This window comes from Dromiciops gliroides, chromosome 4, assembly GCF_019393635.1.
Source record: "Dromiciops gliroides isolate mDroGli1 chromosome 4, mDroGli1.pri, whole genome shotgun sequence".
Lineage (NCBI taxonomy): Eukaryota > Metazoa > Chordata > Mammalia > Microbiotheria > Microbiotheriidae > Dromiciops > Dromiciops gliroides.
Window position 1 is genome coordinate 128,491,062 of NC_057864.1, and position 144,179 is coordinate 128,635,240.

The following is a 144,179-nucleotide window of genomic DNA, read 5'->3' on the forward strand; positions in this document are numbered from 1 at the left end:
ATGCTGGATAGATTTCTGAATGTCTAGGAAATTACATCATTATTTCAATATCATCAGTTTCCTTTATGATCTTATGTGTTTTATTTTATACATTTAAACACGTTAATCTGCGATTGGGTGCATAGGCTTTACTAGGCTGTCAGAAGGGGCCATGACACAAGAACTCTCGTTTTAAGGTATAAAAGCCATGGCACATAAATGATCTCACTTGAGACTTAGAGCAAAACAGGGAAGAAAGCAGGGCAGGCATTATTCCCATTTTACAGATAAGGATACTGAAGCTTTGAGAGGTTAGGTGATTTTTTTCATGATCACAGAGCTAATGGGGGCAGAGATAGGACCTGATGGTCAGGTCTTCTAATCCCAAATTCAGGGTAGTAGTGAAGTTATTCTGTTACCCCCAACCCCCACAAAAAAAGGTGTAATAGATGGTCCCTGCTCTCAAGAATCTTACAATCTAGATACTACGAAAAGAAGACTAATATAATATAATATAATATATAAGGTAAATATATAATATTTTCCAAGAGTATAGTACAGATAACCTGTAAAAGGGCTCAGGAGAGAGGGGAAGCTAGATGGTGCGGTGGATAAAGCTCCAGCCCTGGTTTCAGGATGACCTGAGTTCAAATCTGGCCTCAGACACTTGACAATTACTAGCTGTGTGACCCTGGACAAGTCACTTAACCCTCATTGCCCTGCCCCCCCCCCCCAAACAAAGGGCTCAGGAGAGGGAGAGAAGGCTACACAGTCAGGAGAAGCCTCCTGGAGTAGGTGGGAGTATGACAGAGAATTGAAGGAAGGGTATGATTTTGTTATGTGAAGGGAGAGTCCAACAAAGTCAGGAAGAAGAAAATGAACTATGATGTTATAGGAATGATGAAAAGATCCAGAATAGAAATGGAATAACTGATATTCATGGTACTTTACAATTTGCAAAATGCTTCACATCTGTAACCAGAGCCTCTAAGTCCATTGGTCTGGTATTCTGTTCTCATTAGTGGAGACTCAGTGCACGAAGGGTGGGGCTGAGAATGGGAGAAAAGCTGTACCATTCTAACTTCTCAGGTACCTAGAAGGAGAGAAGGATTCTGGGAGGAAGCTAGCGTATAGAGGAACTAGCAATCTTGAACATGTGTCTTCCTATCCCCAGCTTACTACATTAGAGACTTTGGGAAATTTCCCCTTGAGTGTGATCTGGAACCCCATCTTGATTGCTCTGAGTTATCTTACTCCCAAAGGGAGAGCTCATTGAATCTGTATTGTCTGCCATATAGTCTCATATGTATACTTTCACTGGTTTCTGATTGCTATGAGTTTGGATAAATGGGTTTACTTGTGATTTGTTATGTGTGTTCATTACGGAACTGGCATTTATTTGGTGGGAAAGAAGCCAAGCCTTGGATATATAACTGGAGACATTCCTTCCCCATTAAGGAATCGGGGGTAAAGTTTAAACCTAAAAATTACTTCCCCTGTACTAAATTTTTAAGGGAACAGATAGATAGAATTCTGGCACCCCCTCTGTCTGAGGAAAGCAGAGCGGCCAACCTCTGCTCCCAACTTTCTGGATTCCCTTCCTGGCAGGAATCAAGGTCTCCCTCAGGGAAGGGTAGGGAAAGGAGATGCTAGAAGTAACTCTTCTTGCCTCCCTGTGAGCCATATCTAAACAGACTCATGTGGACATATGTAATCTACAAGGACAAAACCAAAACATCACAACCCACACGTACCCCCAACACATTCATTATCTTATTTGAGTCTCACATAAACCCCAGGGGGACAGGCACATCATTCCCATTTTCTCAGATGAGAAAGGCTAGCCTGCTGATGACTGCCTTTCTGCTAAGTGTTTAAAAGTGTGATTCAGGGGCAGCTAGGTGGCGCAGTGGTAAAGCACCGGCCCTGGATTCAGGAGGACCTGAGTTCAAATATGACCTCAGACACTTGACACTTGCTAGCTGTGTGACCCTGGACAAGTCACTTAACCCCAATTGCCTCACCAAAAAAATAAAAAAAGTGGGATTCAGGGGGAAGGGAAGAAGCACTTTTATGGTACCAGGCACTGGACTATAAGCACTTACACAAACATCTCATTTGCTTCTCACAACAACCCTGCAAGGTAGTTACTGTTACTATGCCCATTTTATAGCTAAGGAAACTGAGGCAAAACCCAAGCCAAGACTCCAACTCCAGCACTGTGCCAGGCTGCTGGAAAGATAAATCAGGGCCAGAAGGAGGCAGGACCTTGAATGATAGGCTAAGTAGTTTGGACTTAAACTGAAAATGGAGTTGTAAATTACTCATCTTAATAGGTTCTCTTCCTTGTCCATTTGTATGGAGGTAAAGGGAATTCTGTTCAAAGTCCCTCTTTCAGGAAGTCTCTGCTCTTTAGCACACACTGAGCTCTCCTTTCTCTGAACTCTTACTTCCCTTTATAATTATTAGCTTCTAGTTGAAGGTTTAATTGTTCTTTAATTATCTCTCTCCTGCCATTCTATTTCCCTAAGGAGATTGTAAGCCTCTTGAGGGGGACAACCTGGTCTACAGGACTGCTGTATCATTCACAGTTCTTTGTGTGACGCTGGGCACATCGGAGATGCTCAGAAAGGCTTTTTGAGTGATTGCAAGTCATAAAGTTTTGGTTTGGTTGGGGGAGGCAGTGCGTCTAGAACAGACTAGGAATAGCAATCAACTCTGACTTCCAAGCTCTTTGTCTCCCTGGCTTCCTCCCTGTGTGGTTTTGGCAAGGATAATAAACTCAATACTAAGGCAGAAACTGGAATGAAGGTCAAAGAATACAGTCTGGGTTTAACAAGGTCTTAGTGAAGTATTCTTCCTCCATGGCCTCCCCCAACCCTGGTCTCTTTTTGTGTCTAAATGCCTGCCCACCCCTCAGCAAACTTCCCCAAATAGTGCATTCTGATGATCCAGCATCTTGTGTAAATAGGCAAAATTTCCCCAATGGATACAAAAATACTTATTGTGTTATGGGTAGAGGGCTTTTCTGAAAAGAACTATCATTGACTATGGACCATTTCTGATCAGAATTTCCTTCATCTCCTTGATTGTTGCACCCTGGAAGGACCCCTTGTATGCTTCTACATATAAGTCATCTTGTCTCTAGCTCTCAAGATACCAGCCATTTACCTCTGCACCGGGATTCTGGGGGTGGGTGGGGAGGCAGCTCTATTTTCTTCTACAAAAGCAGTCAAGGGCAGAAAACAGAAAACACAAGACCAAGTAACAAAGCCATAGAAATTCTCATCTTGTTGGTCTGTGTTTTTTCCTTCCCCCACCCCTAACTCCTTCTCCTGTTACCCACAGCCCCCTGCTGTTACCATTATTACTGTTAATAATTGATGGAGTACCATACTGCATTCAAGGCCCCTTACAAACACAGAATGCAAAGAAGGCAAAGCCTTTTCCCCAAGGGACTATTCTCTCAAGTCAGTCAGATGAGATGTGTTTGCGGGAGAAGAAAGAGACAGAAGGTGGTGGGTGAGGGGATAAGGGTGAGTTGGAAGTTTGAGATAATGGGTCTGCCAATGGAAAATGTTGCAAGAGGGTAGAGGAGAGTACTTGAAAAACTGAGAAGAAGCCCTATTGTTTGGTGACATAAAAGCATGAGTGAGAATATAAGAAACTAGAAAGGGAAAAAAAAAAACCAATGTATGCAATTTATCTGGGTTTAAGCACTTCTTGGCATGCCCATGTCACACCTTTTCGCCCCATCCTTCTCTTTCTCTTCTTCCATGGGCTCCAGGGATTGGCACGCCTATTTCCCTTTCTACTTCCACAGCCTATTGCTTACAACTAGTGTTTCTCTTCTCTCCTGCAGCGTGAACCAATCACTGCTTCATAGTTTCTCTCCTACACACTGGTCCTTGAGGCAAAACCACAGGCTTTTTGGCTTGGGTAAGGATTTTTACTGCTAGTAACCTAGGGAAACAAGGAATGAAGGGCTCCTTCCGAGGCTCCCACTCACCTCTTCCCTCTTTTCTTTAGGCTCTGAATGGGATTAAAAATCACATGGAGATGGTAATGGCAGTGCTTTGTAAACAAAGAACTGAAGTAAAATTTCAGGGGAAAACTAGGCCCAAAGCTTTCTGGGTATTTTATCAGATCTACAGGAGCAAGTGCTCCAGGATGATTAGCAGGGTCCAGGCCTCTGGGCAGAAGGTGAGGCACCGGCTCTGGGAAAGCAGTGGTAGAATGAGAATATGAAGGAAGAGAGACAATGATGACAGAGATGGAATGGAAGGATGTTAGATTTATCTTCTCCCTCTAGCATTTCAATTTTGCCAGTTCTTGCCAGAATTGCCACTTCTATCACCCATGACCAGGGATGAAGTGATTCAGAAGTGATTGGGAATCTGGAGACTGTATAGTATGGGGACTTGTAGACTACATAAAAACATCATGTCTATTATGTCATAAGTGGTACCTTTATTATAGACACCATACTTCTTTTTAAAAATATACATTTTATTTATTCCATTCAATATATCCTAATTACATTTTTGGTTTTTTTTTTTTTCATTTTTTGCTGGGCAATGAGGGTTAAGTGACTTGCCCAAGGTCACACAGCTAGTAAGTGTCAAGTGTTTGAGGCCAGATTTGAACTCAGGTCCTCCTGAATCCAGGGCCAGTGCTTCATTCACTGTGCCACCTAGCTGCCCCCTCCTAATTACATTTTTTAAAATTTAACATTCATTTTTTTAAAATTGTGAGTTCCAAATTCTCTCCCGCCTCTTTCCTACCCCTTGGTAAGACAATGTGATATTGATTATACATGCAAAGTCATACAAAAGATATTTCCATATTAGCCATGTTGCAAAAGAAAACATACCAAAGAGCACCCCTCCCCCCCGAAAAATAAAGAAAATGAAAAAAGCATGCTTTGATCTGTACTCAAGATTCATCAGTTCTCTCTCTCTGGAGGTGAATAGAATTTTTTATCATGGGTCCTTTGGAACTGTATTAGATCATTAGACACTATACTTAATGTAGAATAGGATTATATTAACTTTTTTTTTTTTTGGTGAGGCAATTGGGGTTAAGTGACTTGCCCAGGGTCACACCGCTAGTAAGTGTTAAGTGTCTGAGGCCGGATTTGAACTCAGGTCCTCCTGAATCCAGGGCCGGTACTCTATCCACTGTGCCACCTAGCTGCCCCAGGATTATATTAACTTTGAGAGAGGGGCAGTAATGCCCTATCCAATTGACCAAGCTTTCAGACAAATTAAAATTCCTAACTTTATTCCTGTCAAGAGCATCATCATCCTTCCAATCCCCTAGGTTCACAACATCAGCGTCATCTTCACCTTTTCACCTTAACTCCCTTTTTACATCCAATAAATTGTGGTCTTATCCAGTCTACCTTCACAAGACATCTCACATCCTTCATCTTCTCTAGTCCCATAGCCTTCATCCAACTCAGGCATCTCACCTGTCTCACTTCATTAGCACCCTAACTAGTCTCCCTGTCTCCAGTCTCTCCCTTCTCCATTACATCCTTCTTATCAGTAGGTCACTATTTACCGTCTATTGCTTGAAAAAAAAAAAAGAAGTTAGTCTTCCTTCTCTAATCCTACCTAATATCTACAGGTCCTTCAGCTAGTCTTCATGAGATACATCTTTTTTTTTTTTTTAGCAACATTTATTTTATTTCTTCCAGTTACATGTAAGGGAAGTTTTCAACATTCATTTTCATAAGATTTAGAGTTCCAAAATTTTCTCCCTCCCTCCCTCCCTCCCTTTCCTCCCCCCTCCACAAGACAGCAACCAGGTTATATATGTACAATCCACAAGTGTTCTTTTTATCAGTCCTTTCTATGGAGGTGGATAGTAAGCTTCTTCATTAGTTCTTTGGGATTGTCTTGGATCATTGCACTGCTGAGAGTAGTTAAGTCATTCACAATTGCTCATTGAACAATACTGCTGTCACTATGCACAATGTCCTCCCAGCTCTGCTCACTTCACCATACATCGATGTTCATTAGTCTTTCCAGGTTTTTCTGGGATCATCCTGTTTGTCATTTCCTATAGCACAAGACTATTCCACCACAATCATATACCACAGCTTCTTCCATCATTCCTTAATTGATGGACATTCCCTTGATTCTCAATTCTTAGCCTCCACAAAGAGTTGCTATAAATATTTTTTGTACAATTTCCCCCCCTTTTCTCTCTTTCATGATTACTATTGTTAACTGTTTCCCTTCTATCCTTTTCCCTTCCCCATAATATTTATTCTATTATTTCTCTTCTTTCATCCTATCACTCTTCAAAAGGGATTTCCTTCTGTCTGTTCCCTCCCCCACTCTGCCCTTCCTTCTTTTGTCCCTCTCTCTTTATCTCCTTCCCCTCCTATTTTCCTGCAGGCTTAGAGAGATTACTCCACCCAATTGAGCATGTACATTATTCCCTTCTAGAGCCAATTCTAATGAGATTGAGGTCTTTGAGCCAATTTTGATGAGTTTTAGGCTCATTTACTGCCCAGATTAAATAGATTACTCCACCCAGTTGGGTGTGTGTGTTAGTCCCTCCTTGAGGCAACTCTGCTGAGTTTAAGGTCTTTGAGCCTTTTCTCATGAGTGTAAAATTCATTTACTGCCCTGCTCCTCTCCCATCTCTTCCCCCACTCCATAAGCCTTTTCCTGTTTCTTTAAAGTAGGATTTTACCTCTGTCCTTCCCCCTCCCCCAGTGCCTTCCCCTAACCCCTCAATTTAACCCTAAAGATGTCATCATGGGGCAGCTAGGTGACACAGTGAACAAAGCACCACCTCTGGACCCAGGGGGATCCCAGCCAAAACCCAGCCTCAGACACAAGACAGTCACCCACTGTACAACCCCAGGTATGTCCCCCAACTCCAATTTTTTATAGTTCTCTAGGGTCTTGTATCTGAAAGTCAAATTTGCCATTCAGTTCAGGTCTTTTCATCACAAATATCTGAAAGTCCTCTTTCTCATTAAAGTCCCATTTTTTCCTCATGAGACACAACTTGAGACTTTTCACCATCTTGGTAGTTCTTCTCTAGACTATAGTCTCTCAGTTATTAATTAAACATGCTGCATTTTAGGAGCTGAACACAATGCTTCAAATGTGATTGATAAGGGTAGAATACTGTGGTTAGTCCTCTCCTCTAACTAGGCCTTTCTGAATGTAGGAAGGTCTTACTTTTCTTAGCAGCCCTATCATACTGTTGACTCATACTGAGCTTGAAATCTTTTGAAACCCCTAGATCTCTTCCAGAAAAACCACTAGCTAGTCATGCCTCCCCCATCTTATACTTCTCAGTCAGTCAGTCAACTAGCATTTATTAAGGGCCTATCATGCATCAGGCACTGTGCTAAATGCTTTATACTTATTATCTCATTTGATCCTCACAACAACCCTGGGATGTAGTTGTTATTATTATTATTATTCCCATTTTACAGATGAGGAAACTGAGGCAAACAGGAGTTAAGTGACTTTCCCAGGGTTGCCCTAGTAAGTGTCTGAAGATAGATTTTAATTCAGGTCTTCCTGACTCCAGCATATCTGGCCATTCCTTATAACTATTTCCATACATCCATGGTATGACCATGAGGTTGGTAAACATGATGTTATCAAAAAATATGCATTTAGTTGTGGGCAGCCAAAATTTTTGACCATTCCATTTGTATAAAACATAAGAAGAATAGCCTCAGGTTGGAAGTGGCCCTTGAACTGTGCTTTGAAGGAAGATAGAGATCCTAAGAAAGAGGGTAAAGTAAGGAGGTCTCATGACCTGTACGACCTTGGAAAAGTAAGTCAATCTCCTTAGGTCTGTCTCCTCATCTGAAAAATGGAGTTGGATAAGTTGGCTCTCCAGCTCTAAATCTATGATGCTATAATATGATCCTACGAGTGTATTCTGGGCATTCAGGAGAGCTTGTACAAAGGCCTGGGATGGGAGGGTGAGTGTTATGTGTACGTACAAAGTAGGCCAAGTTGGCTGGACAACAGAGGGGAGTCATTTGTGTAATGAATCTGGAAAGGTAAGCTGGAGCCGGATTGTGAAAGGCTTTAGAGGCCAAACGACAAGCAATCCTTCTAACACGGTTATGAATGTAGCCAACCCTTTGGTTTTCAGCTCTAGCTGTGGTTTCCCTCGTTTACTGTGCCTCTGTTTCTCTGTTTTATATCTTCGCAAGAAAACAGTCACCCCATTTCAGAGATCTGCCTTTCTAGGTGGTCTGCTGATCTGTCTGCCTGTCTGCTGAAGATGAAGAGCATTCCGCTCTATTGCTCTATGAAGGGACATATGAAATAACACCCATGAAATTCTTTGGAGTCCTTAGGGAAGAACAATGCTACATAAACCTCAAACAGGATTAAGTTATCCAAGGTATTCTCCACCCCCCTTTTTGACCAGGACCATTTTCCCAGAATACCTATGTTGAGAACCAGAGCCTACTACAAGGAAAAAGGAAGGTCTCAAATTAAGCAATGCTTTTCAAGTCTTTTTTTGTTCAGAAGATCACAGACTACCCTTTCTACTGTTTGACAGCATATAAAGGAAAACAAAAAATTGGAATTAAAGGGAAGAAGCCTAGGAGAGCAGCTTTTGGTGTTAAATATTCTAAGTTAATTATTCATTCACTCTAGGTAAGGAATGAAGATTTCATATGATAAGCATCAATACCACTAGAAACACAATCCCAAGACTATATTTTGGAGCTAATGGTTGGAGGAGCACCTACAGGCCAAACGATAAGAACAATCACATCCAAGCGCTATCCTAGCTTGGTTTATAGCTCTGTAAACTGCAGAAAAATTTGCCACATCAGGGAATGAAACCCCATCTCCAATGAGAGGGACTAATACTCGTCATCAGCATGCTGATGATGAAGGAGATCTGTGTTAAAAAAAAATTCTGTTGTCTCATTTAAAGAAAAGTCTTAAGGTGAAATGTAACTCTCTTCTTTCAGCAGAGAGATGAGGGACTACAGCTGCGGGGTGTGGCACAGACTGTCAGATGTCACTGTGTCAGTTCACTTTGTTTACTTGTCTTTATTACAAAGGGATCAGTGAAGTTTTATTTTTTTTAAGAGGAGAGAGAAAGGGGTCTTAAGATGCAGCAGCCTCTTAATCTAGTGGATAGAACAATAAAATGTTAATAAAGAGACTTGCAGTCTAGTCCTGGCTCTATGACCTGGGTGAAACACATAGTTTCAGCTCTTCCTCTATAATATAAGGGAGTTGGATCTCCAATGTCCCTTTTAACTGTGAGATTTTATGGTTCTAAAAGTCCAAAAGAAGCTAAAGGAAGAACTAGGAAGAACTATTGCCTTCTTTACCACACTTGTTTGACTCAGGGGTTCCTTTAGGGCAAAGGAGAACCCCTCCATCACTTTCCCAAATCCTGAAGAGATCTATGACCACACACACCAGGGGACCATGTGCTACACACAGCTTGTGGAAATCAAAGATCCTCCATGATGATCTGTGGGCAAAGCTGCAGAACTACTTCCACAGAGAGACAAATCAGGACAACTCACCTGGAGAAATCTGCTGTCAGCCAAACCCCATCAAGCTCAATTCTAGGACCTGAGAACTTTCATTTTACAACTTCTTGGCAGATGAAAAGAGAGTACAAGGTGATCACCAAGGTGATCTGTCAGTGTTGGCATTTCTCCTGAGAAGGTAAGACTGCTGACTTGCCTCTCTGTTAGCTGACATCACCACCTCTTTCCCCACCTGGCTGCCCCTGGAAAGAGTCCTGAGGTATCAGAGAAAAGCTCTGAGACCTCATCAAGGATTCCATTCCCTGACTTGTAAAGGGAACACAAGCTTCTGAGTTGTTCTGTTTGGCTGCATGGTCTTGCTATCACTATGAATAAACGTTTATTAAACACCTTCTCAAGCCTAGAAATCTGTGCTAGGCCTCCTTCCCAACAAACTCTGTATTGCCTGCAGGCTGTGTAAGAGAAGAAATAACAGAAACCCTGTGGCCACAGAGAGAAAGCCAACTCTGCCACAGAGGGGGGAGCATTGGTTCTAGACACAGCATCGCAGCTGATTTTCCTCTGAAAACCTAGGTCAGTTCCTGTGCTTCTGTTTCGTCCTCTGTCATAGAATCAATAGGCCACTTAGGTGGGTAGTTGGAGTATCACAAGGATTATATCATCATTGATTCAATTATTGGTTTTTTGTGGGCCAATGAGGATTAAGTGACTTGCCCAGGGTCACACAGCTATAAGTGTCAAGTGTCTGAGATCAGATTTGAACTCAGGTCCTCCTGAATCTGAGGCTGGTGCTTTATCCACTGCGCCACCTAGCTGCTCCCAATTATTTGGATAATATCAAGCATTATATGCAAAACACTGTCATAGGGATCCCAGCTGCTTGAAAATGACAGATGTGTAATGTGTCTCCTGACATTGTGGCGCACTCTCAATTATCCGTGCTCATGATCCCACGAGCCCCAGTGGGAAGCAAGGAGAGCATGTCTAATTAAAGTCCATAGATAATCAGAAGGCTCATTTTGGCCATTAATTTGAACCTCCTCCTCCTGCCAAATCCTTTATCCAAGCTGCTCAGCAACCATAAAACTGACTAATTTGATTTATACCTTTCTACTCTTCCCTCTTGCTTCTGCACACCAGCTGGAAGAGGCATTAATGAAGAATGGAACATAAAGTGACCACAAGTCTTCCCACTATGGTAAGGCTTTGGCATCTCTAATGCCACTCTTAGAACTATCTCTGGGGCAGAAGATTGGCAGCAACAGTATTTAGTAAAGTCACTCATTGGGAGAAAACAGCAGTTTAACAAGTAACTTTTGGGTCAGAATGGTATTTTGCATTAGGATACAGAATGAAGTGAAAGGGACTTCACAATCTCTCCAAGTCTAGGCATGTGAATTGGATCTCCAACCAGTGACGAATATAGGGCAGGAAGTGGAGAATCAGATCTGTTGAATCCAACATGGGATATGTAGTTTTGGTGACCTGACCTAACAGAATGGAAATGGGAGGCAAAGGGGGCCTAGATGTGAATTTAAACTATAGTTGGGTTTAACCTAAGTTTTAAAAATGCCTTGGGTATAACTATTCTATACAGTGCTCTTCTTCCGTCCCTTGATCGGGAGGAACACAAGTGAGGTTGAACCTTTGCTAGCCTTGTGGAGGATGAAGTTCAGAGAACAATTGTACTGATAGATGTAACTCTTCCAGAAAGATATGATATGCCAGAAATCTTAGACCTCCCTAGAATCTTGCATCTTTTTCTTCCTTTCAAATAGGGGTGGGTTACCCACTGTCCCCCAGGAGGGAACATGATGGTGTCTTTTTCTCTCTCATTCAGCTCCACGGTTGCCTGTAAAAAATAAAAAGCAACCAATTACACAGGTCTAATTACCTCTTTTCAGCTTCCTTCCTGGCAGCAATTTCCACAGCTTTTGCCAAATTCTGCTCCACCAACACCCTAATCCAAAAAGCCTGGAGTCAGTGAAGAGGAGGAGGAGGAAGAGGAGAAGGTGATGAAGAAGAGTAGAAGAAAGAGAAGGAGGAGAAAGGAGAGAAGGAGGAGGAGGAGGGAGAGGAGAGGAATGAAGAGAAGAGAATGGAGGATGAAGAATAGAAGGGGAAGAAGAGAAGGAGGGAGAAGAGGAGAAAGAGGAGAGGAGCATGAGGAAGAGTAGAAGGAGAGGGAGGAGGATGAAGAAGAGAAGGAGGAAGAGGAGGAGGAAAAAGAAGAGGAGGAAGAGAAAAGGAGAAGAGAGGAGGAGGAGGCAAGAGGAAGAGAAGTAGGAGAAAGAAATGAGGCCCTGCCTAGAGCAGCTGTAGGGACTCTCAACACCATGGCAGGGCAGCAGAGTTCAAATTCTGGGAGCTTCAAAGGAGCTACTGGGCCCCTTGCCCAGGAGGAAGGAGGGAGGCAGCCAAAGTCTGCACGTGGGGGAGGTGGCGCCTGCAAAGTAGAACAGCACCAAACAACAACAACAGAAAACAACAAAAATAGGATATTTAAATGCTTTTTTTTTAAAGGCTATTTGTTCTTGCTAAGATAACTCCCTAAGCCATGCAGGTTCAGAGACAAGAACAACCTCATTGATGGCTTGTGTCAGCTTGCTTTAAGTCTGAGCCTTTTTTTCTCAGGCACAGAATAGCTGACATTTACAAATACATAGTCAGGAAAGAGGGCAGAAGACTCCAGGGAATGCTGGGAAAGACCTCCTGCCCATTCATCATACAAGGGATTATGTTCCTCCCTGCCTTACCACAGCATCTTCCTGCCTTGGCCTGCCCACAGGTGAGTGTGAGTGCTTTAGAAGCCCTCCTGCCAAGAACAAAAGAAAGAAAATCTGGATCTCATTCTCCTGACTCACTCCTAAAGATGTCATAGATTGCAAGACCTCTCTCTCTTTCTCTCCATCATACAAAAAATAATGAGTCAGTTTCCCAAACCCTAGTGGCCTGGGGGGCCTAGACTTCCTTGGGTAGTCAGGGGCCACCTACCACGCAGCAAGCCTTACAACCCCAGGGGTGGAAGAACCAGGTGCAGCTCACTGGGGAGTTATGAAACAAGAGGAGAAAGAATCTGTAGTAATTCTGTCTTTTAGTTGAGAACAGGGATGGTATTGTGTAACTGGGTCCTGGTGTGTGTGCCCACCCTTCCTGCTCAAACTCGATTTCAACCCCTGAAGAAGCAGGGAGGCAAAGGTTAAATCATGGGTGGTAGGCAAACCAAATCATGACACAGCTGGTCTATTCACCTTGCTCTACTTTATGATTCATTCCCAGGTGAAAGGTATACTTAAAATAGAGATTATATAGCTTTTTGGATGTGTTTCTCTGCCCCAATACATAAAAGGTTCCTATTTAAATTGTACATTTACATCTATAGCTATATGTGCCTGAAGTCATTGTCTTCCGGTCTCTGTCTCCTAGAGTGAGGCCTGCTAAATCTGCCCCTAAGGTTCCAGGGATACTCTGAGGGGTTGGGGTGCTTTTCTCCAATGCCATTGGCTGAAGCTCCCACTAGCTGTGTTTCCTTACCTTTAGGTGATAGTGACTGGCACCTTAATTTTATTTAAATACAACATCAGTAAATCTTTAGGAAGGGATAATTATTTGAAGGATAGAGCAATAAGAAAGGTGCAATTTCCCTCCAACACCTCAGGGCCACACTCTCTCTTCTCCCTTCTTAGTCTCTGGGGAGTTTAGGCTCACTCAGCACAGTTTCTACATAACATTGGTCCCAGTATGTTCATGTTCACATGTAGCATGACTGCCAGATAAGTCCTGTCCAGGGCAGGATTTGGGAAGTCACTCATGTAGGTCATACCCCATTAGATTGTAAGCTCCTTGAGGGTGGGGTTTGTCTTTTGCCTCTTTTTGTATCCCCAGGACTTCGCATAGCTGGCACATAGTAGGTGCTTAATAATACTGATCAATTGATTGATCATTCTTTGTTCCTCCAGGCATGGATACTGAGCTGGCAACAAAACCTGACACTCTGGGACACTATGATGATAGAGGCTTGCTCTCCTGACCTTCCCAAACTCTCAATATCAGAGTCTCTAATCCCTTTGCCTAGAACATAAAACACAGAGACCAAGGACCAAGACCTGTTTCATGAGGACACATTTCAGCCTCAGTGGGAAGGGTCCAAGGCTTTAGCATTGCTTCTCACCAGATGCTATCAGTAAAGGAATCAAACCAAGAACAAAGCAGCTGAAAACAAAATGAAGCAGAGAAGAAAATAGCCTGGGATTTGGTCACTAGTACTTTCTGAATATCTCTGCAACCAAACCACCATTGGTGCTTAGCCAACCACAGCTAACTCCTCCGATATCACTCCAAGGCATTTCCATGACAAATCATCACACTTCTTCCAGAAATAGGCTCTCAGGGCAGCTAGGTGGTGCAGTGAATAAAGCACTGGCCTTGGATTCAGGAGAACCTGGGTTCAAATCCAGTCTCAGACACTTGACACTTAACTAGCTGTGTGACCCTGGGCAAGTCACTTAACCCTCATTGCCCTGCCAAACAAAACAAAACAAAACAAAACAAAACACAAAAACAAACAAACAGAAATAGGCTCTCTAACCCTTCCATAGGGAGATGCCATCAGAGACACTTTGTACACATGCTAGTCCCTGTTACATAGTGATGTGTGTGCATCTATGTGTGTGCATCTATGTATATGTATATTTTATGTATACATATATAAATACACATATAGGCGTGGGTATATATATTCACATATACATATATATAGGTTCATATGTGAGATTGGGCAATGTATCTTGGGTGTAGAGAAGATTTTTCTTTGTTATTACAAAAAAATGGGGAAGCTAAATTATATTATCTTATAAAGCATCCTTCCCATCAGGGAAAATTATTCTAGAGGTTGTCATCAACATTAAATATATATAGTAATATATAGTAATTAATTAATAGATATTATATACATTATATTACATGTATATACACCATATGTTATATTATTGTAATATATTACATATATTAGTGATAGATTATATGTAATAATTTCCTATGTAATATAATGTATTATAGTAATATATGAAATATTATATATATAACAACTGGATAGATGGTGGGACATTATGCATTTTACTCAGAAAAGTTAATGCCCGACGGAGCCACAAGGGACTGAGGACCTTATATGGCACTATCAAAAGCCATTTAATTATCATATCTCTACAGCTGACTCCGAAATCTATATATCAATGAATCAACAAGCATTTGGTGCTGGGGATGAAATGAATGAAACAATTCCTATTCACAAGGATCTTACCTTCTACCAGGAGGAATTAGTATAAACAAAATATAGTATAAAAAGAATCAATGCAAGTAAATACAAAGTAGCTAAAGTTAGATGGGGAGACAAGGTACAAGCAATTGGGGAGAATCAAGAAAGGCTTCATGTAGAAGTGTCTTGAAGGAAAAGATGGATTCTATGAGGCCAAAATAAGAAATGCCTTTCAAGCACGAGGGGCCACCCATACAGAGGCATGGAGACCAAAGATGGACTGTTGTGTGTAAAGGAGGAAGGAAATAAGAATTTATTAAGCACCTACTAAGTGTCAAGTGCTTTATTTGTCAGGTAACTTCATTTGATCCTTACAACAATCCTGGGAGGTAGGGGCTTTCATTTTACAGTGGAAGAAACTGAAGCAGGAAGGTTAAGTGATTTGCCCAAAGTTAAACAGCTAGTGTGTCAGGACATATTTGAATACAGGTCTTCCTGACTCTAGGTCCAGCTTTCTATCCATTGCACCACCTAGCGGCCTCTCAGAGAAGCCCTGGTTTCTCTCAGGTTCAGTCTGAAAGGACCAACTGTTTCCTATTGAATATTACAAACTAGATGTCCTGAAGACATCTTAAATTCAATGTTTCCTAAAGACTGTCAACCTTACCTCTATTCATACTTCCTTATATTTGTCAAGCGCTTCTATTTACCCAGGTTAGTAGTCCAGAGTGCCAAATCTTCCCTTTCTTGAACTCCACATTCTTAAATCTGTTGCCATTGACTTTGACCTCTACAACATCTCTAAAGTTGGCTCCTTTCTATTCATATGGCTATCACCCTAGCTCAGACATTTATCATCTCTTGCTTGGACTATTGAAAGAGCCTTTTTTTATTTGATCTCCCAGCCCGAAGTCTCTCTTCTCTCCAATCCAACCTCCATGTAGTTGCCCAAATGATTTTCCTAAAGTAAAGCCTCAACCATGTCACTTCCCTGCTCAATAAACACCAGTGGCTCCTTATTATCTCTGAGATCAAATACAAACTACTCTGCCATTTAAAGTCCTTCACAACCAAGGTCAACATAGCCTTCCAGACATTATACACTATTCCCCTTCAGACACTTTATAGTCTGGCCAACTGGCTTTCTTGCTATTCCTCACACACAATACTCCAACTCTCATTTCTGTACCCTTGTATAAGCTGGTCCCCATGCCTAGAATCCATTCCCTCCTCACTACAACCTCTTAGAATCCTTAATTTCCTTCAAAGTTCAGCTGGAGCCCCCTTCAACATGAAGCTTTTCCTAATCCCCCTAGTTGCTAGTGCCTCCTCCACCAAAACTACCTTGTATTTATTTTAGACATTTAAAAATACTTAAATACATACCTATAGTCTCCCCTGATAGGCTGCAAGATCCTCAAGGTCAAGGCATGTTTAATTTTTGTCTTTATATCCTCTATACTTAGAATAGTATTTGGCATACAGTAAGCATTTAATAAATACTTTTAAAACTTTTTTGATTAATTGAGAAAAGAGCTATAACATCTTTTGCTAACATTGAAAACAAAAGTTTGACAGCTAGGTGGCAAAGTGGATACTGTCCTGGGCCTCAATTAGAAAGAAGTGAGTCCCAAATATTTCCTTAGACACTTACTAATCAGGTGAGCCTAGGCAAATCACTTATCCTCTCTACGCCTCAGTCTTCTCAACTGTAAGATGAGAATAGTAAAAATACCTAACTCCCAAAGTGGTTGTGAGGCTCAAACGAGATAATATTTGTAAAGTGTTTAGCACAGTGCCTGGAACATAGTAGGTGCTTAATTAATGCTTGTATTCTTCCTTCATGTTTTACTATTTTTTTCTTTTAAGGTGGATTAAAGATGGTAAAGGAATTACAAAAAAGAGAAGTTGTTTGAGGAAGTAAGAGAATTTAAAGACAATGTTGATAGAGGAAAAGAAAAAAAAACCCAGCTTGATGGGCAAATACAATGGAGATTCAGGAAGAAGAGGAACGAGGCTGGCACATTCTCATCATATCCCCTAAGACTGGGATTCTCTCTCATCTACTGATGTCTAACTATTCCCTCTTCCTAACACTCCCCCAGCCCCAACACACACAGATTTCAGACAGATTTTTCTTTACCTTACTTACAATAATGAAAACATGCTCATCCCCCCCCCAAAAAAAAATCTTCTGAATTTTTTTCTGTTAGGGCAAACGGAGACATGTGATTTTAATAGATATTGAGAATTCCCAATATTAAAGCTTCCTCCACTGATTCAGGTCAGCTAACTTATCTGCAACTTACAATCTTTCAGATTTACCTAGAGCACTGAGAAATTAAGATACTCTTTCAAACCCAGGTCTTCCTGATTCCAAGACCAACTCTCTAGCCATTATTACCAATTTCCTCTTAAAAAAGAGATGCTTGGAGAGGAGTATACAGGGAAGTTGAAGCAGCATACACACACACACACACACACACACACACACACACACATACATACATGCACACAGATACATAAACATATATATGTATCTATGCTGCTTCAGCTATATGTGTGTGCACACATATACATATATGTATACACACAAATTCAAGCATGACATAACCTGTGTTCGAGTTCCATTTCTGGCTTTGTGACCCTAGGCAAATCATTTAACTAGGCAATACTTCAAAATTCTTAAGTTGTAGAGAAGGAGTTGATCTGCATTGGTAGGAGTTTCATCATCCCTGAGATCCCTACATAAATAAAATCACAGATCTAGGCCCTATCGTAACATACACATATATGTACAGAGATACACATACACATATATACACAGATACATACAGATACTATAATTACATATTGAGTGTGTATATATGTGTATATGCACATGCATGGGAAAATTGAGGCAGTCAATTTTTCATGATCACAGAGTGAGTCAGTGGGACTAGAGTATAGCCCTTGATAAGAGTGCCTAGCCTGTGCACCATTCGTTATAGACTTAAGCTTTTTTTTTTTTTTTTTGTCAATGACAGAACTGCTGTGATCAATCAGGGCTCCAATCACAATTTCCCAAGCCACCCTGAGTGTTTTCACATCAAAACTCTGCTGTACTGATAAGGCACCATCTGATTTATTAATTAATGCAAACATTGCTCATTCCAATGCCCGAGGGCATGGTACAAATGCAGGACATTTAAAAAATATTAACCTATTTATACAGTCAAGAAATCATAGGAATTACCCACTAAGTTTTATTCTTTTCCCTCTTTTCTCCGAAATGCCTCTCCCAGCTTCCCTTAAATCCTTTGTCCCTTTTTCCCACCTCCACCATTATGCTTCTTGAGTGATTAACAGAATCCCTGCCAGTGTTTGCTAATTGGGTTAATGGAGTGACTGCATAATTGTTCTCTCCTTTCCTCTACCAACCCAGCCCGCTGGCTGCCTTCCGAGTACCTGCCTTGCTGAATCTCTCATCTGTTCCCGGGGCACAAATTTGCAACAACAACTTCCATTGTCGTTCACATCTGGGACTTTGGGGTTTTAAGTGAATCTCCCCGAGGCAGAAAACAGAAGATGCTGCTATTTTGGTTCATCTTTGTACAATGAGGCCATTCTGTGGAGTTTATAGGCAGGGCAGGGTTTGCCTGGGCAAGGGGAAATCTGATCAGAGATGGGACCCAGGCCAGAGAGCAGGGCACTAGGAGAAGAGACAATGGCATGTGGGGCTAAAATTCTGAACTTTTTTTCCCCTGCTACTTGGGTTTTACATTTCATTTTAATCAGTTTCAGATGAAACTAAAAAGCCTGTAGCCTCCCAATCCTGGTACTTCAGACCTGGGTCTCTGTTGCAACCATCAGCTTCAGTTTCAAGACCTGGCTTGGCCTGTTCCTAGGGTGGCGACATAGATGGTGGCCTTTCAAATCCCCAAAGCTTCATATAAGCCAATTCCTCTCAGCACCACTGAGAAACAAGTGGTTGGGGGTGGGAGGGTTGGGGTTTGGGGGGGGGTTGTTGTTGTTGTTTTAGTTTTGAAAGGTGTATGCCTTCTACTGAAAGCTGTTTTACCTTAAAGGGGTGGCTGTTGGGAAAAGTGGAAATGTCAGTGTTGTATAGGGTAAGGTCCAACCGGGGTGGTTATCACAGGCTATTAAAGAGAGGGTAGGGTAAAAGCAGCAGGCTTGTGGTTTGTCCTCTCCCAACAAGAGGGATCTAGGTCCTGTAGTAACTAAAAAGTTAAGTCTGGAGTTAAGAAGTGCTGAGTTCAAAGCTGGCCTCAGACACTATTTGTGTGATCCTGGACAAGTCATTTGACATCTGTCTGCCTCAGTTTCCTCAATTGTAAAAATGGGAATAATAATAGCACTTACCTTCCAGGGTTGTTATGAGGATCAAGTAAGATGATATTTGTAAAAAAAAAAAAAAGCTATTGGTACAGTGCCTGGTGCCTCTCTGATACTATATAAATGCTTCCCTTCCCTTGGGAACATGTTTCCTTTCATGGCTTTAATTATTACTTCTAAATCCAGCCTCTCCTCTCTCTAGTCCATCCTTCTTCACATTTCTCCTTTTTAAAAAACCTTTTTTTTTTTGATGCACTAGTCTGGCCATGTCAGTCCTTTATTCATAAATTGCCTGTGGCTCCATATTGCTAACCTACTATAAACTTTATAGCTGGAAATTTGAGACCTACCACAATTTGACTCCAATAGCCTTTCTAACCCTGTCATTACTAGTTCTCTTCATGCATTCTATCTTCTTGCCAGACTATTCATCATTACTTGATCTTGTCCTACCTAGTCCAGATTCAGTGCCTTTCTCCCAGGTGTGAAGCAGTTCATTCTCCTTAACACACACATCTCTGCAGATTGAAATCTTTCCATTCCTTCAAGGCTCAGCCTCAAGCCAATGGAATCTTCCTTTTCCACACAGTCTTTCTTGATTAGCCTTAAGTAGTGTGTGTCTTCTTAAATCTCACGGCAATGTTTGGATCTCTCCTTTTCATTGAGCATATTATAACTACATTATGTTCATTTTTGTGTCTATTTCACCTCCCTGACTAGTCTCTTGTAGTCTCTTCAGAAGTAAGGACTTAGTCTTATTTCATCTTATATCCACAACCTATAATAAAACCATATGTATAATTTATTGCTGTTGCTGTTATTTAATCATTTTGCAGTTCTGTCTTACTCTTTGTGACCCCTTTTGGGGTCATCTTAGCAAAGATACTGGAGTGGTTTGCCATTTCCTTCTCCAGTTCATTTTACAGCTGAAGAAACCAAGGCAAACAGAGTTAAGTGACTTGTTTAGGGTCACATAGCTAGTAAGTGTCCAAGGCTGGATTTGAACTCAGGTCTTCCTGACCCCAGGCCAACTACTCTATCCACTGTGCCACCTAGCTTTGCCTATACATAATGGGCATTTAATTAATTTTATTGAATTGAATTCATATAAAAAGGAGCTAACTTCTCAAATCCCCAGCCAAGCTGTGGCTAGCTGAAGAGTTTCTGTACTGACCACAGCTTGAGGAGAACGAGGCTCCCCAAAGGTTTACTCATAAAAGAAATACAGAGGGTTTGCTTTAGGGCACTGTCCTCAGTGACTCCCAAGTCTGAATGTGACCACAAGTGTATCACTGCCCTCTGCTGGATGGCATTTTCAAGACTGTTCCTGAAATTTAAGGCCCAGATTGACCTTCCTCTTTTTGTATGGGCACCTTGTTTCCTTCCCTACCTATGACAGGACAAAGCTACCAGGCGAGCCTGTTTTGTGCCTAGTCTCATTGTCCAGTTTTCTTTCCCACGTGTCTTTCACCGAGTTTCTAAGAGCTGGGAAAGACACAAGGTAAATCAATTAACTAGGAATCTGTTCTTGTTTCTTGGCCCCAAAGGCTTTTAGTTCTATATATGGCAATGGCCGTAAAGAACTCATGCCAATAAGAAGTAGGAAGATGGAAGCAGCTCTTACTATTTTTAACTTTCCCTTCTTGTCTGTTTGTAGGCCTAGAAAAAGAACTCTTGTATCGTATATGACTAAGAAAGGAAATGGTGCCATGGAAAATGGCATGAGAGACCAGAATAATATTTTTCTACCACAGTAGTGATCTGGTCAAAGCAGAAAGAAGCAATCCATTGAGTAAATAACTGCAACATTGAACAAGTCTATAAACCTTCTAGGCCTTGATTTCCTTATCTGTAAAATTATAGGTATTAGACAAGATAATCCCTGTGATCCTTTAACTTTAATAATCATGACCCTCTGACATGTGAAGATCAACGAATCAGACATTTGAATTACTAACACTAGTGACAATCATAGGATGGGGAAAAGTACCTAATTTTCAAAGTAGGGAGCTCTCAGAAAAGTATTCTAGCCTTGAGACTGACTTGGGAACACATTTGAAGGCTGGGGTGGTTTTTCTCAATCACTTTCTCTATGAAAAGAAGAATAATTTGGTCAGTTGAACTACAGCTTTTTTTCTGCTGACTTAATTTAATCCTTTTAAGAAGTCTTTAAGATTTGCATGAACTGATGTATAATGAAGTGAGCAGAACCAGGAGAACATTGTGCACAGTGACAGCAATATTGTTTGATGAATAACTGTGAATGACTTAGCTATTCTCAACAATACAATGATCCAAGACAATCTCAAAGGACTAATGATGAAGCATACTATCCGCCTACAAAGACTGCTATTGATTGAACACAGATTGAAACATGATGTTTTTCATCTTATTTCTTTCATTTTTTCTTTTATAAGAGTCTTCTTGTGCAAAATGACTAATATGGAAATGTTTTAAATAATTGCACATGTATAAACTATATCTGACTACTTACTGCCTCCTAGAAGGGGAAGGGGAGGGAGGGATAGAATTTGGAAATCAAAACTTGAAATAAAAATGTTTATTATTTTTTTAAAAAAGAAGTATTTAAGGGGGCAGCTAGGTGGCACGGTGGATAAAGCACCGGCTCTGGATTCAGGAGTACCTGAGTTCAAATCCGGCCTCAGACACTTGACACTCACTAGCTGTGTGACCCTGGGCAAGTCACTTAACCCTCATTGCCCAGCCAAAAAAAAAAAAAAGGTATTTAAGCCTTCACTTTCTTTACCCTAATCTATTCTCTCTTTTTTTTTTACTCAATCTAGATTTAATCAAAAAGAAAGACAACTGTCTTCATATCACTATACCATAGGAAAAAGGTACAACATAGGTGGAGAAAGCAATAGAAACACAGTAATTTCATGGGGGAGAGAAATTTGAAACTATAATAAAACTCATGTACCCCGATGTTTAAACAAATAAAAAAAGAATGGGAGAAAAATGAGGCAAGTTGAGGATTTTAATGAAGAAATACAAATTTTACCTCATAGACATGACTAAGGCCTAGAGGAATGGGACCCTTTATGGATAGGGCAGAACAATCCAATCTATTCTTTAAGCCCTGCTAGAAACATTTTTGTGATTCTTCTCTCAGTTCTCCTCCTACATATCTCATCACTCAGTCTCCTTTGCTGAATCTTTCCCCAGGTCACATTCATTAATGGAAGGTGAACCTCCAGGGGCTATCTTCTCTTCTCCCTTGATGCTATTTTGTTTGGTGATCTTATCAGTTTCCCTGGATTCAGTTATCATCTCTATGCACATGATTTTAAGATATATTTATCTAGCCCTAACCTCTTTCTTTCTTTTTTTTTTTTGCAGGGCAATTGGGTTTAAGTGACTTGCCCAAGGTAACACAGCTAGTAAGTGTCAAGTGTCTGAGGCCGGATTTGAACTCAGGAACTCCTGAGTCCAGGGCCGATGCTTTATCCACTGCGCCACCTAGCCGCCCCCCTAACCTCTTTCTTGACCTCCAATCTCACATCTTCATCTGTCTATTGGACATCTCAAACTGGATGTTTAAAGACAAACTCAACTTGTCCAAAACTGAGCTCATTATTTTCTCCCCAAAACCTTTCTATTTCCCAACATCCCTGTTTCTATCTAGGGCACCATCATTGTCCTAGTCACTCAGGCTCTCAACCTAGGTGTCATCTTCCACATCTTACTCTCTCTCAGCCTGCTACATCCAATCTTTTGCCTAGACTTGTTCATTCTACTTTTGAAATCACTCTCACATACTCTACCTTCTCTCCATTTACACGGCCACCTCCCTGGTACAGGTCCACATCAATTTACACCTCGACTATTACAATAGCCTTCTGGATGGCCTCATTTCCAAGTCGCTATTCTCCACTCAGCTATATAAGTGAACTTCCACAAGTATAGGTCTGGTTATATCAACTCTGCCCCCCACCATACACACCTCAGACAATAAACCCCAGTGGCTCCCTTACCACCTCCAGGATGAAATATAAAATTCCATGTTTAGATTTGAAAGTCCTCCATAACTTGGACCCCTCCTACCTTTTCAATCTTCTAACACCTTACTCCCCTCTGCAATCCAGTGACTCTGGCCTCCTCACTGTTTCTAATATAAGATACTCCATCTTCTGACTCCCTGCATTTTTACTCGCTGTTTGTTACCAATCCGTGGAATTCTCCACCTGTTCGTCTCCACTTACTAACTTCTCTGGTTTCATTTGAGCTTCACCTAAAATCCCATCTTCTTCAAGAAGCCTTTCCTGATCCACCTTATTGCTAGTGCCTTCCCTCTGAGATTCTATCCAATTTATCCTGTATATATCTTGTTTGTACATAGCATAACCAGTCAGGGTTCTGTCCTTGGTCTTCTCTTCACTTGATGATCTCATCAGCTCCCATGGCTTTAATCAGCACCTCTATGCTGATGATTCTCAATTCTTCCTATCCTGCCCTAATCTCTCTGCTGACCTCCAATATCCCATCTCCAACTGCCTCCCAGACATCTCGAAAAGGATGTCCAGTAGACATTTTAAACCCTATATGTCCAAAATAGAACTCATTATCTTTCCCCCTGACCCTTCACCCCTCGTTGCTCTAGAAAGCAACAGTGGGGTGTATGGAGTGTTCAGGGAAGACCAGTACATATGGTGTGAGGGCTTGCTCATCCACCTTTGGTGTCCACCTATCACTCAACTCTCACCTGTGGCTCCAAGAAGCTGTAGTGGCCACACCCCTGGGCTAAGGTTGAAGGTAACTGATAGGCCTCAGACACATCAGTGAGTTAGAGGGATGTCTAACCCAAGCATGTGAAGACTTCCCCTGGCTGAATGGGCATATGAGAATGATTTGTTCCAATGGCCATGAAGGCAGCTGAAGCAGGCTCTGTGGAATATTTAGAGCTTAGTTATTCATTGAAGATACCTGGGTCATCTACTGCCTCTTGGGACATCATCAATTGTCTTGACTTTTGTCTTGCCACTGGACTTTGATGACTCTGGAAGAGTGCAACTATGCTGTTAAGGGCTAAAATTCTAGCTAAACTGTCTAAAATATTTAATGAGTGGTCGCCAATAAATTATAAGCTTTAGCAAGAGTTAGACTTTTAAGCATTTATTAAGGAAAATAAGAATTTGGTAAAGAGAGAGAGAAAGGCCTAGATTCCTATCTATTAAAGGGAGAGCACATTTCTAGCTCCCTTCTCTGCTGGAGTCCTCAGGAAAGAGTGTCAGAGCGAGTACCAGTCTCTTCCTTCCTCCTCCCACTAGCTCACGTCACTTCCTGATGCCAAAGAAAAGACTCCTGGTCTTGCCCTCAAAGACCTTAGCTTCATGGGCGGAACTCTTCCACAGTAAGTCTCCAGCAGGTGGCGTCATTCCAATCGTTACAATGCCTTATTTAAATCCAATTCATGAGGAAGTCGAGACATCACCCTGTAATGCAATTGGTCCTCTTTGAAAAGAAAGGACAAACATAATTTATCCTGTATATTGCTTGCTTCGTATATATTTGTTTGTATGTTGTCTCTCCCGTTAGATTGTGAGCTCCTTGAAGGCATGAACTGCCCTTTGCCTCTTTTTGTATTACCAGTGGTTAGCATTAGTGCCTGGCACATAGTAGGTGCTTAATAAATGTTTGTTAATTGATAGATTGCATGTTATTTCCTTTCTTAGAATGTGTGCTCCATGAGGGAAGGGACAACACGATCACTAGTGTGTAGTATAAGTGTCAAGTACATAACAGACAATAAATTCTATTCACTTTATTTGATCATTGATTTGATCACTTTGGACAGTGTAAATTTCAGTTGACTAATGACATTGGAAACCAGATGGTTTAAAAACGAGAGAGAGGGAAGGAAGTGGAGGCACCCATGGTAAATGTCTTTATCTAAGAGTTTAGCCACAAAAGTGAGGAGAGATATAGGACTCATTAGGGAAGGAAATAGAGTATTCAAGGGTATTCAAGTGGGGGGGGCAAGGGGGGGGGGTCAGTAGATAAAAGCTACCAGAATCTTGACTGGGTGATAAATATGGATTGAATGAACTTCAAAGGAGAAGAACTTACTGAGTGATGGCAGTAGAGGGAGTGATTGGAAGTGTCAATGAGGAGAAAGGAAGATTCCAATACAATGTTGTGGTGTTCATGATGAACATTTGTGAAAAGACCACCATGATGATAATTGCTGCTTATGTGCTAGCATCTGTTATAGAACCAGGAAGAGATAAAGTCAGTAAGGCTCTCCATATTATATCAAAATATCGTTCAAAGGGTATTTTCTTCTTCTTCTTTTTTTTGTGGGGCAGTGAGGGTTAAGTGACTTGCCCAGGGTCACACAGCTAATAAATGTTAAGTGTCTGAGGCCGGATTTGAACTCAGGTCCTCCTGAATCCAGGGCTGGTGCTTTATCCATGCACCACCTAGCTGCCCCTCAAAGAATATTTTCAATGCAAAGGTAGGCATGTAGTAAGATGATAGAAGATAGGTTGGAAAATAAGGTTCAGGTTTAGGAAAAGAAAGGGCCAAATGTCTGGCCAAACCTTCCTGCCTATATGCCATGAATATGCTTTTTGAAGTAGAGCAGGGGGTCATGCTACAACATTACCAAAATGAAAAAAGGCTTCTTTAGGAGACAAGAAATAATAGGTTACCGTGATGTGGAAATTATTTCTGAATCAGCTGCCTGTGTACAGTCAGACCATCTACTTGTTAAAGCAAAGATCAAAATCAATACAAAGTTAGAACAAACAATAAAAGACACGGCATACAATTTTAAATATTCCTATTGAACCTATTTAAACAAACCATGGGCACTGCATAAGAGATAAATTGGCATAGTAGATGGCCTTGAAGCCAGGAAGATGGAGTTCAAGTTGGATCTCTGACATAGAGCTGTGTAGCCCTGGGAAAGTTTCTTAACCTCTCAGGGCTACAGGAAACTCTGTAAGATTATAAATCTTAATTAATTAATGAATATTTTGCCACTGGACCCAGATGCTCTGGAGAAGGAAAGTGAGGAGAGAGTAAGGCTGGTGACTTTAGTTTTTAGCTGAGACTTGAAGGAAGCCAGGAGATGAAGAAGATTCTCAAACTCCTTAAGAAGTCTGTCTACAATCAATGCCTCCACTTCCTTTCTTCTCACTCTCTTAGCTCTAAGCAGTTTGGTTTCCAACTTTATCCTTCAACTGAAACTGCCCTTTCTTAAGTTTCCAATGATTTTTTAATTGCCCAACCTAATCCAATCACTTAAATACAAGACATCACCTTCCTCATGTCATGGTCCTTTTTTTTTTTTTTTTTTAAGGCAATGGGGGTTAAGTGACTTGCCCAGGGTCACACAGCTAGTAAGTGTCAAGTGTCTGAGGCTGGATTTGAACTCAGGTACTCCTGAATCCAGGGCCTGTGCTTTAACCACTGCGCCATCTAGCTGCCCCCCAATGTCATGGTCTTTTTTGAGAACAACAATAACGATCCCTATTGTCCTATATGATGTAGGTACCTGGGGAAAGTAGCCAGAAGTCTGCCTCAGGTATAGTAGCATCACTAGGAAAAGCCCAGAGAGAAAGGGATAATTACTGTAGAACCCTCAGTGAGTTGTAGCCCTGATCTGAGTAAGTGGGGAAAGCATGTTTCCTTTTCCAAGGCACTGACATCTGGTAGGGCATGCTTTCTCTCCCTAGTAGGCCTTCATAGCTTGGCATTAAGGTGCCCAGTGCAACTGTTATGGAGAAGAAGTACAATCTCCTTGAATGTTGGCACCATGGATCGAAATATTTCATTGCTCCGTGTTGGTTATGGTCCTGCAACATACTGAGAGGATGATTTTCCATTGTAAAATGTGCTAGGTACATCAAGATTCTGTACTGTGGTATCCCCAATAATAAAGGTGGATTGACTTGTGGAAGGTTGCTTTTTAAAAAAATGGGAGTCAGTTTCCTCTCATTCCAAACTGGCTCATTCTATTAGCAGATCTTACAAGGCAAAGAGGTATTGCCTCACCTTTGACAGAGAGAAGCTGAGGACTCAGAATAGGTCCTATTCTATTCTAGAAGAATAGGACCCAGCTTGACTGTAGGTGAGGTTTCATAGCAAGCTTCTGGAGTATTTCCTCTTTGCTTTTTCTTTTCCTTTCTGCTCATATATGAGGCAGTAGCAACCTGAATAGGCTTTCTATTTCGGGTTCTTCCTTTGCTCACAGAGGTGGTTAGAAGGCTACTGTCGGGGGAGATGAGCAAAGAATAATCAGAAGTATCTTTCTTCTATTTATTCTTTCTCTGTTTGAAGTTAGAAAGTCCATGTGACCTTGCATCTAGACAGCCCTCATTGTGTCGATGACAGGCATTATGCTAATCCATTGTCATCTTTTTTTCAGTAATAATTTTGTGTCTTTTATTTTTAGGTTTATTGTTAAGGATGGCATTTCATCATGAAGGAATCATTTTTTGGGTAAATTTTTATGTTAGCACTTAGTTGCTATTTCATCTATTAGCTTGGTATATTTGTATTGAGCTAGGAAGTTTCCTTTAATAGTCATGCATCGATTGTTCAGTTGTATCTGATTCTTTGTGACCCCATTTGGGGTTTTCTTCTTGTTTTGTTTTTTGTTTTGTTTTTGTGGGACAATGAGGGTTGTGGCTTGACCAAGGTCACACAGCAAGTAATTGTCATGTATCTGAGGCCAAATTTGAACTCGGATCCTTCTGAATCCAGGGCCAGTGTCTTATCCACTGTACCACCTAGCTGCCCTTATTTAGGGTTTTCTTGGCAAAGATACTGGAGTGTTTTGCCATTTCCTTCTCCAAATCATTTTACAGGTGAGGAAATAAAGGCAACCAGGATTAAATTACTTGCCCTGGGTCATACAGCTAGTGTCAGAGGTTGGATTTGAATTCAGGTCTTCCTGACTCCAAGCCCTGTACTTTATCCACTGTGCCACCTAGCTGCCCCCTAATGTGTTGATAATTCCCATTAAAATTTCTTGAGCAAAATTGTGAATTTACTTTGCCAACATATCATCTTATATACCTATAAAAATTCCAAGATATTGGTACTTGACAAATTTGGGAGCACAAAAAGGCTAGATAAGAACCACAGAGGGAATATTAAGGAGTGTTTACTAAAGTCTCTGCACCCATCTAGGAGGCTTGTTAACACACTAAGAAAACAAACAGGAAGAGTAGACTGGACTTGAATGCATGAAAAAGTATTTATAAAGTCCTTTCTATGTGTAAAATATAGGGCAGTCTGTGTTTAACAAGAAAAACAAATAGGAAAGCAAGACAGTGCCTGCTCTCAGGGAGTTCACAATCAAATAAAGGGAGACAATGTATATAGGGTTTTTCAGCTGCAAGTCAGATGGTGAGGTTTCATGGTCCTTAGGATGAAACAGCAAAGAATACTGTAATAGTCTCCTCTCTTTCTCTCTCACTCTCTCTCTTTCTCTCTCTCTATAATATATACACACAAACACACACACATATATCAATTTCTTTCTTTTTTTTTTTTTTGGTGAGGCAATTGGGGTTAAGTGACTTGCCCAGGGTCACACAGCTAGTAAGTGTCAAGTGTCTGAGATGGGACTTGAACCAGGGTTGGTGGTCTATCCACTGCACCACCTATCGGCCCCTCATATATCCATTTCTAATATTAAACCACTTAACAGTGCCAAAAAACTTCGATGGAATCTTCTTTTGAGTCTTCAGTAATTTCTTTGATCAATGTAATGATCCATGACTACTTCAAAAGACCCATGATGAAAAATGCTACTTCCAGAGTAAAGAACTGATGGACTCAATGTGGATTGAAGCATAATTTTTTCATTTTCTTTTTTTGTGTGAGTTTTCTTTTGCAACGTGGCTAATTTGGAAAATGTTTTGCATGACCTCACACTTATAATGGTATCAGATTGCTTGGGGGGTGGGGGTGGGGAGAAAATTTGGAACTTAGTTTTAAGAAATGAATGTTAAAATTTTTTAAAAATAGAATTGAGAAATGTTTAAAGAAGTAAATAAAATATATTAAAAAACAAAGTGTTATTTAACATGGGAAAAGGGTTTATTATTCCTCTTAAATTAATATTTTTAAATTATATCAGTTTTAATTTTCAATATGGTAAATACTGGTAGATATAATTCACATAAATAACAGCTCTGGGGCCTCAATAATTTTTAAGAGCGTGATAGGGCCCTAAAACCAAAAAGACGGAGACCCGCTTGATAAGGGAAAGAAATTAGTTCTCTTCTTTCATTACAAAAGTCCTATTCTTTCATCACAGAATTGGGAGAACTCAATTCAATAAATATGTATTAAGCATCTACTGTATGCAAATGCTTAAAAAAAAAAACTACAGGCAATGACTAAATGGAGCAGCTTCTCAATCCCACTCTTCTCTCGCAGGGGAGTGTGGCTGCACCTGGGGGCGAGGAAGCGGCAAGTCTGTCGCCTGTCACCAAGGTTTAAGAAAGAACCAATCAGAAAGTGGCACATTACTTTCAACAGCTCCCGGCCTCTAAGGGAGAACGCTTCCTTTTACCTCTATCTACTTCCTCCCTCTTCTCTCAGCTCGTCACACTACACGTCTACGCCACATCCCACGTGACTTTCAACCCCCCCCCCCCCCTCACATAATGCTTTTTGGTTGGACAAACCCGTTCCGTCACCGTCCAATGGCGCGGGCCAATGGTGAGAGGTAGAGTCGCCATCTTGCCGCGGAGGGACTGTGAGGGAATCGCTGAGTCTGTTGAGCGGCTCTCGGGGGTGTTGGCTCTTGTGGCCCAGCCTCCTCTCACCCGTTCCCCTCCGGTCCCACGATGCCACAGTACCAGACCTGGGAGGAATTCAGCCGCGCGGCTGAGAAGCTCTACCTCGCCGATCCCATGAAGGTAATGTGAGCCGATCCCGGCGGGGCTCCTTAGCTACAGCATCCCTCCCGGGCTCTTCTTGCCGTGCACCTCGGGAGGATGCTGGTGGGCGGCCTACTCCCCCAACCCCTTTCCCTTCTCCAGCTGCATCCTCCACTCCCTTCCCAGCGAATTTATTTCCCAAAGCCTCTTGTCGGTGGCAGTTTTGCTTCATTCTAGGTCTGTCTTCCAGTAGTTCCATCTTCCCTCGCCCCCATCCGCCAAACCGTTAAGTGTGGGAGCCCCCCGGCTTGCAGAGCCAGAGACCTATCCCTCAGCCCTGCGAGCCTCTGCCTCGATAGACCTGGGCACAGGGCACGAGCCGAGCCTTAAAAAGGCACAATTCAGGGCTACCTCCTAAGTGAAGCCTATTCCTGTTCCCCATCCCCCTCTTAGGTGCTGTATTCCTCCCAGTGGTCTCGTATGTGCCCAAGTAGAATAAGTAAGCAAGCTCCTTCAGGGTGGGCGGGGAATGTTTCAGTTTCATCTTTGCATCCCCTGAGACCCAGCAAGTGACCTTAATAAGTGTGAAGTAATTGAACTGAGTCAAGAAAATCAGCTTGGAATCACATGATTTACAATTGAAACAGTCTTAAGAGGTCATCTAAAGTAGTTTGATTTGTTGGTGATGGGAATTTAATATTCAGGTCTCCTGCCTCTTCTTTTTTTAAGAATATAGCTTCTTTGGGAAAAAAAAGATTCAAAAGAAGTTTAAGCTTAATGAATAAAGTTCTAATAAATGCTATTTCCGGAAAAGATTGATTAATCATTTTTAGGTAAAAAGCACATTTCCTAGATGTAGATTCATTTTTAGATTCCTGGATTCCAGCTTATATTGAATTGCTTGAGTTCTTAAGGGGAGGGAGGGAGGGAGGGAGGGAGGAAGAGAATTTGGAACACAAAGTTTTAAAAAGAGATGTGAAAAAAATGCATGTAATTTGGGGAAAATTCTAAATAAGTAAATAGATTCCTTTTTAGGTAGTACATTATTGTCTCTACTTTTGAAAATCATTTGCAGTTTTGGGTGGACAATTTGATTAGTTGCTGTGGTCAAAAGAAGTCATCATTTAGTGGCCAACCTTTTATTGATGAACGTCTATGAATTTAGCTAGGCCAGTCCTCAAACTAAAGATAGAAAATCTTGTTGCAGGTAGAATTTGATGACCTTTCGTTTTGGTATTATCTTCTAGTACTTGTACTTCTTGGCACACAACCTTCTAGAATCCAGGGTTACCACCTACAGGAAGAGACATTGGAGCAGAACTTTATTGGAGGAAGTTCAAATAACTTAAAATTTCCAAGGAAGGAATGTTGATAGTTGACATAACATTACAAAGTGCTTTAATATTTCATTTGAGAAAATGTATGTGTGTTCAGTGGTGTCTGACTCTTTGTGATGCCATTTGGGGTTTTCTTAGCAAACATACTAGAGTGGTTTGCCATTTCCTTCTCCAGTTCATTTTGCCTGTGAGGAAACTGAGACAAACAGGGTTAAGTGACTTGCCCTGGGTCACACAGCTAGTAAGTGCCTGAGGCCAGACTTGAACTAGGGATGATAAATTCTTCCTAACTCCAGGCCTATCCCCTGTGCCAACTAACTGGCTCTGAGATAATGTATACTGAAGTACCAATGACTGAACCATACATAATAAGTACTCATCGATACATTTGAGGGTGTTTGCTAGCAGAGCTTGATAAATTTTTTTTTTGTCTAAGAGCTAGCCCCCAGATTCAACAGTTGGAAAGGTGGTGGGTGTTTGTTTTGTTCTGGGGTTTTTTGGCTGGTTTTTAAAGCAAAAGGGAGAATGAAATCATAGCACATTACCTTACCAAATTGGTTCCCACTCACAGGTGGGAACTCCAAATTTTGTTCCTAATACTCTGCAACAGTAATTTGGAAAGGCTCACAGAGGGGATTTGAGCACATGTGAAAACAAAACAACTTTCTGAGCTTTATATGATAGCCTTGGTTGCCAGTGACCCATTTCTTTAGGGAACAGAATTCAAGCCTTTCTACTACCCAAGAAACAAATGTTGCTCCTACTGAATGAAATTGGCCAAACCTATATTTTCAGATTCCTAAGATAGTAAATGCTACCTGGCTAAAGGCAGGAAGAACAAAGTTGCTTCTGTTGCTTGGGATAGTAGTTTGGGATAAAACTGGGCGGAGGGGGGGTGGGGAGCACCTGAGTTTAGTTGCATTTTGGCTTGCACATGGCATGGTGTGATGTTAAAGTGTATAAAGCCATTATTAAGACTCAAGGATATCTGCATAATAATTTAAGACAGGCATATATATCTAGTGGACTTTAGGTCAAAGTTGGGACTATTTTACACTTGTTTCTGAGTCTCCTAGTTTGTTTGGTTTTTTGGTGAGGCATTTGGGGTCAAGTGACTTGCACAGGGTTACACAGCTAGCATCAAGTGTTTGAGGCTGGATTTGAACTCAGGTCCTCCTGAATCCAGGGCCAGTGCTCTATCCACTGCACCACCTAGCTGCCCCAGGCTCCTAGGTTTTTCATAGCATTTGGGAGACTAAGAAATGGTGGTATTGAAAGGAGAAGTATTAAAAATGGTCACTTTAAAAATATATATTCACTTTCACATAATTAGTTTTATTTTCCAAGGAGAAGAAACAACTCAGTAGATAAGGCATGATAATTTGGGAGGCAGGGAAGCAACAATGGGAGAATATAGGTGTAGGGAGTGTAATAATACACATTTGCATCAGCATTTGTTACCTTTGTGGTTTGATTATATGATATTATATCTTCCCTAGGTTTTAGCCTAAGAACCTTGAGAGTTTTAAAAACAACTTTTATTACGTAGCTATTTGCAAATGACACTGTACCATATATAGATCACATATAGAAAAATGTAGGCATACTATCCTGTTCTACAATCTAAGGTATAAATTAAACCGATAAACTTGAGTATGTACAAGCATTTGAATATAAATGTTAAATAGGAAAACTACTAAATTGTTTCAAGGAGAAATTTCAAAAATTCTCCTTTTTTTGTGTGTAATCATACTTTCTTGGTTCTCTGCCTGTATCTCCAGCTATTTCTGTTTCCTTTGTTTTCTTCTTATTCCCTAAGAACATTGTCCAATGCTCAGTCCTTAGTATTATTCTATTTATATTCTTTCTCCCTTGTAGAGCTCAGCCACACAAGCTTGAACAACCACCATATGACTGATTTTTATTTTGGGAGAGTATCTTGGTATCATTAAATAATATCGATGCTCTAGTTTCCCAAATGCAATCTAATCTACTCTGCTGTTTTCCTCCTATTCATTTCTTCACTCAGTTTGTTTAATTGGCAGTTCAAGATAGATGCACTGCTGGATTAATTCATGGATTATCCCCCAACCAGCCATTTGTATGGGTGGTAGGTATTCTTCATTCATTTATTTTTTCAGGTAGAAGTTGTTAGATTGATCTCTTTTGAGATCATTGGTCATTAATTTCATTGATGAGGGCCAATAGTGTTCCAGGGTTTGATGTAATTCTTCAAACAGGAATAGCTGGAGAACCTTACTTTCTATAAAGGAATACTTTGTTTGGACTTCACTGATGACATCTTTTATGATAGAAGTATACATTTTCCTATTTTATGCTTTCCTTGATTTTGTCAACGGATCATTGAACAGTCCTTTCTATAATTTCTTTTTTTCTTTTTTTTTTTGTTGTTGAGGCAGTTGGGGTTAAGTGACTTGCCCAGGGTCACACAGCTAATAAGTGTCTGAGGCCAGATTTGAACTCAGGTCTTCCTGAATCCAGGGCTGGTGCTGTATCTATTGTGCCACCTAGCTGCCCCCTTTCTTTCTTTCTTTTTTTTTTTTTTTAGTGAGGCAATTGGGGTTAAGTGACTTGCCCAGGGTCACACAGCTAGTAAGTATTAAGTGTCTGAGGCCGGATTTGAACTCAGGTACTCCTGACTCCAGGGCCGGTGCTCTATCCACTGCGCCACCTAGCTACCCCCTTTCTATAATTTATTAAGGAATTTTGTCTTACCTTAAAATATGCCCAGGTGACTTTGGCTTGACTGTAGATTGTGTGAAGAGAGTTTTAGAAGGTTCGTTCCAGGTTGGGAAGTACTTTAAATGCCAAATAGGAGTGTAGCTAATTTTAAAAACAATGTAGATCTCTTCATGGTATAGACCTAGTAGCAAAGGTTATGCTCAGTTTAATAGCTTTGGGGGCATAGTTCCAACTTCTTTCCATAATGACTATACCAGGTCAGTTCCACCAATAGTGCATTAATATATCTGTTTTTCCCATATCTCCTCCAGCATTTGTCATTTTCTTTTTTTTTTTTCAGAGTTGTTTCAGTTTGTATTTCTTTATTAGTGTTTTAGAGCATTTTTTCTCATGACTATCGTTTGAATTTCTTCCTCTGAAAACTGCCTATTCATATCATTTGACCATTTATCAATTGGGGATTGGCTCTTATTTTTAAAGATTTTAATCAGTTCCTTATATGTCTTAGATCTGAGACCTTTATTAAGCTTGCGCCAAAGATTTTTTCCCTCATTTTCCTGCTTCTCTTCTAATTGTAGTTGCATTGGTTTTATTTGTGCAAAAAAACACCTAAAAACACCTTTTTAATTGTTCATTTTACCTCCTGTGAGTCTTACCTGTTTTTTGGTTATGAACTTTTCCCTTAACTATAGATCTGACAGGTAATTTCTTCCATGTACCTCTCATTTGGGAGCTTGTCTTGGTATGAGATGAGATAATGGTCTAGATTCTGCCACAGTGCTCTCTAGTTTTCCCCACAGTTTTTGTTGGAGTGAGTTCTTGTCCTAGTAGTTGAGACCTTTGAGTTTATCAAACACTATACTTCTGTACTAGTTTGCTTCTGTATGTTTTGTACCTAATCTGTTAACACCAATCAACCTCTCCCTTTCTTATGCAGTGTCAGTTTTTTGGTTGGTTGTTGGTTTTTTTCGTTTGTTTTGTTTTTTTACTATTATGGCTTTGTAATGTAGTTTAAGATCTGGTACTTCAAGGCCCCCTTCTTTTCATTGCCCTAGGATGGGACAAGAACTAATGAAAACATGGCTAAAGGTGATAGTAGTAATGTAGGTATGATGAGTTTATTCTTCCTATTGTTAAGTATGTGGTACCTTGGAAAATATGACATCTATCCTTTTTCTGAGTTGAGAGATTTAATCCAATTCAACATGAATTTATTAAGCACCCACTTCATGTCAGATACTAGGGTTAGAAAGACGTAGATACACACAATCCCTGAGCTCAAGAGCTTTCATCCCAGAGGGAAGTAGGAGGGGCAGTGGGGAACAACATGCATACACATAGGCAAAACAAAATATAAATACAGCTTAATGGGGTGGAGTTGGAGAAAGGCCCAGAAACCACTAGAAAGATCAGGAAAAGGCCTGTTGTAGGAGGTGACATTTAAACTGTCTTGAATGAATATAGGGATTCCAAGAGGCAGACAATTTTTAACATTCATTTTCTTTCTTTTAGGTTTTCAAATAGTATTTTTTCCAATTACATATAAAAGTAGTTTTCAGCATTCTTTTTTTGGTGGGGGGGTCACACAGCTAGTAAGTTTCAAGTGTCTGAGGCCATATTTGAACTTGGGTCCTCCTGAATCCAGGGTCAGTGCTTTATCCACTGCGCCACTTAGCTGCCCCCCAGTATTCATTTTTTGAATAAGATTTTGAGTTCCAAATTTTTCTCCCTCCGCTCCCTAAGATGTCAAACTGTTATAGGTTATGCGTTTACAGTCATTTTTAGCATTCATTTTTGAATTTTATTGAATTCCAAATTTTCTTTCTCCCTTACTTGCCCCCTCCCTGATACAGTAAGCAATATGATATAGGTTATATATGTTCAGTCATGCAAAACATTATCATATTAGTCATGTTGTGAAAGAAGACACAGACCTGCATTTTATTCTAAAGTGTAGTAGAGAGACACTGAACATATTGAGCAGGAGAGACAGTCAGACCTGTATTTCATTTGACAGCTATTTGGTTAATTGATCAGAAAGGAGAAAGACACTAGAAATAAGACCAATTAGGCCAGAGGTGATGAGAACTAAGGCTCTGAACTAGGATGTTGGTGATCTGAGTAGAGAGATTGGGATAGATGTGAGATATTGTGAGGTAAATTCATGATATATAGATTTGAGAGTCATTTATAGACTTCACACTAAGTCCATGACATGAACAAAAAAGAATTTCAGAGAGAAGAAAAGAAGGCCTAAGGACAAAGTGCTGGGGTATATTTCCTCCAGGGGCATATAGAATGAATGTTAAAACAAGACTAAGAAGCAGTTACACAGATAGGAGGAAAGCGAGGAGAGAACAGCCTCAGGAAAACCTAGGGAAGGAGGCTCTATGATGATTAGTGTTCAGTAATAAAGAGGACATAAGAAAGATGAGGATTAAGAAAATGGTCCTGGATTTAGCAATAAAGAAATCATGGGGGGGGGGGCAGCTAGGTGGTGCAGTGGATAAAGTACCGGCCCTGGATTCAGGAGTACCTGAGTTCAAATCTGGCCTCAGACACTTGACACTTACTAGCTGTGTGACCCTGGGCAAGTCACTTAACCCCCACTGCCCTGCAAAAAAAAAAGAAGAAAAATCATTGGAAACCTTGGAGATTTTAGTTCTCAAAATTCTAATGTAATATGTATTCTATATTACATAATAGGCTTAATGTGACACTAGCTGTTTTCTTTAGAAAATGTAATATATAAAATATAAAGGGGCCTTTTAAGTTTGAATACCATACCTGAATTTATTTTGGTGAGCTGTGAAATTAGTGAAGTAATTTATTCCATCCTTTTTGATGTTTGTGTTTGGTAGACAGAGCGGCATATCAACTGGAATAAATTCATAGTAGTGATTTCTTTTTCTTCTGGGAATTTTCTTGAAAGTGGTGATTTTGAATGCTTTTTCATTTTGGAAATAATATGCCAACATTGTACATCTTGTAATACATCCAGACAAAAGATCAATATTAGATTGATGTGGATGTATATTAGAGAATAGCTTCCTGGCCTGTCTCCAGTTTAAAGCTCTTCCCTGCTTGGAAAGATTTGTATACTGCCTAAGCTTATTGGGCATGTTCTGAAGAGTTACTGCTCTCTCCATTGACCAGGGGTGTCATAATTGGCCAAATCAAGTGACCTTTTCTTAATCTTGACCCTCCTTTACCCTTCTGCCGGCTTCTCCTTGATATTGTGTGAGACTGCTCTCTTTTGGATCTCCTCCTTTTCTGAGAAGTATTGCTACTTCTCAGTCTCTTACTGGATCTTCATCCGGGTCGTGCCTCTTCACCATGGATTCTTTCCTGGGCCCTCTTCTCTTCCTTCCCCTCCTCGCCCCTCCTCTGTCCTCGCCTCTACTTGGTGATGGTTCTCATAGTTCCAGCTATCATCTCTGTGCTTATAATTCTCAGATTTATTTTTCCAGCCCTTAACTTCTATGCTGACTTCCAGTATTGTGTTTCCAACTGCCTATTGGACATTTTGAACTGAATGCCTCATGGACATCTTAAACTTAACATAACCAAAATAGAACTCAGTATCTTCACACTTACCCCAAACCCTGCCCTCTTCCCTAACTTCTGCTATTTTTCCTCTCAGTCAGCCAGGCTTACAACCTAGGTGTGATTCTCTGTTCTTCAGTCTCATCCTTCTCCCCCATCCAATTAGTTACCAGCACCAGTGTGCCTTTGTAATATTTCTTATATGCAAACCCTTTTCTTCTCTGATTCTGTCACCACCCTGCTTCAGGACCTCATCACCTCACAACTGGACTATTGCTGTAGCCTGCTGATTGGTTTTTCTTTTTCAAGTCTCTTCTCACTCTGGTCTGTCTTTTACTCAGCTGTCAAATTGATCTTCCCAAAGCACAAGTTTGACAGTGTTACAATTCTACCCTCATTCAAGTTAACTCCAATGGCTCCCTCTGCCCGTCAGGCTCAAATATAAAGTCCTCTGATTGGCCCACCATGACGTGGCCCCTTCCTACATTTCTAGTCTTCTTACTTCTCATATCCCCACAATCCTCACATACACTTTGGGACACTAGTATACTTTTCCTTGAACAAGACACTCCATTTTTGACTCTAGACATTTTTCATTGGCTGTCCTCCATGCCTAGAGCTCTCTCCCTCATTTCTTCCTCTTAGCTTTGTTGGCTTCCTTCAAGTCTCAGCTAAAGCCCCATCTTCTGCAATAAACTTTTCCAGACTCCCCCTTAATCTAGTGCTTTTCTGTCTATTGATTATCTCCAGTTTATCCAGTATGTACATAGTTGTTTGCATATTTTCCCTCCATTAGACTGAGCAGGAGTGGTTTTTCCTTTTTTTGTAACCCCAGAGCTTAGTACAGTGCCTAGCTCACAATAGATATTTAATAAATGCTTGTTATAACATATAGCCAAATAGTTGCCTTAGTTTACCTGTTAAATGATATTCTGTTAAAGTGTACATACCTATGCCATTTTTTACTAAGGCAAGCATAATCCAAATTCTCTAGGAACTTAATTATATTGAACAACATTACTCTGAACAGGTATACAAGGATAACAATTCCACTAACGTTTTATAAAATACATCATGGGAGAAAATTAAAAGTTTCAACTTCAGAAGAAGGTTATTAACTGCCACTGGCATGGATCACAACCTCATTCCATCTTTGTAGAGGACGTTCATGAGTTAACTTGATTAAAACATTTTCTTCATTTTGTAGCCACCACTTTGGGGATGAACCTCTCCAAATATAGCTAGCCTTTTCCTCAAATACACAGACTTCCACTGGGTTCATATAAAGCATTTCCAGTTTGGTGTACCAGAATTTATGTTGTTGATATAAGCATTTGGGGGTTACCTCAAGGCCATGATGAATCATCCCAGTAGGACTTTAATGTGGAAGAGTGAGAACTCAGGCTGTAAATATTTCTTTAAAAGAACTGGGTGAAAGTAAGGGTGGCTTTTTATTTCTTTTGCTGTGCAAAATGGGAAAAGAGCATGGCAAATTCTCGAGGATGTGCCACAACCATTGAATTGGTAGGAAATGTCCAGAATGACTTCTAAACCTGTCCGCTGTTTAAAAACTTTGCATTTCCCATCTTATTAGAACTGACAGCACAGCGATGTTAGGTCTCTTTTCAGTTCAAACCTGATTCCTAGTTCCCAGTAAAGTTCCAAAATAGTTTAATTTTTGTCATTATGGTCATAAAAATAACCCCAAACAATGGTGCTGTATTTGGATACCAGTATTATGTAAATCTACTTGGAATAAAGTGCTATTTCTACTTTTAGTAATATAAATTCTTTTTTTAAAGTACACATTTTTAGATGCTTTGGTTTTAGTGAGAAGGGGAGATTATGAGTGATAAGTGGATATCAGAGATAATATTTGAGATCTCTATTAAAGTGAAATTTGTGAAAAAACATCAATTGTCTTCACTGTTTCTAAAATTGTATTGTTTCAGGCACGTGTGGTTCTCAAATATAGGCACTCAGATGGGAATCTGTGTATCAAAGTAACAGATGATTTAGTTGTAAGTATAAATTTTTATTCATTGTGCAAGTTTGAGTTTCCTGGGTTAACCATTTGTTAAGAATTAATCATAGACTTTATGCAAATTACTTCATGAATATGTTTGTTTTATTCTCTGTTCCAAGTTCAGGAACAGTGCTTCAGAAACTACTTTTTAAATTTTTTTTTTTTTAAGTGAGGCAATTGGGGTTAAGTGACTTGCCCAGGGTCACACAGCTAGTAAGTGTTAAGTGTCTGAGGCCGGATTTGAACTTAGGTACTCCTGACTCCAGGGCCAGTGCTCTATCCACTGCGCCACCTAGCCACCCCCAGAAACTACTTTTATGGGGTGTTGGAAAGTAATTCAACTTGCTTCTTTAGTATAGCATGCCAAGTCCATGCTAGTAGTTGTTCTCTTTTAACCATCTTCATGTAAGGGAATGCAGAAGTCAGATCTGAAAATACACTAGGATAAAAAGAACAGAATCTGGCAGCGCCACATAATTAAAACCTATAACTGTGATTAGATTATTTAATTAGGAAGCAGATATCAATTTTTATCTTTACTTCCTTAGAATTCTCTAACCTCTATGGTAGAGGTTCTTAACCTGGACCATAGCCCTTTTAGATAGATTTCAGGTGGTCTGTGAATTGGGATGGGAGAAAACAATTGCATCTTTAACTGTGGATGTAGGCAACAAAACATTCTAAGATGATGTCCATAAATTTCATTAGACTGCCATGATACAAAAAAGGTTTTTAAAAAAGGTTAAAAAACCTCTGCCCAGGGGTTAACTAATCCCTTAGAAGTTTTAGATTATTGTCTATGTTATCTTTGATTGTATGTTACAGTAGACTTTGTGTTTATAATGCTTTCTCAACAATGCCCAAATTATTATATTTTTAATAATTATACCACCTCCTTGGAGGTTAAACTGGGTGAAGTAATACTTAATAAAAAGGGAGACTGGAAGGTTCACTTCCTTAAAGCAAGAAACAGAGTCTATTAGAACCTTGAATATTAATATAAAGAAAATCCTGATGGTTATTTGTGATTAGTTCATTATGATAGAGAAACATTTTTTAAAGAGGAATCCTAGCATTGTAGAGCTTTGCAGGACTTCAGGAAAGCCCTCTTTTCGCTTCTTTTTACTGATGAGAAAAAAGGAAAAGTTGTGTCTAACTCAGGGATACACAGGGAGCAGACTGAAAAATGTGTTCTGTAATAAGTGTTAGAACACAAACAGTCATTACATTCATTCAACAGCTTTATAAAGTACTTTGTGAAAAACACTTCCCTGAGTAAGATAAAGAAATAACACATAGTTTAAACTTTACTCCCTGGTAATGATCACGTATGTCTCAGTAAACTAGAGGGAGACTCTAGAGATCAGAATTGTATATACAGAAGATCATTATTTAAAATGAGCTATTTCATGCTTAAGGAGGATGAGTTTTTCCTATTTGGTGTTCTCAGTGGACCTTAAAACCCATCACAGGTGAATGTATTGCAAATTGAGTTAGCTAGTTGGTACAGTGGTTAGAATACCTGACTTGGAGTCAGGAAGATGTGAGTTCAGATTCAGCCTCAGACAAACTTATTAGCTGTATGGCCCTGATAAATTAATTTAATCTCTTTCTACCTCAGTTTCTTCATTTGTAAAATGAGGACTATAATAACATCTACCTTACAGGATTAATATGGGAATTAAATGAGATAATATTTGCAAAGCACTTTGTAAACCTGAAAGTACTATTATGATTTTGATCGTGTTTATTTAAAGGGACCAAAAATATAATCTAGCCCATCTCTCTAAAAGGACCCTGACAGTAAAAAAATCTATACACAATAATTCAGTGTTGTCTAGTGGTCCTTGCTCTTATATGTTTCTCATCTATAAATCTATTAATAACTGCATTCAACTTAAACCTGTCTCTTTTTGTTCTGGATGTAATGGCATGTTGGCCACATAGTTCTTTGTGTGGCGTTGTGTGTGTGTGTGTGATGACTGTTGTTAAAGCCTTTTATTTTGAGGTTGAATAATTTGTTTTAGTTGTACATGTCTTCTCTTATTTAGGGAACCCAGAGTGAAGCATAATAGTAATCACTTGACTAGAAATGTAAATATATATATATATATTTTTTTTTTATTTCTACATTCTAAACTCCCATTTATTCATTCCAGTGTCTTGCTTTTGTGGCTGACTCATGTAGTCCCAAGATCTTTTTGTCATGTTGTCATAATCCTCTGTGTGTGTGTGTGTGTGTGTGTGTGTGTGTGTGTGTGTGTTTTGAATATACTTAAGTCAGAAAAGGTTGATGGCAATTACAGGGTACTTTAACAATTGCTTAATATTGCACAATCATTAGTCACTGTTTTTAATTTCCTTCTGTAGTAGAATGTTGGGTTATGAAGACAAGAGGGAAGCAATAAATATAACTTACTGAATTTGGACATCTTTGGAATGTTTGATACTATCTCTATGACATTCTCAACAAGTGAAGACAACAGAATTGTGAAACTGTTCTTGATAGATGTGTGGACAACAAGTTAGAATAGGTAGTAGTATGTGGCCTAACAAGTGCTGGACCAAAGGGTTATTAGTCCTAGAGTCTGTTACCTGATACTTGTATAAGAGACCTAAATGAAGGAAACAAAAATATGCTTATTGTTTACACATAGTGCTTAACTGGGTGGGATTGCTATGCACTTTGGAATAAAGAAATTAAATTAGACATCTTGATGAATTGGCAAAAATGGTTCTCCAGGAGCAGAACCAAAATAGACATATGAGAGACTGGTTAGGCAAAAATATGGCAGAAAGACTTAGGAAATATACTGTAACACAAGTTGAATGTGTTGGTAATGGTTTTTTTTTTGGGGGTTTTTTTTTGGTTTTTTTAGTGAGGCAATTGGGGTTAAGTGACTTGCCCAGGGTCACACAGCTAGTAAGTGTTAAGTGTCTGAGGCCAGATTTGAACTCAGGTACTCCTGAATCCAGGGCCGGTGCTCTATCCACTGCGCCATCTAGCTGCCCTGGTAATGTTTTGATGTTATTAAAAGGCGTCAGAGTTCATGGCTTGTAAAATCTTGAAAATAATCCTGGTATGGCAAGCATTGTCTAAACCAGAGCTTTTTCAAAATTATTTTGATAACTATTTCAATATAATTGATTTCCTTTTAAATTCTATATATGCATTTTAAAACATTCTAAGAAGGGGGATGGCCCATATGTTTGCTAGTCTGCCAAAGGAATATATGACACAAAAAAGATTAAGAGCTTTTGGAAACGCTTCTTATTGTATTGGGTCCATTAGGAAGTATCAAGACTTTTTTCTGTTAAGCCACTTGATTCAAGGGTGGAAGATTAGGGGGTGAAAGGTAAATGAATGTTGGAAGATCATTCAGGCATAGGCCTAGCTCACAAGCCTGTGTTTGCCCCCTCTATGAACTCCCAGATGTTTTCTGCTAACTCTAGCTATAGCTTGACCTAGGAAATTGCCCCTGTTTTGACCGAGGGTGGGAATGTAAAGGAGGATACCCTGCTGGGATCCTGGTCAGATCCCTTCTAGGCATATCTCACTGATTAACTGCCTAAAGGTCCCAGGAACTAGCCATTCCTAGGGACTATAAACAATTCCAGGAGTAGTCCTGGGGGGTTGGCTCTCCCTGAGGAGTATGTCCTGAAAAACTAGTGTTTATTCCAACTTCTCTAGCAGTGATCCTGCATGAACTCACTTGGTGTCAGTCATAAAATTAGCTCATCATACAAGCTGTTATTGGTGGCTTCATGCCACTTTTGTTTAAAGTCCTATATAAGTTAGAATAAAGCCTCAGCCTCTTTGGAGTCTCACCCGTGGAGAGGACGCTCTGCCTGGGATATTCCCAGTTGGGACTCTGGGAGGCTGCACTAGGACCCCCAGCCAATGGACCGAGCAGTTGGTGCTTCCCGGATTTGGTGATGTATTTTCCTTTTAAATACCTACATAGTAGTCGCTTTTGCTTTAATAGTTACATTGTTAGGCTGCTTACTTTATTGCTGCTGCAAAACTAATATTTCTTTTCCTGTACTATAATAGTAATTACATCTAATTTTCTTAATCTGGTGTTGGAGTGTCATTTTGTAGGAGTGAATCTGAACATTTATCCTTAACAATACAGGGGGTTGGGATGCTCAAAAGAATATAGGGTTGAGGGCTGGAAAAAATTTTAAGGATCATCTAGTCCAACCTACTCAGTTGTTGGCTAGGAAGCTATTCAGCAGTAGATCTGGGATTTGAAACACTCTGGTTAGAAATCTTTGGAAATGTATCACAGGTTTCCCTGCCTTCTTAAAATATACAGAACATAATACAGCAAACATCAAGGGATGACTGAGGATTGATTATCATCATCTTGTTAGATCATGCTGTAACATAAGCTACAGTTGTTATTTGTGAGAGTTGTGCTATTTGCTCCTATTCTCAAAGTGTTCTAAATGATAGAAGTTCCTAGATGAATAACCTCAAATTAGTTCATTGTTTTTGAACTAAAATTTTAAATTATGACCAGTTTGGGAAAGAGTGTGGAAGGAGTGAATACAGTATCTAGGACCTAGAGTAATGCTTCCAACTTGTAATTTTCAAAGCATATTTCCAAATATTAAAAAAAAACACTTTTGTAACTTAAGACATTCATAGGACTAATACTTTGTGGGCCAGATGAAATTGTTAGGGTTTCCCCACTCCTAACATGGTTTTACTCTACTTTTACAAAAAGAAAGGTCATTCAGAATTATTGAAGGTCAAAAAATAGGTTTTCTGAGCAAAAGTTAAAGGTGAGTCTTTTATCTTGGACAAGATAAAAACCTAAGAAATGTTTTAATACCTTAATTCAATATAGGACAGACTGCTCTTAGAACAGTAACTAATTCCTCATCCATGATTTTAAAAAATAAAGAAATGAATTTGTTATAGTAAGGGAAAACTTTTTTTTAAGGGAAATTCATAATAAGGGAAAATTGTGACTCTTTGTCAGGGAATTAAATACTGGATCTAGACTCCTGAGGAAACTTATGGAATCTTGTATTTCTAAAAGTAAAAAGTAGGATAAGCAACTGTCTGTTTTAATTCAGGCCTTGGGTTCACCTCCTCTAGGAATTTGAACCCAAGACCTTCTGGTTCTTTTGTCCTATTCTCAATTTCCTAGAGGTCAAAAGTTGGTCACAGAATTTATCTGGTTTCCCCCACAGCAACATTACTGACTCATGAACTTGATAAGAAAGACATGGGTATTTGACTGAGTACTCATCTCTTTTTTGCGGGGAGGGTACTCATCTCTTACCATTGGATACAGCAAAATCTTCATATATAATTTTTTAACTGGACAGCATTGAGAGAAGGGTATTCTCAAGTGTTAGGACATGATTGATCTTTTTTGGCTGTAATGACATTGAGAATTTTATAAGATGATCAAGATTTAAAGAAAAGAGATGAGAGCATGGATTATAACTTTGGGGAGCTTAAATGCCTCTTGATATTTTCTCAGTAGGCATAGGAATGCCATAAGTGGCAGAGTCTTTAAACTTGTCAGTACTGTAAATTTTCTTTCTTTTTTTTTTAAATGTTTTTTTGATTTCTTTGTTATGTTTTGTTTTGTTTTTGTTTTGGTGAGGCCATTGGGGTTGAGTGACTTGCCTAAGGTCACACAGCCAGTAAGTGTTAAGTGTCTGAGATCGGATTTGAACTCAGGTCCTCCTGACTCCAGGGCCAGTGCTCTATCCCCTGCGCCACCTAGCTGCCCCAGTACTGTAAATTTTCAAGGGGAAGTTGTAGGTACATACATAATATTAAAGGATAAGAAATAACTTTCCAAATTGATGTTTTGTTAATTTCTACTTTTTGTTTTGTTTTGCAGTGTCTGGTATACAGGACAGACCAGGCTCAAGATGTAAAAAAGATTGAGAAATTCCATAGTCAGCTAATGCGACTGATGGTAGCTAAGGAATCCCGAAGTGCTGCCATGGAAACAGATTGAATGGTTTGAAGTGAAAGCTCTGGTGGTCACGTTTTTTCAGGAAGAAAATATCACTCGAATTCAAGAAAATGTTGGGACAGAAGAGGCTTTATATAACTCAGTGGGCCCTTAAAAGGCTTGGGAGCATTTTTTTCCCGTGTAGCTTAAAAAAATTCTAACTTCAGATAGCTATAAATATATATGCTTTCAGTTGAAAGCTTCTATTTATTTTTGAAATTTAAAACATGATGAAAAGTTTTTACAGGTTATTTGATGTTGGGCAAAATATGTAAATATGACCTCTTGTAAATTTGTAACACTAATTTGAAAAGGAGAGATCAGCCACCTTTATTCTGTGAAATGCATCTGACCTTTAAAAAAAACCTAAATATTGTTTCTTTAGCTTGCCTTTCAAATTTAACTTTGAATTTAAGGTCATTTTTTATTGAATATATTTCTCTACAGGTTTAATTTTGTCTGACAAAACCTATTTCTGACCAATAAATATAAGATATACTAATGGAAATTAATTTTGCGCCATAATGAAGGTAATTATTTGTAGAAATGTTACATATCATCTTTGAAGCCATACCTAAAATATGGGTGTGCTTTCCAGATATAGACTGTTTAACCCTAAAAGATTCCATCATTTCATTATCTGTGATCAGAAACTTTTTTTCATAAATGAATATGAGTTACTAATATCCACCAAAGGACTGAAATTGCTATTACAGAAGCCTCTGTTATACTTGGTCTCCTTATAGAATGTTTCTCAGAGGGCTAAGGAGTGATTGAACTATTATTATATCTGTGTATAACCTATTTGTACCCATTTTTCTGCTTTTGTTAACTTATTAGAAGTAACGAAGGTGCTAAAAATGTCATAGCTGGTGTAATTATCTGTTGCAATGGCTAATGAACTACCAAGTAAATCACTAAGAATAGATCATTTTTATATTCGTAACCTCTATTATTACCACTGGTTCAGAATCACACAGCCAAGTCTGTGTCAGAGGCAGGATTTGAAACCAGTCTTCCTGACTCTCAGGCCATCTCCCTACTTTATAGACCACGTAAAGTCTCAGTGCCCTCTGATAGTTCTCTGAGACTGTTAAAGAGTCGGTACTGATATGTGTAAAGGGAGCTCCCTATGCCATTAAAATCATAGGTGTATTCCCCCCCCCCCAAAAAAAGCAAAAAGTCCCCAAACCCTCAATTTTAAAATAATTGCCCAGCATCAGAATGAAGGTTCAAAGATGTCACATTAAGATATTTTTGTTAGACATTTAATTTGGATATTGTTTCAACATTGTAAATGCCATTAGCCATCTAAGTTTTGGCATGTTTCAACGCAGTCTGCAAAAATAAAAAAATTAAGAAAAAAGCAACATAAACATCTTAATGGTTCTGTTGAAGCTTTTTTTTTTATATTTTAGGAATTACAGATTTTTAAAAATAAAAGATGATTTAGCCTAATAAGTAATGCCACTAGAATAAGTCTGTGTTTTTATATCTTTGTCTTCATCCCCTTCAATATTACATGTGGTTTTTTTCCTCTATCTTATAGGCAAAATTATTTTCTTGCATTAAAATAACACAGAATAATGCTTTTTACTATTAAACTATCAAATTCCCTCTTGATGCTACTTAGGTCCTGACATACCTAAGAAGTAAGGGGAGATAAAATTCTATAACAGCAAAATCAATTAGGCTTGGCAACTACCTGACCAGAAAATCCCCCTCAGTTCTCAGGAGTATGACAAGTATACAAGCTTTCCCCACTCCACCCCAAAAGGGATCTTTCCAGTTTTCAACTGGGCACCCCATCTATCTTCTATAAAAGCTTTTGCCTTCCCTCTGTTCATGGAGGAGAATGTTTGTAAGCTCTCCTGCCCAAGGGGTGAAGCCTTTGACTTCCCCCTTGGGCACTTTTCCTAGACAAATAAAAGACCACTTTCAATTCTAACTGGACTGTGTGAGAGTGTAGTTCTTTATTGAGGATTAATGACCTAAGAACCACCACCTGTCCCCCATGACAGGTCCCCTTCAGGTTTTTTTTGTAAACTCCATTCTTACAACTTAGCAAATGTTACATTTAAAGGATTTAGTGTGTTAATCTATACTTCTTTTTTCCCTGAAAGTAGGTATAGTACATAATGAACTCTAATTTCACCAATCAGTCTTGGGTTAACAGGATTAGAACTAAGTTTCTGTTTGTTACTTTAGAAACAGCTTTCCTTCATTGTAGTTGTGCAATACTGGAATAAAAGCAAATATTAGTTCACAGCCATCAAATTATAATTTAGAGAAACCATATACTCTGTGAAAATATTTTTAATCTAGCCTAAGCTAATTTAAATATCACAGTGCTGGCAAACCTGGTCTCCATTCCCAGGCCAGTGAATTGCCTGGGGCTGACCAGTCTTTGTCACTTCCAAGACTCTGCTTTAAAAGATTCTTTTGGGGCTGCTAGGTGGCGCAGTGGATAAAGCACTGGCCCTGGATTCAGGAGTTCCTGAGTTCAAATCCAGCCTCAGACACTTGACACTTACTAGCTGTGTGACCTTAGGCAAGTCACTTAACCCCCATTGCCCCCAAAAACAAAACAAAAAAAGATTCTTTTGCATTAGATGGGTTTTAGCTGTGAGAAACTTACTCTTCCCAGAGGTAATCTCTTCCCTCTCTGTTCTGTTACCCCATATAAACTCTGTCCTCAATTCCCATCTTTAGGTATTCTTAACATCCACTGTGAAATGCCTCAAGCTGCAACTCCTGCTCTGATTAAAGATTTTAATTTTGTTATATTAATTGTTTTATTAATTTTCAGGTTGACTGTGCCCTTCACCTGAGCATTTTCTTCTTTATTGGAAAGGGGTTTTTTTTTGGGGGGGGCATCCTTCATTAAAACCATGGCTATAGCCACTGTACCCTCTCAGTTATGTTAGACACAGTATTGTAGATAACTCCTTTTGAGAAGTTCCTGTGGTAGTTTTATAAATAAATACATAGGGGAATCAAGTAATTTCATTTTTATTTCCACTTCCAATCTTTTTCTTACTCTCCTTGGAACAAAAATCCACTAAAGACTATATATTCATGAATGTAAAGGGCATTTCCCATCTCTCTTCCCCCCATCCACCTATCCTGCCAATTTTTTGTCTTAAGTGCATTAGTCACAGCTCATATTTTTCTTAGTCATTCATTATAGGCAATGTTGGCAGTGTTTTATAGCTGGTAAGACCTTCTATTACCCTTTTAAGAAAACCTAGCACTTAACAGCAATCTTTAATTATATTAAACTTTAAAACTATCCTGAAACTAATTGAAAGCAAATGAAATGTAACAGAGAGAAACTAATTGCATAAGAAAAGTAGGAGGGGTTCCCCTTTCTTCACTCATGAAGGAGGAATATTCTTTGAAATTGGCTCATGCTCTTCCTGAATATCTCCTAGCTGTGACCACTATTATAAACTGTTCTATAAAAAAAAAAAAAAAGAAAGAAAGAAATCATCTCCTCAAAGCCCACTAGTTTTTTAAGAAGGGTGAAAAAGAAAGACGCAGAGGCCTAGGTCTTGTATTAAAATTACTGGTTGGCAAATGGGGGGTCATTGAGAGTTCACATTTTGTGGGACAGGAGCCAAAGAACAGTTTTTTGCCATGCAATTTAATGCTTTGTTAAAGCCAACATAGAAACTTATTTTGTGATGTAATTCTTAGTAGAGATTTGTTGTTTGTTATTTTGGGCAATTGATTTAATTGCACATATAGCAGGTCAAGGGTACTAGACACATTGGAATTTTTTAGTTACCATAAAGATAAACTTTGAAAAAAATATTCAACCAGAAATATTTTTATGGGGCACCCCTTTTTTTTCTTTTTTAAAGAATGTGGGGGCAGCTAGGTGGCACAGTGGATAGAGCACCAGCCCTGGAATCAGGAGGACCTGAGTTCAAATTTGGCCTCAGACACTTTACTAGCTGTGTGACCTTAGACAAGTGACAACTCCAATTGCCTCACTAAATAAATAAACAAATAAATGAATAAATATGTAAATAAATAAATAAATGATGTTAAATTTGTGTCAGCAAATCTGAATTTTGGAGCACAGCCAATTGCATAAACCCATCGATTCACAAACATTGTAGGCAAAGCTATGGTGCTATGGACACAAAAAGCAAAAACAACAGTCCTACACAAAGGAGTTGGTGATGGGATATTGCTGGGAGCAGATACACTATGTACATAAGTAATCATAATGCCGGATAATTTGAAGAGGGAAAGCACTGGTAGACTTTATTCAAAGAGGTACTTGATCTGAGCCTTAAAGGAAAGGCATAGACCCTGAAAATACTAGGGTGTGCATTGCAGGCATAGAATAGTTTGTGCATAGATTGACAGGAATTTGTTAAGTGCCTGCTGCTCAGAGATAGAAAGGCAGAAGACTGGCTGCTCTCAAGGAGCTCACAATCTAATAGGGGAGAACATGCAAACAACTATGAACAAGATCTGTAAGGATAAATTGGAAGTAAACTAATATTAATTGGGAAAGGCTTCTTGCTGGTGAGATTTAGCTGAGATTTGAAAGAAGCCAGTAGGTGGAGATGAGAGAGGAAAGCACTCCAGGTGTAGTAGAGAGGGAAAATTCAAAGTTAGGAGATGGTGAGAGGAACCTCAAGAAGACTCAGTATGTGGACAGGAGTAAGGCATGCGAATACTGGAAAGATAGGAAGGGGTCAGGTTTTGAGGATCTTAGAAGCCAGAAGATTTTATATTTGATTCTGGAGGAATTAGGGACTCATTAAAGTTTATTTGGGGGGAAGGGAGGGTGACAGGCCTGTGATTTAGTAACATCAATTTGCCAATTGCATGGGTAGAGACTTGAAGCAGAGCTATTGTAAATAGGTCAGGTGTGAGTTGATAAGGTCCTTCACCATAGTAACTGTGTCATAGGACCCTCATATATGAGAGATGAAAAGGTAGGATTGATAAGACTTGGCAATGTTTGGATATGGACAGTGACAGTGAGGTAATGATGACACCTAGGTCCTCAGGAGAAATGGGCAAGTTAGGAAAAGGTTAAGATTTGGGGAGGAAGATAAATTCAGTTTTGGACAGAAATCTAAGATATATTTGGGACATCCAATTCACAATGTCTAATAGGCAGTTGGAAATGTGAGCCTGGAGGTTAGAGCTAGGTCAAGTAGGTCTGAGAGTCATCTGCAAAGCAATAATTGAATCCATAGAAGCCAAGAACAAATGAAATTACAGTTAAGAAGAAAAGAGGACCCAGGAGCAATGAGGGTTAAGTGACTTGCCCAGGGTCACACAGCTAGTAAGTGTCAAGCGTCTGAGACTGGATCTGAACTCAGGTCTTCCTGAATCCAGGGCCAGTGCTTTATCCACTGTGCCACCTAGCTGCTTCCCACAATAATTCATCTTGGTCTAGATGAATATCCAGCAAAGGAGAAAAAGCAGTGTCACAAAAATCCGGAGAGGAGAGTATTGACAAGTTTCTTTGCAGAAAGATCAAAAAGAAGATTGAGAAAAGGACTTTGAATTTGGCAATGAAGAAATTGTTGGCAACTTTACAGAAGACGTTTTTCAGTTAAATGTTGAGGGTTGGAAGCCAGGCTATAGGGGGTTAAGATAGAAATTTACATTTAGGAATACTCTTTGAGATTACAGTTTTAAACCAGAATTTATTTGGTTTTAGGAGTAGCCTTCATGGAAACTGGGAAAATCTGGACGCACCCTCAGTTCATCTATAAAATGAGAGGGTGGGACCAGATATCCTCTAATGACTCCTTCAGCTCTGAATCTATTTTCCAGTGATCCAAAACTTAAATGAACTATAAAGCCATGGACTCATATCACAGTTTCTTTCATTTTGATAGCTTCTGTTGATGGTTCTCAGCCTATGCTTAGATTAAGAAGTCATCCCAGTGAGCTGGATTGGTATAAGTATTCTCATTGCCAAGTAAATTGTTAATAGCCATTGCACACTGGGAATTATTGCTAGTAGAAATAGAAAACATTTCTCAAAGTAGACTTCTGACTTCACTGTTGAGAAGAGTGGGCGGGGGGGTGGGATTGAGAATTTAAAGCTTGAATAGAAAGGGGAATAGGGAGGGTCAGGGTTTTCGAGTAGGAAGTAACTAGTAATAAAATTCCTTCATAGTAAACAACCACCAAGGCAATGTCTACCAGTAACCAATAGAGGTCTCTAAAGTTCTTTAATTGCACGGGAATCATGCGTGTAAGATTTGGGTTTGGTCGGGACCTACAGATAGTTTAGTCCAACTTCCTCATTTTACAGTTTATGAAAATGAGGCCCAGAGACTTTTAAGTCCTTACCCAAGATTAGACAACTACTAGGTTGTAGAATGGACCAAAACCCATGCCTTTTAGTTCCAAATCTATTGTACTTCCCAGTATGCCTCATAGTTCTGTTTTCTACAGACACTGTATCAGCTGTGTCAAACAGACTGTCCAATACTACTGAGTGATCGGATTAAAATACAGTTGGAAAATATTTACCACAATAGATTAAAAATATGATAAAGAATAGATAGGAGGGGGCAGCTAGGTGGCGCAGTGGTTAGAGCACTGGCCCTGGATTCAGGAGTACCTGAGTTCAAATCCAGCCTCAGACACTTGACACTTACTAACTGTGTGACCCTGGGCAAGTCACTTAACCCTCTTTGCCCCGCAAAAAAAAAAAAAAAAGAATAGATAACATTTTAAAACCAAGTCAATAATAGAGCCCCCAGGGATCTTCATGTATAAATTAGTGGCTTCCAATTCTGTTCGAGTTTGACACTACTACTCTACATGTCTATTCCCATTTTTTTTGGTAATTGCTCTATGCAAAAGCATAGTAGTAGCTTGTAGAATTTAGATCCAAAAGGAACCTGAGATTATTCAGTCCAACTCTCTTTTAATAGTCCAGCAAAATCCTGAAGTTCTCAGTAGACCAAACTGTGATCATGAAATCCAATGAGAAACTACAGTGTCTTCCACCTTAAAACTATCCAAAAAGTGAGAAGCCAAAGGACTTCTCCCTAAGGCTCTATGCCTAGAGGCAGCAGGATCAGAGAGATCCCCTGAGAAGACCCCAGGATAGGGACCTTGGAAACCTTGGGGACTTTAAGTGGGTAGCAACCAATGTAGTGCTATAGCAATAAGACTAAGACTGCCTACTCACAGACTCTGAGGTTCCTAACACTGTCCTGAGAAAAGGGCCCAAAGTTCCCATGCAGGACTTCAGATGGAGAGGGGGGGGGGTGGGGAGAGGGGAGAGTGGGAGGTTACCTCAGGAGGTGGAAATCTGAAGGAATCTAGGGCAAGACCACCTAAAAGTGTCTGGGGGACTTCCTGGTTCTAATACAAGACCCCATTTCATTAACTAAAGCTGGAAAAATGAGTAAATCAAAGAAAATACCTATGAGAATGGAAAAAAAAATGATTGCATGATCTAGCTAATCCTCCAAAAGGGAGTAACATAAGAAAGTAACAAAACTCCCTAACAACTATTAAACAACTCATGGGAAAATGGACTGTTTCATAAACACCCAGAAGATGTTTTTTGTTGTTTTTGGTTTTGTTTTTTTTTGCTGGGCAATGGGGGTTAAGTGACTTGCCCAGGGTCACACAGCTAGTAAGTGTCAAGTGTCTGAGGTCAGATTTGAACTCAGGTACTCCTGAATCCAGGGCCAGTGCTTTATCCACTGCGCCACCTAGCTGCCCCCCAGAAGATGTTAAATGAACTGAAATCCCTGAAGGAAACAATCGGAAGAACAAATAGTTTAAAAGAAAAAGTGGTCAACTTTACCCAAAAAATAGACTCCCTGAAAATTAGAATAAACCAAAGAAATCAATGATTCCATGAGGCCACTAGAAATAAAAGAACAAAACTAAAAGATCAAAAGATAAGAGAATGTAAGATATCTGATACCAAAAACAATCGACAAAGAGATTCTTTAAGAACCAGTGGAGACCCTGAAAACCATGATGTTTTAAAAAAAAAAAAGTCTGGACATTGTACTTCAAGAAGCCATAAATGAAAACTGCCTAGATCTATTAGAACCAGAAATCAAAGTAAAGATAGAAAGAATCCACTGATAATCTAAAGAAACCATGCCTCCCCCCAAAGGAAAAGCATGAGGAATATCATTAAAAATTTGGAGCTCTGAGGTGAGAGTACTAAAAGCATCAAGAAGCAATTCAATTACCAAAGAAGTAGAGTCAGGATTACATAAGAAAAGATCTTGGAATACAATATTCCAAAAGGCAAAGGTGATAGGCTTACTAACCAAGAATAATTTACCCTGCCAAGTTTAGTATAATCCTACAGGGGAAAACGAACATTAAAAAAGAATAGAGGACTTTGAGGTATATGATGAAAAGAGCTAAGTAAGAACATGAGTCCAGAGAAACCTAGAAAGGTAGATTTATTTGATAAATTGGAAGGAGCTATATCATGATATAGTGCTAATATTCTAATGGGGGAGAAGAAATAAGTAATGCTTTAGAATCTTAGTGTCTTCAGAGGATATGGAGGGAATTAAATAAGAAAAAGAGATCCTGGGGTTAGATTGGTTCTATTCTGAGGGGAAAGAGAAGGGAAGGTATGGGAAGGAATTCACCAGCGTAGAAAAGAGGAAGAAGGGGTTAGAATTAGCTAATTACCATAAATGGGATATATGAAGAGTTTGCAAACATGGAAGAAGGGGAGGGGGAATATAGGCATCAGATAAATCTCACAAAGTAGGGCTGAGCACACAAAATTTGATGTAGAACTCTATCAATCTCAAGGAAACAAGTGCAGTTGGGGAAAGGGAGGATGGGATTAAGAGAAGATAATACTAGGGAGGGAATAGTTGAAGTGAAACATATGTTCTGATCCTTAATGGAAGGTTAAAAGGGGCAGGGGGTTTGGTTGGAAGGAAAAAAAAACACCTGAATCTAAGGTGATAACTTAGTGGGGAATGGCTGAACAAATTGTCAGATATGAATGGAATAGAATATGATTGCACCATAAGAAATGATGAAGGTATTTCAAGCAACCTGGGTGAAAGGGGGTGGGGTGGGAAAGACCCTGTTTATCAAGTTGTTGAAAAAAATATTTTGAATAGGATGAAAGTAACTCACTGGTCTTTGTTTCTATGGACATTCAAAGAATTCTTGAAATTTTGCTGTTGACAGCATTCCCCAAGCAATTTGTCCTTTTTTCAGTATTGCTCTATAATTCCAGTGCTGTACTTGGGACATCCTCCTCTTTCTTTTCTTGTTCTGACATGAAACTGATACTTTCTATTTACCACTTATCAATGATATGCATAAATACAAATTCCACTATAACTGTTGTTCTGTAATCTATAAATAGGATAGGTCACTACAATTTGAGTTGGTTTCTGTCCATTCCCAGATCTTCAACACATCTAACAAATTAGCCATTGTTGCTATGAGGTTTTTTGTGTGTGTTTTTCTTTTTCTCTCCAGAGAGCCACATGGAATAAGGAAGCCCTGGCTGCAAATCCCACTGACAAGTTATAGATGCTGGTGTTCTCACACCAAAGAGAAATAATAGGATTGTTAAAAATAGACATGGTAGGGGCAGCTAGGTGGCACAGTGGATAAAGCACCAGCCCTGGATTTAGGAGGACCTGAGTTCAAATCTGGCCTCAGACACTTGACACTTACTAGCTGTGTGGCCCTGGGCAAGTCACTTAACCCTCATTGCCCCACCAAAAAGAAAGAAAAAGAAAGAAAATAGACATAGTAGATAATTATTACTGATTAATCTTAATTCTTTAAGTTTTTATAGCAAGTATTTAATGTAACAACCTGGTTGGAGTGGAAGGTTCATATTGCAAGATAAGTTGGAACAGAAGCATAGTAGTTTGGACTTTGTCTCCTGTGTCCTGGGAAGGCATATTATTGGGAAAGGAAATGATGAAATGTTGGCCAAATGTATCAGCTGTTCTGTTCATTTATAATTAACTATTTTGCCAATACTCCACAAATACACACAACCAGGACCTGGCCATTTATTTAATAGTATTTCCTTTTCCCCCAATTACATATAAAGATAGTTTTCAACATTAATTTTTGTAAGATTTTTTTTTTTGGTGAGGCAATTGGGGTTAAGTGACTTGCCCAGGGTCACACAGCTAGTAAGTGTCAAGTGTCTGAGGCTGGATCTGAACTTAGGTCCTCCTGAATTCAGGGCCAGTGCTCTATCCACTGTGCCACCTAACTGCCCCGATTTTTGTAAGATTTTGAGTTCCAAATTTTTCTACCTCTCTCCCTTCCCTCCCTCCTCCCCAAGACAGCAAGCAATCTGATATATAGGTTGTACAGTACAATCAGGTTAAACATATTTCCACATTAGTCATGTGAAAGAAAAATCGGGACAAAAGGGGAAAACCACAAGAAATAAAAAACCGAAAAACAAGTGAAAATAGTATGTCTTAATCTGCATTTTCCATCACGAGTCTTTTGGAATTGTCTTGGATCATTGCATTGCTGAGAAGAGCTAAGTCTATCACAGTTGATCTTCTCACAATGTTGCTGTCACTGTGTTACAATGTTCTCCTGGTTCTGCTCACTTCGTTCAGCATCAGTTCATGGAAGTCTTTTCAGGTTTTTCCGAAATCCGCCCATTCATCATTCCATTACATTCATATACCATAACTTTTTTTTTCCTTTTTTTTTTTTCTTTTTCACATACCACAACTTGTTCAGCCATTCCGCAACTGATGGGCATCCTCAACTTCCAATTCTTTGCCACCACAAAAAGCTGCTACATGTGGAGGGTCTGGCCATTTATATGACGAACCTATGAGACAAGGATTGATCTTTGAGGCTCTGTGACCTTTTGTAAGGGGTTGAAGGCGATTGAGAGAGCTGGTGAAAAACAGAAGTAGATTGCGTTTTCAGGGGACTAGGTCTGGAATGGGGCGGAGATAACAGTCTTTGATGTTAAGGAGGAAGGGAGGTTAGGGGCTGGGAATGCGGGACTGTGGCTCCATTAGATCTTGTTTACATGGAGAAACTGCAATTTCCAGACCCCCCTCCACCTCCAGACCTTGCTCGAAGTGGCCTGGCTAAGGTTCCCAGCGCCCGCTCCAGACCAGAATGCCCAGGGCTGTCGGGGGAGGGCTCAGCGTTGGGCGTGGCCAGGCCTTGGGGGTAGTGGCTAGACCTCCTGGAAGTCTGCAGCTTTCCTGTCTCGGAAGCCTAGTCTGTGGCTGCTGCGGCCAGACCTCGGCGGAGGGGGGCAGCTTGCGCTTGTTCCAAGGTTTGCTGTTCTCCACTTCTTCGGAGGTCCTGGAACCTTCTCCCCCTCCCCGCCCCGACATCTGACCCGAGCCACTGCGTCTGGCGTTGCATCCTGCCTTGTAGCTTGCAGCCGCAGGCGCATTGCTGCAGTCATCCTCCCGGGTTCCAGCGGTCGCTGCCAACCTGCGGCCTTGCGCAGTAACTGGACAACCGTAAGCGCTTTGGTCACGTCTGTTCCCAAGCCCCCATGGACCAAAAGTCAATCCCCCGTCTTCCCCCCTATTCCCCTCCTCTCTGTCCGGAGACACCGCAGCCTAGGCTGGGAATGTAGCCCCCAGGGCGAGCCTCTGGGTCAGCAGGACCAGAGATCCCACGGGACCCTGGCACGGGTCTGAGTCCTTCCAGGCCTCGGTCAGCGGGGCCTCAGTGCCAGGCTGGGGGTGCGAACGTGGTTCTCCATTCTGGTTCAAGGCAAGCCCAGAGGTTCTCTGCCTTACGGGCTGGAAGACTGGGGATTGGGGCGAGGGGAGGGACGCATCGAATGGGGTTTGGGACGGCCAGCGGAGTTACCCAGGGTCAAGTTCAGTAATACTCCACTTTGAGGGGGCCTGTTTCACCCTAATAGGATGCAATTATTACTAAATAATTATTAAAAAAAAACACTTTTCTTAAGATGCTACCCATCTCCTAACAGAGCAATGATGCTTTCATGCGGAATGAGATGCATTTTTGGACTTGGCCAAGGTGGAAATTTGTTTTGCTTGGCCGTTGCATATTTATTGCAAGGGTTTTCTTTTCTCAGTGGCAGAGATTAGAGGGAGAGAAGATAAATGCTTGTTAATTGAAAAAATCATTTTACATATATATGTATGTATGTATAATGTATATATATATATGTGAGTGGGATGGGAAGTACACCCACTGACCCCTGTAATAGAGACTCGAGGAGAAAGGAGGCCGAAGCATTGATTTTACTTCTTTCGAAAGAAAGGTGTACCACACTCACTGGGACAACCAGGAGGTGTGACACACCGGGATTAGAAATCAAGCAGTTTTTATACTTTTTACAGACATCTAATTTGAGCAAAATGCGTAATTGGGTTCAGCAATAAATCATTCTCCTGGAATGTTCAGCGATTACTTATTTTGCAACATTTTCAGTTTCTGCAACAACTTTATCATGTCTACGTAATGTCTCAGTGCAGACTCTTTGAAACAATTTTTAAGTTGATATGCCTATATTTAGAAAGGGGGGATAGTAGCTTCCCATTATTGCCTCTCTCTAGAAAAAAAAAGAGGGAGAGAAATAGGGGGCTGAAAAGGGCTTTAAGACTTTGAGATCAGATCACTAGGCGGAAGGGGGGCACTTTCCATCTCAGTGGAGGGTCATATCCATATGTCCCTCTCAGTTGTATATATATGTATATATGTGTACTATGTATATATATACATATATATGTGTATATATACATATATATATGTATATATATACATAGTGGACAATATTCTAGCCCTACTTTTCCCTGCTCCTTTTGATCATCCTAGACTTCCCCAAGTCTCACGCCTATAGCCTTCATTTCTCTCCCTCTAACCAAATTTACTTGACTGGTCTCCAGGACTTTTCCCATTGTAGCTTGTTAGAGGAAAGTCAACCCCTGATTTTGCAGAGAAGGAAACTGAGCCCCAGAGAAGACAGTGGCTTGCCCTAAGTAACACAGTAAGCTAGGAAAATATTTTCTTAAAGAGAAGACCAGGAAATCCACTAGAAGAGCAAGTAAAAGTAGCTTAAATTAAAATTCTGACTCCTTTGTAAAAAGTAAATAGGTGTCCAAACTATTAACTCTAGAATTACTGCTCCACTTCATGCTGAACCCTTGCAGGAGTAGTTTGAATGGCATTTGGCATATGCCTCTATAAATCTTCCTTTAGTAAACATTTATTTTACTAGATTTCAAAGATGTTTGTTAACATCCCTAAAACTCAGGGCACCTTACCTTATAGTTAGATCTCCAGATACTCATGTTAGTTTCAGGCCAGGGGCAAGTCTCTCTGAGTTTAGCATAGTTTATCACAAACCTGTTTCTGTTCATGTTCATCAATAAGGTGCCTGGAGTGTATTTTTAAGCTTTGGAAATATAATGATCTTGACTCTGCTTATTGGAAGCCAAAAAAGCTGTTTAAACAGTTTAAAGCAGAATTTTCTTTTGTCAAACAAACTTATGCAGCCAATAGAGCATAACTAGTGCCAATATTTGTCTCTTCAGGGAAAGCCCTGAAGAAGCTGTGGTAGCTTTTCAGATTTTCCTCTCAGCCCCCCTCCTTCCATGGTTTAATGCAGGAGAAATTAGCCATTGGACTTTCATCTGCCTCCTTGCATGAGCTTCCTAACCTACAAACTGGAGAGGTAAACTAGTCCAAAAACAGGTGAGAAGAATCATAGGTCTTAAGGGACACTGATAGAAATTCTCAGCAAACTCATCAGTGTGATAGAGTAGAAAGACCACTGGACCAAGAATCAGAGGATCCCAGAATTCAGAGCAGGGAAGGGCTTTAGAAACCATCTTGCCTTTTTATGAGAATGTTATGGTTTAGATAGTGAATTTCTCCAAGGTTATACAACCTGTAACAGCAGATATTTCAGCATGGGCCCTCTGAATCTAAAGTTAATATTCTTTTCACTCCACTGCACTACCTACAAGAGGCATAATTTCTATAAGTTTACTATAACTACCAGTTTACTAAAGTCTTTTATTGCGGCCATTAATTTTTTTTTAAACTCTCTTGGATTTTCTAGGTACAGAGACATTCCCCAACTCTCTAGAGATGAAGATCCTGGGTCTGATTTTTGACTTTGCTAGTAACTGTACGTACGTATAAGGCTAAGCTTTTATTTTTCTCTAAACTTTAATTTCCTTAAGGCACTGCTATTCCCAAGGCTTTGGGGATTAGAATCCTTGGCTATCTCTATTGGGGTCCAAAAGGACATAGTGGTTGAGATTGGGGTTTGATTTGCCTGGCACAGGGCACTTCCTATCTTTCCTTTAGGGTGTCTTGTTTCCCCTATAAATATACTCGCAACAATAACAATTACATTCCTTTTGCATCTTTGAGGGGAAAATGAAATATCTTTACCCTTCCAGATATATCACATAGCTCATCTGCCCTCTCTATCCCCAAAACTATTTTTTAAAGTTTATTTTTTTTAACTCAATCAACAATCCAAATATTTTAGCATGCCAGGAACAAAAGAGACTCTCATATGAATCATTGAACTTCTATTTTGTAACTTATTTTTTAAAATTACATGCTAAATTTAACAAAAAGTAGTAACAAAATTGCCTTGTTTCTGTTTGCTTTTGAACTTTTTTTTGCTTTCTTTTGTATAATTTTAATATTTCATTGATTTTTTTTCCATCTGTATCACTACCCACCAACTCTTCCTCTACTACCATAAAAGCCTTTCTTTGTCATAAATAAGTATAGTCAAACAAGACAAACCAACACATCAGGCATGTCTGACACCTCTGTCTGCCAAGAGGCAGGAAGCCACTTTCTTCATCAGTAGTCTCAAAGCTAGGAGCCTTCAAGTTCTTACCTGTATTCCAGATTCATACAGACCTGGGCACCCAGAGCAACAAACAACCCTAAACACACAATCCATATGCCAACAGCCACATTTACCCTCAACTCTAGTGGAGAAGGAGGCACTGTTCCAGATTGATGTTTTGTCTCTACAAGTCTTACAGCCGGGTGTGGGCAGGTCCTGGTCCTCTCTTGGTTTCTGGACGAGGAAGGGGAATCATAAGATTATAGACCTTCACATGGCCTGTGAGGTCCCTTCTAGTTCTATGTCTGTGATCTTTTGATCTGGAATCTAGTCTAACCCCTTTCTTTTACTGATGAAGAAACTAAGGCCTAAAACATTTCCTTAGGACCAATCTTCAAACCCCAGTTCTCTTAATTGTAGGACTTTTCCCTTGGTACTTCTGAGTGACTTCCAGGCATGCAGTAGGGTTCACCATATGCATAGGTAGACTGTGTACTCCCTTCAGGAGTTGAGACTACAGGGAAAAACCCCTTGCTTCCCCAAATACTTCTTTGGCCAGTTTTTTTGTTTTGTTTTGTTTTGTTTTGTTTTGCTGATGCCTGAAATGCCATTGTTAGAGATTATTTCTTGGGGCAGCTAGGTGGCGCAGTGGATAGAGCACCGGCTCTGGATTCAGGAGTACCTGAGTTCAAATCCGGCCTCAGACACTTAACACTTACTAGCTGTGTGACCCTGGGCAAGTCACTTAACCCCAATTGCCTCACTAAAACAAAACAAAACAAAACAAAAAAGACTTGCTACATAGAGATTATTTCTTTGGCTTTTGCTTTCCTTCCCACTTAACATGCATCTATATTCTTGGGGAAAATGGTATGGTAAGCCTTATCAGTGATTTATACTTTAATATGTATGGATTTATCAGGTTGCCTAGTAGTGAACCCTGGGTCCAAGGATAAACACAGTTTAGTAACTTTTTGGACATTGTTCCAAATTGAGCTCTTCCAAGATGGCTTTTTGGTCTCGAGATCAATTCTTCTTCCCCTTTAAGGCTTCACATGTAGGTGTTTTATCTTAGTTGTCTCCTCTGAGTTTATGTTTTGATCCTTCCTGTCACCATAGTATTTGTTAATGGTGAGGGTTCTTTTTTGTTTCTTATTCATATTTTAGCCTCTTTTGTGCCTTTTAAGGTTGCGTTCTATTCCTGGGGTACAGTGTGCACTGTCCCAAGTTTCTTTTGCTGGGGGCCAGGGTCCCAGTCACTAGCTTTCTGCTCTGAGGCCTCAGCAGCTTGCAGCTTCTCACTGCACTGTAGTGGCCCAGCCTATTGAGCCTGTTGGGTAACCAGTACCCCAGCTGGTAGATTGCCTTCTGTGTGGCGACTGGAGGCCTCACAACTGGCCTGCTGTGCTACTAACTTGTTGAGCTAAGACCTTGGGCCTCAGCTGCTGATCTGTACTGTGACTAAGAGCCTTTTGCTGGCTTGCCCAAATACCCTCTGTGCTAAGCTGTACTCCCCTTTTACCCAGGTGAGACAGACCTTTCCTGAAGATCTAGTTTATCTTAAGTCAGAAGACTGTTTCACTCTGGGTTTTTTTTGTTGTTGTTTTTGTTGTTTCTTTGTTTTTGCTGCTCCAGAATCTGTTGAGAGGCTTAATTTAACATTGTTTCTGAGGGAAATTTGGGAGAGCTCAGGCAGCTCCCTGGTTTCACTCCTCCATCTTGGCTCCCCATTGTTCCAAATTGCTTTCCAAAATGGCTCTTCCAATTCACTGCTCCACCAACAACACTGCATTAATGTGCCTGTTTTTCCATAACCTCTCCAACATTTGTCATTTTACCTTTTTGCCATTGCCAATCTGAGGGGTGTAACAGAACCTCAGAGTGGTTTTAATTCTGTTTTTCTAATTATTAGTGATTTGGAGCATTTTTCACATGGTTATTGATAGATCATGTTTCTTCTTTTGAAAATTACCTTTTCATATTTTCTGATCTATTGGAGAATGGTGCTTCTTCTTATAAATTTTAATCAGATAGAAATGGGACCTATATCAAAGGAACACTTGTTGCAAAGGGTTTTTTTAACCTTCTAATTACCTTTGTCCCTTTTAATTTTAACTGTATTACTTTTGTTTGTGTAAAAAACTTTTACATTTTATATAATCCAAATTGTCCATTTTATCTCAATGATCTACTTCATCTCGTTTGGTCATGAATTCTTTCCCTGTCTGTAGAATGGTGGACTTGAGTTGAACATGAAGGTAGGAACTCTATGAGGTAATGAAGAAGAGCATTCTTGGGATATGCAAAGTCACATAAAAAGACTTAGGAGACAGAATGTTCTGTATGGGGGCACATCAAATAGGTCGGTTTGTTTGGAACATAGAGTACATGGGGGAGAGTCACATGAAATCACTCCGAAAAGGTAAGGTCCAAGTCAAACCATGAAGTGTTTTAAAATGCCACACGTCAGAGTTTGTATTTTATTCTTGAATCAGTGAGGAACTGCTTGAGCTTCTCAATCAGGGAATGACAGTCTCAGCCCTGGCTTTTAGGTATTGGGAAGAATGGGTTATAGAAGGCAAGGGCTGGTGGCTAGGGGACTGGCTAGAGGTGCTGAGGCCCTGAACCAGGGGGTTAGTCTGTGTTATTGAAAGGAGAATGAGAAGAGGGAGGTAGAGGAGTTAATTAAGAACCTACTATGGGGGGCAGCTAGGTGGCGCAGTAGATAAAGCACAGGCCCTGGATTCAGGTGGACCTGAGTTCAAATTCGGCCTCAGATACTTGTCACTTACTAGCTATGTAACCCTGGACAAGTCACTTAACCCTCACTGCCCTGCCCCCCCAAAAGAACCTACTATGTGCTGGGTACTGTGCTAAGGGCTTTCCAAATATTATCTCATTTGATTAGTGGATAGAAGAGGATAGAGGTGAGAGATGTGTTGAAAATAAAATTGACAAGAGAAGTGTGAAAAGACCAGAGTCAGATAGATTCTCTAACATGGAGTCAGAAGACTTAGGTTCTTAGGTCTGCCGTTATTTCTGGGGCAGCTATGTAGTGCAGTGCAGTGGTTAGAGTGCTGGACCTGGAGTCAGAAAGACCTGAATTCAAATCTAGCCTCAGACTCTTACTAGCTATGTGACCTTGGGCAAGTCACTTAACCTCTATTTGCCTTAGTTTCCTCAACTGTAAAATGGAAATAATAATAGTACCCACTTCTCAGGATCGTTATGAGGATCAAATGAGATATTATCTGTAAAGGGCTTAACATTTGTACAATGAGGAGCTTGGCTTAGATGACCTTTAAGGCTCCTGCAGCTCAAGGTCTATGGTTCTGTGAAGATGTTGGAGTGGCATCTGCTGGTGCTTGTGTTTGCAGCAGGTTCTAGAACAGGGAGACGACCAGACCATGTGAGAGGTATATTGGGATATGGAACCCGAAGAGAAGGGATGGGAAGGAGAGGGATTTGTTAATGGGGCTAGTCAGACTTTGGACATTGAGTAGTGCTTGCCATTTTGCTCAACTGAACTCTGTTCTGATGATATTGAGAAGGCAGAAGTCCTGGTGACCAAGAACAGGAGACAAGGACAAAGAAGAGGGAAGTATCATGGCTCTGTCATTTCTACCTGGGTGACCTCAGGTAAATCACTTAACCTTCTCCAGTGTCAGTTTCCTTACCTGTAAAATTAAGGGGCTGGACTAGAAAGCATCTGAGGTCCTTTCCAGCTCTGTAAATTTGACCCTAAGGAGGACTGCAAAATGCCTATCTCAGATTGTGTTACCAGAGTAATGGTTGTGGAATCTATATTGCAAGCTGAAGCCTGTACCTCCCCTAACTCATGATTTGTTTATTCTTGTCTTTGGCAAAATTCAGGGTCACTAAAGGGATCCAACCTGTTTATCAAGTCTATAGAAATGGGAAAATTCTAGTACGTTATTAAACTTCCCTGACAATATGGCTGACTCAAAGCATTCTGGCAAGAATGAACTATCACGGGGCAGCTAGGTGGCGCAGTAGATAAAGTACCAGCCCTGGATTCAGGGGGACCTGAGTTCAAATCCGGCCTCAGACCCTTGACACTAACTAGCTGTGTGACCCTGGGCAAGTCACTTAACCCCAATTGCCTCACCAAAAAAAAAAAAAAGAAGAATGAGTTATTCTGACACCTAGGGCAAACAGCGTATTTCATGTTCTCAAATCACCTTTTAAAGAGATATTCAGGGAGTCAGCTAGGTGGCAAAGTGGATAAAGCACTGGCCCTGGATTCAGGAGGACCTGAGTTCAAATCCAGCCTCAGACACTTGACACTTCCTATGTGACCCTGGGCAAGTCACTTAACCCTCATTGCCCTGCCCCCCCACAAAAAAGACATATTCAGTTGAGAAGAAGGGGAACTACATTTAGGTGGAAGGAGATTGAGATCCTGGAATACCGTGTGTCTCCTGCTAGAGAGGTTGTTATTAGGGAAGAAGAAGAAAAGGATGGGGTTTGAAATCACCTGATGCTTAAAGAACTGTGCAGATGACTGGCCTTGTTCTAAGTGACCCATTTAGAGTCCCATTTTGTCTTCCTTAGAGAGATTTTTATTCCTCTTTAAAGGGGTAAAGAACTCTTAGTGTCTGAGTTCCCCCCAGCTATTTTCATTGAAGCTTGGGGAGCGATTTGGCCAGTACTTTAAGTTGTATAACAATAAAAAGTTCACCACAAGCAAAAACTAAGCAAACAAAGAAAAAAATCTGGTCACATTATTGCCCCATCAGAAAATAAACATTCTCAAGGCCCTTTCTCAACACTTTGGCCAAATAAGTCTTCAATTATGTCTGCAAATTCCATGGGAAAATGGTGCTCTCTAGTTAAGAGTGCTATTTGTGACAGTGTTAAAGGGCTTGTCAGAATGTGGAATTAGTGGTCCTGGCTGAAAGGGATCTTGAGTTGATTGGGGGAAGGGATAAGAAAAGAAAAGAGACAAGGGATTGTAAAGTATATAGTAAGAGATAGAATGAGTTCATGGTGGGGTGTGGGTATGGGGAGAAAATAAAACTGAGTGGATTAGAAAGTCCCTGAAATCTGAGCCTTTCTTGGCTTGCTGGTGGATTTTATTCTTCACCAGGGATAGTTTGTCTTAAGTACTGAAATTCTATATTTAGGCTGAGGAAGGTCCAGCTTTTTTTTTCTTATTATGAACAGGCTATTTTCTCAGAAGTTATGAGAATGAAAAACAAACAAAATTCAAAATTGTCAGGAACTCAGAATCAATAGAAAATGAAGGTACCCATTTCTTCACGGCAAAGGAGAGAAAACAGAACTATAAGAACCACAAATGAAATATCAAGAGTGGAAAAAGTCCATAGTCTGATGATGGAATTATAGCCCATCTCCCCCAAAAGATCACAATGTTTACCATTGTAAAAATCTAAGGAGGGAGATGTTCCCAAAGGAATTTATGAAAAATGCAGGGAGTAGAATTATTAAAATTGGAATGAATTAAAATCAAATTGATATTCCATCTAGGTAGTGACTTGGAGACACAAAGGGATAGGTAGTATGCTTATCAGATTTGCGGAAGACACCAAGCAGGGAAGGAGAGCTAATATGTTGAATGGCAGAATATGGGCTCGAAAAGATTGTTTGGTTTTAAGAGTTGGCTTAACTTTTAAATAAACAAATAATGAACATAATTTATATAATTTATTAATCACAAATAAAATATATTAATTAATCAACTAATTAAGTAGTAGCTAGCATTTTTATAGCCCCTGTCCTGTGCCAAGCATTTTTGCTAAGTGCTTTACAAATATTATGTAAGGTTCAAACAACATAATATTTGTAAAGCACTTAGCACAGCATGGGAATGCCCGTGTCCAAGCACAAAGTCCCCTTTCACACCTTGACGCAGGTGGCACAGTAGATAGAGCACTGGCCCTGAAGTTGAGAGGACCTGAGTTCAAATATCACCAAAGACACTTACTAGCTGTGTGTCCCTGATCCAGTCACTTAACCCCAATTGCCTTAAACATCCAGGGCCATCTCCTGATTTATATCTCACCATTGGAACCAGATGACTTTGGAAGAGAGTGAGGTTGGTGACTTTGCACAGCCCTCCCTCACTTAAATCCAATTCAGTGCAAGTCATGGCATCACCCTGATGTCATGGTCCTCTTCAAAAAAAAATGGGGCAGCTAGGTGGCACAGTGGATAAAGCACCAGCCCTGGATTCAGGAGGACCTGAGTTCAAATCCAGCCTCAGACACTTGACACTTACTAGCTGTGTGACCCTGGGCAAGTCACTTAACCCTCATTGCCCCGGGAAAAAAAGGAAAGAAAACAAAGAACAAAGTACAATAACCCTGACCTCTTGCTGGACACCCTGACATGTTTAGCTGATTGTTCTGGAGGTCAGCTCAGAGGATGGCTCGTTAGTCAGATGGCCATCAGAGTTGTAAGTAAATGCCAGAGGAAGTTTTTCTCAGGGAGCTTGTTCCCCTTCCTGCTAGTGTGAGCTATCCCTTCTGTTGTAGTGGGTATGGATGTGACATTTGGGGGGTGGGGGCACTGCCTGGAAGTCTCAGGAGAATGCCACCGCCAGCTTCACTTATTACTAACTGAAGAGTTGGCGGGTGGGAAACGTTCGCAGTCTGTTTGCCTTGGCAGATCCACCCAAGAATGAAAGCAAAGACCATCTGTTTTCTCTTTCTCACTGGACGTTCAAAACCAGAGTAGAAGGCAGATTTCAGGCCCTGGCCCCTCCTTTGGCCGACACTGTTGCCCACCCCTACCCCTGGACTTTGGGAGGCTCAGGCTGACCCACCCTGTTTTGCCTCTTTCTCCTTCCTGGCATCTGTACAGAAAATCCACTCCTTGTGTTTGTTTCCCTTCTCCCCTCTACCCCTCACAGCCCATGTGCAGTTTTTCTTCCTTTAGGAGCATAAGGTTCTCACTCTAATTTGTGTCTGAATCATCATGAGGAAAAGATCAGATGAATATCACATCACATTCAGGCTGTTCTCGTGTTCCCATTCAACCTGCACCTTCCACTTACCGTGTCTTGTCATCACTCCCATCATTCCACAGCCTGCAAGTGGAATTCCCCAGACCAAGTGCATTGCCTCCCCTTCTTCTGTTTTCAGGGCTTTATTAGAGAAAAGTAACTTTTTAAAAGGCTTCTTAAAGGGGATAGATAGTATTAATTGGTGCAAAGTTTTGCTTCCATCCCATAGTTGGAAAAACTGATGTCCCATCGGTTGGATGGAGAAGCAGAAATTGAACCCCAGGTTTTTTTGACTCTTTCAGTCAACAGATGTTTCAAATTTCAAGCTTTAACTGTGGATTATTGAAGATTTTATGCATGTTCCTTTCAATGGAGGATAGAAAAACAGGATTGTCTGGCAGATGGATTGGAGAGGGGAGAGATTGGAGTCAGGGAGACCAGTTAGGAGTCTGTTACAGGAGCCCAATGGTGAGGTTAGGAGGACCTGAAAGAGGATGGGCTATGTGAGAGGAGGGAAGAGTATGAGTGTGATTTTTGTGGAAGTAGGATTAACAAGATGGCATTTGAGATGCCTGTGGGACAGCCAGCATCTGTTTTATTTGTACAAAAACTTGTTAAATTTTATGTAAACAAATTATATATTTTATCTTCTGGGATTCTTTCTGTCTCTTGTTTGGTCATGAACTCTTATCTATCCATACATCTGACAGATAGTTTCTTTCCTGATACTTTATTTTATTATGCTGATCCCCTTCATGTCTAGGTCATATATCCATTTGGTGCCTATCTTGTGATAGCGGGAGTTGTAAGGTGTATTACTTTTAATGATTTAAGCCAGATTCTAGCATGAGTAGCATGAAACAATTACTCCTCTTTTTCAAATGCTTAAATTAGATTTTTAAAAATAGCTTAACATTCAACAACTCTGTATCTTTGTCCTGTGTCAGCATATTTCAGTGGCAGGTGGCCAAACCTATAGTCTAGTCTATGAGATTTTTTAAAAAATGTATATTTAAGCTTCAGGCCAGTCCTCATGAAGACACGGTATACTGATAACTTGGCTGGTCAATGTGTATATCAATAACAGGGATCCTGGGGACGGAATATAAAAATATAGTCCATAGATAGAATTACATCAGGTTACCATTGTACCACAAGTACTTCTCATACTTGAGTCTTCCTAGACTGAGCTATATCCTGGGTTTTGTCTTCAAAACCAGAGAGGAGTGAGGACTTAGGATTCTGAAGTGAACAATGAAAATGACAAAAGAATTAGAAAATAAAACTATGTGAAAAGGTTAAAAGAATTGAAATCATCCTGCCCAAAGAAGAAAGGAATGAGGAATGATCTAATAATTAATCAATGAAAACACATTTATTAAGTGCCCAGGCAGTGTGCTATGTATTAGAGGAGTATATATTCTATATGGGCATATGGCTTGTATGTATAAGGTGCAAGCTCCTTTTTAATTGGGTCAAGAAGAAAATAGCATGATTGCCAACCATACATGCTTGGAGACTTTAAATAGCAGGAGAAATTTCAGCAGTTCTGTCAAGCTGTGGAAGAGTCCTGTGGTGGAAGTTTTCAGTTTGGAGGGTTCTAGCTAGGCCCTTTCCAAGGGAATCACTATTGGGTGATTTTTTTTCCTCCCCTCTCCCTCTGCTGCATAGGCTGTTTTATCAGAGATCTGGACCAGTGGCAGACAGTGCATCCATAGGTTGCACTGAGGACAAACACCAGATAAAGACACAGACTGATAGATAGCCTTCCAAGGAAGGAAGTAACTTTAAGGAGTTGATCAGAAGTACTGGACCTTAGAGCCCAGTAGAGAGATATACCTAAGGAGAATTTCATGAGGACTTTTAAAAGGGAGAAAAGGACCTCAAGTATGTAGGAGTTGGAAGTTTATTCTTTAAATATGTGTTTTCTATATATGTACCTCATCACTGTTGTACTCTAAATTTAAGCCCACTCTTCTCCTGGTTACTGAGAATATTTGTTGGAGGATGCATCTTAGACTCAGGAAGGTGATGTTTTGTACCAGTTGTTCTTACTATGCCATTTCGGTAAATCCCTTTTCTAAAAACTAATAGAGTCAGCCGATTATTTATGAGGAACCCTACCAGTGGGGACTCAGTAGTAATAATATTAGAAACCCAGACCTTCAAGTTTATCCCTAGGATCCTAAGGGAGTAATAGACAGTGATCCAATGGGGCACATCAGTGTGAGTATGAGTTGGGAGAGTAACTCCACAAGGAGTGTTACACAAAGGAGAAGAGAAGGGAACAAGCATTTATTAAGTACCTACTATGTCTCAGGCTTTCTACTAAGTGCATTACAGCTATCTTATATTGATCTCCATTTGATCTGAGCACAAAGAAGGGAAAGTGAGGAGAGTATCACCTAGATCACCCTAGCAATCACTTCAGAAAGCATAGAAAACTTTGAGTCCTGTTACAAGAGGCTCCTTATTGACTTATTACCACTGAAGTTCAAATAAGAAAATAACTCACAAAATTTTATTTAAAGGGAAAGAATATAAACTATGCCACTATTTACAATTTATTGTGTTTACAGCCTTTTAAGTATCCATAGTTTAGATGCAGAGTTTGGATGGTTTAGCCTAGTAGTGGTTGAATAGTTCCTAGTATATAGTTCAGCTCCTGAGTGGATAGCCTTCCAGTGTCGCTCGTTTTCTCTCTCCCTCCCAGAAAGTTTGTAGCCATTTTCTGAAATAAAATATTGCTTTCAAGTACATGAACTGTCTGTGAAATACATCATAATAGATGATAATGTGGGACTTTAGATGAATACTCTTCTGTATTCCCCCGCTGGACAAATTTCCTAACAGATACTTGAAGCTGTCAAGCCACTGGAAAATAAGGGATCATGTAAAAATCTCCCTTCTAGGGTATTTAAAAATAGGAAAGGCATGTTGGGCTTAAAAGGGGCAGCTAGATGGTGCAGTGGATAGAGCACCAGCCCTGGAGTCAGGAGTACCTGAGTTCAAATCCAGCCTCAGACACTTAACACTCACTAGCTGTGTGACCCTGGGCAAGTCACTTAACCCCAATTGCCTCACTAAAAAACAAAACAAAACAAAAATAAAAATAGGAAAGGGTCTCCTCTTGAGGGTACATTTCCTGGGGCCAGCTAGAACCACTTCTAGGCTTCATAAGCAAATAAAGATATAGAGAGCTTGGAGAAGATCCCAAGGACAAGCATGCACAAAAGAAATCAAAAGGAAAAAGACCCAGACGTGCAAAAATATTGCAGTTCCCATAGCAAAGAATTGGAAACTATGGCATTGTGCATCAATTGGGGAATGACTGAATAAATGATGATACATGAGTGTAATGGAAATGACAAAAGGGATGGTTTTAGAGAAAGCTGAGAAAATTTGTATGCACTAAGACAGTGAAGTGATCAGAAGCAGAAAAATGTGGACAAAAACAACATTGTTAAGAAAAACTTTGAAAGACAATAACTGTCATAAGTTCAGTGGACACTATAGAACTGATGAGGAACCCTGCTACCTACCTCCTGACAGGTGTTGACTCTAGGGGGAAAATGAGGTATATGTTTTTGAACATAGCCAATGTCGAATTTGTTTTGCTTGACTGTACATATCTGTTACAAAGATTTTGTTTTTCTTTCTCCCCCCCCACCAAATTTGCTGATGGGAAGATAGATGGGAAAGAGGGCTAGCTAGCAATAGAGTTGTTCCCCAAAAAAGAAAAGAAAAAAAGAGAATCCTTAAAGTGTTTTTTAATGCACAGAAGGGAACAGAAGGAAGCACAAAGACAACTTTAAAAGTGACATGTTGAACTTATTACACTTAAGAGGAAAAGCAAGGCATATGTAATAGATTCTCAGTTTCACATACAGTCTTTTTAAAATGTTCTACTTTATATATGTCAGTGCTTATTTTATTTAGTACTTATTAAGTTCAGAATAAAGGAAATATATATTTTTTTGGTTTTTTTGTTTTTTAGTGAGGCAACTGGGGTTAAGTGACTTGCCCAGGGTCACACAGCTAGTAAGTGTTAAGTGTCTGAGGTCGGATTTGAACTCAGGTACTCCTGACTACAGGGCCGGTGCTCTATCCACTGTGCCACCTAGCTGCCCCGGAAATATATATTTTTTAAAGTTCACAAAACAAAAGAATCATCCAGAGTGCAAGAACTCTCTTTGCTGGTATCTGGATAAAGTTCTTAGGTTTAATTTCAGGGGAGTCCATTGAACTATGTAATTCCCAGATACTATTGGAGGAATGAGGGTGTAACTAGGAGAAATGGAATCGCTGGAGAGCTGTGTAGGGGGAAAGATAATGTGTTTGCTTTGGGATGTTCAGGGAACAGACCTCCAAGTAGATAGAAATGTTCTATTGGCGGGTGAGAAGATTCAGGCCTGGAATGTGGGTCAGGGCTAGAATTGTAGGAGATGGTTAAAACTGTGGCAGTAAATGAGATAGCTGAAGAAATGTGTACACTGAAGAACAGGAGGCCAAGGATAGAGCCTTGTTAAGCAGCCACAGTGTCTGAATCGTGTCGGGGAGGGAGAAGGAAAGAAAGCCAGTAAAAGAGGCAAGAACTGAAGGCAGGGACTAGGTGGTGCCGTGGATAAAGCACCAGCCCTGGATTCAGGAGGACCTGAGTTCAAATCTAGCCTCAGATACTTGACACTTACTAGCTGTGTGACCTTGGGCAAGTCACTTAACCCTCATTGCCCCACCAAAAACAAAAAAGAACTGAAGATGGTCTCATTCTTTGCAATTTTTCAGTCTTTACTTTTTATTGCTTTATAGCTGTTCTTTCTATTTGCATTGTTGTTGCAGTCCCTGTGTCTGGTATTGGTTTATTTTTCTTGGCAGAAGGGGAGCATTTTAAGAAGGAGGGGGTAACCGGTACTCTCATATGCCCCATGAGGAAAAAATGGGCACTCGATTTGGCAGAAGGAGGTCAAAGGTGATCAATGGAGTGATGAAGACAGGAGCCTGATTGCAGAAAGTTGAAAAGGGAATCTTGTACAGAGCAGAAAGAGATCACAGGTCAGAGGAGTTTGCTAGAAAGGGGAAGGAGAGATTGATAAGTAACTAATCATGGGCAGTAAGGTCATGTGAGGACTTTTTTTTTTTAATTTAAAGACAGAAGAATATTTGTATGCAGAAGGGAGGGAACTCATGGAATATCACATTACCATGGCCACTGCTGGCCAGTCCTTCCTGGGGACAGGGAACTGAGCTAAAAGATGATGATCAACATTGTTCTGAAAGCATATCATCAATACAGACTCCCTCTTTGATGTATGTACCTGGAGGGTACAGGCCCTCTTCATCTCCACCTAGCCTTTGACAGTAGCCTGCAAGTTGGTCTCCCCTGCCTTGTCCCTACCAATTCCAATACAACCTCTGCTTGTCTGTCAGACTGATCTTCCTCAAGTTCAGGTCTGGCCCCACCACCCTCTGCCCCAATCAGTCAACTCCAGTGCCTCCCTATTGCCTCCAAGATCAAATATAAAAAGGGCTTTTCAAGCCCTTTGTAACCTGCACCTCACTTACCTTTCCAATCCTTCTGACATGTATGAGGACATGTCCTGGCATCACCTTACTTCTTGTTCCACTCCTAGACTTCCTCCCTCAAAGTTCTGTTGTTATGTTTTTGTTTTTATTTTTTTTAAGTGAGGCAATTGGGGTTAAGTGACTTGCCCAGGGTCACACAGCTAGTAAGTGTTAGGTGTCTGAGGCCGGATTTGAACTCAGGTACTCCTGACTCCAGGGCCAGTGCTCTATCCACTGTGCCACCTAGCTGCCCCAAAGTTCTGTTGTTATGGAACCCCCATCACAATTAATTTTTCTTCCCTGCACCTGGGCTGAGGATCAGACTGTCCCCTCCTCTCCTATGACTTCACTAAAGGTCATACTGTTCTCTGTAGGAAGGTCGTTTAATTCTCCCATCTGTTTTTTACTTGATTGCAGCTTGGAGATTCTTTTTTTCCCCCCTTTTCTTTTTGTTTTGAGTTCCAAGTTCTCTCCCTCCCCCATCCATTGAGAAGGCAAGAAATTCAAATTCTGTTATACATAGGAAGTCATGCAAGACATATTTCCACTTTAGCCATGTTGTCTTGGAACTTTCTTTAAAATTTTTCTCTTCTCTGACCCAAGGGCAGGCAAAGACCCTGAAGATTATCTACATACCCTAGCTATGTTCCTTTGACCACACACCTGTTGCTAATAAAGAGAGTGTGAGAATGGGACACATTAGTCCTTGGAGTTAGGAGTTTAAGGATAGATAAAACAATAAACGCCAAAAGTCTTCGGAGCAAAACATCTGATGAGGGAAATTAAATTGTTTATGATTAACAATAACATTAATGATACTTTAAATATTACATTTCAAAGTTTACAAAATGTTTTCCTTAAAACAACTCCTAAAGGTAGTTTGAATGGGCATTATCATCTTCATTCTACAGATGAGGGAAACTGAGCAGGGAGAGGTAAAATAACTTGCCTATTCAACAGTTCTACCCAACTGTTAAGTGTTGGAACCAAGATTCAAACCCCCATCTCCAGAGTCCTAAAATTTGAAGGAGTTACATAAGAGGAATTGAATCTGAGAAAGGAATGACTAACTTCAGCCTGTCACCTATATTTTCCTGTACACCGTCCCTAGGATCCCAGTTGTTGATGCGCGATGACTAAGCATGTTATAGGAGCTAATCTTGAGAGGACTAGCTTGAACTTTATACACGAACTTTTTTGACCTCATAGAGCAAACTGTTGGATTTAGCCATGAACTTTTCTACAGTGTTGATTTAGGAAAGAAACACAAAATCAGTGAGTGATAAGGAATGTCTTATCTAACTGAAGAAGGTAAAAGAGAAGGGGTAATTAATTGTTTCATGCTACTTGTGCTAGAATCGGACCTTTAAGCATTAAGAATAATATACTTTCTTCCCCAGTGCAATTCAAAAATTGAATGTGTGTAGATTATTGTTTTAGGACTGGGAGATGAGATCTAGGGGCAGCTAGGTGGTACAGTGGATAAAGCACAGGCCCTGGATTCAGGAGGACCTGAGTTCAAATCTGGCCTCAGACACTTGACACTTACTAGCTGTCTGACCCTGGGCAAGTCACTTAACCCTCATTGCCCTGCCCCCCCCCAAAAAAAAAGATGAGATCTGGTTCTTGCCTAATGGAGCTTTTGTGCCTTATTTCATGAAGACAGGTCATAGACACAAGAAAACTATAATCAAAATAATATGTGATAAGTATACAAGAAAGATTTTAAAAATCACACGCCTGGGGCAGCTAGGTGGCACAGTGGATAGAGCACCGGCCCTGGAGTCAGGAGGACCTGAGTTCAAACACTTAACACTTACTAGCTGTGTGACCCTGAGCAAGTCACTTAACCCCAATTGCCTCACTAAAAAAAAAATAAAATAAAAAAAAACCACACGCCTCCGGATCTTATATGAAGAAGGCTTTTTAGAAGAAAAAGCATTTGAGTTGGGTTTTAAAGAATGAGAGGAAATCTGGACAGGCAAATAGAGAAGGTCATTCCATGTACAGGAATAGCAGGGACAAAGACACACCCTAAGTAAGAATGCGCTGCATTTCCTCAAGGGAACAATGAGTAGTAGAACTCTGGTTGGTCTGAAATATCCAGTGCATAGAGACAGCTGGGAGGTGTAGTAGATAGAGCTCTGGGCTTGGAGTCAGGAAGTCCAAATCCAGCCCCAGACACTTACTAGCTGTGTGACTCTGGACAAGTCACTTAACCTCTATCTTCCTCAGTTTCTCCATTTTACAAATGGAGATAATAATAGCACCTGCCTGCCAGGGTTGTGAAGATCAAATGAGACGATATTTATAAAGTACATTGCAAATATTAAGGCACTACATAAATACTAGTTATTATTGGAGATGCAGTTATATGGAAAGGTAGAGATGTACCAATTTGTGGAAAGTCTTGAATGCTAAACTAAAGATTACCAATTCCAAATATGCCATTGATACCATCCTCTTCTCTCTCCCCCAGGAGTTCGCCCCATCAATCAGCCCTTCTCCTCACCTAATTTTCAATCTTTCCATTCTGGATTCTTTCCTGCTAACCTTAGGAATATACCTAGGTCTCCTCCATCCTTAAAAAAACCTTCCCCAGAATCTACCATCCCCTCAAGCTATCGTCCTGTATTTCTACTCTTTTTCTCAGACAAACTCCTAGAAAAAGCTGTCTATACTCATTGTCTCCACTCCTTCACTTTCTGCTCATTTCTCACTCTCTTAGTAGTATGACTTCTGTTCCCACCTCTTGACTGAAACTGCTTCTCTCCAAGATCACGCCTTTTCTTGGGGTTCATCCTTCTTGAAGCATTTGACACTATTAACTACACCCTTCTTCTAGTTACTCTCTCCTCCCCATATCCAATCAGTGGTCAAGTCCTGTCATTTTCTCACTTTGGACTCTGCCACCACCTTTGTGCAGACCCTCATCACTTCTAATTGGATTTGTATGCAAAAGGGTATGATTCCTTTTTTTTTTTTTTTTTGGTTTGGTTTTGTGGGGCAATGAGGGTTAAGTGACTTGCCCAGGGTCACACAGCTAGTAAGTATCAAGTGTCTGAAGCTGGATTTGAACTCAGGTCCTCCTGAATCCAGAGCCAGTGCTTTATCGACTGTAACACCTAGCTGCCCTCAGACCCTCATCACTTCAAGCCTGGATACTACAACAGCCTGCTGGTTGGTCTCCCTGCCCCAAGTCTCTCTCCATTCTAGACCATCCTCTGCTCAGTTGTCAAATTGATCTTCCGAAAATGTGGATCCTTTCACTTATAGGTTACTTCCCACCCCAGTCCACTCCACCCCTGTTGTGCTGCAGCAAGTTTCTCTGATAAAGATCTCATTTCTCAAATTTGTAGGGAACTCAGCCAAATTTATACAAATAAGAGCTATTGCCTCATTGATAAATGTTCAAAGAATATGCTCTATGAATTCAAAAGAGTTTGTATTTACAATTCAAGCTAGTCCTCTCAAGATTAGACACAGGGCCCCAACAAAATGCTTAATCATCATGCCTCAACAACTGGGATCCTAGGGACTGTGTATAGGAAGATGGATGAATGGCTTAAGTTAGTCATTCAACCATTATACTCAGTACTCACATTGTGGGCTTCTGGGAGTGAACTGTATTCTGGGCTGGGTTTCAATACCAGAGAAGAATGAGGAGACTTTAAAGAGAATCCTGAAGTAAACAAAAGAAATAATGAAAGAATTAGAAAATAGAACCTATGTGGAAAGATTAGAGGCATTGAAATTAATCTGTTAGGGAAAAGAAGCTAAAGAGCCTAATAATCAATAAATCAGTCAACAAGCATTTATTAACCACTTACTATGTGGTAATACCAGGGATACAAAGACATAAAAGAAAAAGGCTCTGCTTTCAAGAAACTTACATTATTTAGGGGGAGACATTGAAAATTAATGACTCGGCTCATTTCACATTATATTCCTTCTTATTGGTCTTTTTGCATTTCCTTATATTTACCAGAGCATCAAAAATTAAAAGCTGTAAAGGACTCTATGAGTTATCTAGTCCTACTCCTTATTTTATAGATAAGGAACTTGAAGATCTGAGAAGTGACTTGTCCATTCTACAGATTGAAGATTCAAATCTGTGTTCTCTGAAGCCAAATCTGGCCATTTTTTTTTCATTGCTGCACCATGCTACTTCTTATTTATATTTATCCTATTTTTAATTTTACCATAATATTCCAACATTATATTAAATTATACCATAATTCATTCAGCTACATTAGACAAACAAGTTATTTTCAAGTTTCGTTTTTAATATTGTTGCCATTACAAATACATGTAGCAATAAAATAAAAGAGCATCAGCTTTGGAATCCAGAAACTAGGTTCAAGTCTCAACTTTGAAACATTACCTGTGTGAGCTTAAACAAATCACTTAACCTACCTGAGTGTCAATTTCCTCATCTATAAAGTGAAGGAGATAGACTAGAGAGCCTCTTAGCTTCCAGCTCTACTTGTACATTCCTATGAATATCTTGTCTAGCTACATTTTTGCACATATAGTCATTTTTTCCTTTTAATGACATTTTTGAAGATAAAGTTCTGCTGGTGCAATCACTGGATCAAGAAGTAGGATCAGTTATGTACTTTCCAAGCTGTTTATGGTTGTAAGGCTCCATTCCCTATCAGATTTGGTCATCATTTGATGTTTTTGCCATTCTGGTGAACTTAAAATGGTGTCTTAAGGTTGCCTTGATTTTTTTTTTCTCTGATTCATGGGGAGTTTGACTGACTTTTCACATTATCATTTGCAGTTTGTATTTAGAAATTTTACTGCATAAATGTGTATTTGAACCAACTGTAAAAATAGTACTAAAGGCATGTGATGCTTGAAAAATGATTTTGGAAGAATAAATTGGGCCTGGCCTAAATATAATCTTGTAAGAACAAGAGGTCATAGAGAGGCCACTTAGCTTTTATCATGACAAAGCTGGGAAAAAATGAAAACCAGTCAAGATTGGGATTAGGGAAAATGGGTTGTGGTTTCCTACTAAAATGTATAAAAGAGGAGTGAAATAAAATTTGAGACCTTTTTCCTGGAGAAAGATCTTTTGCATTTCATGTGGTATACCAATTACTTGTAGGCTTTTTGCCAAGCAGCTCAAAGAGTTGTCTTGAAAGCCTGTGTATCAAAAGCTGAGGTATTTTGGAACAGATCTGGAAGGAGCTTTAGGGGTCCTTGAATGCAGCCCCTCACCTTACAGATGAGGAAGAGCCACAAGGGTAAAGTGACTTGCCCATGATCAGATGTATTGTTAATAGAGGACCATGGATTTAAACTCTCAGCCCCCTACTGTAAATCTAGCTGTCTGCTACTGTACCGAACCATCTCCTGTTTCAGAGGCCTGGAAAAGTTCTTTTGGAGAGTGGTTTAGAGATCTGTGTAAAAGGATCAACACTCATCTTGAGAAAGGCTGTTTATTCTTCCTGAACTCTTGAAAGAAGACTGAGGAAACCCTTCCACTCTAAGGGGTCAGCAGAACAACTCTGACTTACCAAAAGGTCTGGCTTCTCTTGAACACTGAGGGAATCACAACCCCCTGGTAGGATTGTTTTGATAAGGAAGTGATAAACTGGTTCAACAAAGAGCTAGTCTTTGTCTTGGATGCTAAACTTTCAGTAGTGTTTCACCAACTTTATTTGAGAAAGTCTCTCTAGGATGGCAAGGAGTGGTCTAATTGGAGATAAGACAAAAATCTCCTTCAGGAAGCCACCTGCTAAATTTTAAGTAAATTCTATGTGTAAGGCAAGAACTTTCTTCCCTTGAGAGAACCCCAGGTTCACCTTCAGGTGAGAGGGTTGGGAGCGGTGAGCCTCTTCTAAAGGGCCCTGGGGGTAGCAAAATATCAGTTTCCCAGAAGGGAAAGGGAAACAGGATTTTAGTGCAGTGTGTATTCTAGTTTATCTACTTCTCCTATCATGTTTAATATCTCCATTTGTGCTTATTGTAGATTTATTTGTGGGATTTCTAATTTTTTATGTGTATTTAGTTTATTAATCCTCTTCTTTTCGATTGTATTAAAGATATAATTCTTCCCTCCCCCAGGACTTCTTTATCTCCATCTCAGAAATTTTTTGATTATTTCATTATTATAATTTTCTTTCACATATTTTTGTTTCTATGGCTTGTTCTTTGATCCATCATTATTTAGGATTTCATTGTTAAGTTTCCATTTGTTTCATATCTTTTCTATGTGCTCCCTGAACTGATTGCTGTTTGTATTGCATCACTGACAGTAAATGATGTTCGCTGTTTCTTCCTTTTTACATTTATTTGCCATAGCTCTGTTCTAATGCCTGGTTGATTTTTGTAAAAAAAAATCAATGTGGGGGCAGCTAGGTGGTGCAGTGGATAGAGCACTGGTCCTGGATTCAGGAAGACCTGAGTTCAAATCCGGTCTCAGACACTTAACACTTACTAGCTGTGTGACCCTGGGCAAGTCACTTAACCCCAATTGCCTCACACACACAAAAAAACAAAACCAAAACAAAACAAAACAAAATCAATGTGATGCTGAGAAATACACACACACACACACACACACACACACACACACACACACACACACTTAGCAGTACCATTTAGAAAATGCCATAAGTCTTTCAGCTTTAGTTTCTCAAGCAATTTGTTCAATTTTATAATTTCCTTTTTTGTGTATCTTTAAGATTTGTTCAAAACTGATAGAGGGTCATTAAAGTCTCCTACTATAATTGTATTACTGTCTATGTTGTGTCATTCAGTTAATTTTTCCTTAACTAGAGAAAGGAAATACTAAGTAAGGAATTTAAAGCATACAATTTTAATATTGAGATTGTTTTGTTGTCTGTGGTCCTTTTAGCATAATGTAATTTCCTCATTTAATGTTGTGAATTTTTATTTTTGCTTTTTCTGATAGAATGATTGCAACTCCTGCTTTTTAAAAATTCACCTGATAAATAGTAAACTTTATTCCAGACCCTCATTTAGATTTGTTCCAACCCACACATTTAGGTATGTTTCTAGAAAGCAACAGATTGTGGGTTTTGCTTTCATATCTGATTTGTCACTTTTTATTTTTTATTGAGTTGTTTAATCCATTCACATTCAAAGTTATGAGAGTTTATTTTCCTTCATGTGTTTCTAATAATATCAGTTTTGTTTTCTGAATTAAGATTTTTGGCTCCTTTTCCTCTCTAAAAACAGTACTTTGTTTCTTCAGTTATTTTTGCTTATTCTACTTTAAGGCAATTCTATTCCCATAGGCTCTCTATACCTCATTCTCAAGCCACACAAATGCCTCCCTGTACCTTCCACCTGTGTTTATCATCCCTTTCCCTGGTTTTGGAGTTTTGTTTAACTTAGTAGTGTAACTATCCATTGTGCCATGGAACTACCTCTATTGTCCAGTATGCTAACCCTATTATAACAACTAACCTCAGAGCCTGGTTGTGGGACCCAGAAAAAAAGACAAAGAAGGCTGAAAGTTCACCCTGCGTAAGTTTCTTGATTTTGATCATGATGTGATCAATGTTATTAGAGAAAAACTGGATCCAGTATAATACAAAGGAAGGAAAGCATGGGAAGTATATGGGGGAAAATAGCAAGTAGCCAAGTATGTGAAGGGTGATGATATAAAGTGAGATGAAATTTTAAAAAGGATGATGCTCGATTGTGAAAGGCCTTGAATGACAGGCTAAGGGATTTGGACTTTATTTGGCTGGCAGTAGGAAGTCAGTTTAGTCTAGAGAAGAGAAGACTTAGCAGGAAGATGATAAAAGTCTTCAAGTGTTTGAAGAACTCTGTTATGGAGGATGGACAAGGCAGATTCTCTTTGGCCCCAAAAGCCAGAGCTAGGAGCAGTAGACAGAGAAGGGAAATGAGATTTGATGTAAGGAAAAGTTTTCTTTTTTTAAATAGCATTTTATTTTTCCAATTATATGTAAAAACTTTTAGTGTTCATTTTTATAAAATTTTGAGTTTCAAATTTTTCTTCTTTCCTCCCTTCCCCTCCCATTTTCCTAAAACAGTAAGCAGTTTGATATAGATTACATATGTGCAATCATATAGAACATATTTCTGGGGCAGCTAGGTGCTGCAGTGGATAAAGCACTGGCCCTGGATTCAGGAGGACCTGAATTCAAATCCAGCATCAGACACTTGACACTAGCTGTGTGACCCTGGGCAAGTCACTTAACCCTCACTGCCCTGCAAAAAAAAAAGAAAAAGAACATATTTCCATATTAGTTGCAATTGTGAAAGAAGAAACAGACCAGAAGGAAAACACACACACACACACACACACAAGAAAGTGAAAACAGTCTGCTTCGATCTGCATTCACAGTCCCTCAGTTCTTTCTCTGGATATGGAGAGCATTTCTCATCATGAGTTATTTGTAATTGTCTTGGATCATTGTATTGCTGAGAAGAGAAGAGCTAAGTCATTCATAGTTCATCATCACACAGTGTTGCTGTTATGTATATAATGCTTTCCTAGTTCTGCTCATTTCACTTTGCATCAGTTCATACAAGTCTTTCTTTTTTTTTCCCCTGGGACAATGAGGGTTAAGTGACTTGCCCAGGGTCACACAGCTAGTAAATGTCAAATGTCTGAGGTTAGATTTGAACTCATGTCCTCCTGAATCCAGGGCTGGTGCTTTATCTACTGAGCCACCTAGCTGTCCCCACAGGTCTTTCTTCTAGGAAAAAAAAACTTTCTTAATGGCTCTTAGTGTCCAAAAGTGGAATGGACTACCTGAGGAAATAGTTGGTGATCTTGTAGGTCTTCAAGCAAAGGTGGACCTGCTTGTCAGATGTGTTATAGAGGTAATTTTTGTTTTCCTGATATGGATTGGATGAAATGGCTAACGGGGATCCTTTCTAACTCAAGACTATGATTCTGTAAGGGCTGGTGATGTGGGCAGGAAGCTATTGCATTTATTTCTTCAGGGGTACTGGGTTGGGAGAGGAGGAGCTGAAACAAGGGCAGGTAAAAACTGCAGAATCAATGAAGCATTTCTTTGGTGTTTTCTATTCTTCCTTTCAGTGGGCTACACCTCCCTCCTATTAAAACTGGCATGGTATTCAGAGCTTCCTGTCGCTGGGGCCAGTTCCTGGCTAGGAACTTGAAATGATCTAATCACCTGTTCATTCTGTGATTAGAGGATCATAAGATTTCAAGCTTCGATTTTATAGGTGTGGAAAGTGAGACACAGAAAAGGAAAGTAATTTGCCCAAGGTCACACAACTTAGTGAGTGGTACTTGAAGCCAGGTCTACTTCTAACTCTAAGTCTAGTGCCCTTATTTAGTCAATTTGAATCTCATTGATAGTTTTAAAAAATGGTCATCTTCACATATGCACAAAGTTAGACATGCTTGATACCATCCCACGTTCATATTTCTGTATTTGAGATGGCATCTAAACCATCCTGTGGAAGAGGATGGGGGCAGAATATCTAGGAAAGTGAGGAGTTGAGGGGATGATAAAAGTCAGACCCTGGAATTCCCCTAAAGAAAGCTCTCCACCTGGTTCTGCCACCATTCAGTTAGCCTCCTGCTATACAAGACATTAGATAATATAAGCTCTAGACAACCTGGGATCATGGTCCCTATTATTCCCCCCAAGCAATGCTTCCCCTGTATGGTAGGACCAATATCCTAACTCCTTCCCCCATGCAAGTTAGTCTAGTTTTTCCCTCAAAGGTAAAAAAGCTGTCCCTAGGACTTGACTGGCCCATGGGGCCAAGCCTCAAGCTATGCTTCCCATGATACAACTTCCTGGTAGCCTCTGGCTATATTGATGTGGCTTCAGGATCACCTAAGAGCAAACAAATGTCCACCTAGGTGGAGTCCCTGGATGTCCCAAGACAGCACATATCATTGTTTCCATATGGAAGTGATAGGGACATAGTCTATCCAAGCTAACTACTGAAGTAGCCTTATTGGAGATCCTTTCTCTGCTATTGCTAGGCAGACCTTTGGTTGACCATTGAATACCCTTCGAGTGCCTCATTTCATTCCAACATTGAACCTAAATGAACAGGGTTTATCCTTCAATATTCTCTTTCCCCTACTACATCCACTCAAGTTCAACATGCTCAAGTGGTAGTTTAATGTGCAATAATTATCTTATTATTGAATGAAAGAAGTGGCCTTTGAAGTGTGTAATATAGCAGCATCCTAGAATAGAAATGCACTAAAATAGAAGTCAGGGGACCTGGGATTGACTCTCTGTTCTTTTTCTTCCTGAAAGACCTTGGGCAAGTAACCTATTAGTGACTTGGGCCATAGTTTCCCTATCTATAAAATTAAAGGGTTGATCTCTAAAGTTTCTTCCAGCTTTGATATTATATGATCTATGAAAATTATTTGCTCTATGCTGGTTACAGGTTAACTGATGATTCAGGTTTATATAGCAGCGTAGATAAGTTTGCCTTCTGAGTTCACTCTCATTCTCAATAAGGTGATACTTAATATTGAGCTTTGGGTGCGTCTCACCGAGTCCCATGAGGTAGGTGCTGTTGTTTTCCTCCTTTTACAGGTAAGAAAAATGAAGCTTAGGAGTAAGTTACCTGCTAGTCATACAACTAGTAAATGTCAGAGGTAGTATTTGTTGTTTTTTTTGTTGTTGTTGTTTTTGTTTTTTGCAGGGCAATGAGGGTTAAGTGACTTGCCCAGGGTCACACAGCTAGTGTCAAGTGTCTGAGGCCGGATTTGAACTCAGGTACTCCTGAATCCAGGGCCGGTGCTTTATCCACTGCGCCACCTAGCTGCCCCCTAGAGGTAGTATTTGAACCCCAGGTCTAGATTGAATCTTATGTTCAGGGCTTTCTTCACTGCACCGTGTTGACTCATCCACACCATCATCAGATGTGTTTATAAACTGCTAACTCTGAGCCTCTCGGCACTTTAATGTTTCCTGCTTTTGGAGGGGGGCGGGGTTGGCTCGGCTGTAGGAAGAAGGATATACTACTTGACTGGGAGCTTTAAGCCCTAGTGACTGGTCTCCAGTTATGGGGCTGACTGTCCCTAACTTTGCTTGCCTGCGTCTTCTCTTACAGATATGTGGTTGCTCCAGATTCTTGCCCTCCTGTTCCTGGTCCGTTTAATCTACTGGGCCATTAACAGGAGGAATCATGAAAAATTGGAAATGAAAGATGCATGGTGGGGCCCAGGAAGCAAGCCCAGGACACCTGAGGATGAAAGCATCCGCCCTTTCAAGGTGGAAACCTCAGAAGAGGAGATCAAGGTACGTGAGGATTCTTGCTGGGGAGAACCAAACAGAAGAGACAGGCTGAGCTAGGAGGTAGGTGGTAGAGTGGCTGGAGTCAGGAAGATCTGAGTCAGGACGCTTCCTCTTCAACTTGAAGTGTTGGGAGAGGCAGTGTGGTACAGTGGATAAAGAGCTCAGAGCATTAGAAGTTTCTGCCCTCTGTCCCTGCCTCCCCAATCCTTTATATATCCTGGCCACACACAGGGAAGTAAGAAGAGTAACGCTAAGGTAGGGCCCCTGTGGTCAGATGGCAGAGCTATAACTGGGAAATCTGGGAACTGGGAAATTCAGCTGAATTGGGGGTTGCCAGGGGTGGGATGGTGTTGTCTAAGGTATGTCTCTTCCTCTGTGTGGTCAAGTACATCAGAGAAGGATCACATGGGTGGTGAGAATCTTGAGAAACCAGAAGGCCGCTGGGGACAGGATATGGAGAGGTAAACCTGGCTTGGGGGGTTTTTAAGTGGTTGCTTTTTTAAAAAACACATTCCAGGGCAGCTTGGTGGTGCCGTGGATAAAGCACCAGCTGGATTCAGGAGGACCTGAGTTCAAATGTGGCCTTAGACACTAGACACTTGACACTTACTAGCTGTGTGACCCTGGGCAAGTCACTTAACCCTCATTGCCTCACCAAAAAACAAACAAACAAACAAAAAACCATTCCAATGTTCATGTTTAATGCACCCACGCTTAATAAGGTGTTGAGTGTGTGGAGCAACATGGCATAGTGGAAAGATTACCAGCTCGGGTGAGCTGGGTTCAATCCCACCTCTGATACTTACTACCCCTGAGACCTTGGGTAAATGATTTACTTTTCCTAGGCCTCAGTTATGTTATCTTTAAAATGAGGGTGGACTGGATGGCCTTTGAGGCCCCATTTCAGCTCTCAATCTCTAATTGTATGCTGTTGGTCCAAGATGGTGGAGAGGGTACCCCCAGGAGGAATCCCAAGAGAGAGTCCCCACAGAGTAGTGGCACTGCAACAGGCTCTGGGAGGTCCCACACACAGCTGTGCACTAGGGCAGGAAGAGGTCTCACCTCTGACACAGATCAGACTTTGTGTGGAGAACAAGAAACAGATGCCAATTGGTAGCTCTGAGTTGTTCAGTCACATCCAACTCTATGTAGCCCCATGGACTTTGTCCACAGGGTTTTCTTGGTAAATATACCGAGTGGTTTCCCATCTCCTTCTCTGGGGGGGGTCACCATTTTACAGATGAGGAACTGAGGTAAATAGGGGTTAAGTGATTTGCCCAGGGCTACCCAGCTAGTAAGTGTATAAGGTCGGATTTAAACTCATCTTCCTGACTCCAGGCCTGGTGTTCCATCCACTGCTCCGACTAATTGTCTCTCATTACCCAGTCACAAATCTTGTTGTTTGTCCTTCATTCTCAAAGAGGATCATGACATAGGGGTGATTTCAGGATAATTATATTTTAAGTGAGGGAGGGCTATGCAAGGTCACCAACCGTACTCTCTCCTCCAGAGTCATTTGGATACAGTGGCAAGATATAGATCAGGACAACTGGAGATGGCCCCATAACAAATCTAGTGCACAGAGCAAGGTACAAACACAGAACCAAGAAGCAATTGTGGGGCTCTAACCCTAGCCTAGTCTGAAGCCTGTAGCAGAACAGCCAGGGTAGGAAACCCAGAGTGAAGGGGACCAATAATTCTATTACTTTGAACCTTTCTGAACTTTCCACATGGCTGATGATGGGTGTGTGTACTGGAACTCCAACCAGGGACAAACCCACAGTTACATTGTTCAGACTAAAACCCAGGTCAAGAACTTGCAGAGCTCAGACCAAGAGGGCACCACTCAGACTTTGCCCTGGATTAGACCACTTTGGGCTGGAAGCTTGCAGTTCCCTAGCCTGAGCTGCTCCTGAGATCCAATGCTGACCCAATACTCAATAATCCAAGAAAGCAGTTGAAGGATGCAAGAGGACACAAAACAGGACCAAGCAGATATTCCCTACACAACTGCACAGAACCTAGCCATTACACGCAAATTCTTGAAGTCAAGAAGTAAAGCTGGAACAATGAGCAAACAAAAAAGAATCCCACCATAAAGACCTGTTTTGATGACAAGGATATTTAAGACACTAACCCATTTGTTATTTTTCTTTCTTTTTCAATAGCTGGGGGAAATTGGAGGGAGAGAAGGTGAATTTTCATTCATTGAAATAAAATGTTTTTTTTAAAGGTGTCTATAGCACATAGGACATATACTTCAAGATGTCCACTAGGCAGTTGAAGATGCAAAACTGGAGGATGTGAAAGAGGTTAGGGCTGGATAAATAGATCTGAGAAGCATCTTTAGAGAGATAATAAAGTCATTCCAAATGAGGGACCCATTAGAAGAACAAAGGCATAGTATTGACTTGACTATACTTATTTGTTAGAAGGGAAAGCTTTTATTGGGTATAAGAGTGGAAAGGGTAAGTAAATTTGTAGTTAGTTGACACCAAAGGGAAAAAGGGGGCATAAATAAAACATTTTAGAAATACCATAAACATCCTGCTTTCTTAATTCAGTAGCATATTGTGAGTTTATGCTCACAATAGAAACTCTTGCTTTAACTTTTTTTGTGTGTGGGGGGGGCAATGGGGGTTAAGTGACTTGCCCAGGGTCACACAGCTAGTAAGTGTCAAGTGTCTGAGGCCTGATTTGAACTCAGGTACTTCTGAATCCAGGGCCGGTGCTTTATCCACTGCACCACCTAGCTGCCCCTTGCTTTAACTTTTTTATGCCACTACCAACGATAGCGTGCACACACAGACACTTAGATCTGGAAGGGACCTCTGAGGTCACCTACTCAAACTCTTTTATTTTTAAATCCGAAGAAACAACTACCTGATTTGCTGTTTAAATGTTTGTGGGTAGGGGCAGCTAGGTGGTGCAGTGGATAGAGCACTGGCCCTGGAGTCAGGAGTACCTGAGTTCAAATCCGGCCTCGAACACTTACTGGCTGTGTGACCCTGGGCAAGTCACTTAACCCCAATTGCCTAATTTAAAAAAAAAAAAAGAAAGAAAGAAATGTTTGTGGCTATCTCCAGGGAATAGACCTTTTTAGCTGTGTCCCATCCCTCTCTTACGCTTTGTTCCTGCTCCTTCCTCCCCAGGACTTATACCAGAGGATTGATTTGACTCGATTCACACCAGCCCTGGAGGACAGCCGCTTCCATTATGGGTTCAACTCTAATTACTTAAAGAAGGTGGTTTCTTACTGGCGGAATGAATTCGATTGGAGGAAGCAGGTGGCGATTCTCAACAAATACCCTCATTTCAAAACTAAGATTGAAGGTACTTTTTCCAAAATATACCTCTCAGGTGTTCATACCTTGAATAGCACTCAACCATGTTCCCATGCCATGCTCCCAGGAGTGGTTATTTAAACTGAAGGATTGATCTTCTGGACCTGGAGACTCATGAAATCTTCAAGATAACATTAAGAGGTCATCTCATCTGTCCTTCTCCCTTTAACAAGTCCAGCCGTGTTCAAATTATCTCAGAGTGAAAGATTTATGGCCTCCCCCTTTTATTATTTCAATGTTAAATGACAGCCTTCTTGTCAGAAAGCTTTTTTCTTATGCCCTAACCCTAGAAATCTGAAAAAATCTAAAAAAAAGTTTGCTTTTGTGGAGATAACTGGAGGGAACCACCTCCCCATCTCCAGTAATCTACCCACTGGCTTGCCCTATTGCCAGGAACTGCCTCACTTTGCAGCCTCCCTAGGGCTAACATTCATTATTCAATAAATGTTTATAGAGTCATGTGCCTGCTGGGGGGGATATAGAAATAGAACAAAGTCCCTGTCCTTAAGAGAGTTTAAAAGCTCACTGGGGAGACAAGATGAGAACACATCAAACTATGAAAGAAAATATAGGTCACTGAATGATTCGCAGTGTGGTCAGGATGCTGTTTCCTGAGAGCATGGTGTGGGTTGTGGTGGGCTGTCATATGTGGCTCAGGACCTGACTGAAGTAGATCTGTTTGACCTTAGACCTAACCTTGCTGTGTTTCCTTGCAGGGCTTGATGTCCATTTCATCCATGTGAAGCCCCCCAAACCACCTTCAGGCCACAAAGTAAAACCATTGTTAATGGTTCATGGTTGGCCTGGTTCCTTCTATGAATTTTATAAGATTATACCCCTCTTAACCGACCCTGAGAGCCATGGCCTGGATTATAACCAGGTCTTTGAAGTCATCTGCCCTTCCATTCCTGGCTATGGTTTCTCTGAGGCATCTCATAAGCAAGGTATGAATGCTGGTCTGTGGGCATTGGTAGCAAGCCCAGTCCATGTGCAGCAACCCCATTTGGTATCCAGTCCTGACGAAATTCTCTCATAAATATACTCCTCTAAGGGGATCCAGGATAGGGCTTACTGTTTTTAGAACCGGAAGATGCTACTTTAAGAGGAGAGACCACAAAGGGAGGGTGGGAAGAGTGAGTTTTGAAGAAACAGGAACAGTATAATCAAGGTGTAAGGTGGAGGAGGGGATGGATAAGAGATATTGTGTGAAGGTTGAGAAGCACCAACTATGGGGAAGGAGGAGCCCAAAGAACAGGGTTAGACTCTCAAAGCTCAGAGTCAAGTTCTCATACTTCCCCTTGGGGGTGGGGCAGAACATTGAATCAGACCCTTCTTTTTTTGGAGGGGTAGAGAGGTGGCAGTCTGGATTAAGTGATTTGCCCAGAGTCACATAGCTAGTAAGTATCTGAGACCAGATTTGAACTCAGGTCCTCCTGATGCCAAGGCCAGTGCTTTGTCCACTGTGCCACCTAGCTACCCGTAGACTATTTTATCTTAACAAACTTAAAACCATTTGTGAACAAGCTATTCTCCTGCAGACTTGAGTGCCCAAGGGCTTTCCATGGGTATGTTCCCATATAGAGGCCTACATCTGTACCCTCACCATTATATGCATGATACACACATGTATGTACACACACATGCATCCACTCAACATTTAATTCAATTAAATAGTTTTTTTTTTAAATTAAGAACCTGCTCTATTTAAGACACTGTTCTAGATGCTAGAAACATATATTCATGTTCCCCCTCAGGCTTCCTTCTTCTCTCTCTTGTCTGGACTCATATTTGGTGGTGGTGGTGGTGGGGTCTATCTTTGTTAGCATGTTGGAAGGCCCTGAGGACTAGGCAGTCATTGTGCTCCCTAATATCAGCACCCTGCCTGCCTCTCATGGTTCTGCTGCCACCATATTCCTGTGTAACCCCAGGACCTCCCCCAGCCCACCTTCTTAGCACTCCCACTAGCACCAGCATCATAGAGGTTCCATCATAGAAGGACCATTTAGACAGAAGAAGAGTTGGTAGCAATAGGTGGCTGGTGATGGCAAGAGAGGGAAATTTACCTAGGAACCAGAAACAGTCCAGGCTCAAGGCATGATTTTTTCAGATTCTGCCCATCCCATTCTTTCCTAGGCTTCAATACTGTGGCAACTGCTCAGATCTTCTGCAAGCTGATGAGCCGCCTGGGCTTCCAAGAATTCTTCATCCAGGGTGGTGACTGGGGATCTCTGATCTGCACCAACATAGCTCAGATGGCGCCCTTGTGAGTGCTGTGCTCTTGTGTATTGTGTGAATATACAAGGGGTTATAGTGATGAGGTTGGTCTTATCTTGAGGGATGGGGGCATTCATAGCAACAGAAGCATCCTCCACTCCCTGAAGGGTTCTACCCCATCTCAGGTACCCTGGGCCTGGCTGGTACAAGATATAGAATTTGGCTCTTGCTCTAGATCTTCCCATGCCACAGTATACAAACTCCTTGCTGCCCAATAGTGTTTTGGGGTGAAGGTGATGGCATCCATAAATGCCTGTTGTTGTTAAATGCCAAGGACCTGGGGCAGCTAGGTGGCACAGTGGATAGAGCACCAGCCCTGGAGTCAGAAGGACCTGAGTTCAAATCCGGCCTTAGACACGTAACACTTACTAGCTGTGTGACCTTGGGCAAGTCACTTAACCCCAATTGCCTCACCAGAAAAAAAAAAAAATGCCAAGGACCTTTTGGCACCAAGACTGAGTTTTTGAGGTGGGATTTAAACCCAGGTCTTCCTGACTCCTTTCCCATCCTCCATAGGCAATCACTGTTACTAGAGACAAAGGGGTGAACTGAGGTCCAAACCAGGGGTGTGACCTAAGCCTGGTCCCATGACAGAGCTGGGGATGGGGGTACGGAGATAGCCAGGGACTTGGCTTCCAAATTGAGTGCTCTGGCTACTGAAATTTGGGAGGGTCCCTGGGTAGAATGCCCTGCAATTCTCAGCATTCCTCTAACTCCATGACCATGCAGGGATTGGAGTGAAGCCCAATAGACAGATCATAGAACTCCCAAAAGCAGAATGTGCTGCCTCTACCTCTTCTTTCTTTCTATGATTCTTGATCCCACCATTTTCCTTTCTCCTGAACTTTGTCCTTTTCCCTTCCTTCTCCCCATTCTCTTTGCCTTTCATTTCTGGCCCCCACCTTCTCCTTTGTGGACAGCTGGCTGTGACCTAAATGAATCCCCTTTCTCTGCATTCCTAGACAGGTGAAAGGTATCCATTTGAATATGTGCTTCCTTGACTCTGCTCCCTTCTCCATCTCTGTGTCTCTTATGTTGGGACGGTGGTTCCCATGGCTTTTTGGCTTCCAAGAGAGGGATTTGCAGCTTTTGTACCCAGCCAAGAAGATCATCCATAATCTGTTTAGAGAATCTGGCTACATGCACATCCAGTCCACCAAGCCTGATACTGTGGGTAAGAAGTCACCCCATTGCCCTGCTCATGGAGGGGATTTTCCAGAGGCCTGGGATTGGCAGATAGCAAAACAAACAGACCAATCCCAACCCTTAAAGCAACATAGAAGTCCTTAGGCTGGCCTCAGCCTTCTTGCTCTGTTCTGAGATTTCATCCAGTTCAATCCAATTCAGTTCAGTAAGCATTTATTAAGCACCAAATACTGTACTGGGCACTGAGGATATAAAAAATAGAAAAGAAAGTAGGCTCTGCCCTCAGGGATCTTATATTCTTCTGAGGAAAAACAACTTGTACACAGATATGTGCATACATAATACTTGCAAAGCAAATAAAACAATTTGTGTGTGGGGAGGGGGGAGACAGGGAGGATTTGCTAAAATGCAGGAGAATGAGGATAGGCTCATGGAGATAGGACTTGGTTGAGCCTTGAATAGAGGTGTAAGGGTTGCCTACTGAGCAGTGGAGGTGAAGAGGGAGAGTGTTCTGGGCATGTTCAAAAGTCCAGGAAAATGAGGTCATTGCAAAATGATAGGGTTGGACTAGATGACGTCTCAGAACATTCCTGACTCTGAATCTTATAACTCTGGGTAAAGGGATGTCACATGGAAGGAGGATTAAATTTTTTAAATTAAAAAAATTCAAATTCATGGCCCCAGAAGGAAAAACTCAATGAGTGGAAGTTACAGGGAGACAAATTTTTGCTAAGTGTAAAAAAGAAATCCTTACGCTACCTTATGAGGTTGTGAGCTCCTCACCATTGGAGGGATGCAAGCAGAGGTTGGCTGACTGTTTTGCTATGGTGAGGATTCTTGAACTGGGTGGGGAGCTGGACTAGATGACTTTCAAGTTCCATTCTAACTTCATCAGGCGGGTAAGGCAGGAATTATTATTTCCATTATTTTCACTCAGTTAAGGAAACTGAGTGAATTGACTTACCAAAGGGAAACTGATTTTTTTCCCCATACTAGGCTGTGCATTGAATAACTGCCCTGTGGGATTGGCTGCCTATATCCTGGAGAAGTTCTCTACATGGACCAATGACGAATATCGATACCTGGAGGATGGAGGTCTGGAGAAGTAGGTAACATTTTTCCTCTCTGGTGCTTGGGTCCCCAACCATACCAGAACTGGAAAAACCTAGACTAGCAGAAATCTTGCCTCTGCTCCTTCACACGTCATTCTCACCTTTTCTCTGGTTGCTTAGCTCTGAGGGGCTGGAAATGAATCCTGTTTTGGCCAACTCACAAATCCTAACCGTGTAAGGTAGCAAAGAGCCATTAGAAATTATCCACTTGGGGCAGCTAGGTGGTGCAGTGGATAGAGCACCGGCCCTGGAGTCAGGAGTACCTGAGTTCAAATCCAGCCTCAGACACTTAACACTTACTAGCTGTGTGACCCTGGGCAAGTCACTTAACCCCAATTGCCTCACTAAAAAAAAAAAAAAAAGATGACAGAGGTGAGGGAGCAGCTAGGTGGCTCAGTGGATAAAGCACCGGCCCTGGATTCAGGAGGACCTGAGTTCAAATGTGGCCTCAGACACTTGACACTCACTAGCTGTGCGACCCTGGGCAAGTTACTTAACCCCCATTGCCCCACCAAAAAAAAAAAAAAATGACAGAGGTGGAATCAATGATCTCTGAGGTTCCTCCCAGCTCTAAATCTATGAATCTGTGATTCTTTTATTCAACATGGAGGCTGAGTGGGAATTTGGCTGCTCTCTCTAGCAGGTAGAATTTCAGTCTGGGTGTGTTTGAGCAGGAAGTCATTGTCCATTTCTACCCCAAAAGACAACAGTCTCCAAATAGTCAGGACCCCTGGACTTGACACGTTCAGTCATGCTCTATTAACTTCACCTCCAGACCTTATTCTCCAATTAGCTTATTCAATGTTTCATATTGATGAGTCTTCAGTTTGCTTCTTATGTAAACTTTGCCTCTCACAATGGCTAGAGCCTCTATGTATACCGCAGGCACTTAAAAATGTGTATTTTGAATTGAATTGAATGTATAATCATTTCTTAGCCAGCTGGGTCCTAGACCTCAATGGGGATTGCTCATGCTCAGACAGCACGCCAGCTCATGGCCCAGTGTTTGCCAGGGGGTGGTAGCCGCAGAGAGACAAGGTCCTTATCACAGGCTTAGGATGTGTGCCCACTCTGGTATTCCCTGCTGGGGACCTTGTATATACATTGCTGACATGAAGTTCAGCTCTCTCCCCTCAGGTTTCAAGCATGCAGGCTGTCAGGGTGAGTGAATAATACATGGTAGTTGTCCCAGCTGATTTTCTCCAAGGCTGGGTGGAAAGTTGGATAGGGCAAGGCATCCCTAATGCTCTCTTCCTAGCATGCCCTTAGAGCCATCTAGGGCCTGTGGGTTGTCTTGGTAAAAGATACTCTTGGGGGCATACTGAGTTTAAAAAGCCTATGGGGAGGGGCAGCTAGGTGGTGCAGTGGATAGAGCACTGGCCCTGGATTCAGGAGGACCTGAGTTCAAATCCGGTCTCAGACACTTGACACTTACTAGCTGTGTGACCCTGGGCAAGTCAATTAACCCTCATTGTCCCCCCCCAACACACACAAAAAAGATACTCTTTATTTTTTTTAACCTAATAATAATCAGTTTAATTTTTCCAAAGTACTTTTACATCAATTGATTCATTATATTCTCCCAGCCTTTCTGTGAGGCCTACAATCAAACACAGCAGAATTTCTTAACTGTAGTCCCCCCAAACTTTACCTCTTTATTCTGAAAATTTTCCCAGGTTATCAAGTAGCTATGATCCTTTCTCATCCCACTCTGAAATTTCCACCTCAAGTCCCTGATTATCTAGAGATTTGAAAAGACACTCTTTAAGAAGGGCAAAGTGTGTTGAGGGATGTACCTGAGGTTGTTTTGGACTCCTCCCACATCTCTGCCTTCAGCTCTGGCTACATTTTTACACATTTCTCACTGACTCACTGGTTACAGGAGGGGAGTGTGAATACTCCTTGCTCTCCATTGCCATTTCTATGTTCTCCCTCTACCACCATCACTCAGTCACGTCTCCTTTGAGGTTCACTCAGTCCATATCTACTACACAGTCAAAATTCTGGTAGCTGTTGTCTACCAACCTCCGCAACGCTCTCCTTTCCTTCATGAGTTGTGAGTTTCTGTCCTTCCCAACTCTTGTCTTCATATGAGGGGACTTCAACATACATATTTACATTCTCTCAAACACCTTCAACTCTCAGTTCCTCAACTTAGTCATGTCACATGACCTTCTCCTGTACCCCAGCTCAGCCACAAAGATGGTCATACCCTTAATCTTGCCGTCTCCCACAAACTTATCTCTTTCATGTTCATGAACCCTGAGGTTCCCTTACTTGACACTATCGTCATTCTGCTTCTCCCTCTGCCTTGCACCCCCAAACCTGTTCTTCATCCTTGCTGTGACCTCCCATCCCTCACTCCTTTTCTTTCCCAGGTTGTCACACCTGCACTAATTGCACGGTGGTTAGAGCACAGGGCCTGGAGTTAGGAAGACATGACTTTGGCCTTGGATACTTGTGAACTTTGTGACCCTGAGTAAATCACTTAACATCTGCCTGCCTCGGTTTCCTCAATTCTAAAATGGGGATAATAATAGCACCTACTTTTCCAGGTTGTGACGATCAAATGGGATAATAATTGTAAAGTACCTAGCATAGTACCTGGCATGAAGTAGAGATTTCATAAATGCTCCTTTTCTTCCCATTCCCTCTTCTTCCCCTATCCCCCCATCATTTCACATGGCCCATTGCCTTCTGTTACCATCTTCTCCTTCACCCATGTCTCACATGAAGAGGTAGCCTTACTCCTTTACCAAGGCAAACCCCATTACGTGTCCAAGTGATCTCATTCCATCCCATCTCCTCCAACAGAATGCCTCCTCCCTCATCTCCACTCTCATTTATGTTCATTTTCTCTTTGTTCACTGGCAGTTTCCTACTGCCTCCAGCTGTACCCATATCTCCCCCATCCTCAAAAAGCCCTCACTTGATAAATCACTCGCTACTATCCCACATCTCTTCTTCCTCTACTCAGTGCTTCTACTTCCTTTCCTCTCATTTTCAGCCGTGTATAGTCTGGCTTCTGACCTTATCATTCAGCCAAAACTGCTCTCTCCAGAGTCACCAGGGACCTCTTAATTACCAAATCAAGTGACCTTTTCTCAATCTTTATTCTTCTTGACCTTGTTGTAGCCTCTTACACTTACCCATCGCCTTTCCTTTTTTCTCTCTAGGTTTCTGGGACACTGCTCTATCCTGCTTCTCCCTCTGCCTGTCTGACTGATCCTTCTTAAGCCTCCTTTGCTGGGTCTTCTTTCACGTCAAGCTTACTGAAGGTGGGTGGTCCCCAGAGCTCTGTCTTGGGCCGTGTTTATGCTCTCTTGATGCTGTTTCACTTGATCACATCAGCTTTCATGGTTTCCATGATCTTCTCTGTGCTAATGATTCTCAGAGCTACTAATTTAGCCCCATTCTGTCTCCTAACACCCAGACTCTCATTTCCAACTGCCCATTAGACATCTCTAACTGGATGTCCCATAGACTTTTTTAGAGGGAGAGGTGGGGCAATGAGGGTTAAATGATTTGCCCAAAGTCACACAGCTAGTAAGTGTCAAGGGTCTGAGGCCGGATTTGAACTCAGGTCCTCCTGAATCCAGGGCCGGTGCTCTTTCCACTGTGCCACCTAGCTGCCCCCACAGGGACTGTCTTTTGCCATTCTTTCTATCCCCAATGCTTGGCACAGTGCCTGGCACATAGTAGGTGCTTAATAAATGCTTATTGATTCACTGCCTTGTAGAGTCCCTGGCTTCCTTTGGGGTTCAGTTCAGAGACTGCCTCCTACACCAGGACTACCCTAACATCCCCAGTTGCTACTGCCCTGCCCCACCCCTCCAAAACTTTGTATTTGCTTCTGTTTACTGATATTCTCTTCCCTGTACATGACACTCCAGTACCGGAAAGAAACTGAATCCTGATGTCTCCCTAAAGCCTGATGCTATCTGGGGCTTTTTCTCTGATCTGTACAGGAAATATACTTTGGATGATCTGTTGACCAATATCATGATCTACTGGGTGTCCGGCTGCATCATCCCCTCACAGCGATACTACAAGGAGAATTTAGGCCAAGGCATAGGTGTACAGAAGCATTCCAAGTGAGTCTTACAACTTAAGGGAAATCCCTTTGGATAGGTGGGGGTGTTTTTTCCTGCCTGCAGGATTTGGGATTGAATCTCTCCATCATCCCAGTCCTAACCCAGTGCGTGCCCAGCCCTGCTCTCTCTTGCACATCATACTTACTGGACTGGAGAGAACACTTACCTGGTTGGTGCTAGGAAAGGTGGCTAAAATCCTTCGATCTGAATTTTTGTGAACTTCCCTTGACTCACCCCAGTGAGTCCCAGGAGTTAATGAGCTGTTTCCCGGTGAAGGATGATTCAGATCCTCCTTGAGGGCCAGGGATGGGGGTAAAGCTATATGACCTACCCCTCCACACCCACCTCAGTTGACATCTTTTGTTTTGTAGGATGCAGGCATTTGTGCCTGCTGCCCTGGCTGCCTTTCCCTATGAGCTGGTGCACTGCCCAGAATCTTGGGCTCGGAAAAAATTCCCGAACCTCTGCTCCTACACTCATATGGCCCGAGGGGGCCACTTTGCGGCCTTTGAGGAGCCTCTGCTGCTTGCCGAAGACATCCAAAAGTTCATGGGGATATTAAAGGGGAAGTGAGTTTTGGAACAAGATACTTCCCTCCCCTCCCCAGCTGAGGCCAGTCTACCCACCCCTTCCCCCCATCATCTCCCAGGTGCCCCTTCAATACCCCCTGCCCCAAACTATAGCTTTGATGTAAATCCACAACCAGCCTCTTGGAGATCATGATGGGAGGGGAGTATACCAGCTTTTCCTGCCTTGAATCCCAAGGTTGGGCCACTAGCCTGGGGAAATTGACTTTCATCCTTGTGGCATGTGGTATGCACCTAGCTACCCAGAATTGGTTTCTAGAGTGGTGGGAAGGGTTTTAATTTGGAGGTGGAACACTACTGGTTCCCTTGGCCCTTGCTACTGAAGTTTTTATCTGTTGCTTCTTTACTTATATAGCTTATCATGGGACAGGGCTGCCAAATGAGTGGTTTTGCTTCCCTTCCCTCTGTAGGCTGCACATGGTGTAGCTCTACATTGGCGGAAGGCATTTGCTCATCCTGGACGTTCCACCACGAATGAATCACAGGTCCAAGTCTCTATCCCTTCTCTGTGGGCTGGGTGGGCCAATGCCCAAATTCCATGTTCCCTAACAAGTCTCAACACTTTTCTTGGGTCCTGAGGTGGTAGATTTAGGCTGGATGGGCCTGTGGAAAGGAAAATGGATTTTGATAATAAATTGTTTTGCTTCATAAGAGCTGTTGAGTCTTGGACATAGAGGAAATTGGGGCGTGGGGGTGGGGGTGGGGAGAGGAGGATGGTTGGAGAAAATGGGTGCATATGATAGGGAGCTGAACATCCTGGAGAGCTCCTTCCAATCCTGCCTCTTCCAAAGGAGATTGAAGCAGGATATTGCTTCTCGCTCTCCTTTCATTGCCTAGGATCCCACCAACCCCCCTCACTCAGAGGATCTTGTTCTAGATCTATCTCATCTGGTCACCTCGTCTTCATAGGAAGAGACATGGCTGGGAGAGATCAAATGCCCAAGTTCAGAGGCTCCCTTCTTGCTTGCCCTCATTTCAGACTGAGAAGCTGACTCTGAACCCCTTGCCCTCAAGGCTGAGAGAGCTGAGGTCCTGCTAAATGCTGCCCGATTCCCACCTTCCCGTCACCCAGCTGGTTGGCTCATTCCCAAAAACCATTGTTCCCAAGCCCACAGTCCCCAGCTGAGAGGATGGACAGGTTCTGTTTCTACCTGTGTGACACGCACCCCCCCCCCCCACACACACACACACGAGACCTCTGGGTCTCTGGTATCTCACTAGGATCATAGATTTCAAGGTGGGAAGGATCATGGGGATTCTCAAATCCAACTGGATTGTGTTCTTTGCCCAAGCCCTAGGGGTCATCATGGCCCCACAGGAGGGCTTGATTTATGGAGCTGTTGGTAGCAGCTGTTAGGCCCGCTGCTGAGGGGTGGGGCCAGGTTCTTGTCCTCAGGTTCACCCTATTCTCCCTCATCAGGAAGCAAAGGAAGGGGAGGCAAGGTGGGGGAGGGGGGGAGGCGTCTGGTCACAGACTCCCATCTGCTGTAGCCTCTGGGCTGCCAAGAGGGAGGAAGGGAGAGAGGGAAAGGGTGTGGTTGAGGAATGGGGACAGACTGAATTTTCTGCTCAGGAGTCTTGTGGGTTTTATCTCCCCAGGCTCTGTCACCCTGGGTGAGGCACGAGAAAGAAAGGGAGATAATCCAAAGATGATTTTGACCTCTGGGAGCCAGACAACTACAGGAATGAAAAGGAATTGGCGGAGGCATTCTCCAGCCCCTCTGCTGCCCTGTTGGCAGAGGCTCTCAGCCCTGGCCACCAGGAGTCAGCTCCTTCTCCTCTGATGCAGGGAGGCAGGCCTGCTGGGATGCTGACTTGGCCACGCGAGTACACATATTTTTTACGTGTGCGTAATGGGAAAGGCCCCCGGTTTGAATACCAGCTCTACTACTTATAAGCTACAGACTATGGGAAAATCACAATTCATCTGAACTTCCATTCTCTCATCTGTAAAATGATGGGCCTGGGCTAAATCATTGGTCTTCACAGTAGGGGGTCACAGTGAAATCCCGGTGACTGACCAACTTAGAAGAGGTGGGGAGATGCCATATCCCACCATCCTCAAGAGAAACAGTCATGGGCTTGGTCTCCAGTGTGAAGAACCATAGCAGTTTATTGTCCCAGTGCCTCCTTTTTTCTGTGCAAATGCCCAACTTCACCCTTTCTGAGCTGAATGTCAGTCCCTCAGGGGACCAGGTGGCCCCAAGGAGCAGTTGCATAAATGTCACTAGAAAAATTCACAACAGGCCCACCCCCTGGCCCTCCCAGGTCAACTAGTGCCTGGGGCGAGCAGCCCTTTGAAGGGCAGGAAACTGTCAGGACCCCCCTCTTGTTTGCTTTGGGTGGAAGGGAGGAACTCAACATGGATGGATAGGTTATGATCATATCATAAAGCTCATCACGTTACCTTCAAACTTCCCTATCGCTGGCAAGGGCACCACCATCTTTCATCACTCAAGTCTTCTTGTGCGCTCACCTCTCCTAGCCAAATCCAGTTGTTACTGCCTCCACACAACCCCTCTTCCATCCCTTTCCCGCCTCACACTGCTATGACCACACTTCAGGCCGCCTTCACCTCTTGCTTGGACTTTTACAAGAGTCTCTCCCCTCTCAGATCCATCCCCACACACCTGCCAATGGGACTCTCCTAAATCACAGCTTTGACAGTGTCACTTGTGTCCCAGAGGCTGTTGGAGCAGATATTATTTGCATCTTTGTCTCCTCTAATTTCTATTTTTGGGTGAATTTCACAACACACAATTATTGGTGCTTGTTTGTAATGTATGAATAACCGTATGAACATAATGTGGGTATATGCTCAGAAACCTTTTACTCATAGGGTTGCATGATCTCAGAAAAGGTTGGTCTCAAGTCCCTTCCATTTCTAGCTAGTCCACTGGCACCACCTGCAGGGCAGTGGGGAGAATGACTTTCTCAGTCCCCATTTGGCTCTCCTGGAGGAAACTGTTAGGGCAAGGTCAGCCCTGGTGGGATCCTGAGATATGAGGTGTTAGAGGCCATTGAGTTTAACCTTTGCCTTTTATAGAAGTGACTGCGGCCCAGGAGTAAGCTAAGTGACTTGCCTAATGTCACACACCTAGCAAAAGTCGGAGTAGAGATTCAAAACCAGGTCTCCTGCCTCCGTCTACTCCCATGCTCTGTGCATGCCACCTTCGTACCTTCCCTGCTACAGGTGGGTCCAGGGCCGATGCTGCCTCTGACAGCTGGACACCATCTCCTCTCCCTTCTCTGCCCACCCCTAGCCACCAGAGAGGATACCAGCAGAGGATATTGGTGGTAGTAGCCCCTGCCTGGACCAGGAGAGCCAGCAGCTCTCTCTTCTTTCTCCTGGGCTCTTCCCGGACGGTAACATCATCCACATAGTTTCCCAAAGCAGGGTCACAGCCGTCCTTCAAAAAGGAAAGTGGAAAGGCAGCTGACTGCATGTCTTGAGTGCTCTTGCTCAGGAGTGGGGGAAGCAGCCCGAGTTATGGCTGGTATGTCCAGATGGGGGCTCTTGCATCAAGACCCCCAGAAAGAAATAAGAAGCAGAATATTCAAAACAATGGTTTCCTTTTTGCCACTGCATACTCGGCACCTAGCACACAAGAGGCTCTTGATAAACGGTGTTTGGTTGATGGATTCCTCACTTAACCAGCTGCCCAGCCACAAAAGCCCAGGGAAATCACAGGTCTGGGCCAGGTAGTCCAGGGCTTAACAGTCCTTGGATCAAGGTCAGATGACAGAAGCCAAAGGTGAGCCTGGAATGGAAGCCTAACACGATGTTGGACTGTGTGTAGTGGCAAGGGCAGGATTTATTTGGAGACCAAGGGTGGGAAGAGATGCAAGATGCTCTTCATTTACCCGAGCATCCGGCCATGTAATTTAGAGGTTTAGAATCAGATGGGGCTTATCTCGTCCCAAATCCTTTTTTACAGATATGGAAACTGAGGCCAAGAGAGCGACTTGCTCAAGGTCGCACAGGTCTGGGTTCAAGCTGAGGTCCTCTCGCTCTAGAGTAGGCACTCATTCCAATAACACTGAGTCAAGCCTCGGCCCGGCTGGGGAGGCAAGCAAGAGGGGCAGAAGGATGAAAGGGATCAGGGCAGCTGCCAGAGGCAGGCAGCCATTGGCCCAAAGGTGGGGGTGTATATTGAGGAGTGGGTCTTGCACTCTGAACAGTCACAGGGCAGGGAGAGGATCAAGTCAGAAGGAGCATCTCACCTGGCCTGGATACCTGTGCACTCTCTGTTCCATGCTTTATTAAGGGACCATCATCTTCATCCTTGTGTCATTGTCTTTCTTTCATGACACATGCCCTGAGTGAACTGGCTGGCACTGTCTCTGACATGAGGAAGCAACAACAGGAAAGCACAAGAATACAAGCGATACAGCAACTTGGGCAGGGAGTGATGGCATTGCGGATGGGGTCGGTATTTAACCCAAGAACTAAAGAAGTGGGCTTTGAAACCACCTTCCCCTTTCTTACCACTGGCCCTGGGGCAGCTACTGGCAGACTGGGCCTGGTACCAAATAAACTGGGACTCCCTGGCAGGTGGGGAGATAATAGTTCAGAGGGAAGACTGGACTAAGAGCGGTCCCCTTCCTCTGACCTAGAAACCTACCCAGCAACTCTTGCTTCTGCGGGCTCTTTGCATACAATTGGAGTATGTGTATTTGGTGTACAGATGTGTGCTTGCATATACACGTTGGTGCAAAGGCTCAGGAGGGAGGAAACCTGCTCCGGGCTGCCCTGGCTCCAGTCTCTTATTCCCAGTACCTGCTCCAGTCCCCTGGATTGTCTGTCCAGGGCCACAATACTAACATGAATCCTTAATTAAAGTACATCATTGCAGACAGTGAGCTGTATGTGCTGGCACCAGAGGGGCAGCATTGCCAGGGCACAGAGCTGGGGTGGGGGAGGAACCTCCCCAAAGGGGCTATCGGGAGTCTGGAAAGTGGGGGCTGCCCCTCCCCCTGGCCATCTAGTGCATGTCCACTGAGCAGTCTGGGTCGGGAGACTTAACAACCCTCTCCAACAGGTCCCTGACTTTGTCAGTCATCCTGGCTTGTCCTGGTCCTAGGAAAATGGAGCGTAGCATGGGTCAAAAGAAAAGGAGAAAGCTGAGGTGCTTGGAACCCAAGCTGCTGTCATCTATCCAGCTCCTCCTCCTCCCCAGAGCCAGACTGAGGGCTCTGACCCAAACATGCTTATCCTGGGTTAGCTCAGTCATCCAAGGAAGGAGCAAAGTCTGAAGGCTCTGGAGAGTGATGTCCAGGGAGGGTCCCACTGATGTTCTGGATGGCGCCATATGTCTGCTGATCCTGTGGGGACAGGGAAGTCCTCTCCGAGGCCAGGCTGCTCAGGATCCTGGGCACGTACATCTGTTGACAAAAAGAGGAGTTGGGATTTGGTTGTATGGCTAGATTCCCAGACCTCCACACCCCATCCCAATCCAACCTTCCACCCCTCTATTTGAGAAGGGAAGTGAATAAGCATTTATATAGCGCCTACTGTGTACTACATGCACTGTAGTAACCACTTTACAAATATTTTCTCATTTGATCCTGCCAGGTAGGGGCTGTTATTATCTTCCTTTTATTTTACAATTGAGGAAACTGAGGCAAACAGAGGTGAAGTGACTTGCCCAGTTTCACACAGCTAGTAAGTATCTAAGGCTAGATTCAAATTCAGGTCTTCCTAGCTCCATCCACTGTATCACTTAGCTGCCTATTTACTCTCAGCACCACGTTTAGAACACTTACAACTGTGCGAAGGTTTAAACCAGACATGATGGCAGCTAGGTGGCGCAGTGGATAGAGCACCAGCCCTGGAGTCAGGAGTACCTGAGTTCAAATCCGGCCTCAGACACATAACACTTACTAGCTGTGTGACCCTGGGCAAGTCACTTAACCCCAATTGCCTCACTAAAAATAAATAAATAAATAAAAATAAAAATAAAAAAAAATAAACCAGACGTGAGCAATTTTAAAACTCTGCCCGGTTCTTCCCATTCCAACACAACACTGACCCTAAGCATAGCCCCTTCTAGGGCTCTGGCTCCTGGTCTAAGGAACAAGAAATTGACATTCACAATTCATTCTGCCCTTTCCTCATCTCCCCCACTTCCCCTTTCTGCCCTCTTTGACAGGTGTGTCTTTGAGAACAGAATAGCTTTGAAGTGATTTCTCCAATGAATCCTACCCACAGTTGGAATTATTCGCTACCTGGGTGACCTGGGGCAAGTCATCGTTGCTCAGTTGTGTCTAACTCTTCATGACTCCATGGGGTTTTCTTGGCAAAGATACTGGAGTGGTTTGCCATTTCTTTCTCCAGTGGATTAAAGCAAACAGGTTGTGACTTGCCCAGGGTCACAAAGCTAATCAGTGTCTGAGGTCAAATTTGAACTCAGTTCTTCCCGATTCCAGGCCCAACACTCTACCTACTGTGCCACCTCGCTGCCCCTGGGAGCAGGTCACTGGGCTTGTTTGGCCCTCAGTTTCTTCAGCTCTAACATGAGGGGTTTTAACCAGATGATCCCTATGATGTCCTCCTGCTCTAAAGCTATGCTCCTAGGACCTTGGTAGCACAGGGTTCTGCACATAGTAGGTATGCAGTAAATCCTAGGAGAACAAAATTATAGAGTTCTATGATTCTCCTCCCCCCAAGCCAGAGGGTTACATGCCTTAACTGTTTAGACAAGATAAATGAGAGTCTGGAAAAGGAGACAAAGACCCACGCAACCATTTGGGAATATCCCAGGAAGATCCATTATCTTCTCTGGGCTACAAAGCATCTGAAAGAAACGAGGACTGGTTGCTGATGAACATGAACTCAGAAACCTGCTTTGTCAGGGAATCAGGAAGCATCTGTTCCTTAATGATGGATTCCCAGGTGCTCAGCCACGGCCCCGCAGCATTCTACCATGCCAGGACTGCATGAATCTGAGCATCGAAGCACACGACAAATCCTACAACTACCATTACTATTACTACTAGTGAAAGGGGCAACTTACAGCAGCTCTGGGAGGGAGGCGTCCGTCTGTTTCATTTCCTTTGTCGTTTGCCGATTCATCTGTCTGCAGACGACAACAAAAATTGCAACGATAAACAAAACCAATCGTCCCGAACTGACACCCTCCAAACAAACAGCCTATTAACACCCAGAATAACAGCGCCAGCTGGCACCAACTCTCATCTGAAGTACAGATAGAAGGCTGGGGGAGGGGTGATGAAGAATGGGGGACAGGGAGAAGGGGGCAGAAATCATATTAGATTTAAGGGATCTGCATTCAAATCCTGACTCTGAGCTCTCTAAGCTGTGAGACCTTTACCCCGCCCCTCCCCATCCCCAGGCCTCAGTTTCCTCATCTGAAAAATGAAAGGGTTGGTGGGAACTGGGGAGGGAAGATTCACATCATACCAATCTACCCCCACACCCTTCCCAATCCTACCTTCTACCCTACCTAAGTCTCCCCTTCTCCCTTCCCCACTTTAAGTAGAAACGTGTGCAGAAAAAATAGTGGATGCTAAGCACGTGACTCCATTGCTCTTCCGTGGCCAAGATGAAGTCATCCTACCTTGTAATTCAGGGGGCTGAGATGCTTGAAGCAGCCAAAGCAGGTGTAGCCTATGCAGACGGCAATGGTGAGCAGCACGGCCAGCAGGGTAAACAGACTTGTGGGTGCCTGGAAACCTGAGGACCAGAAACAAACCCCAGCCCTGGAGAACAGGCAGGAGACCCCACCCCTGCACACCTGGAGGATGGAAGCCCTTCTCCAAAAGGCAGAATTCTGGCTCCGGGGCCTTTCCCCTCACCTGGCAAAGAAGCCTATGTGAAGCCTTTCCTGATCCACCTTCTGCCACAGAGAAAGCTGGTGTGATTTGGATACACTTATATAGAGGGAGATACTGTGGCGCAGTGGGAAAGGCTGTGGATTTAGATTCACCGGTCCTGGGTTTGAATCCCAGCCCTGACACCTTCTACCTTAGACAAACCACCTGACTTCTCTGGGCCTCTATTTCCTCATCTGTAAAGTGAGGAAGTTGAACAGGACGGCCTCTAAGGTCCCTTCTGCCTCTGGATCTGTGATACTGTGATTTTTTATCCTGTATCATGTCCTCCAAAAGAATATAAGCTCCCTGATGGTAGGAATCGTTTCACTTTTGTCTCTGAATCCTTAGTGCTTACTACGATATCTGATCAGTAAATGATTGCTGAATGACTCTGAGAAACAAATCTGCCAATTTTTTCTACCCTTAGCAGGCTCTAATCCCATATCAATCCAGATTATTGACAAGGGATGAATGCATGTGTGTATATACACATCTACACATACAAACATCTCTCTAGTATTTAGTATATACACGTGTATTGCATGCACGTACGTACGTACGCGCGCACACACACACACACACACACACACACACACACACACACCCCTTTGTCCAGTGGAGACATAGGCCGCAAGCTAGGGCCTTCACACTATGGATTGCTTCTATGTTCTGACTGGCTTGGAAGTTAACTTTGCTGAAGACCTCATCCAAATACAGACAAGGACCAACCTTAGTTAAGCTGATTTATGACTGAACATCAACTAGATGCCTTAAAACCATCAACAGATCTGACTTGCAGGTTCACGTAGACAACACAGTTTCCAAATCGTAGATACTAAGACTGAGTTTCCCAAAGAGAGGCCTGAGGCAAGTCTGGAAGCCGCCTGTGTCTTCATACTGTCATAGAATTAGACCTGGGAGGGACCTTAGTCAAACCCCCTCCCCAGTTTTACCGATGAGGAAATGAGTTCTACTGATGTGAAGTGATTAACCCAATGTCACCAAGACAGCAAGCAACAGGGCCAGGGTCGATTCCAGCTCCTCGGACACCTGGTTTTTCTTGCTTTGTCTTTGGGGATCTTCCCCCCCAACCCAGGGCCATCATTCCTCACCCTCACGGTAGAGGGGATTGACTTCAGTTGGGAGAGGAATGCACGGGGACCAGCAGCATGTGAGCATCGCGTCTGCAGGGGTGTGCTCAGAGCATGGCCTGTCAGGGCTACTCACCTAACCTCAGGAAGGAGAAAAAGTACAGCCAGAAGAGGCAGAGGATGGGTGCAGCCAGAGCCTGGTTCACGGCAGCAAAATGGATCCCCTTTTCCAGTTTGGTGGGGAGGTAGGCAAAGTAGAGGTTGTGTCGATCTACCATGTGCTTGAGGAGGATGTAGATAAGGCCTGTGGGAAGGGGGCAGGGAGCCCAAGGATCAGGGTGCCGGGATACAGAAGCAGGAGGGGCCAGGTCTGTGGCCATGGGGTCACTGTTCCATCCCAAACACCCCGGTGCCCCTTTCTGTCTATCACACCCAGTCACAGGAGGGTGGGACAGTCAGGGGCAAACCATCTAACCCACCCCCCACTTCAATTCCAACAGTAGTGACTGTGACTTCTAATGGCTACTGGGGAGGGGCAGCTACTCTACTGTCTCTGGGATCTACCCTCAAATAGCCCTTTTCTGGGACAAGTTCCTTTCCAAACTCGTGATTGAGAATTCTCTTTGGTACGGCATTTCAAAGAATACTGATGGGGGGAGAGGGAGGGGAGGCACTCACCAAAAGGGACAATGATGGGGCAGGTAATACTGTAGGCCATGATGACAGTGAAAACACATAGCATCCATGCATACATAGCTCCAAACTCATACTCAAATGCCTGATGCTGGAGGTCAAAGGAAAGGAGGGTTTTAGCAAGGAAAGGGGTGGGAGCAGGGGAAGGTGAACTAAGAGGGCTGCCACATCTCAAAACCCAGCGATGTATCTTACACCAAAGGGGTAGTAAAAAAGAAAAAAAAAAAAGGAAAAGGTGAGGGGCGTATGATGAGGGCTTTTAGAAGTAGGAAGCCAACATTGTATCTTTGATGCTAGCTAACTGTGCGACCTGGGGGCAAGTCATTCAACCAACCCAAGCCTCAGGTTCCTCTTCAAGAAAATAAGGGGGTTGGACACAACTGTCTCCGAGGCCCCTTTCAGGTCCAGAACTATGATTTTAGGAACAAAAGTCCTTACAGCTTTCCATCGTCTCCAAATACACCCTTCCTCCACTCTTTGAAAACCAGTCTGTGGGGCAGCTAGGTGGCACAGTAGATAAAGCACTGGCCCTGGAGTCAGGAGGACCTGAGTTCAAATACAGCCTCAGACACTTGACACTTACTAGCTGTGTGACCCTGGGCAAGTCACTTAACCCTCATTGCCCCTAAAAAAAAAAAAGAAAAGAAAAGAAAACCAGTCTGTCCTGAAGTCTTTCCTGAATACACTATCCTGTGTATGAAGAACGGCACAATGACACGTGCGTGGACATCCCGACACTGACTTTTATTCTGACAGCTCTAGGGAGGTACAGTATTAAGTGACTACTGACTCTTGTTCTTCTTGCTCCCACCCCAACTTCTTAAACAATAGGATTTCTTAAAGAGATAGCAGGTTTTCTTACAATAATCTTCCTTATTTCTGTGGAGTGGAGGGCAGATATTATCTATAGAAGAGAGGAAAACTGGGATGCAGATGGGTGTGCTGGAGCCAGCTTGAACTGGCCTGGGGAGAGAAAACTGTTAAATTTTCAGTGTAAACATTTACACAACGGAAGCTAGCAAATGCCACAAACTGGGGCTTGATTAATTGTTTTGCTGAATATCTAGACGAGAAAATAATGGAGAAAATGTTGATAGTGCAGATAAAACTTCTCTCTTTTATTTTTATTTAGAGAGCCAGCCTACCCTTAGATGTTGAGAATCTGCATATCTTAAATGTGGCAGTACCAATTCACTTCAGGTGGAGGTCCCTGAGAACTATGCACAACACTCTCTGCAGATGATGCTCACTCCTTTGAACTCAGAAGATCACAACCATTAAGGGCTGAAAGTGGCTTTGGGAATCATCAAAGTCAAAGGGTTCATAACCTTTTTCATATGAGACCACTTTAGCATTCTTGTGAAGCCTTAAATGCATAATATGAAATTCAGAGAATTTTAAAGGAAATTTATTATACTGAAATATAATTATCAAAATATTTTTAATAATAGCTAGCATTTATATGGGCACTAGGTGGTGTAGTGGTTAGAGTGTTGGGCATGGAGTCAGGAAGACTCAACTTCCTAAGTTCAAATCTAGCCTCAGACTCTTACTACCTGTTTGTTTGTTTATTTTTTTGGTGGGGTAATAGAAGGTTAAGTGACTTTGCCCAGGGTCACACAGCTAGTAAGAGTCAAGTGTCTGAGGCCAGATTTGAACTCAGGTCCTCCTGAATCCAGGGCCAGTGCTTTATCCACTGCACCACCTAGCTGCTGACTCTTACTATCAGTAAGTGTGATCCTAGGCAAGTCACTTGACCCTGGTTGCCTCAGTTTCCTCATCTGTGAAATGAGCTGAAGAAAAAAATGGCAAACCACTCCAGTCTCTTTGCCAAAAAGACCCCAGATGGGGTCACAAAGAGTCAGACACAACTGAAACAACTGAACAGAAAGCATATCTATAGGGCTTTAAGTTTCACAAAACACTACAAATAGTTCACTTTATCTTCACAACCATCTTGGGAGATAGGTATTATTAATCCCCTTTTTTATAGATGAGGAAACTGAGGTAGACAGAAGTTAAGTAACTAGCTTAGGGCCACATAGCTAATAAGTGGCTGAGGCTGAATCTAAACTCTTCCAATGTCTTCCAGATTCTGGGTCCAGTGGTGTATCCACCATGGCTAAGGCCCCAAGTTTAGAACCCCTGATATCTAAGTTCAACTCCCTTATTTTATAGAAGAGGAAAACAAGGTCCCCCCTCAAAGTTAAGTGACTCACCCAGTCACATAGCTAATAAATAGAAGCAGCTAGGTGGTGTGGTGGGAAGAGCACTAACCCTGGAGTGGGGAGGACCTGAGTTCAAATCCAGTCTCAGACACTTGACATTTACTAGCTGTGTGACCCTGGGTAAGTCACTTAACTTCAACTGCCTCCAAAAAAAAAAAAAAGATAATAAACAGCAAACCCAAATCCTCTATTCCAAATGCATTGCTCTTTCCCACTCCACCACTAACTTCCTAGGGCACTGAGATTCAGTGCCACAGAGATGAGCACGTGGGGTTTACATGCTGGGGTGCACTGCTCACTGTTTCAGCTACTCTGCCTGGACCAACCATAAAGTCTGTAAGGGCCAGGTGGGTCTATTCCACATCTCTCACTTCTCCCAGAGAGCCCACATAGTTGTTGCTAAATGGCCAGTGAAAGGAAGATCAGAAGGAAGAGGGTGCTTAGCCCACTGAGAGGATGGGGATGACCTTCTAGCACCTGTTTGAGGTTCCTTCGGTCAGCGGCTGTCTTGGCCATGATCATGCGGATGGTATAGAGAATGAGCCCGGGCAGCCTCAGGAGCTCCATGCCGTTGCCGATGAAGGCTGAGGCGATGACATAGTTCACAAAGAAGGCCCCTTGGTCAGGCAGGAAGACACACCTAAGGGAAAGCCTGGGTCAGGGCCAAGGGTAGAGCCCGGGCAGGAGACTGGTGGCCAGGGCAGGTCCCAACAAGACAGGAAGGGCAGGAGGGCTTGGTGTCCCCCTTGGGGAATAAGCTTTTGGTGGGAGCTGGAGGGATAAGCAAGTGAACTATGCCATTGTGCCAAGAACACAAGGGGGCGGGCAGGGCAAGAGTCCTTGGAAAGGACAGTGGGTGTGTGGGTGTGTGAGTGTGCTCACAGCAGATGTCTGAGCTGTTCAGGCAAACATCCCACAAGGACAGCCGGTTCAGTATTATAGTTTAATTATCCTGCTGCTTCCCTTCCCCAGTGTGCCGCTCCCCCAAGTGCATGGGTTTGCAGTAAATAAGTTTCAGAGGATGAATAAGGCTCTGGCTAATTGAGTTTTATCCTCTGAAAATTAATAACATTTCCATAAGCACAGTGAAAAGTAGGTCAGCTCACAGACATGCTGACAAGGAAGACTCTACAGGAGCCAACCCCAAGGGTGGCTGAAATCCCGGTGTGGACCAGCAAAGCCCAAGACCTAGGTTTTTTTTGTCTTTTGCAGGGGGTAGGGGAGTGGGGAGCTGATGGGGAAAGGAGGAGAAACGTTTTCTCCTGAACCACAGATTTCAACTTCAAAGCTTCTGCACAAGGTTTCCCCTTCATCCTGGATAGGCCCCTGTTTCTCTGTGGAGTATTTGCCCCTGTGAGTATGCCAGACAGATGGGTGAAAGAACATGGGTTATGTATGGGGAGAGATGTCATGTGTATCACTTACTCCAATCTGATTGAGGTCTCAGAGGAAGCTTTGTCAAATAGCCACCGGAAGAAAAAGTCTAGACTGGAATAGAAATGGATCCCATGAGATTATTTTCACTTATCCAGACAGACACACACACACACACATACACATTTTCTCTAATCCAAAAACAGGCCCAATAACAGGGGCTATATCTGTTTATTATAGAAGGTTAGAGCTAGAAGAGCACTCTGAGATCATCTTATCCAACTCCTTTGTTTTATTTCTTTTTTTAATGCTTTAAAGCTTCTTAGTAGATATACTTTTTAAAAAAAAATCTAAATATACCCGCCAAATTAAAAAAAAAGTATTATGTGGAAATAATTTTATAATACAAAGTCAAACAAAACAAATTCTTAAGTGGCTGGGCCTTAAAATATATGACTCATTCTACAATCTTGAGTCTGTCTCAGTCAAAAGGTCTAATCTCTCCTTTTTCATAGCTACATGGCTTATCAAGGATAAGGGACCTGTCCAAGGTCATTCAACTAAGTAAGAAGAACTATAATTTAAACCTACGTCTCCTAACTAGAGGTCTATGGCTTTTCACACCATACCGCGCCACCTCTCCAGTGTGACTTTTAAACAGGATACATTTGGGCGATGGCTAGAGCTTCCCTAAGTGGCATGGCTAAAAGGTGGTTTTGTTTTTCATTACCAAAGTAAAAAGAGGGGAGGGAAAGAAATCTCTCTTCAAGTAAGTTAATGCCCAATTCTAACCAACCCCCTGCAGTCATAGTCTAAATAGGTAACATATAAATATAAATGAAAAAAAAATTTAATTACTCATCAGTCAATGCCAGTGAAATTCCCCATTTCTATGGGAAATAGGTGGATCTCAAAGTGGCAAGTGATGCTTTATACCTGGTAAGGCCCAGAGACGGGAGGATAAGCACCATGAAGATCAGGAAAATGTACACCTTGATCATCATTATTCTGTTTTCTCCTGACCTGAGGGAAAGAAAAGGTGAGCATCCAAGAGATTTCCACCACGCCCTCCAATGTCCCTCTTTGGGTTCCTGGTCCTGTGTTATGGGCCAAAGCCAGCCCTCTCCTCCAGCAGGGGAAGGCTGGGGGACCCTGCTCACTTACTTGGTCCAGTGCGACTCTAGCAGTGTGGAATAGTAGACAATGGAAGGCAGCAATGCAGAGAAGGACCACAGGAGGAGTGTTGGGAAGAACTGACTGATTACTGGGTCCTGGGGAATAAGAGCCAGAGTCAGCCTCAACAGGGACAGGCAGTACTCTATCAGGGCCCCCAGTACTCTGTCCCTACAGGGAGTGGAGGAATAGGGGTCAGGAAAGAACAGCTGACAATCAACCAGACACCAGAATGAAACAGAAACAAAATCCAACTAAGAAGTGTGTAGGTTGAGAGAAGAGGAACAGCAAAGTGGGTAGGTATCTCAGCCAAGCCAATTCCTCAAGCTGAAATGTGAGGCAGTGAAAGTAAGTACACAGACATAGTAGGACCAAGCTTGAAATGGGAATCAGGGGCCATGGATTCATCCAGCCCCAGTTTTGCCACTAAGGAGTGATGTGACCCCAGATAAGTCACTTTACCTGAGGCAGCCTCACTCTTCCCATATGTAAAATAAGGTGCTTGGACTAGACAAATATGACCAAAGACAAGTTGCTTAACCTGAGAGAACCTCAGTTTCTTCATCTGTTAAATGGGGATAATAATACTCATATGCCCACCCAAAAGTGTTGATATTTGGTTCATCTGTGAGACTACATGTAAAATGCTTTGCAGATGCTAAAGTATGATACAAATGTCAGTTATTTTCATAGGATCACAGCTCTAGAGCAGAAAGAGACGTTAAAGGCCATTAAGTCCAAATCCCCTCAATTTACACATAAAGAAACTGAGTCACAAAGAGGTTAAATGATTTGCTCAGGGTCACACAGCTAATACTCAAATGAGAAAGGACTTCTCAGGTCTTCAGCATTCTAGCCACCTCCTGCTCCATTATCATTATTACAATTCTAAAGGATTCCTAGTCTTAAGTGTTACGGATTGTTCATCTTCTTTACACAAGATTTAAAATTACAAAAACAGGGGGCAGCTAGGTGGCGCAGTGGATAAAGCACCGGCCCTGGATTCAGGAGTACCTGAGTTCAAATCCAGCCTCAGACACTTGACACTTACTAGCTGTGTGACCCTGGGCAAGTCACTTAACCTCCATAGCCCCCCACACACAAAAATTACAAAAACAACATAAAAACATGTGTGACCCCTTCATCCCTCTCAGTCTCTAACCTTCTTATTTCAATTACTATGCCAATTTCTCCCTCCTTCTCTCTTTCCCTCTCATCTCTACCCCCAACAAGGTATTTCAGACCCAGCACTCACATTTAAGGCATGAATGGGTTTGGTGACATTGAACTTGTCCATGGTAGAGAGAATGATGGAGGGAGTGGTCAGGAAGAACAAGACCAACGAGAGGATGAAATTGATGCCTAACCACTGGAACCACCATCGGAGGCCTTGAATAGAAAGATTTTTCCTGTGGGAGAAAGGAAGACAGACAGGGAAGAAAAGCTCATTTTCAAAGCATTTCCAGCTAGAAGCAGCAGCCCCAGCTGTAGAGATAGATCCCAGCCTCAGTCCTGCCCCATGTCCAGGGGCTCAGACATATTAAGTCTCTGTAGACCTCAAACAGCCAAGGCTGGACACTGTGGAGGATTCCTACTGAGGGACTCAATGCAAAAACCTGACTTTTGGACATGCAGGAGTTAACATAAGATCCACTGGCTTTCAGCCGGAAGCAGGCCAAGCCACTGGGTCCCTGTGGGCTTGGATGGGAAACAAAAGAGGCAAGTTCACCCGCCTTTGGTTACCCAGTAGACAACGTATATGTTTACTTTGTAACTGTAACTTGGAGACAGAGCTGGGGCTGTGGAAAGGGTGCTGAGCCAGGAGCCATAAGAAAAAGAGGACTCTGGGTCCTGTTCTGTATTCTGCTAGCTAGCTGTGTGATGGGCTCTCAGGTTCCTCAGCTACATATATATTTACATGCAGGTATACATGCATGCATACATACACCTACATGCACACGTATGCACATGCATGTGTGTATTGTAATTTGTATACATGTGTATATACATGTATATAAATATATATGTCATTTATATATGCTTATATATAATTTGTATGTATAATTTCATATGTCTGTATATTTTACATATAGAAATGTGTTTGTGTGTGTGATTTATGTGTAATGTGTATATGCATGTATGTATAAAATATGTTAATGTAGAATATGTGTGTAGTTTATCTATAATGTATAGATATAATATGTGTGTATAATTTTATATGTATGTATAATTTACATATATAAATTATGTGGTTTGTGTATATATAATTTATGTGTTTATGTTTTATTTGTAAAAATAATTTATGTATATGTTTATTCATGTATAATTTTGTGTGTATGTGTGTATATATTAACATATAACATGCATACTAATATATGATGTGTGTATGTGTATAATTATATATGTTTAGATATAATTTATCTATGTGTATCTGTACAAAATATTTACATACGTATACCTGTTGTTTTCCCCCATTAGCATGTAAGCTCCTTAAGGGAAGGGTTTTTTTTTCCTTTCTATCCCTAGAGACTAACATGGTATTTGACACATAGTAGGTGCTTAATTGGTATCACCCCATTCATATGAAGCCAACTGAATTAGTAACAAACAAGAAAAATTTCCCAAATTATAAGATGGAATCTCCATTCCCCCCCTCCCTTCCCAATTAAGCTCATTTTCCTTATGTTATGTTGTAAGAAAACACTTCTGGTTTGAAGGAGAAGGGAAACACTAGGTAACTTACAGCACTGATGTATGACTACAGACCTCGGTGTTTCTTCTCCTTGACATCTGCATCCCTTTCTTCCTCCTCCTTCTTCCACTTTGTCTCTCTTTTCCTATTCTTCCTAGCACCTAGTACAGTGTCAGGCACCTAGTAGGTACTTAATAAAGGCCTGTTGACTCTTCCAGCTTATGCCTTATAGGAGGGGTTCTTAACCTTTTGGGGGGCATCATGTGTTTTGAGCAGTATGGTAAAACCCATGGCTCTCTTCTTAGGATAACATTTTAAAATAATTAAAGGCAATGCTTAATTTTGGTTAAACATTAGTGAAAATAAAGATGTCATTTTTTTCCCCCGACACAGATTCATGACCCCCAGAACTCTATCCACAGACCCCAGATTGAGAACCCCTGCCTTAGACTTACCACGGAGCAGAAGGGCTGCTAAGCCATGGCCCAGGGGAGGAGGTAACTGGGCCCCAAGGAGCTAAGTCAATAAGAGCCTGAACTTCCACCATTTAACCTGTCACAATGTTACTGGGGAGACAGGTCAGAAAGCAATTTGTGAGACAAGGAAGCAGAATCCCACGAAGCGGTACACTAGCCATGTCCAGTGGTTAGAAGTGGTGGCCTGGAAGCCAGGATAGACCTAATTTCTTATCCCATTTCTGACACTCATTAGCTTTGGGCAAATCCCTCAGTCTCACTTGCCTCATCTGCAAATGGGTAACAGCTGCCTGTTTGTTGTATCTATCTCACAGGTTTATTGTAATGATCTGATGAGATAATGGGTGTAAAGGCCTTGACAAGCTTTACAACTCTGTATAAATGCGAGTTATTACTACTATTATTGTCAGCATGGTGGGGTGGGAAGGTCAGATCCCATGCTCCCCAGGGGATTTGTGCCAGACACAATTATGAACAACAGATGCAAAGATCACTGTAATAAATGTAATAAATAAATAGAAGAACATTGTAATAAGTGTTTGCCACCAATCCCCCTCCCCAGATCCAGTCCCCTTCAAGTCAGGCCGGGGAGCTCACCAGCAAATGTTCTCTGGGTAGGATGCAAAGGCGACAGTCCAGTTGGAGGGGGAGAGTTCTTTGCTGTAGGATGAAGGCTGTGGCTCACCTTTGCATCTGAAGCCCTGACACTTGCAAACGTTGAAATCCTTGAGGATGCTAGGGAGACAAAAGATAGACTGGAACATACCCAGCATGCACAAGGGGATCATTTCTGCCATGGCAAAGCCTGGGATTCACTGGAAGACATTCTGCAAATGCTTGAGGAGTGGGATGGCAATCTCTGTCTTCCTATGAGACATTCCTATCCCCAAAGTCTCTCCCATCCAAAATCATGGAGCTTCTTCCAGTCTTGTAGGCTAATGGCCCTGCTCAACTCTGTGCCACCAGGTTCCACCGTCTCTCCTCTCTCCCCACAAATAAACTGGCCTGCTATGTTATCCTCAGAATATTTCTCCTCATAATCACAGGCCTTTTTTTTTTTTTTAAATCTAGGGCCCATCCTTGACTCCTCCTGTTATCCTTGTGGCTCTGAACCCCCCAAGTGAATGACATGATATTTGCCCAGTAATAACACTGAAAGAGATGCTGGGTCCGAGACAGATCAGCCACATGGGGGTGGAGGGGGAGCTCATTGGCCTTCAGGGTCTGAGTAGGGGACAGAGGAAGGGAGGACAACTATTCAGGTGGCTACATTTCCTTGGCACCAGGCCACTCCTAAGTACAGAGAGGCAAAGAGAGAGGTGCCTTGCATTGGTCCTCTTTTGTCATGACTAATTCCAACTTTAAAAAATGGCTTCTGTTTAGTTAAGTCAAAAAATCACATTTACTTTTGCCTTGATTCCCCTCAAACCTTCTGCACTTCTACCTTTGCTTCCAAGCTGACAAAACAGACAGTCCTATTTCTGGAAATTAAGCTTGTCACTGTTCCTGAAAGCTAGATTAGACTCCTTTGGGGCCCAGTGGTGGCAAAGGGTGTGGTGACTGCTTTCTTAAAGGAGTCTCCTGGTGGCTACACATGCCTCTTGTCATCTTTGTAACTTTAATCAAGTTCCCCATGATTGCTTATGAGCAAGGTACGATGACAAAAGGAAGATTCTTCCATAACGACATCTTCTTAAGGCTAGGGCTACCAGGGAGACTTTGCCACCAATGGATGGATCAATGGTGCCTCTCAGATATTCCCACATTCAGAGAGTGGCCACGAATGGATATAACCAGGTTTGGGAGAAACCCGGGACAGCGAGCTCATGTTCTTCCCAGGCTCAATATTACTCCTGTCTTCTAACTTTGGGGAAAACAGAGGAATTCAAACGTTGGAGAAAGGATCACTGTTTCTAACACTGGTATCACAAGGATGGGAATGGAATGGAGGAAAGGCCTTTAAAATCTAGCAAGGACAAGGCCTGAACTAAAGTAGAATGGTTCTCTAAGGTGAAATCAAAGCTTGTCAGCTCAATTAGTTAAAGGCTAGGGGTGAACCATTAGATGAACCAGTTAACAATCCCTGTTCTGTGGCCATAAATAACTATACCCTCAACCTGTCAGCCATCTTACACATGTATACCATGGGTCATGAAGGAGAGCAGCTGAGAAAGTGAGGAAGGCTCACTGTAGTCCCTCACCCTTCTATGACAGAAGAGGAAAAGGTCATATGTCCTAGTCAAGGTGAGTTAACAGCAACCTCTTGGTGTCTAAAAGTTAACCCATGAAGGCCCTGGGTAAGCAGGAAATGAACAAAAGATGGATGGAGACAGGAAACGGAGAGAGTTCTGGGGAAAACAGGATGCGGAGCCCATGCCTCTATCTGTATCCACTTACAAGGTAGCCATGGAATGCTCCTGGAAGGTGACAAAGGCCATTCCCAAGGGGTGATCTTGAACCGTGCGCTCCTCTTGCGACAACCTTTGCAGCAGCTTGTCTTTCATCCGGGTGTAGTAGATGATGGCGTCTTCCTGCCAAGAAAACATTGATTCATCCCACAGCAACATGGTAGGGAGGGATGGGACATTGCCCAGACCCAGAAAACCCCAGGACCTTCATAGTGTTTTTGTTTGTTTGTTTGTTTTGTTTGTTTTTTGGTGAGGCAACTGGGGTTAAGTGACTTGCCCAGGGTCACACAGGTGTAAAGTGTCTGAGGCCAAATTTGAACTCAGGTGCTGGTGCTCTATCCACTGCGCCACCTAGCTGCCCCTCCAGGACCTTCATAGTACCACATAACCTGTCCTGTAAGAACTCAACCCCCATAAACTGATTAAGATAAAAAGGAGGCAGCTCCCAGTGGCCTGTGGAACAATGCCTACTACTGAGTAACTAAAAGGCTGTGACCCTCACCTTCTCGCACCCGTGGATTTCACAGAAACAGAACTGGCCACAGGGTTTGGGGTTGATGAATGTGCGTTCGCCAGTCTTGGTCTGCAGGTTGGTATAATAGTTCAAGCTTTTCTCAGTTTTTTTTCTGCAAATGGAGAGGAAAATTCAAGAGAAACAGAAAAACATAGGTAATGTTTCCCAAAGCGTGGTCAATGATGAGGGTGCTCCTCGTGGCCACCAGGGCAAAATTTCAATTAATCCAAATATTTATTAAGTGCCAACTAAGTGTAAGGCACTGTGCTAGCAGAGAAGACAGACAAAAATAAAAGAGCCTGCTTTCATGAAGCTTATGTCTACTGACAGAATTTTTTAAAAATTAAAACTGTTTTATTACTCAAGCAGAGATCTCACTCTACAGCTGAGGAGACACGGATCACCAAGGAAGGCAGGACTATGACCTGACAGTCTTGCTTAATTGATGAGGCTCCATTCCCCCCCCCCCCCCGCCCCCCCGGACTCTCACAGGACCGCCTGACATGATGCATCTTCCTGTGACTTACCTTTCATTACACAGATAAATCAGCTTGGCAACATCATAGCATAGTTGGACCTCCACTACAGTACAGGTGGGATAGGCATCTCTGCAGCATGGGAAAAGGAGGAAAAAGGACATAGAATCAGCATTTTGGAAAAGGGGAAACTCCACTCAGAGAGTAATGTCATTCAATTAAAATGACAACCAATGGGCAAAATGAGCCTCTTATGAGTTGTTCTTAGGGAGAATTCCTAAAAGTCTAGAAAGGGGCTCTTAACCTGGAGTCCATGAACTTTTCTTTTCTAAGATTTGGATAACTTTATTTCAATATAATTGGTTCACTTTGTAATTTTATACATCTAAGGTGGGGTTTTTTTTGTTTTTTTTTTAAAGTTTTACTGGCAATTCCTGGTTGGTCTTGCCACAAGTCTCTCTCTGCTCTAGTCCATTCTCAACTCAGCTATCAAAGTGATTGTCCCTAAGCACACATCTGACCATATCAGCACCCCACCCCCCACTGTTCCCCAACACACTCCAGTGGCTTCCTATCCCTTCCAGGTTCAAATACAGAATACTCCATTCACAACTTGACCCCTGATCTTTCTAGTCTTTTTTTCCCCTTACTGTTCCACACCATCACCCCCGCCCCCAACATACCCAGTGATCCAGTGACAATGTCCTCCTTGAGTTTCCTAGAACAAGACGCCAATCTCCATACTGTAGGCATTTTCCCTGGCTGTCCCCCATGCATGGGACGCTTCCCCTCCTCTTCTCTCCTGCCTGCCCTGGCTTCCTTCAAGTTCCAGCTAAAATACCGCCTTCTATTGGAAGTCTTTCCCAATTCCTCTTAATTTTAATGCCTTCCCTGGGGGCAGCTAGGTGGTGCAGTAGATAAAGCACCGGCCCTGGATTCAGGAGGACCTGAGTTCAAATCTGGCCTCAGACACTTGACACTTACTAGCTGTATGACCCTGGGTAAGTCACTTAACCCTCATTGCCCTGCCTCCCCCCAAATTTAATGCCTTCCCTTTGTTAGTTACTTCCTATTTATCCTGTACAGTATATAGCTTATTTGCACATAGTTATTTGACTGTTTTCTCCCCAATTAGATGGTGAGTTCCTTAAGGGAGCCTTTTTTTTTTTTAATCTCCAACACTTACAATTTAATAAATATGGATTGACCGAATGACTGATGCATTCTTTTTTGTTCATTCATTCTAATCCAGCTACCATCCCAATTTTTGTTTTCTGAGTGTATTAACAAAACTGCTAGAAGAGACTTTGAGGGACACTCCTTAATTCCCTTGGAAAAACTTCTCTAGCTTGTTCAGACCCCAAAATCTGTTGGGGGTTGGTACTCTTTGGATCTTTTGGCTTTTAAGATAATGTGTTAATAAAACTGAAACCAACAAAATAAATTTATGACTTTGTTCAAGAAAGACATTTAACAGGAATTATCCAGACATGATTATTAAAGGACACTTCCCAGCTCGACAGAAACATACAAATCTAAGCTTCTCCTTTTTAGGTATGATATTCCCACTCTTGCTACTTGTGCCATCTTTGGCAAGTCACCTGAGGCTATATGTGGCATGATTACATAACTAAGTGGTGGCGGGATGAACAGAGCACTGGACCTGAGTTTCAAATCTAGTCTTAGGCACTTTCTAGCTGTGTGACCCTGAGCAAGTCACTTCACCTCTGACTACCTCAGTTTCCTCATCTGTAAAATGGGGATAATGATAACACCTACCTCCCAGGGTAGCTGTGAAGATCAAATGAGATCACATTTTTAAAGCACATAGTAGGCACCTAATGAAGACTTGTTTCCTTCCCTTCCTCAAAGGCTGGGCCTGAACTCAGTCGTCCTGACTCCAAGCCCAGCACTCTATGCACCCCTGCTAATGTTGCATCTCTTTTTGACAGACTGGACAAAGATACACTTCCGCCTAGCTCTGGCCCAGAGTCTCAAAGAGAGTCTGAATGTATGAAGTGCTACAGTAGAAGACAGGTTTTCCTTGTGTCACCCTGTCCTCCCCACCAACCAAGGGGACTAGTTACCAAAGAACCAGATAGGGCCCATGACCGAATGTTCTCCCCAACGAGGCCTTCCCAGGGCAGGTTCTGGAGCCTGACTTTTGTGGGGCTCTGGGATATTTCCAAGGTTGGCCTAATAGATAAGGGTATATTGAGCCCTGCTGGGTGGTTAGCCCTGAGAAGCTCCACCACTGCCCACCTCACCTGAAGTGGTTCTCTAATGTCTCTTTCCTGGTGTTTTTGGGGAGTCCTGTAATAAACAGAGTGCGCCTCACCTGTAGGAGAAAAAAAAACAACTTTTGTGAATACTACCTCTAGTACATGTCCCTTGGGGCTGCCACAATGCCCAAATGAGTCTTGTATTAAAAGCCCTTAATAAATAATTAATAAAAGTCAAGGGTCCCCCCCACACATACACCGTAAAGTATTCTCTGGTTTATAGAGTATTCAACCTCACAGCAAAGTCACTCCTGCCATTTTACAGGGAAGGAAACTGAGGCCCACAGGGGCTCAATGATGCTCATCCAATAAGTGGAAGCAACTCCTCAAGGATTTTGAGGAACTCAAGGAAAACAGAACAGTTTGTTTTATTCTTTCCAGAGCCTCCAGAAAGAGAACATCTGGGGAAACAGTGGGCCATTTTATTTGCTTTTGCTTTGGGCAACAGAAGGGGTTCATTTGGGGCAGCTAGGTGGCGTAGTGGATAAAGCACTGGCCCTGGATTCAGGAGGACTTGAGTTCAAATCTGGCCTCAGACACTTGACACTTACTAGCTGTGTGACCCTGGACAAGTCACTTAACCCTCATTGCCCCACAAAAACAAAAAACAAAACAAAACAGAACAAAACAAAACAAGAAATTAAAACATAAGGGGCAGCTAGGTGGTGCAGTGGATAAAGCACTGGCCCTGGATTCAGGAGGACTTGAGTTCAAATCCTGCCCCCAGACACTTGACACTAGCTGTGTGACCCTGGGCAAGTCACTTAACCCTCATTGCCCCACAAAAAAAAGAAGGGGTTCATTTACATAGCACATTGACGTAGCTCTGTCTTCGGAGGCCTACAAAGCATGGAAAACTACAATGGTGGCTTTATTTGCAAGGTTGGAAAATCAAGAAACAAGAATATAGCTCAATGCCACATGGTAAATCTGGGGCCGAGCTAACCACAGAACAATTCACTCAGGGGAACCAGGGCTGCCCTCAACCATGTGGAGTGTGCCTGATCACAGAGGAGAGTGGAGAGATGGAGTATTGTGTGTGGGGACCAGCAAAAAGGCCAGCGCTGCTGAATGCGGATCAAAGCCTATTATTTTTCTATTGGTGGTCTTGTCTTTCAGACCTTGGAAAAAACAGTTGAAAAGCCCAGGACAAATCCAGGAGCAAATCTGCCAAATTGGGTTCCACTAAGATCCACTCTGACCTCAAGCAGAGACCAGGCTGAATCGGGGGAGTTCCCACCAGACCTTCCCTCTTTTCACCCTTCCCATTCCCCAGGCAGAGGCTCTGGCCATATTCACTAACCAGGTTTTCATTTCTGTACTTGATAGACTGGGTGTGGTGCCTCATGAAGCCAATGGTGAGCAGGAGGTAGATGACGGCAAAGATGGTGTGCAGCCAGAGCAAGTTATTTCTGAGGAGAAGGGAGAAAAAGAGGTTCAGAATTGGGTGTGAAAGGCATCAACAGGAACCCCTAAGGATTTCACATACAATCCTCTTTTTTGGTTCTACTTTGAATATGAAAACGATAGTTTCTCCCTCCTTCTTTTCCCTTCTCCCTCCAGTATTTCAGAATATTTGGTGCATTTAAAATACACTTTTTTGGAAAGAGTACAGGAAGTGGATGTAAGAGATGTATGACCATCTCACTGCGGTCACATACACAGCAGGACTGGTTTTGATTGGCTGTGGCACTCCAAGTTCTCACCTTCCCTTCCCTTCTAAGTATAGGTCTAACACTTTCCATCCCTCCTCCCATTACTCCAGTGGCTCCTTATTACCTTCAGGGTCAAGTATAAAATGCTGTTTGGCCTTTAAAGCCTTTCACCACCTGGCCCCCATTTACCTTTCCAATCTTAGTACATATTAATCCCTTCTACCTATTTTATGATCTAGCGACATCCACCTTCCTTCTCATCCCTACTCATCCTCTCCATGTTGTGCGTCTTTACCAGCTATCCTCTATTCTTTTCCTTCTCACTTCCACCTCCTGGTTTCCTTCAAACCTCAGCTCAAATCTCAACTCCTTCAAGAAGCCTTTCCTAGTCCTTTCAGCCGTTAGCCACTTTGCCTATCAGATTATCTTTCATCTACCCTGTAAAGCTTGTGATACATAGTTGTTCGAAGGTTTCTTCCTCCAATAGAAAGTGAGCTCCTTCAAAGCCCTTCTTTGTCTTCCCAGTGCTTAGCACAGTGCCTGGCAATCCAAGCATTTAATAAAATGCCTGTTGATTGTCTGACTCCTCAACTTTGTAGCAGCTTCTAGCTATGAGCCCACTGCTGCCATCTTAGAGAAGCTCTCATTTTATGGAAAGAGAAGGGGTAGGAGGAAGGCAGATTAGAGATTCAAATTTGAGGGATGAAGAGCAATGCTCCCTTACAACCGCAGTCACAGTGCCCAGAACCAGACTGATGATCTATGACTGCGTCCTGAAGTAAAGATGTCAGAAATTCCCACCCTGCTTTTTCCCCCCCTCAAATATCTTTTTATTAATTTTTTTAAAGTTCACTGGTCATCACAAAAACCCAATAAATGCAGCTAAAGGTAAAACAAAATGTCCAATTGAGATCTAAGAACTCAGAGCTAAGGGCAGACATGACACTGTGCTGCACAATGTATACCTAGGGCAGAGTGAGGCATGTGTGCAGCTTACAGCTGTGGACAGAAACAAGAGCAAAGGGAGGGAATATATTCATGGGGGAACGTGGAGAGGTCAGGTGTTATGTTAACCGCTGGACAGCACTGAGCAGACTGGCATCCTTCAAGGCTCTCATCATCTCTTAGTTTGGAAGTGTGGTTAAAAGGACAAAGCTCATGGCTGCCATCGCTAGCCAGGCATTGACAAGGAAAAGCTGGCTATCACTGATCCTGTATTGGTGGTTAAGCTTCTGTAGCAGTCTCCCACCACCAGCCAGCTGGATGTAGGCTCTGATTCATCGATTACAATGGCAGAACTGTCTTTGGCTTCATTTTCTGCCTGCTGGGCTGGAGAATTTGTGTTTGAGAATTGGAGGGTAGTGCTGTCCAGTTTCTAACCTTTGCCAGTGAATGCTCTGAAGATTCCCTTGGGCTTTACAAAGTCCTCATCTCAATAGTCTTTCATGTCCAATTTGACCTGTCCGCCACATGATAACCTTTGTATCTCTATAGGTACTTCACTTCTGTGGATAGACTCCAGAAACTGGGTGTTACATGGGTCTTGGTAGCTTCTTGGCTCACCACCGTCCAGGCTGAATCCACCCTTCCAGAGCTTCAATACTCCATGCGCATCCTAGCCAGAAGATTGTCGTCTTTCTCCTGCTATATAGGCAGACTTCTCCTCTGGGGCTGCCCCCAAGATGCTACCTACCCCCTGCAAACGGGTTTGGCTCACTCCTCTCGCCAGGGTTCTTGGCCATTCAACCAACAGCTACTGCTCCACGTTTCTTGACACTTTTGAAAGGATCTTCCACCAGCTCATTAGGGCTTTTCTTTCTTGGGGGTGGGGGGGGGACAATGTGTTATTCACTTCTCTATGAGCCTCCCAAGTTAAGCCTTTTACTTCTTCATCATCTTCCTGGGCATGAACAAGGTCTCTGAATCATGTCACTGGAAGCTGTGACTCTGGACAATGAACGGGGTGCTGGCTGAGAAAGTGAAACAAGGTCTCCATTACTTCCATCTTCATAAAAGCTGGCTGGGGCAATCTGCAGGTACCATCCGGCCGACTCAAACAAGAAGCAGCCCAGTCCTCCTCACCTCCGGTCACTGCCACAAACTCCCTCACCGCCTCCTGCCACTCTGCCATCTTGCCCCCTAAAAACTCCTTGTTAACTATAAAATATCTGTATTTGGGGGGGTATGAGGAGCTCCTCCTTTTGTGAGCACCCCCTCCAAAATATGGGCTTTGTCTGTGGTGGGCCATGGCCCTAGCTCAGAATCACACTTTCAGCCAGGGAGAGTTCCCACTTGACCCTCTTCTCATCTCTATCAATAAATCAACAAATATTTACTAAACTCCTACTAAGTGCCAGACACCATGCCAGGTGACAAAGATACAAAACCAAAAATTAAACCCTCTGCCTTCAAGGAATTTTCATTCTAATGGAGGAGATAAGTCCATTTATGTTTATCAATGGTATAAATTTAAAGTGAATAAATACAAATCAGTACAGATTCCTTAAATACAAGGTAGTTTTTGGAAGGGAGGGTGCTAGCAGGGGAGGGAGGGCAGGGGATAGGAAAGTCTTCATACAGAAAATGGTGCTTGAGTTAGGTCTTGGAGGAAGGAAGGGACTCTGAGACCCCCCAATCCCTATGCTCTCTCCCTTCATAACCCCACTCAATCTCATACTTTCAACTACCATCGCTGACTCCCAAAGCTGTACCTTCAGCCCTGAACTCACTTTTAAGATGGTGCCTTCCACCTCCCACTGCCTATAGTTATCCACAACTGTATATCCAACAGGCATTTCAAAGTCAGCTTGTCCAAAGCTGGGTTCTATCATCTTCCACCTCAAACCCACTTCTCTTGTCTTCTGAATTTGTGGCCTATACTAGGCTCCTCAGTCTGGCTTCCCATTAAATTCCTCCCTGAGAAGAAACACACATCAGAGCCAGGATTGCTAGGCCAGCCTCTGCTGGGTTCATACACTTTGAAACTGCCACTCACCCAGTCTGCAGATTTGCTATTGTCGTCCTCCCAAAACTGTAAGGATCTTTATCTGTAGATAGAACATAGACACAATGTCCTGAGGCAGTCTTGAAGAAGATTGATAGGGAAAGTCAGCTTGTGTTTATAGAACTCTGTGTAAGGGGCTGAAATAAAATGTTGTCTGACCTAGAAACCAGTGATTCTCATTTCTCAGGAAATTAGAACATTCTATCCCCGGTTCAATTTGGAACACCATCCTGGATTTCTCCCCCCTTTTAATATGCAGTATGCATGCATTTTTATAATTCAAAATAAACTAAAATTTATTTCTAGATAACTTCATTACCCTTAAGATAATTAGAAAAAGGGGGCGGCTAGGTGGCACAGTGGATAAAGCACCAGCCCTGGATTCAGGAGTACCTGGGTTCAAATCTGGCCTCAGATACTTGACACTTACTAGCTGTGCAAGTCACTTAACCCCCATTGCCCTGCCCTCCCCCCAAAAAAGATAATTAGAAACATCTTAGGGTGTCACAAAACTAGGCTTGGAAATCTCTACCATGGATGAAGATTAATTTCAACATTTGAAAATGAGATCTCTTTCAGAATACTTGGGGGGAAAAGAATCACAGAACGTAGAACTTAACTGAAGAGAGCTGTACAGTGACAAGAACACTGAATCTGGAAACAAAGAATCTACATTCTAATTCCAGATCTGTTATGTGACATATCTGTGTTACCTTGGCCAAGTCTCTGGCACTCAAATCAGACTTTCTCAAATCTGAATTCAGCCCTCAATCCCCAGAGATCCACTCTGGATTTTTGTCAATGAGCTGCCTTCTCCAAAGGGGGTCCCTGCTCTGGCCTCCAGAGAAGTGGGTAGGGGAAGTTCTTACCCAGTAAATCACCCGAGAGATTGACGGGCAGGATGATACACAGAGACAGGAAGCTGATCACCACCAGCAGGAAGATGATATGGCGTTGGAAGGACAGGTAATGTATGGCATCATCTCCACACCACTCCTGGATCTGTTCATCTCTAGGCAGACACAGACAAACACAAACACAAACACACGGTCTCGATTAAGTAGCGTGGGCCCCTCTTGTGTTGATAGCACTTCATGCAACCACCTAAGTATGTAAAAGTATGCACATGTGTGAGTGTATGCATCCAAAAGATCTTGCTGCCTGTATGAATCAATCAACAAACATTTTTAAACATCTACTATGTGCCTGGCACTGAACTAAGAGCTGCAAAGTGCTTATCCCTAAGTGCTAGCAATACAAAGACAAAAATAAAGCAGTTCCTGCCCTCAAGGAGCTTCCATTTTATCGGACTAGCAAAGATGTAACAAGATAAGTTTTAGAAACCCCAATCAGTATTACACTGGGCAACTAACTACACAGGGAGACAGCCAAATGCCCAAAGAGAAGGTTTCTGGGTAGCAGGTGGCATCCCATACTGCCTTCCTCTCTCTCTCTCCATCTCTGTTCACCACAATGGAAGTCATAAATGGGGAAGAAGAGATCCCAGGGAAGCCCAACCTTAATCCTGAAGACTGTCTGTCTGTCCCCTCTGCCCAGGCCTTTCCCTGCTGAAACCTCAGAACCAGAGGAATAAAGTGATAGGCTTCTTTTCCTTTATGATGCTGCATTAGGAGTCCTAGAGCAACTTTGGGATAGGAAGAGTCCTGGGTTTAAAGATATGAGAGTTGTGACAAGGTGGAGAAAGGATTAAATGAAGTCAGGAAGCCCTGGGTTTGAATCTTGCCTCATACTTATTGACTGTGTGACCTTGGGCAAGTCACAACCTCTCTGAACCTGTTTCCTTATTTCTAAGATGAAGGCTTGAACTAGAGGACCTCTGGGGGTCCCTTCCAGTTATAAATCAATGATCTCATGACTATTACATTTTTGTGCTCTCGAGGGAGAAGCCGTTTGCTCAATGCCACCCTTTGCTCAATGCCACCTGACAATGAAGCCCTTAGAAAACCACCGCTTCTCAAGAAGTCAAAATTCTGTGTGTCCAGCAGAGGAATGACAGCCCCGACATACCTTCACACTTTTTAACCACATTCCAACTCCTGGTTTTAAGTCAAACCTAGCTCTCTCCTGAGAACATCAGGCCTCTTATTGTCTCTGGAGGAGGTCACACAACAGAGCTGATTTCACTCCAAATGGATGGTGCATATCTTTAGCTGGGCTTTAATAATCCTACTTTACTCCCTAACTAATTCTCCCCCAGAGATCCTGCCTGGATCTCAAAGCCATCATTCTGGGAAACAACTGCCAGACACATGCAGCCTGGCAACTTCTGCTGAGGCTATAGGTATAGCTATCATAGACCTAGAAAAGAAAGTTGTTGGCACTGTCAAACGGTCCAACATCAGAAACTTGTGTGATTTTATCAGTGGAAATGACATGGCTACATCACCATCTGCTTTGCTGCTGCACCCTAAGGACCATGGGACCTTTCCATCTGACTTGAAGCTGAAACCTTCTATGTCTGTTGCCTTCCCCACTAGAATATGAGCTCTATGAGAACAAAGACCTTCTTTCCTTTCTATCTGCATCTCTCATGGCTAGCACAATGCTCTGCATATAGTGAACACTTAATAAATGTTTTTTTTTCCATTTATTCATTCAGTGGTAACCTCATTCAATCCCATACCTTCAATTACCACCTCTATGCTGATAACTTCCAAATTTCTATCTCCAACCCTGACCTCTCTTTTGAGCTTGAGACCTCTATCTCCAACAGAGTATAGGATATTTGGGGGCAGCTAAGTGGCACAGTGGATAGAGCACTGGCCCTAAAGTTGGGAGGAGCTGAGTTCATATCTCACCAAAGACACGTACTAGCTGTGTGGCCCTGAGCAAGTCACTTAACCCCAATTGCTTTAAATATCCAGGGCCATCTCCAGGGGTCCTGATATATATCTTGCCACTGGACCCAGATGGCTCTGGAGGAGAGAGTGAGGTTAGTGACCTTGCATGGCCCTGCCTCACTTAAATCCAGTTCAATGCAAGTCATGGCATCACCCTGATGTCATGGGCCTCTTCAGGAATGAAGGACAAACAACAACAATAGGATATCTCAACCTGGATATTCCACAAACATTTCACACTCAACATGTCCCACAAAGTAAGTTTATTGTCTTTCTCCCTAAACCTACTTCTCCTTCTGACTCTGTCAGGGATACTACTATTCATCTAGTTCAAAGGTTCAAAATTCTGAGGTTATCTTTGAATCTTCTCTCTCCTTCACCTCTCATACCCAATCAATAATCAAATCCTATTGACCCTAGCGATTCAACATTTTTTTTGGGGGGGTGAGGCAATTGAGGTCAAGTGACTTGCCCAGGGTCACACAGCTAGAACATGTCAAGTGTCTGAGGCCGGATTTGAACTCAGGTCCTCCTGAATCAAGGGCCAGTGCTTTATCCACTGCGACACCTAGCTGCCCCTGTTCAACATTTTTCAAGTCTGTGTTCCCTTCCCCCAACCCCCACTTCTAATCCCACTGCCATTACAGGCCCTAATTACTATCCACCAATAACCTCTAATTGGTATTCCTATCTCTAGTCTCTTGCAGAACCACAAAATTTCTAAATTGGAAAGACCCTTAGTGGCCATCTAGTTTACCACCCCTCCCCAATCCTTATTATACTAAAACATACCAAAGTGGTCATCCAGACCACTGATGAGTAGGGAAACCTACTACCTCCCAAGGCAGCCCGATTCCACTTTTATATAACTCTAGTTGTTAAGAATTAAAGACAGCTAGGTAGCACAGTGGATACAGTACTGGAGTCAAGAAGACTCATCTTCCTAAGTTCAAATCTGGCTCAGGCACTTACTAGCTGTGTGTCCCTGGGCAAGTCACAACCCTGTTTGCCTCAGTTTCCTCATCTGTAAAAAGAGACAGAGAAGGAAATGGCAAACCCCTCCAATATCTTTGCCAAAAAAACCCCAAATAGGTACACAAAGAGTTGGACATGACTGAAATGACTTGACAACAAAAAAGCTACCATACTACAGTGTTATATACCAGTCCTCAAACAGAGCTTTCTCCATTTAACTACATAGTTTTTGCTTCTAAGCCAGACTTGTGACTATTATGCCTTGTACACAGTAGGTACTCTATAATGCTTTGTTGAATGAAGGAATGAATGAGAGGAAAAAATCCCAACTACTTCCTTCATCAGTTTTAACTGAGATAGTCTTCTTGCTCCACCACTCCCATTACCCTTTGCTGGGAGAAGGAGAGAAACAGAAAAAAGAAAAAAAACAACCAAAAAACCCAAACCACTGCTAACAGTAACTAGACTTCATGTGGTGATTTGCAACTAATGAAGGACTCTTAATTATAGTTTTCATCAATGGGTAACTTTTCATGGAGCTATCTTAGAAAGGAAGAGGAAAACAGGTTTCTCTTCCCCCGTTTTGGCAGAGTGGCCTGAGCCAACTGGAAAAACAACTATGACACACCCAATCCTGTCTACAGAGAAAGCAACATGCAGAGCTGTGGACTCTATCAGTGGCAGAATCTGCATTTTGGATAACTAAATAAAAATGAGAAAAAAGGGCCCCCCCCCTGAAGCTACTCTTCTTCCCCTCTCACTTTCCAATGCAGACCCAGCTGAACTCTCTCTGTGACCACCTCATGTTCCCAAGATAGTCTACCACAAAGCATAAGGTCCCTCTATACTTTAGCAACATAAGGCTCTGTTTTTGTAGGTCCCCTTCCTTTTGGGCACTTCTGTTTCCAAATCAGAAAGGCTCCTGGGATGAAACTTAGGCTTCAACCCCAAGATAATGCTTATGATGCAATAAAAAAAACACACCACACCCCCATAAAACACTATTATTCTATACCCCATTGCAGCTCGGCTCTTTGCTCCCTAATCCTCCTACCACCCAAATAAATGAACTGTAACAGGATGAAAGTGACTGCTCTCTCCATCACATACTTACTGCATTCGGAAAACAGCAGTTAGCCATGAACAACACCCCTGAAAATAAAGAACAATTTGATTAGCTTCTAAACATCTGTTGCTTTGAGGAGACAGCTGTTTTCGTAATCTTTGGAATCAGATAACAATTTAATCTCTTATTATGCTGAAAACAGTTTATCTGTCCCCAGTTTTGCAGGCTGCCCCTTTGTCCCCTTCAAGACAGTCTCCATATGCTCCTTGTAAAAAAAACCACACACACACACACACACACACACACACAGCCGTGCACCATGTGTGTGGAACACTGGAGAAAACATTTCTTTCAAGTCTCAATCATTTTGGGGAAAAAAAGTATTTTTAAAGCTCAAGAGGGCACAGTCCAAGCACTTAAATCAAGAGATGTTGACATCTCAGGACTGATTTGGAAACATCAATGCAGAGCCTGTCTGTAAAACATTTGGAAAACAACTTATGGCGCTTGGGCCAGAAGCATAGGGGGTAGAAAATAGCAATTTGGGAGCAAACTTTTAGAATGAGGTCTAAGAGGAGGAAGCTAAAACATTTTGTTTGTAGACTTTAGAAACAATCATGATTATTTTTAAACTTCAAACTCCCTAAGGCTTAATACTCCCTTTGCTCAGAAGTAGGTCAGCAATCCTACTTCTGATCATCTATTGCATGGGGACCTCTTTCTTCTCTTTCCTCTGCTATTTTATTTTCCCATCTCTCTCCTTCTCCTTCTGTCCTTTTCCCCCCTTCTGTCCTATTCTCTTCCTCTTCTCCCTCTCATTTCTTTCCCCTCTTACAACACTACACCTTCAGCCTCCCAAGCAGCCTTGGGACTACTGTGTGACATCAGGGTTAAAAGATTACTGCCCTCTGTCTTGCCTATTATCTCCATCTCATTCACATGAATTCTTTAAGTATCCCAATCCTATTCTAACCCATAATACATCTTCCCAAATAGTCTCTACTGTATTCTCCATTGCTGTGTCTATCTATGGTGCCTGTTGTTTCAGGTGCATTGCTGGTTGTTTTGATGAGCATGGGCTGAACAACTACCTAATAGTATTTACCCGTGTGATCTTGGGAAAAGTCACAACCTCTCTGAACCTCAGTTTCCTCCTCTATAAAATGAGAGGGTTGGACTAGATGGCCTCTGAGGTCCCTTTCAGTCCTAACAGTATAATTGTTATAATTGTTGCCATTCTTACTATTAATAGCAGTAAAACAACTCACATTTAGATAGCATTTTGACATTTACAAAGCTCTTTTTTCACAACAACCCTGCAAGGTAGGTAGCAGAAGTGTTATCATCCATCACTTTACAGCTAAGGAGGACGACTCTCAGAGAGGTTAAACAATTTGCCCAGGATCACACTGCTTTGGAGTACAGGAGTCAGGGACTCAACCCAATTTTCTGGATCCAGGCATCCTTAAATCGCCTACCCCCTTGTGGTTAATGACTGGAAGTCATTAAAAACTGGAAGTCGTTCTACTCCCAAATTTTTGTTGTGAACTCCCTGCTACAGCCACAGCCCCCACACACTGCCCTGTCCTTTAAAATACTAACCAGATCTGATTCAAAGTCATGGTGCCCCGAGGAAGAGGAAGACAGCCTCTGGTATCTGGACTCTCTGGGACACACAGGGAGAGAAAGATATGTAAGCCTGTGTAATCACACCTGGGGCACACTGCCTACAATCATCCCACCTTTCTGGTCTGGGATTCTATTCCCCAAACTAAATCATCCCATTCCCTTAGAGTAAAACCAACCACGTTTGCTTCCTTTAACATCACTTGGAGGGGCAGCTAAGTGGAGCAGTGGATAAAGCACCAGCCCTGGATTCTGGAGTACCTGAGTTCAAATCCAGCCTCAGATATTTGACACTTACTAGCTGTGTGGCCCTGGGCAAGTCACTTAACCTTCATTGCCCCACAAAAAAAAAACAAAAAACAAAAAAAAACCCCAACAACAACAACAACAACAAAAAACCCAAACCTTAACATCACTTGGAGAATTATTGACTCAGCTAGAAAGCAAACTCAGCTTTCTACTTTGCCAGGTTGCTGAGTTCTAATACACATTTCAAAAGTACTGTGGGATTGTCTCTTTGACTTTATAGGCCTCTAATCAACAGAATAAAATGAATGCAAATAATGCAAAACTTACCATAATCGTTTTAAAATGCAAATTTTTAAAAACCCATTATCTCTGAGAATGAGATTTATGTGGCTCTGTGATGCTAGCGGTTTGTAGGTACACATAGATTGTGGGCTGAATATATCCTTAACTTTAGCAGAAGGTGCTCTACCATATGCAAGTCCTGTGTGTCATGTGTCCCAGGCCCAATTTTCTGCAAGAACATCATTAAGTGGAAAATTGGACTGGGGCGGTACACTTGCCTTCTATGTATAGGCACTTTAAAGTAGTAGTGCCAAAGTTAAACTGAAAGGGATCCCTATTAAAAATCACAGATTAGCATTATCTACGTTTCATGGTATTTTTATATACTAAACAGTTCCCAATTACATTTTAGTTTTTAATTTTTTTTAATTTTTAATTTTTTTTTTTTAGTGAGGCAATTGGGGTTAAGCGACTTGCCCAGGGTCACACAGCTAGTAAGTGTTAAGTGTCTGAGGCTGAATTTGAACTCAGGTACTCCCGACTCCAAGGCCAGTGCTCTATCCACTCCCAATTACATTTTGAACTGCACACAGGGAGTTTTGCAGGCATAAGCTGACACCTCTGCTTTACATATTACAAAGTATTATATTGCAGTTTGGTGAAGAGCAGGCGTTCTTAACCTGGGGTCTATAGTCCCCCTCCCCCCCCCCCCGGAGTCTATAGATAGATTTCAGGAAAGTCTGAATTATATCACAAATTTTTTTATATATTTTGAAACTGTATATCAATATAATTTATTTACTTTGAAATCATATACATTTTGTTTTATGCATTTAAACATATTCTTAGAAGGTTTTACCAAAGGGGTCATAGGCTTTACCTATGAAGCCAAAAAAGTTAAGAACTCTTGGTTTAGGGGCTAGAAGTGCTGCACCTGGAGTCAGGAAGTTTGGGATTCAAAGCTTGCCTCTGAAACTAAGTGGGTGACCCTGGGCAAGTCATTTAATCCTCTGAGCCTTAGACAAGTTTCTAAGACCATAAACTCTGGGCTACACATAGATGTGCATCTATGAAAGAAGTTCCTGCATTTACTAAAATGTGGGCCCAGGACTTGTTGACAAAGCACTTTGCTGACAACCAATCAGTGATAATGAAATCAAAGATTGGAGAAGTTGTGACTTGTTCAAATTCATTTGGGTAGCAGATTCCCACTTCATCTTTTGTTATCTGATTCCAAGTTCAGTGCCCTCACCAATATACTAATTTGCAAAAACTTTTATTGAGGCTTGCTTTTTTTCCCTCTCTACCCCCAAAAAAGCAAACAGCCTAAGACTTCCTTCAATAACACCTTAGCAAATAGTATCATGTTTTTGTTCCCAGGGTCATCACATGTAGTTTTCACAAATCAATAAAGGGAGATAACTTTGGTGCAACCAATAATCCATGTTCCCCAGGGCTGGGAAGTTCACGGGCATCCCTCCCCATAGAGGCCCCATTTCTGCACAGGCTTAGGCTGGTGGGAAGAGAAAGCACGGAAGTGAGGAATTCTCAGCTGAAGCTGCCAAAGGGCCCCTGGCAAGAGACAAAGGAATCTAGGGTCCACTCCCCAGTTTTCCCTGATAACGTGCTACTACAGCAGCAGATACAACACCCAGGTATGTACGATCTCTGGCCAGATGTGGAAGTTTCAGTTGTTTCGATCTATAATTTGCCACCAGCTTTCTCTCTGATGTAAAATGAACAAAGGGCCTTCAGAGAATAGTTTGCTATTAAAGCGGATACAGCAATACAGCCATGTTGTTTTTCAAAAACCTCAAAGATTGCCCAAGAAACTGAATTATGTCCATTGGGCTTTTACTGAGGCTGAGAAGAACTGCTATAGCTTGAATACTCATGGATGGAATTTTTTGCCCTAATAAGTCCCTTCCCTTTTGGGATTCATTAATTTCAAAAGAGCTAACCTTGAAATAAGCAGATTGAGGGGGTAGCTAGGTGGCACAGGGGATAAAGCACTGGCCCTGGATTCAGGAGGACCCGAGTTCAAATTGGGTCTCAGACACTTGACACTTACTAGCTGTGTGACCCTGAACAAGTCACTTAACCTTTATTCAAAAGAAAGAAAAAAAGAAAGAAAGAAAGAAAGAAAGAAAGAAAGAAAGAAAGAAAGAAAGAAAGAAAGAAGCAAGCAGATTGAGTAAAGAAACCCTCATCTTTGCATATTTTCCTCAATGTTGAAATACATGGGGAGTTATAGCAACTTTATTTCCTTTGTACATTTTGATTTCAGTGCCAAGAACCCTGGTTAGAAGGCTAGGCATAGCTCTTTCCTGAGATGGGCAGCAAGAGACAGAGAGAGGAGAGGCGTTTCCAACAGCAAGAACAAAAGGTCATTAAAATAGCGACGTACTAACTGAGAAGGGATTATATTATAAGCCTGCACTCATTTCCTGGGCCAAGAGCCAATCACACCTCTGAACCACCCACAACTTGTTTATCAGGATAAAATAAAGTTAAACTGAACATTTAGGGTCTCTATGAAGTTGTTTTGTTTTTAAGTCTGCCAGGCAGAGTGAAAAAGGGGGGAGATTAGCCTTGCTGACCATTTTATGGGTTTACTTGCATTATAACAAGTCACACTTCCATTGGCTTCATGGTTTGCAAAGCTCTTTACACAAATTATTTCATTTGATCCTCACAGCAACCCTTGTGGGGGTAAGAATGAGTATCTCTGGTCTGGGAAACCTGCTGGCTAGAAGAGACATCTCCTTCTTGACCACAGGCTCCCTCCTTTGTTTGTTTGTTTGTTTGTTTTTAGTGAGGCAATTGGGGTTAAGTGACTTTCCCAGGGTCACACAGCTAGTAAGTGTTAAGTGTCTGGGGCCGGATTTGAACTCAGGTACTCCTGACTCCAGGGCCAGTGCTCTACCCACTGCGCCACCTAGCCGCCCCCTAGGCTCCCTCCTTTGTACACTGCCCAGAAACCAACAACTGAATCTCCGCTTTTACCCCAGCCCTACCACCTCTAAAAAACAAAAAAACACCAAAACCACCAGTCAAGGGTCTGGGTGACAGCCCAATTTATAGTACCCAAGGGACAGTTCTGCTCTCATTACACTGAGGTAGGTTTCATCCACACCCACAGCAAGGAATCTTATTTTTACCTCTCTGCTTCTGACACCAGTGCGATGCGGCCATAGTCCCAAAATCTTCTTCGAATAATGGAAAACACAACTATTAAAAACTAGGAGCAGGAAAGAAAAAAGGGCCAAGGGGAAAGAGAAAGACAAACAGATGAGTGATAGGTTTTTTTCTAATTAGAAATAAAGATTTCTTGGAGATGAGGGAAAACACCATCCTAAATCCACTAACTACAAAGCTCAGCACCCTGGGTACCTCTAGCAATGGCATAATAACCTGGTCATTTCTCAGTATGCCACTCATTTGTATCCCAGTAGGAGGACAGACTCTCTTGCAATGGAGGCTTCAGCAGGAGCTGCCTTCCCTGACCTTAGTACTATCTAATTGCAGCACCCCACTGCCTAACTTCAATTAACATCAAAGCTAGGAAGCAAAATCACATTTATGTAACAGCCCTAGAAACCAAGTTTTCTCACTGATACACAATATACATATACATATATATATGTTTACTTGTATATATATATATACATATATATGTTTACTTGTATATATATATATATATATTATACATGTGTGTATGCAGACATCCAGACACATCCATATATACACACATATGGCAGCTAGGTGGCAGAGTGGATAGAGCACTGGGTCTGGGGTCAGGAAGATCTGAGTTCAAATCCAGCCTTAGATATTTATTAGTTGGGTGGCCCTGGGCAAGTCACTTAACCCTGTTTCTCATCTGGAGAAGGAAAAGGCAAACCCCTCTAGTATCTTTACCAAGAAAACCCCGAATGGAGTCAAAAAGGATCAAACATGACTGACATGACTGAACAACACATATATTAGAATTAACAGCAACAAGACTGCCCATTTTCCCTTGACTAAGCCCTGATCAATATTTTTTAATCTCTCAAGTTTTGTTTTCTTAGAGAGAAGTAACAGGGCCTGGCCTGATTCCGGGTCTGAGCTATCACTGGGAATTTTTGCAGATAAGCAAATATGAACAATATTTTATTTACAATCCATCCTCCAAACAGCTGCCAAAGTGATTTATCTTAGGCACAGGTCTAACCACATCACTCTACAGATCAATTATCTCCTCTGGTGCCCTATTAGGGCAAATATCAATCCTTCTATTGGCCACATAAAGCCTTTCACAACCTTGCTCTTCAAGACTAATTACATTTCACTCTCCCTGCACTCTACGATCCATCCAGCCTGGCCTCACTTTCATCTCCCACCTCTCTGTTTTTGCACAGGCAGTTCCCTTGCCAGGAATGCACTCCCTCCTCCTTTCTTCAAAGTACAAGAGACTGAATTAGGTCATCTGCTCCTCATTCTCTTCTATAACTTATTGTTTCTTTGTTTTTGTTTTAGTGAGGCAATTGGGGTTAAGTGACTTGCCCAAGGTCACACAGCTAGTAAGTGTCAAGTGTCTGAGGCTGGATTTGAACTCAGGTCCTCCTGACTCCAGGGCCGGTGCTCTATCCACTGCGCCACCTACCTGTCCCGTCTTCTATAACTTATTGTTGGAACTCTGCAACCTCCGCACCTTGTGGTGATCTATTCTTGCTATCTCAACCTCCCTCTGGGAGAAGCTCTTTCATCTTCTTGGAGATATATTCCTTATATGTTCTCCTCCATATCAAGCTACTCCTGTCTTGATTTTGCATATATTTAAAGGTGTACATGTTTGTTTCCCCCTTGAGAATGTAAACTCCTTAAGGGAAGAGATGATTTCACTTTTGTCTTTCTATCACAGTGCCTGGTACATAGCAAAGGCTTAATACATACTTGTGGATTGACTGATCAATCTTTTTTTTTTTGGTGAGGCATTTGAGGTTAAATGACTTGCCCAGGGTCACACAGCTAGTAATTGTTAAGTGTCTGAGGCCAGCTTTGAACTCAGGTCCTCCTGAATCCAGGGCCCGTGGTCTATCCACTGCACCACCTAGCTGCCCCTGACTGATCAATCTTAAAGGCATATGCTGGTTGACCGAAGTATACCATAAGTAATATGGTATGTACCCGGAGAACCTCAAATAAGAAGCTATGTCCATACAGCTTTTTTTCAGTGCTTACATGCTACAGCTTGAGAATTTGCTCATGTCTACTGCCATACCCAGGCACTCTGATACTCCCATTACCTGAGAAAGACAGAGAGGGAGGGAGGAAGGGAGGAAGGAAGAAAGGAAGAAAAAGTGTACATATATACACACACACACAAATTGTCTTCAAAACTATGTACCATCTGGCCCCACTCCTTACCTGTTTCTCTCTCCTTCTAGCACCTAATTCATCCTGTTAACCCTAAGCCAGCCTTCTTGAGGTCCCTGGTCCAGTCCATGCTACTCGTGTGTAAATTCTCCCCTTCCCAACACATACCAGTCTCCCTCTTCCTAACCCGATAAACTCCTTAAAGGCAGGGTCCCCTACTTAGTTTGATCTACCTAGGGTTCCCTCCCCAAGCCAAAGAGAAATGGGAGTGTCTCACCAAGAAGCAGCTGACATCAATGAGCAGGACAGTAGGAACTCCACCAAAGGTCACTCCCTGGAGCACGGTGCTGGTGTTGTTGACGGTGCTGTAGCAATACGTATCATTGAGCCTATTATCACTATGGCCCAACCTCTCTCTGCTCCTGATCACCTCAGAATGCCACAGGCTCAGGGTTGGGAGACTTGTTGTTCCCTTCATTCCTGAAGGCCAGATGGGAAAAGAAGAGAAAAGAGGGAAGCAAAAAGCAACAGGGTCAATGACAGTAGCATAGACAATCCCTTGAGACCACACCACTGGTACCAGTATCTCTTATGCTGCAGTAGGGGATGGATGCTTCTTTACAAGGACTGGTGACTAAGCAGGAAGTCAGCTGAAGAGAAAGGGATTCAGAATTCCTATGTGCCTGGCAGCATCGCTTGAGAATAGTTCCATTGTTTAACCAATTCCAGATTGTCAGAAGGGTTGGGACAGCGAGACTTACTCTGAGTCCCCTTGAACACAGTCTGTCAAGTGGAAATTAACTGAGGTGGGTGAATCCAGACCAAGGGGAAACATGGAAAAGAAGCTTCCAGTGTCCTAAGAGACTCTAGACCATGGAATCTAGGGCCCATGAATTTGTTTCTAAAAATACTTTGGTAACCAGATTTTAACAAAATTGGTTTCCTTTGTAATCCTATGTAATTTATTTTATACATTCAATAACATTTTTTTTTCTGAGAAGGGGTTCATAGGCTTCACCATATTGCTAAAGGGGAGAAAAAGGGAATAAGCATTTAAGTCCCTACTATGTGCCAGGAACTGTGCTAAGTATTTGCAAATATTATCTCATTTTATGTTTATAACAACCCTGGGAGGTAGGTGCTGTTCTGATCCCCATTTTACAGGTAAGGAAACTGAGGCAGGCACCAGTTAAGTAACTTGTCCAGGCTCACACAACTAGTAAGCGTCTGAGATTGGATTTGAATTTAGATCTTCCTGACTCTGGGCCCAGCACTCCATCCATGGTGCCAACTAGTTCTCAGAAGGGTCTATGGCACAAAAAAAGATTAAGAACTTCTCTAGACCAAAATCAAAATTCTCTCTGATACTAAGGGCCACCACCAGGACTAAACAATGTTTATGTGAATCACTGGCGAGGGCAAAAGGAAAGAGAGAAGAAAGTGAAAATACATAGAAAAGAAATGAGTAGAAGAATGGAATATCTTGTCTCACTACGGTTATCACCATGAGGCAGGAGACATGGAAGGGACATGATGAATAGAATCTCAGAACCACAGACTCTCAGAACTAGAATTCAGCCTAGATAACTTCTGAAATGACCTTAAAGATTTTCTAGTCTAACCCCCTGAACAGTTAACCGGTAAGTTGAGGTAAAACTTAAGGAGGGGGGCAGCTAGGTGGCGCAGTGGATAAGCACCGGCCCTGGATTCAGGAGTACCTGAGTTCAAATCCGGCCCCAGACACTTAACACTTGCTAGCTGTGTGACCCTGGGCAAGTCACTTAACCCCAATTGCCTCATCAAAAAAAAAAAAAAAAAAAAAAAAAAAACTTAAGGAGGGCAGCTAGATGGCGCAGTGGATAAAGCACCGTCCCGAGATTCAGGAGGATCTGAGTTCAAATTCAGCCTCAGATACTTGACACTAGCTGTATGATCCTGGGCAAGTCACTTAACTCTCATTGTCCCGCAAAAAAATAAACAAACAAACAAAAAAGAGATGAAATTTAAGAGGAAAAAATGGAAAGCCTTGTACTTGGGTTCAAAAAATTGACTTCATCAGTACAGAATGGGAGAGGTGCGGTTAGGCTGGTTTTGGTGGCCTGCAAGCCTGATAAGTGAGCAGCATGATGTGGCAGTCAAAAAACCAAATGCAATCTTGGCCTTCACTAAGAGAGCCATAACTTCCAGGAATAAAGAGGTGATAGGGCCACTATGCTCCTCTGTGTTCAATTCTGGATACGAGAACTTAGGAACGACATTGATAAGTTGGAGAGAGTCACTAGCAGAACCAGGGATGGTGAAAGAACCTCAAGTCCATTCCATCTTCAGATCCACTGAAAGAAATTTGAGATGTTTATAAAAAAAAAAAAAGACTCAGGGAAGGACATTACAGCTATATTCAAAATTTTTAACAGCTATCAAATGGAAGAAGGTTAAATTTGATCAGTTTGGCCCTAAAGGGCTTAACCAAGAGCCATGGGGTTGAAAGATGCAAAAATGTAAAAAAGGGAAATTTAGGCTTGAGGTCAGAGGGGAAAAAAACCTCCCAGCTTCCTAACAATTAAAATGCTTCTGGGGCAGCTAGGTGGCACAGTGGAAAGTACACTGACCGTGGATTCAAGAGGACCTGAGTTCAAATCCGGCCTCAGACACTTAACACTAGCTGTGTGACCCTGGGCAAGTCACTTAACCCCAATTGCTTCACCAAAAAAAAAAAAAAAAGGTAACTATAAAACGCTTCTCAAGTGGAATTGACTGACGGAATCAGGAGGAAGTAGATTCCTTCTTTTGGAAGACTTCAAGAAAAGGCTAGAAGAGGAATAAGACTTGGTCAGTCTAATCCCAAAAGGAAGAACCATGAAACAGGAAGAAGTTGCAAAGAGAAAAATTTGGAGTGATTGAGGGAAAATGTCCCAACAATTAAAGCTGTCCAAAGTGATACAGGCCACCTTGGGAGGCAGTGGGTTCCCCTTCAGTTGAGCCCTTCAAATAGAATGGATGACTCCTTGTGAGGTATGTAGACAGCAAGTTAACATGGTGGATAGAATCTAGGACCTGCGGTCAGGAAGACCTCTGGTACCCACTACCTGTGTAACCTCTCTGAGCCTCAGTTTCCACCTTTGTAAAACAAAGGGGTTAGACTCCATGGCTTCTAAGCCCTCTTTTAGTTCTAAATCTATGATCTTATCACTAGATAACCAATAAGATACCTTCTACCTCTACAATTTGGTGATTCTGCAAAATTAAAGAAGACAGTGCCCAATGATGCAGAAGAGTCAAGGCCCAGGCAGCTATATGTTGTTTTTTTTAAGTCTGCAGATCATTTATATAATGCATAATATGAGGATGACTCACATTTCTATATTACCTTAAGGTTTACAAAGCCCTTACCTCACAAATCCATAAAGTACCACGAGTGATATTTATGCAGGTGTGGAAACTGTGGCTACACCTGTGGTTCCAGCTACACTGTGACGAATGAAAATCCCAAGAGACAGTTCTGGGTAATTAATAATCAATTTATTAATTAGGCCAGCTAATAATCAATAAATTGATGGCCAATGGTTTCTTTAGATAACCAAAGACCCCCTAATGGAGACACTGAATGCCTTCATGCCCTTGACAGGAGAAATCAGCCCTGATTGGTGGCCATTTAAATGAGAGGTAGGCTAGAAGTCTTCAGCTCCATCTACTGAGAATGTAGCTTGATCATGAGCCTCAGTCACTTCCAGCAATCTGGGCAGAAGAATCCATCTCCACTCAGACTGCTTTGAGTTGGTTTTCTCTTTCATGAGCTGGGTCACCCTAAATTCCAATGGAGGAATGCAAGACATGGTCTTATTTCCTAAGGGGAAAAAGTCACCTAAATTAGATTGTTTACACTCTAAACAGAAGAAAGGTTTCCAGGTTGGGTAGGGTCCTGCCCAAGATTGAGGAGCCTGTTCTGTGAGGATTAGGGAAATCTTGTCAATGGGTCGTGTCCTTCAGAGTGTGGCTGAGTGACCTATAGGGACCTAGGCTGGTCGCTAAATGAGAAAATAAAGAAAGGGAAAAGACTTAATCCTACTTTAATAATTGGTTATTAATATAACAGCAAAATAATAATTTCTCTCACATTGTTCTTGGATACAGAAATACTCAACCTCCCCTCTCCTTTTGCTTCTGGCCTCAAATGCTTGTTTAAACTTTCATTTCAGAAATCTGGATCATTCGAACTGAGAACTTCTCCAGCTGTCCAAGGAACAAAGCCTTGAAGAGCCGCTAACATTTATGGATCACATTAAGGCTTACAAAGTACTTCATATTATGTTGCCTCATCTAATTCACAGTCACCTGGCTGGATGTATGCGTGGCTGTGTGCATGCATGGGTACAAAGGGAAAATATATAAGGTAAAATGTATAAGGTAAACATGAGACTAAATGAGATAATGTATATATAGTTCTTTGCAAACCTTAAAACACCATATAAAAATTGTTATCATCATTGTTGTTGTTATTAGTTACCTGCTGAGAAGCAGCACGGCATAGTGGGTAGAAAGTCAGTCTTGAAGTCAAAAAGACCTGGGTTCAAATCCCTTCTCTGACACATACGGGCTGTGTAACCCAGAGTAACTTAACTTCAGTATTCTAAGGTGCGAAGAAGATGCTAACCTGCATTGATAACCTGCATCCCTCACCAGGGAACTCCTTGTGACAATGAAATCACAGGTCTGGTCCTTGCCCAAATGCCTATGAGGTACATCTTGTTGTTGTTCCATCATTTTCAGTCCCGTCTGATTTTTCATGACCCCATTTTGGGTTTTCTTGGCAAAGATACTGGAGTGGTTTTGCCATTTCCTTCTCCAGCTCATTTTACAGATGAAAAAACTGAGGCAAACAGGGTTAAATGACTTGCCCAGGGTCACACAGCTAGAGAGTGCCTGAGGCTGGTTTTGAATACATCTCCCTGAGTGAAGACCCAGCACTCTAGTGACTGTACCACCCCCCCACCCCCCGCCCCGACCCAGTTGCCTAGGTCCATACAAGTGCCATTATCCTGATTTTGCAGATGAGGGAAGCTAAGGCTTAGAAACAGGTACTGACTTGCCCAAGGAGCAGTAGAGCTTCTAACTTCAAGTCCAGGGTCCTTTCTCCAGGTGCACAGACTGAATGCAATAGAAGAAATAATCCTCAATTTCAAGCACTTAGCCCATGGCTTAGACCAAACATGGGAGGTGCTCACATATTTAGTGAATGACTTAATGAATGAGCTTAACCGAATATTCAGGAAACACACACACACACACAAAGGCACATCAACAGGCTTCTGGATACCTCCTCTCCCCGCCCCTCCCAACTTAAATGATTTCTTTCCCCTCTTGTATATGATGTGAAAGTGCCAAGGAAAGCATGGATGAGTGGGTTAGTGATTGGAGCTACAGCTGCTGAGTCTCCCTCTCTCCTTTCACCATCACCTTCAGGGGTAGATCCTGAACTGAACTCCCAAGGAGTGCCAATGAAGCAAAATGAATGCCTGTTCCTCCCTCTCATCCCTACACTTACTGTGAGACTGGAATCAGGAGCCTGTAGAAATGGCCTCGGCTGGTGCTTCCTTTGGGGTTTGCCAAGGGAGACTCGCGTTCCCTGCCTCTGGCTCACCACAGCCGAGCTTCCCACACTCATGAAAGATGGACTCTGCCAGGGCGACAGCTCATTTCCTGCAGGTCTTGAAAAACCAGAGTCTTGGAGGTCATTCGGCCTTCATGGATTGCTCTAGGAGGAATGGAAAGGAATGGCAAAAGCCAGATCAGGTTCCTTGCGGCTCTTTTCACGGTCCCTGAAAGTTGCCCAAACATTTTTGAATTCAGACTGGTTTTATCTAAGAGCCCACCCACATGAGCTCTTTTCTCCCAGTTCCTACCCAACTCCAAACATTAAAAATCTGCCCTGGTTTGCTTCATGCCCCACTGTAATGGCCCCTGTTCCTTTCTCCCTCTTCAAGCATTCAATGCTATCCCTCCAAAGAGAGTCCCTCCAAGTGACTCCATCTCCCCTTTGATCAATTTTCCCTCTTCCCCAGGAAGAGATAGTACAGGTGGCCCTTGAGATCTACCTGTTCCAATCTCCCAAAGGCCTCTCCTCTAGCTCCAGAGGAGATAAGGAATCAAGAAATGCCATGGTAGAATAAACAAGAAAGATGAGACAAGACAAAGGGAGGAGAAAGAGCAGAGAACTGAGACTGCCTGTTATTCTACATCAAAAGGCAAGGCTTTCAGGGGCAGCTAGGTGGCGCAGTGGAAAAAAGCACTGGCCCTGGATTCAAGAGGACCTGAATTCAAATCTGAACTCAGACACTAGAGACTTTCTAGCTGTGTGACCCTGGGCCAGTCACTTAATCCTCATTGCCCTGCAAACAAACAAACAAACAAACAAAAGGCAAGGCTTTCAACTGGTTTTCAATCAACTTATCAACATTCATTAAGCACCTATATGACTGGGTGTTGGGTGGAAGGGATAGAAACACAAAGTCTTTTCCCTCAAAGAGCTTCCATTCTACTGGTGGGGGGAACATAATGTATTCACAAATAAATAAACACAAGATAGATGCAAAATAAATGTAAAATGATTGGGGGCAAATTGATGAATGGTCAAAGGATATGAACAGGTAGTTTTCAGACAAAGAAATCAAAGCTATCATATGATAAAATGCTGTAGATCACTATTGATCAGAGAAATGCAAATTAAAAGAACTCGGAGGTATCACCTCATACCTATCAGAGTAGCAAATATAACAGAAATGGAAAAATAATGAATGTTGGAGGGGAGGTGGGAAAGCTGGGACGATGATCCACTATTGGTGGAGTTGTGACCATTCTGGAGAACAACTTGGAACTATGCCCAAAGGGCTATAGAACTGTGTATACCCTTTGATCCACCAATAACACTGCTGGGTTTATATCCCAAAGACATCCTCAAAAGAGAAAAAGACCTATTTGTACAAAAATATTTATAACAACTCTTTTTGTGGTGGCTAAGAACTGGAAATCAAAGGAATGCCCATCAATTGAGGAATGGCTAAACAAGCTGTGGTATATGATGGTGATGGAATATTATTGTGCTATAAGAAATGACAAGCAGGATGACTTCAGAAAGCCCTGGGA

The 144,179-nt window shown here is 42.1% G+C and overlaps 3 protein-coding genes and 1 pseudogene across 8 annotated transcripts in view; 2 read left to right on the plus strand and 2 right to left on the minus strand.

The window, feature by feature from the left end:
* Window positions 1–29,779: 29,779 nt before the first annotated feature.
* Window positions 29,780–49,222, plus strand: SRP9 (signal recognition particle 9). Its single transcript, XM_044002358.1, has 3 exons — window positions 29,780–29,986; window positions 39,486–39,554; window positions 45,430–49,222. Exons 1-3 carry the CDS (start codon window positions 29,915–29,917, stop codon window positions 45,547–45,549), a joined length of 261 nt encoding a protein of 86 aa, XP_043858293.1. The 5' UTR covers window positions 29,780–29,914; the 3' UTR covers window positions 45,550–49,222.
* A 7,506-nt stretch (window positions 49,223–56,728) lies between these two features.
* EPHX1 (epoxide hydrolase 1) lies at window positions 56,729–97,371 on the plus strand. Of its 3 annotated transcripts, XM_044003009.1 has the most exons (10): window positions 56,729–57,023; window positions 59,606–59,674; window positions 83,979–84,166; window positions 87,316–87,496; window positions 88,224–88,451; window positions 89,641–89,770; window positions 90,744–90,955; window positions 91,924–92,032; window positions 96,008–96,133; window positions 96,505–97,371. In XM_044003009.1, exons 2-10 carry the CDS (start codon window positions 59,635–59,637, stop codon window positions 96,704–96,706), a joined length of 1,416 nt encoding a protein of 471 aa, XP_043858944.1. In that variant the 5' UTR covers window positions 56,729–57,023; window positions 59,606–59,634; the 3' UTR covers window positions 96,707–97,371. The 3 variants fall into 3 exon arrangements, with proteins under 3 accessions (XP_043858944.1, XP_043858945.1, XP_043858946.1); XM_044003010.1 differs by lacking the exon at window positions 56,729–57,023 and having other exon boundaries at window positions 59,606–59,678; XM_044003011.1 differs by lacking the exons at window positions 56,729–57,023; window positions 59,606–59,674 and adding an exon at window positions 83,624–83,641.
* A 2,162-nt stretch (window positions 97,372–99,533) lies between these two features.
* The window catches only part of TMEM63A (transmembrane protein 63A), a 50,779-nt gene continuing 6,133 nt past the window's right edge, over window positions 99,534–144,179 (minus strand). For 2 of the 4 annotated variants that reach the window (XM_044005614.1, XM_044005615.1), the window contains exons 2-24: window positions 142,582–142,791; window positions 137,317–137,519; window positions 134,843–134,922; window positions 131,127–131,190; window positions 129,573–129,610; window positions 125,492–125,634; window positions 124,614–124,665; window positions 121,267–121,375; window positions 119,949–120,019; window positions 117,733–117,813; window positions 117,194–117,317; window positions 116,681–116,814; window positions 114,881–115,018; window positions 112,371–112,524; window positions 111,107–111,213; window positions 110,879–110,965; window positions 109,994–110,056; window positions 109,046–109,208; window positions 106,326–106,431; window positions 105,784–105,951; window positions 104,301–104,416; window positions 103,737–103,799; window positions 99,534–102,105 (exon numbers count right to left, since the gene is read on the minus strand). In XM_044005614.1, coding sequence (XP_043861549.1) covers window positions 101,947–102,105; window positions 103,737–103,799; window positions 104,301–104,416; window positions 105,784–105,951; window positions 106,326–106,431; window positions 109,046–109,208; window positions 109,994–110,056; window positions 110,879–110,965; window positions 111,107–111,213; window positions 112,371–112,524; window positions 114,881–115,018; window positions 116,681–116,814; window positions 117,194–117,317; window positions 117,733–117,813; window positions 119,949–120,019; window positions 121,267–121,375; window positions 124,614–124,665; window positions 125,492–125,634; window positions 129,573–129,610; window positions 131,127–131,190; window positions 134,843–134,922; window positions 137,317–137,517 — 2,421 coding nt within the window. In that variant the 5' untranslated portion in view covers window positions 137,518–137,519; window positions 142,582–142,791 and the 3' untranslated portion in view covers window positions 99,534–101,946. The remainder of the gene's footprint in view (window positions 102,106–103,736; window positions 103,800–104,300; window positions 104,417–105,783; window positions 105,952–106,325; window positions 106,432–109,045; window positions 109,209–109,993; window positions 110,057–110,878; window positions 110,966–111,106; window positions 111,214–112,370; window positions 112,525–114,880; window positions 115,019–116,680; window positions 116,815–117,193; window positions 117,318–117,732; window positions 117,814–119,948; window positions 120,020–121,266; window positions 121,376–124,613; window positions 124,666–125,491; window positions 125,635–129,572; window positions 129,611–131,126; window positions 131,191–134,842; window positions 134,923–137,316; window positions 137,520–142,581; window positions 142,792–144,179) is intronic. The other 2 variants (XR_006356452.1, XR_006356451.1) reach the window with 2 other exon arrangements.
* Window positions 122,683–123,749, minus strand: LOC122756357 (annotated as a pseudogene).

Coding starts and splice junctions, on each gene's coding strand:
- EPHX1 (XM_044003009.1), top strand. CDS start 59,635: ATGAAGATCCTGGGTCTGATTTTTGACTTTGCTAGTAACT. Junction 90,956..91,923: donor CACCAAGCCTGATACTGTGG/GTAAGAAGTCAC, acceptor TCCCCATACTAG/GCTGTGCATTGAATAACTGC. Junction 92,033..96,007: donor GAGGATGGAGGTCTGGAGAA/GTAGGTAACATT, acceptor TGATCTGTACAG/GAAATATACTTTGGATGATC.
- SRP9 (XM_044002358.1), top strand. CDS start 29,915: ATGCCACAGTACCAGACCTGGGAGGAATTCAGCCGCGCGGCTGAGAAG. Junction 29,987..39,485: donor ACCTCGCCGATCCCATGAAG/GTAATGTGAGCC, acceptor GTATTGTTTCAG/GCACGTGTGGTTCTCAAATA. Junction 39,555..45,429: donor AAGTAACAGATGATTTAGTT/GTAAGTATAAAT, acceptor TTTGTTTTGCAG/TGTCTGGTATACAGGACAGA.